A 140,173-nucleotide genomic window follows, 5' to 3' on the forward strand; every position below is an offset into this window, starting at 1 on the left:
GGGCCGCCAGCGAGCGCGGAGCCCCTCAGCCGCCTCAGGGGCTCCTCACTCGCCTCAGGGTCCCTCAGCCGCCTCAGCGTTTTCCCGCCCACGGCCGCGGCGCGCGGGCTGCCCTCAGGCGCGAGCCGCCTGCCCTCAGGCGCGAGCCGCCCCCCCCCAGGCGCGAGCCGCCCCCCCCCAGGCGCGAGCGCGGGCTCCGCCGGATCCCGATCTCCGCCGGGTCCCGATCTCCCCCCGTCCCGTCCCTTCCTGTCCCTCACGCACCTGCCAGCACGGCCAGCGCGGCCATCAGCACCACGGCCCGCATCGTCCGTCCCGGGGCGGGTGGCGACAGAGAGAGAGACACGGAGAGAACGGGGCAAGGAGTCGCCGTAGCACGACAGGTGCCGGCGGCGCGCGGCGCTCCATGAGGAGCCGCCTGCCGCCGCCGCCCACTTTATGGGCGGCTGGAGCTGGGGGCGCGGACGCGGAGCGGCGTCAGAGGGGCGGGGCGGAGCGGGGCGGGATCGCGGGATCCCAGAGTTACAGAATGACGGAGTCTCAGGGTGACAGAAACGCACCATCTCCCGGTGTTGTTTTTTTTTTTTTTTTGTCGCGAGGGACATTGAGTACCACCTCGTTCCACCCCCTGCCACGGGCAAGGACACCTCCCGCTAGACCAGGTTGCTCCAACCAGCCTGGCCTTGAACGGGATCGGGCACCCGCAGCTTCCCCGGGCAGCCTGGATCCCGCGCGGGTCAGGGCGTCGGGAGCGCGCCGCGTTATTGCGGGCACACCTGTCTGCCGGCTGGATCCGCGCTCCTTGCTCTGCCCGCGTCTCCCGGAGGAGTGTTTTCCAGCGATAAACCCAGACATCAATCCCCCCCCCCGCCCCTCGCCTCGCCTCGCTGGCAGCGCCTCCCTGAGCGGGGATGAGTAAGGGCTGAGTAAGCGGTGGCACCACCGGGCAGGGACAAATGTGCTCCTCGGGGGCACTGCCACTCACAGCTGCCCCGGAGAGCTCCCCGGAGGGCACCTGCCCACGGCCACCGCTCCGGGCTGTTGTGGGAAGAAGCGGGAAGCAGATCTGCTGAAGAATCCCAGAACTACCAAGGCTGGAAGAGACCTGTAAGACCACCAAGTCCGACCATCAACGCAGCACTGCCACTGTAACCCCTAAACCACTGAACCACATCGCCCAGCGCCAGGTCCAGATGCTTCTTGAACAACTCCAGGGATGGCAAGTCCATCGCCTCCCTGGGGAACCTATTCCAGTGCCTGAGCACCCAAACAGTGAAAATCATTTTTCTAGTATCTGATCCGAGTCTCCCTTGTCTCCTCTTAAGGCCATTTCCTCTAGTACTCTCACAGCAGAAGAGATCGGGTGCTCCACATCCCTACAGTCTCCTTTCAGGTAGTTGTAGAGAGAACTGCTGCTTTGAGGGGAGAAGAACTGGGACAGCATGGGAACCCAAAGAAGCCCAGAGGGTCGAGGATGAAGGGACTGGTACCCTCCTGCTGCGGTCCCACGGGACAGCAGTGCTGCACTGGGAAAGGAGGATCTTGACCTTTTAACTGAGAGAGGGCAGAATGTTACTCACGGCTCGGGAAGATGACGGAGCCTTTGCTCGAGGTGGCAGGGATCCAAGTGGTTCAGTCATTGAACCTTCTCCCTTCTTCCACGGGCACACACGATATGTGGCTCCCGGTGCCTCTGCCAGGTCATGCCGATCGCGACAGGCAATGCCCAAGAGGTCTGGAAAAGAAGATGCTGAATCCAGACCAGATTGTTGAGCTGACACAGACAGCTCCAGCAAACCTTCGACAGCCCTTTCGTGCATGGTGCAATTGAAACTGTCTGAAACAGCTGGCATGAGCTGACAGCTTTTCTTCTGGGGGTTTTGTCCTGTCTCCCCTTTGCTGCCTGCCCTCAGAAGGACAGCAGAGAAAAGGCAAATACTGCTCATCACTGCAACCCCATGTCAGAGAGCTCTGCAGGCAGTCAGCAAGCAACTCCTGGGCTATTTGGGGGACAGCCAGGGGCTTCACAGCGCTCCTCCTTTCCCCCTTGGACTGCAGCTCCCTTCTCGCACGACCTCCATAAATCTCAGTGCCTGGAGTTCACAGAGATCATTTGCATGTGAGGGGAGTTTCTCCAGAGGCAGAGACTTTGGGGTTTGGGTCTCTTCTGCTGAAACATGGGGTTGGTGATTTGAGAATGGCCAAAACAAGGTTTGTCAGCCAGGAATCCTCCCTCTCTTACTCCCTGCTGCTGTGCTCAAGGCTGGCTTCCTCAGCCAGGCACCACAGCTTCCCCCACAAATTTTCTCTTCTTCAGCTGTTAAAACAAAATATTTCTACCACTTTTTTCAAATCATACATTCACTGGAAACTTTTAATTTTTTTTCAAGTCCAGCCTGAGAAATATACTGAGCCCTGAGCACTCCCATCCCGTTTGCTGCACTTGGCAAACTGCTGAGCAATTGGAAGAGGCTCAGCGGGGGAAAGGTTGCATGTCCCAAGTGCAATCACCCAAGTTACCTGCACTGTTTAGAGACCAAACACGACATATCCAGCAGCTGACTCACCGTGTTCCCTCTCTTCTCCCGTCTCCAGCTGATAGCTCCATCCCACTGACTGCCAGCAGCGAGGAATTTGGCTTGCCATGCTTTGAATTTGTCACTTCATCAACTTCCTCCTGCTAGTCCTCCCTGGGACCTTGAAGAAGAAGGGGCGGCCTGGCGTCGACCAGCACAACTCCTCAGAGTCCAGAAAGTGCTGCACGATGGTGATGGGTACCCAGTTATGCACCAAGAGGGACATCAGGGGGGCTCTTCCCAAATGGCAGCCTCAGGGCCGAGCCCTGCTTGGCTGTTTCTTGGAGAAAACACCCTCCAGAGGCCACACGTTTCAGGACATTCTGGGTGGGATCTGCCACAAGCCCCAGCTCTTCTGTGTGCTGTGAGGGAAAAGGCGCTAAGCTTGGTCGCTGCCCTCTTCCAGGGCTGGAAGGACATTTGGATTCTGTCCCCGGGGCGAACTTCCAGAGGGTATCCCCAGGCGGGGTGCAAGGAGGAGAAGCCTTGAGGGGGCTGCAAGGCTCAGCCCCCTGGGCTGCCCCACTGCAGCAGGGCCTGTGGGCGAGTTGCTGGGGCTGCAAGGGCAGGGCTCTCCTTTGGGAAGGTGCTGGTTCCCTGTGGATGCAGAGTGCCACCTACTGAGCCACCGCTCGCTCCCGGCAGCACCCGGGGTTTTCTGCAGGACACCCAGGCTGCAGCTGCAGCTCAGAGAGTCCCTGCTCTGGCTGTTCCATGAGGCTGGTCCCAGGGGACAGGGGCTGCCCCAAAGGCTGGTGAGCATTCCCAAAAGGGTGCAGCTTACAGATGAGCAGGGAGCCTGTGCAGGGGGCTGCATGCTCGGGCACAGCTCTTAGCACCTGCCCTGAGACAGACCTGCTTTTCCACAGGCTGGCAGTGAGGTGAGATGAGATGGGCTCAGGAGCCTGGCTAGTCCTCCCTGGGCCTCGACCATCATTCTGAAAACCTTCAGCACAGGCTGGGCTCAGACAGCACCTGGCAGCACGCAGTGCAGGTGACATCGGTGATGTCTCTTTGTCCCTCTGATCCCTGTCCTTGTTTGTGGAACAGGGGGTGCCAGCACACAGCCATCACTTCCCAGCTGTGCCGTGATGATCCGGGGCATAGGCGCAGACTTGCGGAGGAGCAGTGCCACCCATGCTGACGGATGCAGGGCCTTGGCAGAGCACACTAGGACATCAATGCTTCCAGGAGAGTCTGAGTGCCTGCTGGGATCTTATTCACTCTCTTTACTTTTGATAAAACCCCCGAGAAAGGCGTGAAGGGAAGGGACGTACCTGAAATACCATCCCGATAATGTTCTTCACTGACATCAAATGTTTATTTAGCAGGGGCGGGCAGAGCTGACCTGGTGTTTGAACATGAGTTATCCTTTCTCATCCATCCAGCTGAGAACAGGTGGAAAAGGGCAATGACTCAAACCAGAGTGCTGTCTGTCTGGGCAGCTCACCAGACTTTCACTTCACTTGTGAGCTGCAGACACCACTATCTGCTGCTATCAGCAGCTCCCTCACAGGCAGGGAGGGAGCTTTGAAGTGAGGCATGTGTGACTCCGGTTCCTGCTGATGTAAATCAAGATTGCTGTAATAAAGAGCATGCAAGTGCATAGCCAGGCTGCTGGGGAGGAAGGAAGGGAAAGGCCTGGATATTGCCTTTCTGGATATTGGTGGAGTTTGTTGGCCTCTGAGACATGCAGGTGTTGAGGTGGCTGTGCCTCCCTGCAGAGAAAGCCCTCAGCAAAGAATCATTTTCCTAAGATGCTGACATTCTCCCTGTGCTCTGCTCCTTTCCTGGAGACTTGACTGAAGCAGGGGTCCCCTGAGCAAAACATGTCCAGAAAGGGAAGAATTTGTGCACTGTTCTCCCAGGAAGGTCTGCCCAGTGCTCTGTGTTTTCTGTCACTCCGCATTTGAGCATGTCTCTTAGAGCATGTCTAAGGAGAAAAAACAGAACAGAATCTGCTGGCCCTGTGATGACAAGATGTCGTGGAATTTTCTGTCACTTATATCAATACAAATGGAAAAAACCATCCCTCCTGAAAATATCAGGGGTACCTTCTCAGACAATATCAACTCCGGGGACTCAGAGCACCCCTGCTTAATGTGGTGAAACATGCAGCAGTGCTAAGGAGTGTGATGCTACCAAAGGACAGCTGTGGGGCTTTACACTTGCTTTCCACAGGCTTTCCTGAAGGGCGGGCAGTGGGGAACGCAGCCTGATCATTTGCACAATGCCCTGTGCCAGACTGTGGCTCCAGTCGCTGCCTCTCACTGGCACCAGGCAGAGTTCAGCAGGACATGCCCGGCGTGGTTTTGCTTCAGGGATGGAGTACCATGCTGCAAGCCTGCCCAGGACAGCCATCCTGCTGCCTGCTAGGAGCACTTTTGGGAAGTTGCCTGCTGTTAGCACGCTGTCCTGGGCTTCGGCTGCTCTGTTTTTCCCACAGCGTGCACTGAACAGCTCTCCTTTTACCAAAGGCATCCTCCAGCACTCACCCACTCGTTTTTGTGCAATGGCTCAGCCTGCAAATGCTCGGGGGCACATCCTGACCCCAGCAGTAATTTTAAGGGACTGAAGGCAGGACGTGGGTGAGGCAATACTGGATTTGCACTAGAATGGGGAGCTGCCCCTCAGCTAGCGATCTTCTTCTCTAAAATACACACGTCCTGCCACGCTGCACTGAAAATTGCTGCCCTTTCTTCTATTTCCCCGAGGCAGGGAGTTCTCCCAGGACTCTCTGAAGAGGGCAGGCTCGTGGCTATCCCCACGTGCAGCCCAAGCCAGGCTCCCCAGTGGTACCCCAGTGCAAAGCCACCCTGCTGTGGCACCACTGGACAGAAGGGGGAAGATGCTTTAGACAGGAATCTCCAAGGACACAAAGGCTCAGCTGCTGTAGCCAGAGCCTGACACTCATTTACCTGGCAACATTACTGGAGCCGTTTGCCTTCAGAATGATAGTGCTTCACCTGCAGTGCCCATTATTTCACATATTCGGCTTACCACGCCATTGTTAGATGAGCAAAATCATCCAGTCATCTCTCTAACATCTCCATACTGCAGCCCAGAACAGCGCCTGGCAGAGGAGAGCACCCAGCTCATCGCTTCCCAGAGGTGTATGGAGCTGCTGGATCATTCTGCAGGGGCTCAAGAGGTCCTCATTCTAAAGAGAAGAGAAAAAAATGTTTAAATGTGAAGCATGCTCAAGGTAGCAGAAGCTGTGTGACTACTGTTCATTGAGTTAGGAGATCTCCCAGCCCAATCACAGGATGCACTGACTTGGAGACCAAGTGTAGTTATGTGAGCAGGGTGGCTGCTGGAAAAATGATGCCTATACTTGGGAAAACAGAGGTGGTTTTGCCCTAGTGTCTTAGAGACTGAGCTGGAAAAGAGCCGGAGCAGAACTCTTCAAATTAGGAGAAGCCTCCCCAAAGCAAAATGCCACCGTATGGTGGTATAGATGGAGTGGCAACATTCTGGGCCTACCTTTAAGGGCCTTGGCCACAGAAGTCTGGCTGACTTAAAGAGTGTTGGTGCTGATGGGAACTGCAGCTGACTGAGTTTGTTATGGCCCTTTCCTCACCTTGGGGGATGAAGTCAGCTGGGAGATGTCTATCTGGAGCACAGATCCTGTGAGCAAATTATAGAGTACTGCCTGTTTTGGGGAATGCAACCTCACGTAAGGATTGGGAGCACGTGACAGAGATTGTGACGTTTCCCTCCTGTCTTGGGCATTATTTCCAGTTGTGTCCAGAGCAGCAGAGAAATAAAGGACATTTGAGGATTGTTTGGGAATTTTCTCCTGGAAGCGCAGCATCAGTCTTAGCTTTTTAGGTTTGAGATCTTCCTAGTGCCTTCCCATCGAGCACATCAGGTGGTGAATTTTCTTCGCCTGTTTGAAGTCATTTGGTATGTGGAGAAAGAATGAATCACAGGAGAAGCCTACAGCAATTAGCAACTCCTTTCCTCTCACCTTTGCCATAGCTAAGTTTTTTCCCTAGCGCAAAGCCCAGGCAAGGCTTCCTACGCACAACAAGGATTACGTAGATCACTCTGGATGTTGATTCTTTCACAGGCCATGAGCAAGCAAAGAAGCTCAGGAGAACACTCCATTTCACAGGCATGTTAGTTATGCTCCCTTGGAAATCCCATTGTTTGCTGGCGGTGCCTGCCTTTGCCTGCCAGTGCTGTGCCCTGGTGACTCCGGCTGCCTTGAACTGCACCGGGGTGCCAGCAGAGGGGCATGAAACCTGGCAAACTGGAAAGGTGCTGCTGGAATCAGTCAGTCCTGGCAGCTGCCGGGAGCGCCCGTGTCAGCGTGCTGAACACGAGCTCAGTGAGGGCTTTGGAAGCTGTTTCCATCTGCCAGTGGAACCTGAGCAGGTAGAGCGCCTGGTGTCCCCCCTTCCCCGCGTGTCACCCGGTGCCCCCCTGGCCTGTGTGTCACGTGTGTCCCGGCAGCGTGGGGCCAGCGTGTTCCCAGGACAGGCTGCTGAGACACGGCGTGAGTAAGGGCTCATTTGCATAGAGATTGCACACTCATGCTGCCAAGGAGGTTCCCTAGGCACAGGCTCATTTCCTCCTATAGGTGGGTTTGCCTTCACGTAGGAAAAACCCTATTCTTGAAGGCCTTGGACAGGACCCAGGTTACACTGGCACGCCACGATGCCATCCTGGCATGTTTGGGTCCGCCCAAGCCCGACTGCGGGGAGGCACATTCAGCCCCTCTGGAGCCAAGCCCGGTCTCTGCTTTGAGGTGCACTCACATATCCCACCCTCAGAGCTGTGCTTTGCTGACACGAGGTCTCACCACCCCTGAAATGCCTCTCAACATCGCCACTGTGCCAGTGTCGGCACGGCTCTTCTCCTTGTGGGCTTCACCCAGGACGTTTCAGCAGCAGCCGAGGTCTGCTTCAAGAGGGAGGGAGAAACCTGGATGTGGCAAGTGCAGAGCTGGGAGCTCGGGGACTAACGTGTTTCTGTGTAAAAAGAGGAAGACAATCCAATGGTGTTTGACTACGGTTAAAATATTTTAGGATTTAAAGACATTTTATCTTAACATGCATGAAATAAGCATTGCAGCCAGACAGCCTTTTCCCCCTCCCATTAGCAGAGTGGTGGCAAATAAAATAAAAAACACTTAAAAGGAGCTGAACTAAAAAAAATGCATAAGACTGTATGAAAATTCAAAAGTGGTCCTACAGTGACAATATAAGAATCACATTTCAATTATCCTGACCCCTGAGAATGCCAAATTCTTCATTTCACAGGTGCTAGGCACCACACGTGAAGCCACAGAGGAAGTAAACACTTTGGTTTGGAAGTAACTGAGAGGAGGAGAGCTGAGGCTGCTGAGGGTTCTCTTGGCCTTCAAAAAGCAGCCTGGTGCTCCACCTTAAAATGCCTCCACAAAAGGGATTTCACGCTGGCTCTGTCCCAGCCCCACTGCTGAGCACAGGCTCCTTATCCTCCCAGCAATGCCTGTGCCCACAGCCCTGGGGGCAGTTCCTCTCATCCCTGCAGCCCTTCCCCAGAGCCCAGTGCCGGCTCCCGGAGGTTTTCCAGCCCGGTGGACCGTGCCTGTGGGCTGTACCCACCTCACTGGTGCTGCGCTCTGCGGCACTGCCGGACCAGCCGGTCCCCAGCTGGCCATCCCAGGCCTCTGGAGCGGCAAGCGGGACACAAAGCAGCCTCTCCCCAGCCCCTGACCTCTGCTGCTGGGAGTGGGGACTCCGTGCTGTACCAGGGGCAGAAACCCGCAAAGGAGACCGACGGGCAAAGCATCAGAGAGGGGAGGCCACGGGCCAGCCTTCTCTGACCCGGGTCTGAAGCCCGCGCCAGGACAGACGCAAACCACGTTTGCTTGCCACCCACGGCTGCCAGATCAGCGCCGTGGCAACCAGAGACGCCGGCCATCCATCGGTGGGCTCCGTGCGTCAGGGCTGAGCTCACTGCCAAAACCCTGGGAGGGCACGGTGACTCCTGCATTCTCAGACCGTGAGCCTGAGCAGCTCGTTCGGAAGGTGATGAATTTGCAGGAAGGGCAGCTGTGGGGCGAATAAAACCCGTCACAGAGCTTGGCACGGCTTCCAGCCTCTGCCAAAGGCAGGCTGAGCTCAGGGCTCCTGCAGAAGTGACGGATGAGGCTGACAAATGCTCCCGGTGGCTGCACAGCTCTGAGACGGCTGATGCTCACCTTTGGTTTGCAAAGATAGGAAAACTTTGCCATAAATGTCAGGAAACTGAGTCTTGCATTAGTGATTAATCACTCAAAGGAGTGGTGAGAACCTTCCAAAGAAACTCAGCATTTAAAACCAGGACTGACCAAGGCCATGCATCTGCCCCTTTGGGAATATGGTTTTCCAGCTTCCATTTCTAATCCAAAACAGGGCATTATGCTAAAAACATGATTATTTTAGCCATGGGGGTGGTGGTGCTCCAAATTTTGCATTAAGAAAATGCTGAGAGCCATAATTTCCACCTTTTTTTGGATGCACACAGAAATATCAGTATTCCTAAGCTCGGAACCTTCTCTGTCCTTTTTAGGATAAGCATAAACCACCGCTTTCCCCCAGGAAATTTCCCAGCTAACTCCCCACGGTCTGCCACAAACCAGGCAGGGAGGCTGCGCTCCCACTCTCCTCCGTCCCGATGGCCGAGCCCCACGGCTGCCAGCACGGGTGACGCTCCCAAGACCTGGGGATCCGGGAGTGTAATCTTCCAGGTGGCCGCTAGATGGGAACGGAAGCAGCGCTAGGAATGTCACGGGACGCCGAACCTGTCAGGAATACCAGCTGATGGACAGATTTCTTTTCTTGTCTGTTTGATATAAATTCACTGGAACAAAACAACCTGGGTGAGCTGGCAAAAGCTTTGACCAGTGATGAAGCAGCTGGAGTGAAATACCCAAGCTCGGTTATCACAGCAGAAAGGAAATCTAAATAAATAGGTGAATGTGCTGTGAGAAGAAAACCTTGAGTCTGATCCCCAGTCTGATTTCTGATATTTGCCCTTCTCTCTTTAAATGCTCCTCTCCTTCTGGTGAGCGTTCCCAGGGGCTGGATGAGCTGACCCTGAGTGAGCTCCATGTGTCTGGGAGGTCGCACCTGCTCTGATTTTGTGAGGTACTGAGTCCTGGTTCCTCCAGACTTGGCTTCTGTATTCTTTTTGCTGTCAAAACCCTCACCGTCCTTTCTTGCTCTCACTGAAACTCTGTTCTCTGATTTTCTGTCCTCTTATTGCAACTCCTCAGGCAGCTTTTCAGTGTCTACCTCTCAGCAGTGACCTGCAGGCTTATTCCCCTGTTGTTGTGTGTATCCAGATGGATATCCACTCCCATCAGCCAGTTTTCTCCCCTAAGATTACCCTCCATTTCCCTGTACCGCACAAATGACAGCAGTTCTGGGAGAGGCAGCTGAACTGACTTCTCTTCCTCTTCATGCGGCTTTTCCAACGTCCCCAGCTTCCCATTATAATGAAGGGCATCAATAACCAGCCCAACAAACCAGACCAGAAAGAGCCACTGTCACAGGACCATTGGGAACAAAGGTCCATGGACAAACGGTGGTTCTAAATCGCGCCTGGTGCCTGTTCACTACTGTGTCTCATCTCCTAAATTCCAGCTGGATTTTCCTATCAAGAGGCTGAAGCCCTCTGGTGATTGGGTCAGAAGGATCAGACTGGCATCCATCAGGGTAGGGCGCAGAGATTTCTCAATATTTTTTGATCGGTTTTCCTAATCTCCAAGTTTGCTGGGAAATCTTTTAATCATAAGGATGGGATTATATCATGGGAGTGTTGGGGTAATTTAGGTTTGGTACTGGCTTTATTAAAATAATGACGTCTATTTGTGCAAGACTAAAGTTCTACATTTACTGAGGAAACACCTTCCATCTATCCTTCCTTACGTCTATCCTTTCTTCCCTTCCCCCATCCGTTCATCGGTCTATCCACCCATCCTTTCTTCAGCGTAGACACAAAGGATGACTGCTACTGACCCAGGTCACAAATGCGATGAGTACATGACCTGGGAGTCTTCCCAGCCCACTTAAGCTCCTCTCTCCTCCCTGAGCTCCATCCCTGCCCTTCTCACGAGCAGCCCGGGATGAGGTGCCAGATGCGCTGTGCAATGCGAGGCTTGCCTCAGCGGGGACAAGGACCAGTTGTCCAAACGTCCTCCGCCTCTGTGATGTAAGCGGGACAGTCACCGAGGCTTCCTGAGCTCCGGGCTGACGCACTCCGAGGAAAGCGGCTGCGGGGATTGCCCAAGCCGGGAGGCACGCGAGGGCAGCAGCCTCTGGAGACAGCAGCTGGGCTCTGGAGCTGACTGCACTGCCTCACAGACAGCAGCTGGGCTCTGGAGCTGACTGCACTGCCTCACAGACAGCAGCCGGGCTCTGGAGCTGACTGCACTGCCTCACAGACAGCAGCCGGGCTCTGGAGCTGACTGCACTGCCTCACAGACAGCAGCTGGGCTCTGGAGCTGACTGCACTGCCTCACAGACAGCAGCTGGGCTCTGGAGCTGACTGCACTGCCTCACAGACAGCAGCTGGGCTCTGGAGCTGACTGCACTGCCTCTGGAGACAGCAGCTGGGCTCTGGAGCTGACTGCACTGCCTCACAGACAGCAGCTGGGCTCTGGAGCTGACTGCACTGCCTCACAGACAGCAGCTGGGCTCTGGAGCTGACTGCACTGTCTCTGGAGACAGCAGGCTGGGCTCTGGAGCTGACTGCACTGCCACGGCTGCTGCCCCATGGGCTGCAGCTGCAGAGGGCACTGCAGGGAGGTGCTTTGGAACTCTTGTGCAGCCAGAGACACCGTGCAAATGGCAGCTCCACCTCTGGTGCCCGGGCACGGCACAGGCACTGCAAGTGTTTGTCCCTGGAGAAGCGATGAGGTGGTGGGTGGCTTATGTTGCTGTGAGGACTCACCCTCTGATCTCTTCGCAGTTCTGTGGTTGGTGGCTGCTTTTCAAAAGGTCCTTCTTCTAATGCCCTCTTAAAACACATTAGCCATGGGGTGACCAGGGGAAGCAACACCAGTGATGTCTGCACAAAGCCAGAGCATTTTGGAGGGTTTACAGAGAGCCTTCACACAAGCACAATCCTTCCACAGGACACCAGGGAGGAGTTGGTGCTGTTGCTTTCTAGGTCAGACAGCCCCAGGCCTGAAAACAAGCATCAGCTGGCCTTTGCCGGAATCCCAAGAGGCTGGAATGAATTTCAGATAAAACACACAGACCTGTGGGCAAGAATCCCAGGGCAGGGTTACCAAGAGGGCAAATCTGGCATGAGACAGGTTTGAAAAGGATGGGAGATGTCAAACGGAGCACCCCTGGGAGCTGTGGCTGCTCGGTGCTCCAGAGAGCTGCCAGCACCAGTGTCCCGGGCAGAAACCCTGCACAGTGACTTGCTGGTGGCCCTGTCACCTACCTGTATAATGACAGGTCATCAGGTGGGTTTCTCCAGCACCAGCCTCTAGTCCCTTTCCCCGCTCCCACACTCCCTCTGCTGTGAAGCAGTTTGTCACAGGCAGGGAAAAACTGCCCTGGCCTGTAATGCTCATGCAGCAGGCAAAGCCATTGTGTCAGGGAGGCTTTGGCAGGGCCACCTGGGAGACACACCACGGCTGCTCTCACCGCAGGAAAGAGGCAGCCAAAGGTGACTCTGACAGTGGGTGGTGCAGGTGAGGAAGAGCTGCACCAGAGGGACAGAGGTGGTGCCAGCAGAAACCATGGAAAGAATGAGGGAGGTTCATTCTCAGAGGCAAATTATTTGGGGTGTGTCCCCAGGACCCGGCTGTGCGGTTGCTGGACCGGCAATCTCCATCCAGCCAGCACAAGCTGTTGAGGTGGCAGGCTGGTATGCGGCCCTGAGTTCTGCAGTTTCTCAATCATGTGCAGGAGTGAGAAAAACACAGCTGCTGGAAGGGCTGCTGTGGGCTGGGAGTCAGATGAGCAACAGGATAGGTGGAGAAAGCCCAAGCCAGATCAGGACAGTCAGCTAAAAGTCAAGACAGATTAAAAACTCCAAACAAATCCTGCACAGGCCTGAAAGCGGACTGCTCCTGTTAGATGTGTCTGACCCAAAGCGTAGGGCACGATAAAGCCCAGGCTGCTGCTCTTACTGCAGTGGTGACCTTCTGCGAGAGCAGCACGGGGCGTGTGGGTCTGAGAAAGATTCATCTGCAGCTCCAGGGGCTGCTCAGGAGCCCTTCTGGGATTCTCCTGCCAAGTGGAGCAGAGGAGCAAAAAGGTCAGTGTTTGGGGGCCAGGCCTCTGGGCTGAGACTGTCCAGGAGTCCAGGAAAAGTTTCTGGAGGATAAACAGGGACAGGCCAGAGTAGTTTACGGACAGGCAGGGAAGCCTGAGGGGGAAAAAGGATTTGTCATCACATATCCTAACTGGGTCACTGCAAGAATGGAAGGAGGCTCCAAGAATCGATTTTTGCCGCATCTTCCCACTGGGAAAGGCTGTGTAACAATGAAGCTGTGGCTGGGATTGCCATTAGCTGTCACCAGTTACCCAGCAGAACAGGTTCCTGTGTCACAACCGGATTACAGGGGAAGGAGAGAGGAAGTGAAAAGCTGAAGAGCAGCTAATGAGGGCCCTGTGAGTTAACCCAGTTAACTGGGAATGACCAACAATCCTCTTCTCGTTCAATGCTGAGGGTCCAGAAGGAGCATGGAACACTTTACACCAACCAAAGTCATCTCAACCACTGACTGACCTGGACTGAGGGCTGGGCCAAGACAGGCCTCTAGCACAGCCAACAATGAGCACTTAGGTCACCTCAGAAGGTGGCAGAAGGTAGCCACAGGCTACCTGCACAGAGCCAGCACGGCGAGCATAATCCCTACAGGCTAACCCACTGTTGCACAAGCCCAGGGATCACCCGTCTCACACCCACCAAGGCAGCCTGCCCGGATGTCTGGCAGTGACCGGGAATGACGCAAAGGTTGGGCTTTTTCTCACATCTTCTGAAAGTGTGAGAAGGGATGGGATTAGCAGGGATGATTCAGGTGCTGCAAGAACCCTTCCTGTTCACAGGGAGCCAACGCCTGGGGTTCAGCTAAACCTCAGCAGGCTACTTTATCGTTATTTTAGGCCAACAAGGTATTTATGGCCAAACTCAAAAATTTTCCTTGCCCTGCTCCAAGCCGTACAACGGATGCTGTGGCAGAAACTCCGTGGGGAGGACTCGTGCTGGTTCCAAAGCAGGTGTCTTGCTGTAGCTGCACTCGCACCCTGAGCTGCCACGTGTTCGTGTGCTCAGCTGCAGAGGCTCATCAGCTTGTGCTGCTGCCTCCCTGCTGAAATCCAACACACAGCCAGCACAACCTTCCTGAGGGCATGACTGAGACAAGATCTGTGCTGCTCTCACGCGGTCCACATTGGATACCCTGCGCTGGGAGCTGTCCTCTGAGGCTTCCTCCTGCTGTGCCAGTTAAAACCATCTGTTGGAACTAAGGTGCATGGATACACCTAATTAATGGTACTGTGATTTCTCTCTCCAAGTATAACTGCTGAGGCTTCGAAGACACTGCTCAGTCAAGGCACCCTGGGTTTCACTCTGACATCACAGGGTCCAAGCATCAATCCAGCACTGCCAAACCCACCAATAACCCGTCTCCCCAAGCGCCATATCAACGTGTCTGTTGAACCTCTCCAGGGATGGGGCCTCCACCACTGCCCTGCACAGCCTCTGCCAGGGCTGGAGAGCTCTCAGAATGAACAAATTTTCCCCAATATCCAATCAAACCTCCCCAGGCACAGCTTGAGGCCGTTTTCTTTCGTCCTGTCCTTGTTCCCTGGAAGCAGATTCCCTGACCCACCCCGGCTGTCAGGGAGTTGTGGAGAGACAGAAGGCTCCCTCCGGAGCCTCCTTTTCTCCAGCTGAGCTCCCCCAGCTCCTTCAGCTGCTCTTCACCAGATGTGTGCTCCAGACCCTTCCCCACCTCCCTTCTCTGGGTATGCTCCAGGCTCTCAATGTCTTTGCTTTCAGGAGGATGTGTTGATGAAGATGCAGAACAGGAGTGGTCCCAGGACTGAGCCCTGGGGAACATCCCCGGTGACAGGCAGCCTGCTGGACATAACTCCATCCACCACCATTTGCTGGAATTAGCAGACATTTTGACTTTGTCTAGAAGTTTTATTTCAAGGAATACAATTGCTTCGAGTATATTCACAAGAATAAATATAAAATTCTTCTCTCCGGAGCAAGAAGACGAGTTTTTATAAAAATATATCTCTATCCCAAAGAACCACCTAGGTGGGATTCCCTTTAGGAAATATTATTTAATAAAAAAATAAAACACTGAAAATAAAATGCTTGACCTATGCTTATTGAATCACCGAACAGTTGAAATCTTTTAAAGGTTATAAATATTGCAAATATTATTAATAAAAATAATATTTAAATAGACATGTAGCCACTGAGTCCATCCAGATGAACTGAACACTGCAGGAAGCCACAGCTTCTCCTATAGGGCACCAACTTCCTTGTATTCACTGGCGTTCGTTTGTCTCCTCTTGTTGCGGTACCTGGAATAGAAGAGAGAAATGTGAGTTCTGGAAAGCCAGCTGCTTTTGGGGAGTGATGGGGAGTGGGGGGCAAAGGAAAGAAGGAAAAAAAAGCTGTACAAGCTCCTCACATTTGTCTTAAATCTCTGGCAGCCAGGCTCTCTCTGTCTGTGCTCATTTGCAGGTCTGACACCACTTGAATGCAGTCTCCTTTCTCAGCTCTTCACTGACAATTCCAGATCTGCATTAAAGTCTTCCTGCTGCTACTAGGCTTGTCTTTGAGAAATCCTGCTGGGTACCATCTAGCTGCCTACCAGATCTGGGAAGCTGAGCTCTTCCTCTGGAGTTGTTCCACCTCCTCAGCTCTCTGACAAATGCTTACCCCTAGTTTTTATGCTGGAGAATGATTCCTGCTGCTTTGGATCTGTTCATGGAGAAGAGTACTGTCCCCCATGGTAAAGCTGGTAAGGCAGTGCTCATGCTATCACACTCACCACAGTAACCTACCAGATCAGCAAAGCAGCTGACAGTAATCCAGCTGCTCCCCAGCCCCTGACGCCTGAGGGAATGGCATTAGCAATGAAAGAACCAGGATTTCCCTATTCCCTGTCTGCTCTCTCCTTGAGCTCCACACACCCTCTAAGCCAGACAGGAACCAGCCTACAGAGCCCCAGTGTGAGGGTGAACAGGCACTGGGAATGCTGCTGCCCGTTCTGAGCGCTTCAGGCACAGCTGAGCGATCTGTGTGCGGAAGTGCCCGGAGAGCGAGCTGTTCCAGGCTACCCGGGCTGCTCAGAGGATGCCTGCCACCTCCAGCTGGCTCCTGAGCCAGCAGGAGCACGAGTCTCACCTTCTGCAGATGTAGTAGCCGGCGAGAGAGAGGGCGGTGAGGAAGAGCAGGACCACGATGACGGTCAGCGCCACGTACTCCTTGCTGAGGGGCTGCCGCACCAGCTCCGAGTGCACGCACCGCACCCCGGAGAAGCCCACGTCACACCTGAGCGAGAGAGAGCACGGTCACAGACGAGGCAGCAGGGTCACACCTCAGCAGCTCACAGAGCATCCCATGCTGCTGGCCTGCTGTTCCCTCAGGGACCAGACACACTGACGGAACTCAAGCCCACGTGGCCCTAGAGACGGCTGCAAATTGTTCAGGTAAATGAGCAATACCCTTAAAAATGCTAAAGAATTTTGATTTTGTAGGGTGGATCAAAGGAGGGACCTTGGTGCTGTGCCTGAGCTCTGGATCTCATACTAGCATAAATACAGATGGACAGGGAAGCACATCAGAAAGAATGTCCCAAGTCTGAGCTGGGTTGGTCACTAATTTCAGGTGTCTGAGACTCTCACAGAGATCACTGGAGGCAGCACATGTGCTTAACACTTCCTTAAATGCAGCTGAGCATTACAGACACGGTGCTCCTCCTCACTTTATTGTGAGCATTTAACACTCGGCTGGATTGCTGTTTCAGTTAAGTGTTGTTGGCAGCCAGAGCACAGTTCACCTCAAAGCCCACCTCAGGGAGACCTGCAGGACGAGTGGGGCCTGTCCATACCTGCAGTAGTGCTCATCCAAGTCCACGATGTACACACACTGCCCATGGAAGCAGTAGTCCTTCATTTCGGGCTTGCATCTCGTTATCCCAACTTGGGCCACGCGTGGGCTGTTCTCTGTCTGGACTGCAAAGAAATTTCATTAGCACCTCAGGACGGGGGCAACGCTGCTCAGAGAAAAACGTTTCCAAGGGCCCTCCAGAGAGGCTGCCAGCCCAAGGAAGATGGGAACCAAAGAGCTGTTATTTACAAAGAGCTGTGCAGTACTCACTGAGCGCTGTCGTGCAGTTCTCCATTTCACCAGGCCCACATAACGGGATCACTGTTGTGCCCAGGACTGCTTGCAATAGGTAACCTACAAGAGAATAAAAGCAGCAGTCAAAACTAGATGCATTTTGAGTTAAGTGTTTAAGCTGCTGCAGTAATTCATGCAAGAAGAACAGAAGCTTCTCGTCGTGGTAGGAAAGACCCAAAGTTGAAAGCTGAAAAAATACAGGTCTGAGTGATGTGCTGCCTACATTATATACGGCAGCCCAAAGAAACGTCTCTGAAATACAAACTTATAGTGCAGAACAAAGATTCAACAGAAACCTGGTGTCTGTGACCACCTCTTGCCCACACTCTGAGTGAAACTGGGCAGGAAGAGGCTTGGAGAGATTCTGGGGAGAGGCAGGAATTAGGCCATTTGATGATCATGTTAGGTTTCTGACTGGTCTGGCATGGCACCTGTGCAAGGGAAATAGCCAGGCTTCCACAATTAGGCATGACAGTCCAGCACTCATCGCAGGAGGAGTCCTTTTGCTGATCAAAATCGAGATATCCTTGACTCACAACAGCCCACAGGAAGAGAATTTCCTAGGAATCTGCAAGTCAGTGCAGCTGGTAACTCAGCACGCCAGGTCAGTGCTGAGCCAGGCTCAGCACCCCATCACTGGCTTCAGAGACCACAAACTGCTCCAGGTGGGCTTCACACAAAAGCTGCTCTTTACCAGCAAAGAACTTCCTCAGCCCTCTCCTTGCTGAAGACAGCTGAAGGGCTGGACAGTTCCTGCACTGACACCCACTCCTTTGGCAGCTCCTTGCTTAAAAGCCCGCTTGCAAAGCCGCTAACACGAGGTACCAAACACTCCTCATCTGCCCACGGGCTCGGAGAGGTTACTGACCACGTTATGGACCCTGGGCACTGTTACCTAGCAGAACACCAGAGGAAACAGGCACAGCTTTCAGGTGTTCCACCAGTTAAATGAACATTTGCAAGCAGGATTGGAAAGCCAGCACAGGTGCCTGGAGTTTCTCGGCTAGCCCATGAGGAATAGTGAATGTCTGCCCCGGCTGGCCATGAAATCCACCTGGCTAAAACTCCTGCTGTGGTCACAAATTAACCTGCTCGTGAACTGCTTAGTCATCACCCCATTCCACGGAAGTCTGTAATTTGTGTCTTTGGGCTGTTTGCCTCTATTAACTTGTCAGGTCATGCATGTCTAATGGAGGGAGTGTGCCTCATAATTTCCCGATCGTTCTAATTCAACTCCAGTTATTAGAAAGTGTCATTACATCTCAGGGTTAAATCTAGTCGTGGTAATTTATGGATTTCCGGCAGCTCATCTACTTCTGGGTGATCAGTAGGCTTCCTTTACCCTTCATTCCAGCTACACACAAAGCCAGCAGGATATCTAAGAGGGACAGGGCTTCTTCCCGTGTTTGCATTTTTAAAAACATCATTCCTCCATCTCACCTCCTTCTGCAAAGCTAATAAACCAGATATGACTTCTGCAAAGCTAATAAACCAGATTTCCACCAAGCTCTAGAAGAAAGAACAAAGCCCAGGTACCCCAGAGCCAGAGCGACAGCAACAGGTCCACGATGCCAGCACCTGTACCAGCTGGAGACTCCTGTGCCGGCCAGCATGACTCAGCAGGACCTGCCTTTCCCTCCAATGGGGCAGGACATGCAAGTTTACTTTCAGGGTGGGATTTTTTTTAAGCAGCAGTGTGCTCACAGTAGATTGCCTCAGCAGCAGCAGTTTAACACTTCTGTGAGGCCAGTCTGAGTTGCTAAAACGTAAGTTCAAGCGTGTGAAAGCAGAGGTCACCAGCTGCCAGGCACTGGCAGCCCAGGGACCTGGGCTCCCAAAAGATGCTGGAAAAAGATTTACCGAGCCAGTTCTTCTTCCCAGGAGCTAGGGGACATTTCAGGAGTGCTCCGTGGACTAAGGTGCTCCCTTGGAAGGGAGGAGCTGTGGCATAGGACAGCACTGTCCCACTCAGGATACATCATGTCACAGAAAGAATTAGGGACAGAAATTAACAAAAGTGAAGGCTGAATCAGCCAGAGGTATCCCAGATACCCACTTGTTCAGCAGATGTTCAGATCCTCAGCAGATTAAGCCAGCTGAGGATCTCACGCAGCCTACACATTTCTGTCACAGTTTGCAGGCTTCCTTGACCTGCCATAACCCCAGCAGCTGCTTTTTAAGCTGGAGTTCCCACTTGGAGACTCAGCAGAACCCGGCTTTCGCATCTGAGAAACCTCCAACCAAAAGGTCCGCGGAAGAGACAGGTCAGCTCTCCTCTTGGCTCCAGAAGGAATCATGGCTTCCCAGTTAAACACCACAACCCAGACATCCATGGGGGACAAATTAAAAGTAACCTCCTCCTCCAACACTGCCCAAGGGCTTTCCCAGTCCCAGCCATGTGCAGGTGCCTCCTCCACCTGACTGCAGGCTCTCAGGGCCGGAAAGGCTGGACTGCAGGCGTGGATATTTGCTGACACCCAGCAGTATTTGCTGCTTTTGGGCAAAGTTCTTCCTGTTCTGCACCGCTCTGTTTTGCCCTTTCCCCCATGCACATATTTCCCCTCTGACATCACTGGGAGGATAAGGGATCCGCACACAGCGCTGGCAAAGGAGAGCCTTTCCCAGGATATTTATCAGATGATGCATACTAAACACAGCACCTGGGAGAGGTTATATTTTTATTCCTTCACTGTTCATTAAGCAAACACAGGGTACAAGATAAGAGTAATGAGGTGGTGGATTTTCATCTGTGTCTCGCAGGAATGTGAGTGTTACATGTCGTATTCCTACATCATAATCCCATCCGGCTTCACAGGTATTCCTGCAAGGTTCACACTGACGGCACTTACTGGAACAGGAATAACGCTGCTGCTGCCTGTTTGTCCTTCCATGAGGCAAGAAAGGAAAATGAGGGCCAGTGACCAACTGCCTTCACTTCCTGCAACCTCCATCAGAGACGACCCGCAAGGCTTAATCATCAGTTTGCCCACTGTGAGCCAGCTGCAGTTTCCAGTGGCAGGATGACTGCTAAGGATGAAGGGTGCACATGAGAGACACACTTAACTGAGGACTGCTCTGTAGAGGATTTACACTAGGGGAACTGTCAAGTTTCTGAGAGCTCAATCATTATTTGAGTTGGCTTTGTCTGTCACCCAGATTGCCAGTCCTGTACTAATTCACCTGAATGGTGCTACCTCCCATTTGGCACCTCTGTGGTCTCTGCCACAGCAGCAGCACCTCCACCCTCCCTCTACTTCCAAAGCAGAGGTGTCCAGGTGACACACACCTGAAGGATCTCAGCCCATTTTAAGTGCAAAGACAGATCAAGGTGCATCCCTGTCACCTGATTTTGGACATCCAGGGAATGTCTTAACTGTCTTCTGTCTTCTTTGGGCAAACCAAGAAGGGAACACGGACGTTAGCCAGTCTGTCCCAATGGCTTGGTGAGCATCCCTACTACTGCTGCTTAATTCCAGAACCACAGACTCACTGTGGATGTCCAGGGTCAGGTCACAGCAGCTCTCAGGCAGCCCTGGAAACACCAGGCTGTCATGGGAAGACTGGTGCTCCCACCCCTCTGGAGACCTACGCACCACTGATCTTACTCACGTGCTGCCCCTGTGCCTCGGCCACTCCGCTTCCCACCACCTGTGTGGGGGCTGAGGTCCCTATGCCACAAAAGCAAAATCCCACATTACTTCCAGCCAGACACATCAGCCACTAACACTTGCCCCATCGTCAGATGCAGCAGTCTTTATGCTGAGCCATTTGCTGAGAGCCAGGAGAACCTGACACGGGAAAACATAAGGACAGCGGGTCCTGGAACTGTCCGGTGAGTCCGGAGGTCCAACGCCTGCCTTCCCCACTGAGTGGGCATTACAGGGAGCACAAGGAGACAAGGCTCTGCAGCAACTCCCAGAAAAGGCAGGGCCCCGGCTCGTCCCCATCACCACCACATCCACATGTGGCTGGCATAGCACTGCATCCCCTCAGGAGTGAGTGACATCTCTCTCCCGCCACTGCCTTTCTGTTGCGCAGTCTCCAAGCCCACAGCAGCCAGGATATGAACCTGGCAAGGAGACTGCCACTTCAGTAAGGCTTCAGCATTCAGCAGGGAACCTCCTCCAGTCTGGCATAACACCAGTGCCAGTCTTCCCAGAAGCACCAAGTCCTGCTTACACTCCTGCCCTGGGAGGGGAAGGCAGTAAAGTGCTCATAGCACTCGTTATGATGCCACCTAGCTATGACTAACCCATCCCTTACTATTAAATGTTGTGCCTGCCCCGGAAACAAAGAAATTCATATACAGATCCATGAAGACATACCAGTTCCTACCAGTGTCATTTTTGTGCAAAGCACGGCTGACTCACAGGCTACAAGATGTTTAGCCTGCTGTCCTGGCAAGTGAGATGCTGTGCAGCAGCTGCTCCATCAACTGTTACAGAAATACCTGGCTAAGATGAAAGGCACAAACTCATACTGCAGTGGGCTCAGAAGGTGAGGAAAACATCTGTCCCAAAAGAGGAGTCTTGGGAACTGAGTTTGTCCATCAACTACGACCTCGAGCCCAACATCGTGAGTGTGAGAACATGCTTTGTCATTAAAGCAAGGCGTGAGTGTGCCAGGTCTCAGGACTTGGCTGCCCACAGAGCTCAAGTTGCCCAACAGGGTCAACTCTCAGCAGTTGCCGCCTGCCACTGCCAGCGCCCCGTGGAGGTGTGTGACAAGGATCAGCTCTTGCATCACAGCACACCCAGGCCCCAGGACTCCTGATGCTCTAAGGATACACGTGTTCACTTGAGACTTTCAGGTAGCTTATGTCATACAATGGAGTAACACACTCCCAGCGAGGAGGTGGAGAAGTGTCAAGCAGAAGGAGGCCACAACCTGTTTTGTTACCATCAGGAAGTCTCTGCTGCTGTGAGGATTGACCCACTGAGCTCGCCCAGAGCATGGCCCGGGCGAAGGCAGCAGGACCGGGCTACAAACAGGACAGGTCAAGGTCAAAGAGAAAGACTGCACTGGGAGCAGAGCTGGGGAGAAGGGAAAGAATGTTCACCTTCACTCAGTCACAGGACACACCTGGGCATCGCACAGGCAACAAAACATCTTGCAAGAACACACCACAGAGTGTGTGCTCCGCTCCTCAGCTCATACAATCCACCCGAGTACACCTGTCAGCGCCTGGAACTTCATCTCGGAGAGAAACCCATCAGCTTCACCTGAAGGCAACCTGAACGTTCTGCTCTGACGCGGATTTCCCAGCAGCGAAGGAATGCCCCTGCCCCAGGACGCAGCACCCGATGCCCTCCCAGCCCTTGCCCGCGGGAACGGGGACCTCGCCGCTTACCGAGGAAGAGCAGCAGGCTGCGGGCCCACAGGCAGCCGGCGTCCATCGCCCTCGGTCCCCGGGGAGCAGAGGAGGCGGCAGGAAGGGAGGCGGCGGCAGCGGGAGCGGCGCGGCGCTGTGCGATCGGTCGGCCGGCCGGCCGCGCTTTTATGTGCCCGCGGAGAGGCGGGGCCGCCGCGGTGACACTCGGCCCGCCCGGCCGGGGGCAGCGGCTCGGCTCGGCTCGGCCTCCGCGCTTCCTGCCTCACCGCCCCCGCCGTGCGGGCCGCCCCCTGCTCTGCCCGCGGGCCGTGCCCCCACGGCGGGCAGGGACGGCTTGGCGTGTCCCGGCCCTTCGCCGGGAGCGGGGGGCAGCTCTGCCCCCTCCCGCCGTCGGCCGGTGCCCGGGTACGTGAGGTGTCCCCGGTTCCAGCAAGTAGCTCTGCAAATAGTACCTGGGGCCGTAAAATTACCCGAGCCCTCTGAGCAGTCCAGCACAGGCGCTGATGCCCGGGACTTCCCGGGGCTGTGGATGCCGACGGCACAACCTCGGGACGTTGCGTCTGCTTGCCCTCAAAGCATCCACGCGATGTGCAATGGCACCACCAGTGGACCCGGAGCCAGCTGCCCAGCTAGCCCCTGCCAGCACACAAGGGACCACTGGGCCATTGCATTGCCATGAACGCCACCCACGTCTAAACCAAGGCTTGGGAAACACCCCAGGGTGGGCAGCTGGAAACTTGCTGGCCTAATCTCCCATCTCCTGGCATTTCTCAAATGACCCTCAGCACACACATGCAGCTGCCAGGGAGCCCCGGAGCTAGGGCAAAAATACCTTATTAAGTTACAGCACAGGCATCGGGAATGCCAGCATGTCACCTGGCACCTGGGCTGGCCGCAATGCTCTTGAGCTCAGGGGGTGTGTGTGCCATGTTCCCCCCCAGCCCCTGGCCTCATCACGGCCCAGTAGCACAGGCAGCTCCTGGAAGCAACACCTCTATCAGTTATAAGATCCTCGAAAGAGCAGCCAACAGCTCCTTTTAAAAAAATTCCCTTCAAGCATCCTGTTGAAGCCCACGCACTCTGTCGCTATTTTAAGCAAGACCTCGTTCAGCAGCTACATCCCACCATCGGATGAGAGAGGGATCCCACCCCCCGAACCCCTAGTGCACACATTTACCTAAAACACCAAGCGTGTTTCATCTCAACAAGCTGCTCGGAGCAATGATGCTTTACTCCTTTTCCTTTTAAAGGAAAAATCATCTTCCCCTGCCTTGCCGCTCTCCATGAAGGCACATCGATACCCGGTTTATTGTGGCACTGATAAGCCTATCTCACAGTGAAGGCAACCCGAGAACTGACACTGAGCTGCACTGCACCAGCTGATGACTCAAGTGCCCCTTGTTTCTGTTTTATAAGCAGTTATTGATACTGATATTGAAGAGAGGTAACTGTAGAAGATTTACTGCAGATACTACAGAATCCAGATAGACTGCAGAATTCCATATTCCACAACTCCGTGATCAGAATGCAGTTCTAAGGAGCAAAGACATTCATTCAGGGGGCTGCAATAGACCTGGTACTTACAAATCATACTCCTTATTTTCGTAACGTTTTCTTAGGTCTACAGTGGCATGGAGATGCTGAAGTGAAAAAAGGCAGCGTGTTGCTACGGAATTGTGTGTCAGCACCACTTATTAATTACCTAAGTGGCATGAGAGTTGGCAAGATAAAGTAATAAAGCTCGGTGTGAAAGTAGCCTTTAGAAGGATGCCCTCCACAGCAAGTGGGACACGATACAGTTGGGACATGATACAGCAAGTGGGACATGATCTTTTCCTGAGTCCCCTTTTTTTCCCCTCTAATTAGTCATGCCATGCAGATGGTGTCTTTTTTGATGCCGCATGACTGTTTTTGTTGCTTCCATAATTTGTGCTGATCCCCCTTATTAAGGATTTTATTGTCTGCTCTTCCAGGGATCATAATGAGTAAAGGAAGGAATTGCAATCATTAGCAACGTGTTTCTGTGTGTGGGCTTACAGATGCCTTAAAAAGCAGCATCACCGAAGAACTTCCACTTTATAATTAATTTTACCCTTAAATTCCAGCATGATTTATCCTCTGAAGGGCAACATTTAATTATAGTCCTGTACCGGTAGCCAGATACCAAGTAACGCTGACACAATTGGAGCAATTCATTGGAATTTCCTCTTTCAGATCCGAATATGTTGGAAAACAAGTATCACGGACACATCTTTGTTCCACCTTTCTGTAACGCGCTTTGTTTCACAGTGCCTGATTTCGCATCCGGCATCCCCGAGTGCGGCTTTCACCATCCCCTCCTCCACGTGGAGGATGCCTCTTGGGGTAAGGCAGGCACACACCTCAAGAGCCAGTTTTCCAAGAGGCCTTGCAGCATCAATGGGGTCATTGTAAGGCAGGCTCATTGCATCCCACAGGTCCCGGTAGGAGCGACAAGTCTGCGCAACGCTGAGAGGCAGCGCCGGTTGGGTAACAGAGCATCACGGGTGCATCTCCGCTGCTGGCCTCGATTCCAGCCGCGGTGAGCCGGCACGCCCAGGGCAAGGCGCCCAGGGATTTGTGCCCCTTGGCACCCCACCACTGAGGCCCGCCCCCAATGCTTTCACATTTCGGGATTTTTTTCTTTACAAAGTGTAACAAGAATGTGAGGGAGTACCTCGAGAACTTGTGCGAAAGAGTTGCTTGCTTTTATTACCTTGCGCTGCCTTAATAACCACCTTTAAAGAAAATCTCTCTTGACAAAGTACAGAGGCTCAGCTCAAGTCCTTGCTTCAGCTTGCCTCAGTCCTTGCAAGGTCTCAAGCATTCACCTCCCCCTCTGGGACAGAGCAGCAGATTCACAGCAGTGATTACTGCCCGGGTACAGACTGAGCCTTGTCTGTCGGTGTATCCATCAGTGATGGGGCACAGACAGCACTTTCTTTGGTTTAAAGAGGAAAAAAACACAGCTTAAGTGTATATTTTTCTGTGGTGTCTGTTTTCCTCACGGAGACTCTGTGTAGAAGAATACATGTGTTCACAGCAATGAACTGCCACTTTACCTGTGTGTTTTTACATGCCTAAAACCATACATGGTGAGTGTCTGTACCACTTACTTTAGCTGCCTTCTGGAGGGCATGCCCCCGGTTTTATGCATTGCTGCTGCGGTTTCATCTCCTGAAAACAAGATGAATTTGCAAAATCAACATCTTTTCTTGCTAGAAAGTATTTTTGCGACAGAAAGAAAATAATTCCTAGCCTTGCACCGATGCACTCACCACTGTTAGGCACACGTGCAAAGTGACAAAGAGCAGCAATGTTGTAAATTCTTGGGAAAATCATCCAGAATTTTTCAAACAGCACAAGTGCACATGTCAGTACATCCGTAAGCAGGCTTACCTACAGCAAGCTTTCATTGCACAAAATGAGAGATGCTCAATAAATACTCTCAGAAGGTCAGACATCAATTCGAATGCACCTCACTCTTGACAGCACTTTCATTTGAACTACACAAGATAATATTAAGTTCCCAAAGGGATGCAAAAGGCATGTTGATGTGCCATTGGAGTCACGCCTCAGCGGTGGGCTTTGCAGTGCTGGGGGAAATGGTTGGGCTCAGTGATCTTAGAGGGCCTTTCCAAAGTAAATGATTCCATGATTTCGTGAAAATCATAAATGGTAAGAATCTTGAGACTCCTGGGAACATGCCCTTAGGACAAATGCCCTAAGAAGGGAAAGTATTTTTAACTGGAACACGTAGACGCAACTGGCTGGAGGAAATGGAGTAAAGAAAAACCTTGAGCCAAATTACTCCGTTTAAAGGTCAGTTTCAAATTTGCCATGAATGCGAGGGATGAATTAAACAACCACTGTCTCCTGTAAACTACGAGAGTTCAAATTCTGCACCCAGGGCTGAAAGTGGCCGATGCCTCTTCCTGTAAACACAGCACAAGGTCAAAGTTACTGCACAACATGGATGCTGTGCTATTAAAAATAAAGAACAATTCCCCAAATTCACTGATTTCTTTGCCAGCTTCTTGAGTCAGCAGTACCCAGGAATTTAAAAAAGAAAGGAAAAAAAACCCCAAGAAGCAGCTAATTCTCATCCATCTCAGAAGATGGCACTGAAAAGGGAGACAGGTCTCCCAGTTCATGCTGCATTCCTCCCTAAAGGGCAGTTTTTAAAACTTCATTCTCCTGGCTTGTATGACTTTGCCATTACTCTCCCCTGGGCAAATCCTGAATGGCTCAACACATCTCAAGGGCAGCAAGAACTTCTTAATGCTCAGCTGGTGATTTCCCTTTCCTAATTACAGCCCAGTGCTCCATGCTGAGTGATTTCTTAGCCTCCAAGGGGTTGAAGCCTTTCTCATTTGTGGAATCTTTCCATGGTTTCTGCCTTTACTTGGTGCTAAACAAACCCACGCCCTCGCTGAGAGTGGTATCAAGCCGAGTCCCCCCCATATCGTGTCTCTATATCTATGAATTGTTTCTCCTTGTTTTGGGTGAACTGTTTAGAACAAGTACATAGAACAGAAAAATAGAAGGGCAGAGCTTGAAGCAAAGGGGATTTCCCCAAAGCATGTAGTAGGTTGCAAGCAAGCTGGGAGAACACCAGCCCCTCACCCATCAGTCCCGTGTGCTGTTCTGTCCATCAGCACCTCTTTTGAGTTTATTAAGCCATCTCTTCCACAGAATTTCTCGTTCTCCAGGGACAGGGATTAACGCTGAGAGGCAGAACACACGCAAAGATGAAGACTGCCTTCTCTGGCAAGTCACCGTGCGCACAAAGGGATGCATCATTCATGCCCCTGATCAGCGGCCAGTAGAACTGAAATTCCTACATGGCAGCGTGCCGCTGGTGGATGACCGCATGGCCCACCCACCCGATGGCTCTGCCCAGAAAGGGACATCCCCCTCAGGACAGCGAAATGATGGCAAGCCCACTGCGATGGGGAACTCACCAGCTGCTCTCAGGTTTTCTGCACAGCAGTCTCTCCTGGCTGTGGGCTCTCCATGTCAAACTTCCATGCCTCTCCTGTACCTCCCATGGGGACAGCTGGTGCCAGCACAGGGAAGACAAGAGGAACCGTCAGTGAGAAGCACAGACCTGCCGAAGCACGGCCCCAGCCTCTGAGGCCTGCACTAAAGCCTGAGCAATGTGTGCTGCACATACACCATCAGTAGAGCCCCTGACTCTTCACTGCTCCATCATCTGGGAATCCTGGCCGTCACAGGCCTCAGCTACATTGGCTTCAATCCCTTGGGCAAGTTTATTTCAGCCCTTGATAAATATTTTGCTCTCACATCTCAAGCACATATGAGCAGAGGAAGGGCTGACTAGCGGGCCGTTTCCCTGCCTGCTGAATCCAAAGCAGCACTGAGCTGTGACTCACCCCAGGCCCTGCTCCACCACTGGCACTTCAGCCGTCCCAGACTCCATGTTTTGGCTGCAGCACAGCGGTGACTGTCACCCGCACGCCAGCCGCGCACACGGGAGCTGGGGCACCCTGGACAGGAGCAATGTGTCATTAGGGATGATGGAGTAAACAGCAATCCACCTGAAACCAGCTCAGCCAGCACATGTTCCAGAAACCAAATCTAGGAAAGAGCCACAGGTCTCTGCTGTATTTGTTTGGCCTGGTAACCAGCACTAAGCTGTGCTGTAGCAGATGCACTTAGTGGAATTCCCCCATCCACTAGCATTATGGGACACTCCCACTACTGTTCTGATAATTACTGTTAATCATTACTATTACTGAAGTGACCAAAAGAAAAAAAAAAAAAGAAAGAAAAAAAAAAGGCTGTGAGGACCAGGCCTTTATTGTGCTAGCTGTTGTCATGCAGAGGTGATGAGACAGTGTGCCCCAGGGAGCCCATAAACACAGCTGCCCAAATCATTGCTGCAGTCATGTTTCAAACTAGGACACTGTGCTCCCCAATGAAGCTCTCCTACAACTCCAGCAAAAATAATCCCTCCAGCTCACATCAGCTGGGAGCCAGGCTGGATATGATGCTCTCTGCCTGCAGGCAGATGCAGAAGGGGAAGAAGCTGATCAGGAATACTTTGACGTTGCAACACCCAACAAGACGTTTCCATTCGGTGTTTTCCCTGACTTCGCCCAACCTGCTATAAAATCCACATTCTTTGATCTCCGGTGAATTCAGAACCACCAACTCCTGAGAGCCTGTGAGTCACATGGTATGTGGAAACCTCTGGGGTTTGGTTTGGGAATGACCAAGACTATGTGAAATCATTTTCCAGTCACCCTCTCCTCCCAGCAACGATCTGAACATCATCTCAGGTATCCAAGTCTCCTTGGACACCGTTCCTAGGTTACACACGGAAGAAATGGATTAGCCAACTAGGTACTGACTAGAAGCCTCAGGGAAGGACTGTAGGCCTCTGTGGGGCTGAGAAGGGCAGGGAGAGCTCCTGTACAGGCAGAAACCTTCTGCCTACAATGCTGATTTTTCCTCCCATTTATGCAGGTCAGGCTGCTGTCAGCTACCAGGAAAGGAGACAGGCCCCAGTTCTCCGGTCAGAGCTGGCTGTTCCCTAACCTATCTCAAGAGTGCAGCCTGGATTCCTCCCACACTAAAAAGCAAAATAAAAGGCGTTCAGTGCCTGCATGTTTCTCTGTTCCCTCAGCAAGGAGCTCTGAGTTTGCCCAAGAGCCAAGAGGAGGCAAAAGCCCCAGCCCCAGGGAACTCGGCCACCTCTCCATCCATGGGTACAGAGGGTGCTGGTCGTTTGAGGCGCAAGTAGGAGATGGGACAAGGCAGGAATCTGCAACTGGATGTCCTGGGGGGGAGGTGGCAGTGGCCAGTTGGCTGACTGTGCCACTTCCCGTGTAACTCCTCCGTGTGGTATCTACACATCCACCCCCTCGTCCTCGTTCCTGCAGCTTAGTGTTATTTAAGAGAGCCAGGAGATTTCCTTTATGACACCGGGAGCGCATGTGTGTAAATCAAGTGGGACAGGACAAAGGCCAGGGCTGGGCTCAATTAGATCAGCGATGCTATTAAATTAACAGCAGCACTGAGCTATGCCTGGCAGTTCTTGATCGATCCTCCTGCAGCCAGGGTCTGTGTCTTTCACAGAGGAAATTAAGGGCTAGGGAACAAGGATGAATTGGCCAAGGCTGCCAAACACAAATTTGGTCTCTAAACCTCTAAACTTCCGAACAGCAATAGTTCCTCTACAGGATTTTCTACATATGCCTGAGAACCCCTTTTTTGCGAGGCTGCGCGTCAGATGCTCAGGATGAGACGCTTTTGGCCCCTGACTTGCAGCGTGCCTACAGCTGAGGTCCCCCCCTCAAGCATCACACACCCACTTTCCATCTCCACACCGACATCACGCTCCCCTGTCCAAACCTCCAAACCCAGCACACAAGCAGCCTGACATCAGCCTGAAGCCCATCAAGCCAGCACAGGAGAAGATCTGTCTCAGGTGAAGCTTGCCAGACCTGAGAGCCTGTGCAGAACACAGCTCCGCTCTTCTGTCCCCATCCCGCCTCCTCAACCCTTCCCCCTGTTTTGTTCCCGTAACATTGCCCTTTGTGAACCAGGAGAGAGATTTCCAGGAAGAGCTACAGGACACGAAGCTCATTACCCATCTTTCCAAACCAGCCACTCTAAAGGGCACGCAGGTTAACCAAACTAAACCAGAGGTCTCCCTGCAAGCCCTTTCCCAGCGTCTCACGCCGCACCTTATGCAACGCGCCGCGCATCGCTGCGCGCGCTTAATTACAGCGCAGCAGCTTTGATTGCCGTGTCACAGCATCGGAGCGCCGGCTGCACTGCCCGTGTCAGAACTGTCTTTTACGTACGTCTGAGTAACAGCGGAGCCTCTGGGCAACGGCCTTCGATTGTTTACACGGCTCCCATAAACAGGATATCGCCCATTTGTAAATATCCTGTCAGAAGCCCCTCAGCTGCACTTGACCCGTTCGATGCATGCCCGTCTGCAGCGAGTTCGCCTCTCCCCCCTGTGGCTTCACTGGTAATGTTGCACAACCCCTACTGACCACGCATTGCCTCTCGTGGTACACACCAGGACTTCTACTTCGTGGCTTCTGCAAATTGTTTGGAGAGTTGGTACACTTGGAGAGCGTTCTCTGGGGAATTTTAAGTCAAAGGAACGAGCCCTTAACTGTTGGCATTATTTCCCAGAGGCTCATGCTGTGTAGCTCTCACTCAGGTAGAGAAGGCAAGGGAGTTACACTGGTGGAATGCTTGTTGCTCCATCTTTCCTAGAGGTAGGGTTTTTTCTATTTCATATAAACAATCCCTTTCAGCTAAATGAAGACAGTGACACACGGAGAAAAACCTAAATTTTCTTGTGAGTTTCTTCAGAGTTGCAAAAGGAGGTTTTTTTGACGGTCAGTAATAAAACAGCTGTCTGCAGTCTGCAAATTTTCCGCAGTAAATCCAAAGATAGCTCTCAAAAAGACGTCATAACACCTAACTCTTATGTTTTGGCGGTGCATCTTAGGACAGAACCTCCTAGCAGAGCTAGAGAGAAGCTCAAAGTTCCCTGTCACTAAATACTTCATTAAAAGCAAGGCACACCTCTCCTGGTTGGCTCATATTTGACTAACTGGGATGGAGGAATTGCTTTCATGCGGAGGGAAGCTCCAGCTTGGAAGAGAAGAGCAGCACTAAGAGCTCTTGGTGTAAAAGTAGAAGAACCAAGTTGAGTCACTGCTCATTCGCATATGAACAACCCAGTACTGGTAGTCTGCTGATGCCAAGTAGTCTGACAGGACATCCCTAGCTCCAAAAACAAGTGCCTTGAAGAACTGTAACTCCAGGCTACAATCATGGTACCATCAGGTCAGGTGCCAGCAAAGCTTTCAGCTACTTCCCCCAGACTTTGGCTAAAAGGATAAGACCCTTCTGCTATGTCACAAGCAAGAGAAAACTGGAACCAATCTCATTTCAGTCTGATTCCCAGCATAACCTCAGCGGTGTTCCCAAAACCTTCCCAGACAGGACATCGTTTTCTTCTCCTCTGCTCCCGTGAGCGGCACAGACTGCTCTGGTGTCATCCCTACTGTCACCTGGAAATGCCAGGCCTGTGTTACACCCCTCTTAACCCACTGGAACAGCGACAGCCGCACCTGCAAGAGACGTTCCCTGTAAAGGAAATCACCAGGAACTAGCTCTATTTAAAACAAGGGGCAAAGGAAGCAATGTGAAGTCCTGACCCCGCTCGTTCTAAGGCAGATCGCTGCACACTGCTCTATGAACTCAGCTGGGATCCAGATTGCTTTGCAGATAGAGCAGGAGGAAGCTGTAACTTACACCCACTACAACTGTACCTACAGCCAAGGAGCGAGATAACTAAATGCCCTTGGGGAGATATGAGTGGCATTTGAAGCATAAAGATTGCTTACCTTTCCCTTACCAGGTAGGCAGATAAACACAAATTTCTCTGTTCAATTGTGCCTGACAGGCTGATGCAAGCGCTCAAAAGCAAGGAAAATTAAGGCTTAGAGTAAAACATGGTGCAAGGATGTGCATCCCCAGTGACAGAACATGCCCTGTGATGTCCAAAATAAGCACTTCCAGAGAACTGCACGAGTTGGCCGAGACCGTGGGCGAGCAGAGGCTGGTGCTTCTGTGCAGGACACGGAGCCTGCGTGTTTCACACGGGCATTCCCAGCTGCCCAGGTGCTGCGCCGCGTTCCCACTTTCAGTCACGTGGCTGCTGGGACACACACAGCTTACCGCATGCTAAGGGAGGGTGGGAGCAATTTGCTTTACTGCTCCTGCCAAAAGCCTCTATTACTGTATGTTATGAAAGCTCTGGAGAGGCAAAACATTCCTAAAACCACTTTATTAAAATTAGTAACACCCGAAACTCTCCCCCCCCAGTTGTTTATGGATGGCAGGGCTGAAGGAGACAAGGAGCAAAAGCACAGAAGGCTCCGCTTTCTCTGCTGCGTGACAGGCCAAGGGAGTCTTGGGATAATTTCAGCTGGCTACTGAAACATTGTCTGCTTCCCCCAGAGGTCACGCTGGGAGCAAGACTGGTTTTTCATCTACAGATGCAAAGTGTTACATATGGACTAAGTGCAGGTTTACCATAGCCCAGCATCTCTGAACTACCTCCAAAGGCTGTGCTTTCACCCCCGCGGCATCCTTGTAGCTATCTGGATATTTATGTGAAAGCAGCAGGGAGGCAGGCACAGGGTCTGCAGCTAATCAAACCTGTGCAGAGGCAGGGACTCCGCTACCTCTGTCCCTGCGCTCCACTCCTGTCCTTCTCACAGATGGCTTCCTCTGTGGATGCTGAGCCAGAGCAGCACTGCAGGCTCCCAGGCCCCCGTTCCTGATGCTGCAGCCCTGATCTGTACTGCAAGAGAAGGGAAATTTAAACATGACCACAGAGAGAGATTTAAGTGTGGAAATCCAGCAGGTCATTATATTCCCATGCCATGACTGCTGTCCCTTGGGCCTCCTTCCCCAGGGACACATCAGAGCCTGAGCACAGGCTAAATCAGGGTTTGCTGCTGCCTGGCACGCAGCTGGCTTGTGGCTTTACAAGGGACAGGAGCCACATTGAAGCTCCAGCCTCTGAACTAACTGGCCACCTGAAGCAGATCAAGCTGTTTTGCACCATCTTACTCTTGATGATATGTGAAAACCTCTGCTTGGGCTTCTCTGGCAACGACTTGCATTAAATCACACGGAAGTGTAATTTTGTCTTATTTATATTAACTGTAGTTTCTATCAATTATCATTTTCGCATTCTGCGCAGGACCATAGACCCCGGGGGAATTTCTGTGTGGAAAGGAATGGACAGAAGCTCTGGTGCAGAAAAAGATTGAGCAGGCCCTGATCTGCCCCTTTTGCATACAGACCTGCCCCTGTGCCGGGCAAAGCCCCCCACGGGCCACAGGAGGGACAGGGCAGGGGGCACAGGGGGTCCAACTCTCCCCCACAGTGGTGGGGTTCGGGTTTCCCCGAGTTCTTTGAAGGATAATGGAATGCTTTCTGCAGGCTTTCTGCACGTGTACTGATCTCCATGAACCCAAGCTCTGGGTCAACAAAGATTATTTTTATAAGAAATAAAGACAAACTTGCTGTTCAACATTACAAAAGCACCTGATGTCTAGGGCAGAGCCTCAGCTCTTCATCAGCACGAGGTATGGTATGCACATTAAAGTCTGAGATTTTTTATCAGACACACACAGGGCACTTTTGTCAATATTTGACCGTGCTTTTCCATGTCACCTGGACACTGATCACAGAAAATATCCTTTGGCATAACAGAAATCCAGCACACAGCTTAAGTGCTGAAGGAAGGGTGTGCAAATAATGAAGCAATGAAGTCTTAAACAACTGTATTCCAACGTTTGGAAGACAAAAGGAATTCATCTCCCATCTGTGTCATGCTTTCTTTCAATACACATACACAGAACTATTTGTATTGAGGGAGAGAAGCAGTCTCACCTCAATTCACTGAAATTATGCACAGTCCACAGTCCCCAGAAACCCTGTGGCAGCCCAGGACTTCAAGACCTAAAAAGTGCCTATACATACACACACACTGGGGCCAAATGCCCCTGAGTTTCCTCCTCCAGCCAGGGTTTTTAACCTTCAAGTAGCATTCAGAGTACATGCTGTTACTGTTGGCAGGTTGGCTTGCATCTCTCACCTCGTTCTTCTTCTGTAGCACGGCGCTCCTCACTCAAGAAACCACCACAAACAAATAGGAATTTTTAAGAATTCCACAGCACTCAAAAGCCATAAAGGCCTAAATAACCATGGACTGAAGGCAGTGCAAGTAGCCTGAGTCTGCACCCACTGAAGACAACAAATGCTTTATTACAGCCTGCAGCAGGCCTTGGAGTTAGGCCAGAGCTAACTGGGAAAATCACAGAGCCCTACTTTATGATTGTCTTGAAAAGCCTTCCGTGGAGGACTTGCACCAGTACATTTCACAAATCCTTAACGGTTTAAAAAGGAAGCAAACTAACCCTTACTTGGAACATCTTAAAAGCCCTTTTGAAGTCCTTTCAGGCTGCAGTTTGAATGTGGCACCTGAATTACACAAGGGCACGTGCTCCTGGCCGGGAGGCACCTTTTTTGGGTAGGCCAGGAAAGATGACCCTGAAAGGAAGTCAGCTGGGCCAGAAGGAAAGGGTCAGGGAGGAATGCAAAGGGACACCCAACTGGGTCAGACCCCCCCCCCCCCCCCCCAAATTCCTCACTGCAATGCCAAGGTCATGGATACTTCTGGGCAGGTCTCACAGAGTGTGTGTGTTGGTGTAAAGTCATGCCCTCCCCCTGCGTCACTGTCCATTCTTCCTGGGAACAATCAGGAACAAACTCCTAGTGTTTCTTGGCTCCTGCACACACTTTTCACGCACAGGGGAGCACCTAGCCCATAGAGAACATTTTTTTCCTGCTGTAATCTTGATGGAAAACGTCGTTAGCGATGGAGAAAGGAATTCAGGAGACGGCTGAGAAGTGCCTGAGGGACAACTTTCATATCTATTTGCACAAGAGAAGTCGTGAACATGCCACCGAAGTCAAGAGAAGCATTAACAAGGCAAGGTGAAAGGGCAAGATAATTTCCACTCTTTCAGCTCCTTGAGAGCCCTGCCTGTGTTTCAGGGCATCAGTTTGCTCTAGCAAACCCAGACAGCCTGAAAGGGCACTGCAGCAGTCATGCATCCTGAGACACAAGGCAGATGTGTACCGTATCAGAACTACAAAGACTTAGACCCAAAAACTTGGCACCTGAGATGCTGAGTTTCCAAAAATCACACAGACAAGGCCACTTGGAGGCCCTCCTTGAGTCTGCCAGCCTGAAGAGCATCCCTCCAAGAAACACCCATGAACGTGCAATGCCATTGGCCTTGAAAATGAAGAGGAAAAGCACGAAGTTCTCAGCCAAATCTTGCGTGTTCTGGCACGGCCTGTAACTGAAGGCCCCCCTCCCAGCCCGTGCCACTGAGTCATCCCGCCCTGCTTCCCCCGCCCAGAGGCGGCAGAGCAGGGATGTGCACAGGGGAAGCGCTCGGGTCCTCGCTGTGGCGAGGCTGCCGCAGCTCCCTGCGAGGCCCAGCTGCTGCCGCACCGCCTGAGAATTCGGCGTTGGCATCTATTCCGGCAGCTCCTGGAACACTGCTCACTGCCCAACCAGCTGCCAGGCTCCGCCAAACGGCCCAACAAAATCCCATCCATTGTGGGATTTGCCACGACAATGGGGCACAAACAGACTTAGCCTTACATACTGAAATGATGTCAAACAAATCAGCTTCCCCCGAGTTACTTACGCGTTCTTCCAAGATCAGTCCTGTCCTCTGGTGTCTCAAGCCTGGCTGTGCTGTTTGCCAGAGGAAGCTGTGGAGAGGCCTCTCTGCACAACAGCCTTGCGGAAGGAGGAGAAAGGAAGGGTTCTTGCGTTCCCTGTGCCTCCCCACCAAAACCAAAAACACCTAAAAACCAATTGAAAACAAGGCAAAGAGCATAACAGATTTCGAGTGCCAGGGCCCATGCTCTTGCACTCCTCTAAGTGGATCATGACTTGGGAAGCTTGGGAAGCTGCAAGTGATGAGAGATGGACTGGCACACAGCAATAGTGCTCCAAAAACTGGGCTTCCAGGAGCAAGTCAGGCCTGAGGCAGCAGCCGTGGGCACCCAGCTCTGGGCTCACGGACACACCCCGCCTAGGAAGCTGTCCCATGCTGGGCACCTCAGGCTGGCTCCCGGCAGAAAGCTGCCATGCCACATCTTGGACAGTGCTGGCCAGGAAACACAGCTGGCATTGGAATATCAGGTATTCAAAACGCAGTAAACTGTAGTTCTGCTTATTAAAGGACAAAATACCTTCATAAAGAAATGCCACTAGGGAATCCACACAAGGAAACCTCCTTGCCAATATTCACCAGATAAATGCTAATTTTAATCAAAACTTCTTGTTGAATTTAAGTGACTCACTCTTACACACGGAATCAAAACCTCACCTTTGGATACCTTTAACATTTTTATGAATTAGAAAACTCAGCTCTGAGCTAAGGCAGGTGACCATTCACAGAAGATGACCCTAATTCCACAACCCCAAAGCATCAAATGGAAAACTCCCCCAGAATGGCTATGCAAGACATGCTTCGACTACCAAGTTCAGCTCATCCCAAACTGCTCCAGCAAAAAAGCATTTAAAGCAGTTTTAACCCTAATTTGTCTGTTGAAACTGTGTCTCATGGGCTATTTTTATGTTCACACTTATGAAAAATTGAATTAGAATTTTAATTTGTCTCGAGCAACCTCTCATTTAGAGGTTTGCTTGCCCACAGGCCATGGGCTTCCTACCAAACCCTGCTCTCAACCAAAACCAGCCTGTGCCCCAGCTCCCAACCCTGGCAGCCACGGAGAGGGAGCTTTTCCCACCTGCACAGCCAAGAGCCAAAGGGCCCGGAGTAGCAGAGCTCTCAAAGCAGCCCAGTGAACAGCTCCCTCTCGCGCACACCTTCTCCAGCTCACCAAGGTCTGCTGCTCACAGAACCTGCTCTCGCTTCCACTCAGTTCAGCGAGAGTAGGAGCAGCCCCAAGTCTAGTCATAGCACAAGATTTTATTGCTGTCATGATAATTAATGACTACTTGCACTGAGATTTTAATGAGTACCCGCGCTTTTTTTTTGTTGGTTCCTTAGTTGGGTCATAAAGGAGGAGTCCCAAGCAGTTTCCTGGATTTGCAGTACAATAGGGACCTCTACAGGCGTTTCCCTGTTCCAAGCAAGGCTCAGGACAGGTAAGAGCAGCCACACCAGAGCTCCGTGACACACAGACCACGGAGCAGCCAGCACTGGGTTCCATGCCAGCACTGACTGCAGCCAGCAGGACTACGGAGACCCTGCCTGTGACAAGGCTGGAGCCGACTGAATCCGGCCTTCAGAACATTTATCGTGCAAATTGCCTGCTTTAAAACACACTTGGCCATGGTACTTTTCATGATAGCTCTGCAAGTTAAAACACAAGCAGAAAATCTGCACTCATATCACACGAGAGAGAACCGATTTGAGTATTCAAAAACAAACTCTCGCTGTTTGCCATCAAACTTGCATCCTCCCAAATCTGACCCATCTTTCCCCTCCCTCAACACTTACTGTGTTATTGATCTACCCAAGCACCATTTCTTAAAAAAACTCACACAAAATGATCTACTTTTTGAAGAGATTTCAGGTCTGACGTCTCACTATCATGTGGGTTTAACCCCTCCTTGCTTCAGTTCTCCACAGAACGTCATTCTTAAAGCCTTGCTTCCTAGGGAGGGTCTAAAGGCAATCCGTTAACAACTGCAACCTTCAGGGGCAGAAGGAGATATTCTGAACTTAATTATGAAATCCATTGCATTACCACATCAGCCTTCTCCCTGTGGATGCTACAGTGTATTTCATGGACTAGAAATGAAACAAAACGTCTAACAGGTATAAAGAAGTACAAAGCTCTAAAATTTGGCCCAGAGGAATATGATTTTTTGGGTTTGATTTTGGTTTTGGGGTTTGATTGGAGGTGGAAGGGAGAGTTGGGGTTGGTTTTTTTGGATGGTGTTGTTTTGGTTTCTTTCTTTGCATGAAGTTGAGAGTCACCAGGCAGTCAGCAGTTCCACAGCTAGTTCTTAGTACACAAACACAAGGCAGGACTGCACCAATGAGACTTGTACTTCTACTCTAAGTGGGATGGAGAAGAAACCCTGGCGTATCATTATCCAAAAATACTGTGGCTTACTGGGAATAACAGAAAACCTCCAAGGAAAAACTGTCTCTTAGCTGCATGCCAGTCACCAGGTTGCCCCAGCCAGCAGGTGGGACAGGGACGCTGTGCACTCAAGAGCATCAACCCAGCTCCTTACACTTCCCTCCCAAAGCAAACCAAGTGTCTTTAAAGCCATCTATTCCCCAGGCCTGCATCTCACTGTCTGCAACAGACCTTGCTGGGATCAGGGAAACTGCAGGCCACCCACACAGCTGAGCAGAAAAAGGGAATTGAATTCAGGGAAGATGTTCCAGGGGCAGCCCAGCACACCTGCACAGTGGCTGCAGATGACAGTGGAGCAGGTTCAGGGCTGGGCGGCTTAAGGGCAAGCCAGCTTGAGAGATGTGCTGCAGGAAAAGCCAGTATGGTTCCACCAGCCTGGATCATTCAGAGGGCAAGCGCTCCGTCCTTCAAAAAGGAAGATCTTGGTCTTGGACGTCTCTGGCTTGCCCCTGCTGAGCTGCTGCCTCTCACAGCTGAGGCAGCCCTGCCTAGAAGTCACACAAACACAGAGGCTCCTCTTGAAATGACAGTTTTTGGCACGTGCAGCTGGAAAGGGAAGGAGAAGCTTACAACTCTCTTAATTATGCCACTACAGAAAGAGTCTGAGCCTGATAAATGAGCTAAGAAAGATGATGCTGATCCTCCGACAGGCCAGTTCTGCAGGAAATTCAGCACCGTAAGCAGCAACACGCCATTCCAGGCTGGCAGCATCTGTCACTTATCAAGGAAGGGCTCAGCAGGGCTGACTCCCTGAAGCTATCTGAGGCCAGGCAGATTCCCTCAGCCCAACTGCACCGTGAGTCAGTCACGCAGCCATGCCTCACACACAGCTGGGGCCTGCTCTGAGGCTGTGCTTCTGCAGGGCAGGCACACAGGCGGTGAGGAACCCTGTGCTGGAAGCTGTGACTCCACTTGGAAAAAGAGAACAGAAATAAATCAAGCTCTTCTTTTCCTTCCTGCCTTGCCTTCTTCCCATCTTCAACTTTCTATTTCATTCTCATTATGTCCTGACACCAAGTCTCATTTCGCATAGCACAGGCTTACCTGGTGCTTCACTATCCACTTGTTCTTCCACTAGCAGAAAAACACCAGCAAACTCTCACTTCCAAAGCCAGCTTGGGCCTGAAAGCCAACTAGAAAAACATATTTCACTATGTAGTCTCCTGCAAAATTGTGGCCCTTAAGTAGACCTTCCTTTTCACTTACGTGTAACCAAACTTGAAAGAATAAAGTCAGAGTATGCTGCCGTAGGTACAAAATGGCTCACTGCAGTAAATAAATAGCACTGAAAAGGCACTTGCATATCCTGCAGGGACCCTGCTTGGCCTCTGATACACAAAGGGTGTCACAAACATCAGTAAGAGGACATGCAAAAAAAAGGCATCTCCCTCCAACAGCTCTCTTTGGACAAGGTGAAGTCCAGTTGTTCCAACTCATGCCCTTAGAACTTGTGGGACAAGTGCACGGACCCCCTGAGCCACTTGTGTAGGGCCTGTGTCTGCTCCAAGACAGCCTCTGCAACAGAGAAGGGCTGGTCCTTGGGAAGTAAATCCAACACTGGCAGTGTGAGCACAGGAAGAGACAACTCACTGGGGAGACCAAGATTCACTCATGTGACAGAAACCCTAAGGCTTATCATCCTTTGGATATTGAGCTCCACCATTTTCTCCTGAGACCAATGAGCAGGATCCCTCACCTGTGTTTTCCTAATGACATGCACATCTTCCATTTCCATGTGAGATGGGTGAAGGGTGTTTTTCATTTGTGAGGATGTGCAGACTCTAATTCATATCTAATTGCCCTCTCACCACATACGTGTGACAGAAAATGATAGGGCCACTACCAAAAGCTGACTTGAAGACTGTCCAGAGCACAAGTGACCCAGCAGTAGAACCTAAGAAAAGGTCAGAAGAATGGAAAAAAGCAAGCAGAGCAAAGATTTGAAGATTTGACTGGAGATCAAGAAGACAAAAAGGCTGAGGGATGAAAATACTGGTGTCCATGTGCAGAGGAGTGGTGTCCATCCACCCCTCACCAGCAATCCTTTTTGTGTGTGCATATGCTGCTTGCTCCCTTCCGTTACAGTGATTCCAAGCAGTGTGTGATGTGCTCTTTTATTTTCTGGTTATCACAGAGCCAAGACGGCTCAGCTACCGATCAGGATGCCCACACGAGAAGCCCCCTGAGCTTCAGACCATTGACGTGCCACACACACCTTTACCCTTTCAAACCCCACCTTTCAAACACATTTGGAAGCATTGTCACTGTAGTGTCACAAATACAGTTTCTTTCAAAAAAACAACATGCATCCTTCTTGTCAAAATGAACTCACACAACCAAGAAACTGAGCTTTCAGCAGGGCACCTGAATTTAGGAGCCAATATTACTCCACAAAAATCTCAAAGCACCAATTGCCTTTCCCTGGTAGATGGCTGAGCACAGCAGATGAGCTACCACGTGCAACAGCTGAAATGAAAATCTCTGAGAGCCATCTCTAGTCACATCAGCGCTGGCAAACACTCCAGCTGGCAGTGAGACGTCCCAGTTGCTGCCATCATCTTCAGAACCAATTTTCTTCCCTTCTCCTTGAACCAAATCTTAGTACCTTGCCAACTCTTTGTAGATCAGATGAATGGAAGCAAGCATCCGATACGCAATCTGTTAGTCCAGGGTGGAACCGAATCCCTAAAATCATGTCTTTGTTGTTTGAGTGGTCACATTGTCCCCATAATGTGCAAATGGACTAGAGAAAGTCAGTTTCCTGGGAAAAACTGTAGCCAAGTTTCATAACAAAATTCCATCTTGTCCAGCAATTCAAGTCTTGCGCAGGAATCAGGGTGCAGCAGGGCAATGTTCTGCCTGAAATTCCAAGGAACTGTGTAGCTGCTGTAAGATGCTTGGGAAGAGCAGAGTTCCTCGTCACCAGCACACTCCATAATCCATTTTGAGCAAGGCATCTGGTTGCTTAGCTTATGAAAGCTGTAAGAACATGCCATGCCCAGAGGTGTCACGGTCTGATTTTCCAGGAATGGCCTACTCTCTATATTCTAATTTAAGGATGTTTTCAAGAAGCAGACATTTTGCTCAGTCCAAAGCATTTCCTGTCCTTTATGGCACCAGAAGCCCACACTTGGCCCAGCACACCAAGGGTAACCATTGGGTTGGGAGAGGGCTGTTTATCCACATACACAGCCAGCAGACAACACAACCAGAACCCAAATGGTTAGTGGTCAGTGCGTGATGTCCAGAACACAGCTCCACTGTGAGAGAGGTGGTGCTTACCCTCCAGAGAAGAAAAAAAAGGAGAAAACAAAACCAGACACAACACACAAAAGACCAAAGCAGAACACTGTACGAGTGCTTGAAATGACTGAAAACAACCAAAACCAACCAGTCCTCCCCACGGCCAACACCGGGCACAGGGCAGTGCCCAGAGGCCTGCCAGGGTCCTCAGCTGCTTGGACCTGAGGATGATCCACCCTCACCCAAAGAGAGGAAGTCTTTCTCCAACCACACACAGAGCCTGTCAGTCCTGCGGGAGCTCCCTTGGCGCGCTCCTCCGCCGTTGCCTCGAGCTCATCTCCTCAGCGAGGCCGGGTACCTGTCCCGGGGCGCAGGGGGCCTTCCTCCTCAGCAGGCAAACCGGTGAGCGCTCCAGCGCCGGGGCTTCACAGCGCCGTCTCACCCACGCACACCTTGTAGGGGGATTGCAGCTTCCTGCATCTAGAGCAGACACCATCACGGGATTTTCATCAGCCAAACCTGAAACTGCAGCAGCCTGCACAGAACCAAAACCCAACCCCCTAACTCATCTAGGCGGCACAGAGGAGCCCCGTGGTTCAGACAACTGCACCACTGGCCACACCAGAAATGAGAGGAATAGAGTGTTAGTTCCTTGCAGATCACACCACAGGGGAAAAACATAGCAGGGAAAAACACAATCCCAAGGCCCTGACAACTCTGCGCACAGAAATTCAGATCAATGTCATCAGAAGGCTCCAGATTTCCCATACCTCTTTCTTACATAGCAGTAGATGATGGCGAGTATTCCACTGGTCAGTATTCCTATCCCAATCCCCACAGCAATGTAGCGCTCATAAGAATTATGCGCGTACGAATTTAGTGTTAAATGTTCACACCTCTCTCCATTATAACCTGCAAGGCACCTACAAAATAAACACACATCATGCAAAAATCATTCAGAGCTTGTTTTGCTTTCTGTTTCAAACACACATTAGTTTTCATCAGTTTCAAACAGATCACAAGAAGCCTAAACAAGGAGAGGCTGAACCCCGTGCTCACTGAGAACCTCTTCGCTCCACCAAGACTACCAGTTATCCCAGTTTATCTAGGTTAAAGCTAGCCTGAGCACTGCAGCCACAGCAGCAACGCAGTCTAAACATCCCCTGGTTGTGCAGGGTGCAGATCAAGAGCACTGTGCTCTGCTGATGCCCAGCTGCTGTAACATCTCCAAAGGCCAAGGCTGCCCACTATGCATCCTAGAGAAGTATAAGGACACCATGGTCCTGACTGTGGAATAAGGGAGCTGGACCTGATATGTTGGAAAGTGCTGTTCCCTTCTTAGTACTCACTGTGAACATCTACTGACTCCTCTACCACTAACTCCAGCAGTGATTTGAGATGGCACCATAACAGTGACCTACAACGCTGTCAATTCCCCCCTCCCTTCCTCAGTTTTAGCACAGCACTGCAGCCTTGTTCGCAGTCCTGAGGCACCACAGCACTCAGGTGTGTGCCAAAGTTTAATCCTGCAAACACCTGACCAGCACTGTGAAGCTGCAGATGCAGCACATGAAGAATCAATGGCAGAGTCATTTTTGAAGAAGGATATAATAGGCAGCATTCCTTACTTGCATATGGGCTTCCTCAGCTCGCTGTGGAAGGCACAGAGCCCATTGATACAGTAGCTGTGGTGTTCCTCAAGGCAGGTCTGCATCAGCTTCAAGAGCTTTGGCTGCTCTGTGTAATCTACTGTGAAACAGAACAAAGTCACGTTACTTTTAGGACAAAACCTTGTTTGAACGTATTTCCACAGCTGGAGCAGAACAGACACTGTGCAGCAAACACTCCCTATGTCAATTCACTATGTGGTGTCTCATGAGCTGATTCAGTCAGCACTGAACAGAGCAAGCTTCCCAGACAGTCCAGCACAGCGTCGACCAAGTACAAACTGTCCATAAGCCACCTGCTCTTGAGGAGCATGTACAGAAATGACTGTGGGAGACTCACATGGGGAAACATCAGCACTACCCAATCTGCAACCCAATCAGAAAAACCATCCCAGCAATAGCAGGGGTTTAGGACGCAAGGAGAGCACTGCATTATTCTCAGTATCCTTCCCAGCCTGGATTCAATTAATAGTTCAGTTTTTCTTTTCCTCATCCCAAGACAAACTATTGCACTTCCAGTGATCCTGCCTGGCAGCTCTGCTGCCATGGGTGAGGGTGCATGGTGGGGCTCACCCCTCCCCTCCCTTCTCCATGGTTCAATGTTAGCTGAGTGTGCCAGGACAGTTTTAAGCTGCCCAGACTGCCTGGATGGTTTTCGCTGTGCAAAAGCACAGTCCACGGCTAACAAGGTTCTGAACTTGGGCCGAGTTCTACACAACTGGGTCAGCAAGCACACTTCTTGCACATTACCTTCTTCCCCCACTCACGGTGGTTCAAATGGGAATAAAGAAGTCACAAGAAGAGGGGTGCAGCAGGTGAGGAGAAAGCTCCAAAGCTTTGCCACCACTGCAGGCATCTGTTCCGACTGGTCTCTCTACCCAGTTCCAGGAATCACTGGTGGGGTGGGGTGTCCAAGCAATGACTTGCTGTTTCAGGGGACTGCCTCAGCCACAGCTGAAGGTGATTTCCTAACAGAGCGCATGTCAACAGCAGCTTTCAGTTATGACCACAAGAAAAATAACATCTTGCAGCAAGGTGACAAGGTCTGCTCAACAAAGGTGACTCAACAAAGGTACAGCAAGCAGAACCCTTCCTCTCTGACTAAGTGCTGAATAAAGGTCTGGAGATGGTACAATCACAGAACCATTGCCACCGACACAAGCCTCGAGCCTCCTTGAGGGCAACTTGTGATCCTACCACACGCTTTTCAGGATTAACAGCACCAACCCCCTAAATTCCCAATCAAATTCCAGTCTGAGCCATTTAGAGGCAGGAACCTTCTTTGTGTGCTCTTCTAAGTAGTTCTGGAGGTTTTTTTCTTCCTCCTCTCTGCAGCTTTATCAGAGGTGACAAGCAATGGCAAACAGCTGCTCTGGCTAGAGCAGCTCTCAGCTTGAGCTGTGAATGATGTGGTTTGGACACCCAAGAGGCACGATGCTATCAACTGACACTCAGATCAAACAACTCCTTTGAGAACAGTGTCTCTCAAACCTGACAGAGGAACCAGACTTCCTTCCAGCTCAGCATGAGACTGAGGGAGAACAAGTGACAACTCAGGTCTGCTTGAAAAAATGACATGTTGGCTTACTGCACTTGCTCAGAAAAGCTACAGAGGTGGGAGAAGCATGTCCTGTTTCAAAATGAACTTGGAATGGGTGAGAAAAGGGCATCTTAGCCATCCTTCCACTGAAGAAAAGTTACCCACAAGTTTCTCTTCACACTGTAGGGCCCAGAAACACAATGCAAGGGAAGAAGTTGGTGCTGGCTAAACAGGAGCTCTAGTATCCAGCTCTGTCTCTCTTCTGGCTGGCTCTGGGAATGCTGCTAACAGGCCTGTCAGCTAAGAGCAGTCAGCCAAGGACCAGGCCTTAGTGGGACAGACTTCAGGAAGAAGTTAATAAAGGGCAGTTTTCAGGATGAAAAGACAGATTTTGGGACAAGAAATGGATGACCCTACTGGCTGCACTGGAGAACTGTACGCTGTTCTCTGATGAGGAAAGCATGATGGACAGCATGTGGTCAGCAGAGCCGCAGGACTCAGCAGGCCAAGGAGATGCAGGGTGCCAGGGACTCTCAAAAGCCCACTCTGGTTCGCTCTCAAGTACATGCAGAACAGCTCCCTAAGCTCTGCAGGGAAGAGCTTCAGAAAACAGACAGTGGCACATGCACACTTGTCCCAGGAGCCTCCTCAAACACTCGGGCACCAACTGTTCTGTATCACCATTTCAGCACAAAGTCCACTAGAAAAATCACTGAAAATACCCTTTCCTGGGACACCTCAGCCAGTATTTCCCACTGCCCAAAGTACCACTCTCCTGCTAGGCCCTGAGAAGATGTCTATTGCACAAGTTCAGCTTTTCATTTCCATCTCTTCCACGAGGGGAAGAAAGAAAATAAACTTGAGGAAGGTGCAAATCCACACCCCAGAGGCACAAAATCCCCAGCCACGTCTACCCCAACTTTGACCAGGTGGATTTCCACATCCCAAAATCCCTCCTCGCTCATGCCAGCGCTGCCGAGAGGTGGCAGACTTCCACCTACCCACATCTGCAGGAAACCTGGCTTAGCGCAGGCACAGGAACCCCTTGCCGGAGTGCCGGCGTCATTAGAAACACAGGTCAGCCCGGAGCAGCAGCCTGCCTAGAAAGCATTTGAGAGAAACCAGCACATTCCTTTGGCGCTGTCAGGAGGAACAGCTTGGCCCATTGCCGCCAAGATCAGCTATTAAGTCTACACACAAAAATTCCGTGTGCTAATTATTTTGACATTGCTGAAGTACAAGTTACCTCTGAAAGAATGAGTCTTGAAAACAAAAAGGATGATTTCCTAGCCTGCCCCAGAGCATTATGTTAATTCCTATCATACTGCCCGCCTAGATACTGAACAAGCTGTTGAATAAACAGGCCCATGTGCCCTTTCATGTCACGTGAGGAGAGAGAAACATGCCGTGTAAGCACTTGACAGCTGCCTGCAACTGAGTCATTCAAACAGATACACCTGGCAAGATCTGACATGAAATCAGGGTTGCAGGTACTTGGAAGCCTGGGCTTGCCAAAACTAACAGACGGGCAACAAAAGGAGTCAGCCAGTAAGACCAGGACAGCTCAGTCCCCAGCTATCATCAGTGAGGAAAGGCAGTGGGAAAGAGGAGGCAGGGAAGGGCTCAGTCCCAGCTCCAGGGCCTCCTTTACAGGCTGCATGGAACCAGGTGACGGCAATCAAGAGATCCCGTGTTTTTCCTAGTGCAACCAAGACCTGCCCTACTCCTGGCTGCCCATTTTGCTACGAAGGCTATCCCGTCAGCCCCAACACCACCCCAAGTTCTTTGTCCATGCTGTGCCAGCTCCCAGTTCCTTTCCATGACCTTTCCCCCTCTCAGCTAATCACTGAGCCTAAAATTCCCCAGCCCCAGCACTGGGGACAAGTAAAGCCTATGCAACCTAAAAGAAAGAAATAGGATCAGATCTTGTAAAGAGCAGGCAGAGAGATGGAGCAGAAATTAATGGTTTTCCACTAACAGCACCTCAGTCCCCAAAGGGCTTGAATCCCACAAGAAACTGCCAGTTTCTCCAGTGATACTGAAGCAGGAATTCGTGTCCTTAGAACCCAGTATTGCTGAAACCTGGCAAGTAAATCTTACCTTGAACTTACAGGGCACAGAAATAGCAGCTACCAGGACACCAGACAGATTCATTGAGTTTCTCTGGCAAGTTTTTAAGCACTTCTTTTCCATCTTCTTTCTGGAAAGGCTGTTTATTAACTTTTCACTGGCTTCCTAAGAGGTCCACCAAAATATAACTTGAACTCCCTGTGTAAATGCGTGCTTGAATGTTTGTCAATTTACATCTACCTTTGAGTGGAATTCTCCCAAAGGAAAACGCTGGTGTCCAGTTGACTACCACAGCTCCAGTTGCCACAAAGGTTCACAGACTACTGCAGACACGGCTGTGACCTTGTAAATAAGCCTCCTCTTGGCTGAAACATGACCCATTGCTCCTGCTTTCTAGAAACAACACAAACAGGGCACTTAACGAGCCACAAGGTATTTCCACTTCATTATCCTCCTGTTTGCTGTATGCACCTCTGCAAGAACCGTGTCACAGACACACTAAACCAGACCACAGTGCTGCACTGATAAAGCAAAGTAGTGCGGTCAAAAATCAACACCTTACCCATCTCACATGCACAGAAGTGTGTAAACATATTTTATGTGTATATATAAGGAACCCACATATACAGTAAGTGTACGGATGAATGTATATATAACACTGCCACTATGAGAGAGCCGAAATGAAAACTAAACAGCTGAACTTGTTATGAGAAAATAATAAAAAGCTGATGGATCTGCTAAAAAAGGCTTGGAAGACATCCTGTGATGACTTCGAACTAACAGAAGATTTTTTGTATGCAGGTTTATATGCCTTTCAAAGTACAGAGACACTAAAAGGTATCGCAGTTAGATTCCTCTCCTCCTTTACTGAACTGCCAAAACCTCAGTCCCAGATGGCAGAGCTCTCCGAAAGCAATGACATCACCAGCATCTCAGGTAGCACCAAGAACGCAGCTGGCAGGATAAACACAGCCCTGCTCCCAGGGGTTGGCAGGTAAGAGAGCCTGAGTTCACATTTCAGTCAGGAAAAGAAAGGAAGAAGGCAGAGAGCCAGCACTCTGAGGAGGGCTGTGAAAGCCCAGACTGCCAAAAGCAAAACTGCAAAGACAGAAACTACTGAGTAACAACTCGTGACAGGCATCGCTCGAAGTTGTGCCTGTTCGATCTAACTTCCGCACGTGCTGAGGGAAGACAGAAACCAAGCACCAGGTGAAGGCAACAGAAACTGCCATCAGAAACTCCCATCATCAGCCTTAAAATGTCTCCTTCAAATCATGACTGAACTTGAGTTGAATGATCCTTCAGCTGCTCACGGCTGAGCCTATCCCAGCTGCGTGGCAGCCCTTACTCCAGAGAGGCTTCAAAGGTTCCATGAAGAAATAGGCTCATCTCACAAATCCCACAGTGTCCAAGGGATGGAGTATCACAGCAGCTAGCACCACAGATTTTGGCGGAGGTTTTGGTCTGTTAGTTGGGTTTTCCCCCCAGTTGACAGATGAACAGAGACAAACAGAACAAAAAAGCAATACCTTCAGCGTTGTTTTTCGTCCAATTATTCCGTAAGTCAGTGCTGAGGGATGACGCAGTAATAGCTGACTCTTCACTCAGGGCCCCCATTGCTGTGTAATGCAAACAGATGCTTACTGGAACAGAAAAGCTCAGTGTATCCATTCAAGGCTCATTTCACCCGGAAAGCACTTGATAAAAGATGCACTTCAAACAAACCCCAGAAAAGGCAGCAATACAGTAACAATTCATTGAAAACACTCTTGCCTCAAACTTCTTTTTGACACAGCCTAATTATGATTGTGGGACAACAAACGATGGCTCCCAAATTTCCCAAAATACAAATCCATCCTGTTTTCCATCCCGTCATCTTGCACAATTTACAGCATAGATACATGTAACACAGTACAACCTTACACCTATTTACCAGGTTAAGTAGCTTATTTTCAAAGAGTCTAAATTATATCGTATCAGTTAAAACTTTATCCAGGTTCCAAGTGGCTGAAGTAGCTCTGCTTCCTATGTGTCTGCATGCCTCCCACCCCACCGCCTATTTCAGAAGGAGAAAGGCTTTGTTTCTGTTTAACAAAGCCTGGCACCAAACAACACAGAAAAGCCTCTTCCAAACCTACCTTTCAGCAGAATATAGATCAGCATTCCAAATGCCATGGCAGCTGCTGCTGTAACACCTTCTCAGGTCTTCTTTCCAGGTGGCTTGCTTGCTCTGCTTATCTGTGCTCCCGTGTTTTCTCTTGCACTTATACGCCAGGAAGCGTCATCTCCTGTTCTCACCAATCAAGAAAAGGTGCATCTGGTAACAACCTAACCCCCGGGGCAACCACACATTTATTTAGGAAACTGCTATTATCTAGCAATGGCATCAGGTTTTCTTTGGAAACCCTGGTTTCCTATTACCTGTGGGCATAAAGGTGCACTTTCAGAGCGAGACCCAGAATCTGACAGTGCAGAAGAACAAAAAAAAAAAAACCAGCCAAACAAAGGCGAGCCAAACGAAACGCGATGTGAAAGCGTGGTGTTTCCTTCTCTTCACAATGTAGGTCTCATATTACTTGCAGGAGGATATCCACCCTCAGGATGCTACGCTGGAGTTCAAGCGCAGAGACCAGTCCCCACTCTGCTCCCCTGGTCCTCCCTGTCTCTCAGTCCCTGCCATCCAGAAGAGGAGCTCCGGGAACAGCTAGTGCCGAGATTAGGAAGCGATCAGGCACAAAGATAATGGATGGTGCTCTTCATCAGTGACTGCCAGCGGGAGGCCTTTGATCCCAGGCCCCGCAAGCCTGAGGGCTGTGCTAATCACTTTCTATTCAGCCCGGCTGTGCACAGCCCGGGAAGCAAGGCAGCCCACTGGCCGGTGCCAGGCCTGGGATTGCTGGCTAGAGCTGCAGGGCACAAGCCCAGACCTGGCCAGGCACAAGCACTGAGGAAACAGACAGAGCAGGAAAACTGTTGCCTCCTATAGCAGCAGATCCCTAAATTTCTGCCAGAAAAGCTCATCTCTGCCTCTCCAAAAAGTGACTGCGCTTCATGAGAACACTCATGCTTTTTACATAAAGCGTGTGCAGGGTCTCTTGAACAGACCTGTCAAACATGCTTCTCACACCAAACCACTCTCCACAGCTCCCAGCACTGTCCAGCTTCCTTGGTCACAGGCAGTTTGGAACAAGTAGGACTGGTCTCTGAAGGGTACTGATGTGCCCAGACTGGAGCAGTTAATTGGAAAACCCCGCTTCAGTAACACACTGAGACATCAACAACCTGACTGACCAAAGGAGAGCTACATAGCTCACCTCAGCAACAACTCTCACTTCCTCCACTGTGAGCTCCAAGCAGCAAAAATGTTGCACAATTTTTAGATTTTAAAGCCCAGGGTCTTGTAATAAGCGCCCTGGTAACTCCAATCAGCTCACATCCTCACTCTGCACTGCATTCTCCCCAGTGATCTGTAGGATTACATCTAACCACTTCACGTGTCAAGGGAAAAACACAAGCTACTTATGCATATTTTAATTACGCCTTTTCCTGCTCATGGACTGCATTCCAGGAGGCTTTTCCCTTCCTTTGCTATCCTGAATTACTGCATGCCTGCACACTGATTGAGCGCAACTCGCACACTCCCTGGACGGACAGGAGTGTTTATGCCTACCCGGATAACCTCTGCTATCAGTCCCAAGCAGGGACGAGGTTGGTGAGCCTTGCTTTCAACACTCAGCCGCACAACGGCAGTTTAATCTGGCCTGGATCTGAGAGCAGGCTTTGTCACGAGGCAACGCCACGGGCGCGGTAGGCCTGGGACAAGGCTGCAGTGGGCAAGGCCGTGCTCCGTCTGCCGCAGGGCCTTTGTCCTTGGACAAACCTTGACCAGGTCGGGCACACCAGCGTGCTTTCTGGGTTGTCTAATGGGCCCTTCCCTCTGGATGCTCCTTCTGGATGTTCTCCCAGCGGAGAGCACTCTCACGGACGCCTGCAGCAACTCTGCAGACAGCAGGCAGTGGAGCCAAGCCCAGGCCTCACAGGCTGTGCTGTAACGCTAGCCCAGCTACCACAGGATCAAGGGAAAAGGCTTGCGATGCACAATGACCTGCTTGTAGGGCGTGACGCAGGCACAGCGCCTTAAATGGCTACTCTGCCAAAAAACACAGAGATGACCACAGTTAAACCAAAGAAAACAAACAGCAGCGCAAACAGATGGACCCAGCAATGGCTGAACACACAATAAACAAAGGAAGAACACGACCGTGCCCCAAACCACATCAACACCCTCCAGCAAGACCAAGGTAACAGCGAATAAGTTTTATTCCATCTTTCAGTCATGGGTTGATGAGTCCAAGTACAGTCTCCATAGGCGCCTTCATCTTCCTACCATTTATTAAAACATAAGTTTATATCACCACCCGCATTTAAGAAGAGAAGCAAGTGTCTGCACCATTGGCACTGTATATTTAGCAATCATGCTGTCCAACTTCTGCAAACACCGTGCTAAAGCAAACTCAAAATCCATCACAAGAACGGTCGGCACAGAAATGATGCTCCACCTTGACTTATTTATCACAGTAAGGGCATTTTTCCCTTGAACAGCAAGAGAATTTAACCACAGTCTTTTCCCTTCCCCTTTCTAGTTAACTACAGCCCACTAGCAAACACCTAAGGCTCCTGATGAAAATAAATTAGTAATCCTGGCCCAGATAGAGACATGTACAAGTCCGAACTGTCTACCACTGCCTTCAGTGGGAATGTCACCAACGCACACACCCAGCTGGACTGACATTTCAGCAACTTCCACACCGCACAGGACTGTTCTAGATCCATCCAGGAACCAACTTTGGGAATAAAAGCATACTGATCTTAACCGATGTGCTCTCCTCTAACCAGCAAAATACTGTGGCCATGGAAGCCAAGGCTTCCGACATGGAGTAAAAAACAAAAAGCCCTCTTCGTGCAGTCTCAAAAAACAAGAAAAATTAAATGGCTGAAAGTTCCAACACAAATATTTCACGAGGGATAAGGTTTTGGTTTTCTCCTCGTCACCTCCTGCTGCACTATGTACATTGTACATGTGTAGTAATTTTAACTACTTCCAATCAGTTTCATTCTGTTCCGTTCAATTTCAGTCAAATTCAGCCCAATCAGCCTGTCAGGTTTGAGGGGTTGCTGTGAGATGGGACTATTATGCAACAAAACAATTTGCCCAGACATGGAGAAAAAACAACTAACTCCAGCCTCAATTCTAGCTACTTACTCACACCTCTTGCAAATGTTTCAAGTGAGAATTTCACCAGTGTTCAAGCTTATTTGACTCTCTTAAAACATTTACCGAATATTTGCATTTATGCCAACATTACTGCCTGGCCACTGCTGGCTCTGCTTGTTAAAAAAAAAAGTATTTAAAGACCCTGAACCGCATCCAGAGTGCTTAGTGACCTCAGAAGCCAAACCATGTCTTTCAAAGATATCTAGCATGTCTTAGTTTTTATAGTGTTTGAACAGGCCCCGGGTGTTTACAAGACCTTGATAACTACTCCAATACATAGGTAGAGTTGTAATTTATGCTTAATTCTTCATTCCCAAACACATAATTGGCCACCACCACCAGCATACCTGTGTAGGCTGCATTCTCCAAGTCAATTTTGCTCACAATAAATCAGCAGGAGCTAAGACAAAGTATTTGAACATTTTATAAACCATCAGATTTAACATACCTGACATGAAAAATAAATACAACGTAGAAATAAATATATTCATAGTAAAAAATAAGTCTTTTGCATATCAATAAATAGAGCAACTCAGATTCTTCTTCCAGGGAAACACATTTGCTCTAGTAAATGAGCTTTTTAGCAACCAGGAGTGTGTTCTTCAGAAGCATTGCAACAGTCATAGGTCCTACCCCTCCCGGCACCGGAGTGATAAAGGCAGCCTTCTTCTTCACTTCTAGGAGAAATGAGAAAAAAGGCATTGACTAATAAGGCTTCCAAACCTTTTCTCCCACATACGCACGAAGGGCTGCGACTGGCAGGTACTGCAGGGAAGGGACCGGCCAAGGCAGGAGCTTTACTGCAGCCATAGCAGGGATGGAACACGGCCAGGACCGGGGCTCTGAGGTACTTCTCCTAATCTGAATTTATCACCCAGGGCTAGCTCTGGGCCAGGGCTGCACAACCTGTTCCAGCTGAGGTACCTGCAGCACCTTGCCCTTTGCCCACGGCAGCACAGGCGCTCGCACAGCCCGCGCTCCGACAGATGCAAAGTAAATCCCAAGGAATTCTTTGGGTGAGGGGCAATTTCTGCCCATGTGACCCGGCTGAACAGCTGTCCCAGGAACATCTGTGTGACATGAGGCCAGGACCAGCCCAGGAGAGCAGCAGTGATGCGCATCACCCCCGTCTGTCAGCTGGGACACAGCACCTGCAACATCCAGGAGAGCTATGGAAGCTGGGGATGCCATTCTGCAGCTAAGGAGGCGACCCCCCCCAACTCTGTAGTCCTGAGGAACAGCACGCAGAGCAACTACTGCCACCCACAGCAGAGCATCGGCAGCAGCTAAATCACCTAGTCAGAGGACACACAACTGACACCATGAAGGGTTTCAAGCACCAGCACTTGTTCATTCCCCAATACAGCCTCTTCTACCCTGCTTCTCACGTGCATGACACCTGTGTGGCCTTGTACTCGTTTGTGACTGGTCAAAGCACCTCAGCATTCCCTGCTCCTTTTCCTTGAACCATGTTCACCTGTTTTACACAGCTGCCCCCCATTAGGGATCAGGCTCAGCTGCAGCCCCATTTCCTATGTCCCATCATCTGTTCTCCTACAACACAAGCTAACAAGACACCCTGACATCATAGAAACAAACTTAAAACATGAGAGGAACAAAGAACCATTTTCTGTTCCATTGGTTTTTCTACTTCACACTAAAAAAAAAAAAAAAAAAGTTTTCTTCAAGAAAAAACACAATTCTAGTGGCAAAATTCCCATTGCAATTTCAGCCATAAACACTCAGTTCCTCCAGAGAAGATATTTTTTTAATCACCCTAGTTTTACTAGGATGCCTAGGTTAAACCAGGATGCACAGGGCAGGTCTTCCCAAAGTACCACGAAGGAAAATCTTCCTCATAAATTAGCTCCAACCATTAGCCATGTTAGACTACTCAAATTCAGTGTGCACCTTGAGTGCATTTAAGTTAACCTGTTTGTATGAGGAATTCGTGTAACAGCAATAGCTCCTGGCTTGATCTTGTTACCTACTGTGCAAAATGCCACTGATTGGAATTACAGGCTGTTGGCAAAGGACTTCTGCTCAACTTGGTAGGAACTCACCTAGTTAATCCTGAGAGTCGGGGTTTTTTTAGGGCACCATCATGAGACGTTTTTGTGTTTGTTAGTTTGGGGCTGTTTTTGGATTGCTTAGGTAATAACTTCTCGGTAAATCATTCCCCACTTACAGAAGCTTTGCTTTTTCAAAGGCGCACACACAGGAGACAACTGAGAAAGCATAACTGACACAAACACATTCAATTCCACTGAAGTCCCTTAGAGCAGACCCAGCCTGGCTACAAGAAGATATTAAAAAATGGAAAACTAGGCACTGGCTGTGGAACAAACAAGATCACTTGCTACTGCTTTAAGTGTATTGAATCTCTGGAATCTATGTGGCGCTTAACTGTCAGGAATAAGGCCTCCAAAAAAGAAATATTACAAAAGCATTAGAAAAATTGGACATTGGGGGTTCTGGGAAATGATATTCACTAGATTTGAGGAGCTGGCGTAAATCAAATTAATAAAATGCTGACTGAACCTCCCCCATAGCAGGGAATTCATGAGAACATTTGCAAAGTTACCAGCAAATATCTCACTGAACTGAAGAACACAAGATGAAGCCTCATTGAGGAGAGCTGGTAAAAACAACCAGGAGGGCTTTAATTACTCTGCTGACTGGCACCACCAGATATGCTCTTAAAATATTTGGCAAGGAAATCAGGCTACAATGCGGTTTTTCTTCAGATGTAAAATTCAACAAATTCACTCAGATGTCATATGACCATCACTCCCAATATTCGCAAACACAAACAATTACCCTTGCTAAACAAAAACAATTAACCATCACTCCCAATATTCGCAAACACAAACAATTAACCTTGCCAATAGCCATACTATTTTGAAGCGCCTACCATTTCAGAATGGTGCTTACAGTTAGAGTTACTATGAATTTGCAGATTAATATTGTAATTATTGAGATGTATCCATGTCTGAAGAAAACACAGCCATTCGCACAGGAAACACTGTATGCACTTTCAACTGAAATATGTTTGTTTCCACGGCAATGTTACCTACCTCTTTCTGTGGTGTTATTCAAACTACTCCTACCTTACCTACAAAGAGGACAACCCGCAACCAGACCTCGCCTTTGCTCAAGAAAGCCTTCCAATGCCTGTCAGGTCACTGTCAGGTACAACACGCATTGCCTGTGGTGTTCGTAACCCTACCCAGCAGGAAACACACAGCACACTGTTTCCCCAAGTTGTTGGGGAATTCCTCTGCCCATATTCTAGCATTATGGAAATCCCTGTGGGTAGGCGTGGCAGAAGCCAAATTTCTTGTCAGTTAGCATAAAACCACCCAGATAGCTTACGCACAAAAGCTGATCCAAAAGATTTTTGAACACACAACAGGTGTCTGTGCTGGGGAAATTACCGTCTGGTAAGTTTCCATTGGAAAAAGTAAACACAGATATGGTGAGTGCAATTTTCCAAGATGAATGCCAGCAACCAAAGGGGGAAGATAGCTTGGCCTCAAAAACGTCAACAGACTTTCCTGGTCAAGTGAAATAGGCCAAAGCTCAGTTCTCAGACACCACATCAATGTGTGACTGATCACATGCAGGCAGGTGAGGTGTTGTGCTGTCAGTCCCAGCAGGTTCTGCTTCTCAGGAATGAAGTCACTTGGTCCACAGCTTTACTCCTGCTTTCTCCAGATGGGTGCTGGTCTCCCAGGCCTTCTCCTAACAATCTGGAAAATGCAAATCAGACACCTATGGGGGAGGAGCTGCTATTTTACAGCTTCTGTAGAACCTTGAAATCTTCCTTTGATTCTTCAGAAGAAATGAAACGTAGATTGTTTCCTTGAAAAACAGGATCCACTGCTTTGGAGACAGCCCTTCATTCCTAGGTTCCTTTAAAGCTGAGGACATCAGACACCTAATAGGGTTAATCACACAAACCAACAGCAAGTCTCAACCTGAAGGCAGTTCTGGGTCTTGTGCATCTGCATTAAGCGATGCAGAGTAATTCCTGCCTAAGCACTGTTTCCACACGGCTTTTCCCTGTAAAGCTACACCAGACCCCTGCAGCACTGCCCTAGTGTGAAATCACGTGCTCAGCAGCCACACTAGATATCCCATGTCCTGCTCCACGCGTTCTGGGATTCTTCTCACCTTGCACTGTGGGATACCAAGCAGCAAGCATCTACCCCATTTCTCAGAGCTGCTTCTTTTTCTCATCCTTATTTCTCTCACTGCAGCTATTTTAACTGGAATAGAAAGGAAAACCAAGGAATTCTGGCACAGCACTGTGATTCAAACAGTGTGTAGCAGTAACACCCCTGAACAACACCCTCTTGTGTGCAGGAGAGCCTTGACTGGCCATGCAGCAGCTCAGTGACCCCAGCTAGCCAGCAGCCTTCTGGCTTCTGTCACACCCTAACACCAGCCTTCGGACTCATTCCTCGCCGTCACGGAGCACAACAGGCAATGGTTCCCCCAAGGTCTGCAGGACAGCAATATGGTGACATGATCACACCGACTGGGCTCTTCTTCGCGGCAAAATAAATGCCAGCTCTTCAAAACCAACTGAGAAAGGAACTAACGAGAGTTCCAGCAAAAGCGCCTGCAACATCCACATTCTGTTTTCGTGACCGCTGTTTGGGAAAGCCGCACAGAGAGCTAACTTGGAAAGGATTCAAGGAGTGAGGAGCAGCCTATGGCCGGGCAGGTACCGCAGAGAACGCGGAGAGGCAGCAAACACCGTCAGATGCAGCGGCGGTCACAAAGCCCAGGCTTCCTGCACACTGCTGCAAAGGTACAGCTCAAGGACCACCACATCCACTAATTAATTGGATTTGAAGATTGTGGTGTGCAACCTCATTCAGAGAAAATGCATAATACAGGCTCATCACCTTGGACCACATCAATCACTTGTTGGGGCTCTCTCTTCTGTTCTTCAGCTCTGGGAATCCCTCCCTGCTCATGGCAGCACAAATTTTCCAGCATCTTTCACACTGCCCAGTCAGAAAGAACAGTTCTCATGTGTAAATCCCTCCACTGATATCACAAGGACATCACCTAACAAAGATGTCACATGAAGGACTTATTTTCTACATAGGCAGCTCACGAAGACTGAACAATCAGCACTGCTGTTTGTCAAAAATCTGGAAGGAATTGTGAAGAAATACAAGCAACCTTGGTTTCATTGGTATTTCCAGTTCCACTTGCAAAGGTGAGCTCCTCCTGTGGCGTGTTACCACCCTGCTCTACCAGTTACTCCTGGAAATGATGCTCCACCCAAAAGAGCTGTTTCAGCTAAATGTTCTGGGTAAGTTGCTTTATTTCATGTTCCTGGTCCTTGCAGCCCTCCTCCTCCCTTGGCATTATCGTTGTGGCAACAAAAGCCTATAAAACAGGGCCAAGTGCACCCACACATGCACTACACTGCTCAGAGCAACACATCTCCCTTTCTGTCACTGAAACTCACTGCCCAAAAGCAGCTAAAACAGCACTGGGGATCACACACGGATGCCACCACTTCTTCCTGGCACTTAACTCTTCCTCCCGAAGCTCCCAGAAGCCCGGACAGCCACTCCCCAGAGCACAGAATTCTCAACATAAACCAGGACTCTCCATGTGCTGTGGCGGTGTCACATGGAAAACTGCACAAGCAGTTGAATATATCCCTGCGGTGTCAGGCTGACTATTCTCCATGCCTTGTAGCTGACCTCCACACGCAGTGTTCCCTTGTCTTGCTCTTTTAGATACCTTGGAACTGTGCAGTAATCTGTTCTGGACCAAACCATTACTGGTTTTTGATGTGGAAGCAGTCTGGAGTGCCAAAATAAAGAGGACGTGGGGAAATGGGAAATAACAAATACTGTTTACTAAAGGCATTCCGTTATTCTCACAAATGTGTAAGCTGAATTTAACAATGAAAGACACAAAAAAGAAGAGTTTAAATGCATCCTTTTGTTGTTGAAGAGATAAAAATAACCTTTACTCTCTCACCTACCTTGCAGAGATCAGAAGATGGGATCCAAGTACTGGCAAGATAAGCAACTGAATCAAAACACCTCCCACCCACCTAATGAAATTAATTTCCACTACAGGAACATTTCAGCCAGATGACCTGGTGAAGGAAGCCATTTCCATCTATTTTTGTAAATTAAATTTGAACTCTGATCACCCACTTAAAACTCTGCTCTCCCCACAGCCGGATTTTTCTCCTGAAGAAGTGGATGAAGAAGCAACCGACCCTGGTGGGCTACGTGATGTTACACAGGCGCAACAAGTCAAGCCAGCCATTTATGTGCCTGGCTTCAATCTGCAAAAACCATTTTCACTCGGGCTTAAATATAGATTCAGCCAAGTGATCAAACGGGGGGCAAAGGATAATGTTATTTGCTACACAAGCATGCTGGCCTGCTCCATTTCCTAACTGCCAGATCAAGTACTTGCCAAGGGTGGTTTACTTGCTAGCCTTCAGAACTGTATACACCGGGATGTTTTTTGTTGGCGTTAAAGATTTAGTGAAACTTTCACCGATACCAATGAACCAACAACAACTTCCCTTTGGCAATGCACAGAGAAATGCTACTTGTAACTGCAGTGGCATAATCCAAGCCGAAGTTCCTCCCTCCTTTTTGGATCTTCCCTCCCCCCAGGTGAAATCTCGAGAACAACCCACAGCAGACATGACGAGACAGATACAGTGTATTGCTGAAACTCTGAATCACAGCCTTGCCACTGAATCTACACCTTTATTGCAGGTACAAGGGGCCGTGTTTGAAGAGAAAAACAAGGACGATGCAGCTTCATGTTTCTCAAAGATACAGCTTTTGTACTCCCCTACCTGCTAAAGCTAAACAAACACCTGGAAATTCTCTGTACTTGAGTTCAGCTCTAGAAACAGAAAATAGAACCTTTTATTTGTGATAGCACAAATCCAGGCAGGATAGGAAAATAAAAAAATATTTCAAGCTGTCCTCCAAAAGTTTTCTTTTCCTAGAGCTCTGTTGCACACATCGGTCACACATTCCGAGACAGTCGCTCAGCTACACTCATGCGGGTAATTTCACAGACTTTAACAGACAGGTAACATGCACGATGAATAAAAGCAGCAGCACACTGAGTGATGTAATTAGAAATACACACAGCTGGCTAAAACCATTCTGAATATAATTAAGCTTTGAAACATCATGCCAGCCAAGATGTTAATAACTGTGGAAAAAAAAAACCTGTGGGTGATGTTCATACTTATCAAAACAAGGAACTGTTGAGAACCATTAATAATGTGGGTAAATGCTGTCTAAGCTTCCCACACTCAACCCTGCCAATAAGTGCAACAATCCTGCTATTCCAGTCTGGAGCTCCTCTAGAGCAGAGATATTTAATCAAGTTACATTGTGAACTTGCTCTGCAACAAGTTAAACATAAAAAGATCAATATGTAACAACAATTATTATCTGTTAGGCTTGCCTGGACCAAGACGCTAAGCATTTTTAAGTGAACCCACATTAAACCTTAGCATAAAGGGTATTTCTAAAGCCAAGTTATCATTTTCACAGACAAGTGTAGAGGAAGAGCGCAAAAGGAGGCTTTGAGCAGCTGGGGTTCAATAATAGTTGCTATGAACAGCAGGAAACCCTACGCTTGAGAAAAAGCAGAAATGGTTTCCATTGATTACTCTTCGAACATGTCACAAAGATTAAAGGAACTGGACACAAGCACCTTCTGCACCATTGCCAGAAGAGCTCATCTCTATCTCTTAGGGGTTGCTGGCACCTGTAATTAAAAGTAACACTTTGCCCCCCAACCAACAAACCATTTCTCAGAAGCAGATAGATTTGTGTTCTTATTTAAGTAGATAAATTATAAAAAATTCCTGAAAACATGGTCTCATTTGAGACACGGCCCAGTCCAAAAATTCACCGTGAGTGAATCCTACAAACTTCAATATATTTATCCAACGGATTTGTATCAAGAGTGTTTCACTGACCTTCAAAGTCCACATCGCCAACTAACTTGGTTTTTCCTGTAAGAGGATCGTGGATATGGTTGATGCCTACATCAATCACAGCTGCACCTTCTTTGACCATATCAGCTGTAATCAGCTTGGGGATACCTGGAATATAAACACATATTTCATTACCCCGGCCAGGTGGTCTGAGGTTATCACTTTTGAATGATATCAAGGGGTGTGCATGCACAGCTAGGCACGCACAAAACTGAACTCTTTCAGTTGAATACTTCTTGATACACCCCACACTGAACACAACTATTCCTCAATTGCACACAGTTTGTAACTACTACTAGGAAAAAAATAGGAAAAAAAACCACAAAAAGCATCCCACCGAAAGCTGAGCCATGGGATTGGTTTTGGGTCAATAAACACTCAACCAACAGGCAATTTCAACTGTTACAGTAATCCCAGCAGACAATATTGATCCTCACAGGGACAACACACCGTTTCTTGCTCTTTACAGCAATTTAGGAGACCTCTACACATGACCTGGGAGGCCCAGCCTGGGCACTACACACCTTGTGGGCTTCACTCATATCTGTGGTGTCCTGGAGCAGGAGTTCTTGGCTTTTAAGAAACCCCAGCTCCAACAGCCACAAAAAGCCACCACAGCTTTTTCATACGCACCGTATTTCTCCAGCACAGCTTTAAATGTGAAGCTTCTTGATACTCATCACGAATATGTGCTTCAGTCAGGACCCAGAAAACCTAAAATGTCACCTCAAAGTCTAGCTAATGAAATGCATCCATGGCCCTATGACTCCTGTCCGAAAATTCTTCCCTACCATGCAACATCCAACTTCCAGTAGTGGGAATTTCCAAACTACACATTACAACTCACCTTGCTTCTTGAGCAATTCCATCAGCTTTTAGTTCTGAGAGGAATGTTAGAGTACCTCCAAAAAGGGAGTCTGACCTCCCCTCTCCCCATCAAAGCAGCTTTCTCTTGGGTGGAGAGAAGGCAAAAAGGAAAAGAAACCAAACCCCCTCAGGGTTCAAACTGCAGTTTTTCTGGAGGGAAGTGCAGGTGTACAAGGCTCTGGCTCCATGTGCTGTCCCAGAGCACTGACATTTAGTCATTTGGGTACAGGCAGTATTAGAACACTCCTTGCTCTCCATTTCTCACTCCCCCATAAGACACTCACTTGAAACTCTGCTTCACATGTTGAGCGAGCCAAGATCTCCAACTCTTTCCTAGCCCATTTGATAAGATCTGACTGCATCTCCTTCATCCCCCTCTGACGTAATCCATGGCAACCTGGCTGGTAATTGGATAATGCCTCAGCCTCATGGGGGTAAATGATCCGTGTGTGATAGGGCTGGAAGCACATTAATGGAAGCTGCACAGTTACACGCTTTGTAAAATGGTTTGATAATAAGCCAAATACTTAACAGCAACAAACGAACTAACCCCCAAACCAAATGAGTGTACCCATTTACTTAAGCCAACTTCACATACCAAGTAGGAAGGGACACACATCAGGGTAGGTTTTCCTAAAATGCACTGGCTGAAGAATATGGGAAAACCTTTGATTGGAAAGTTTTGTAGAAAATGATGAATCACATCTCAAACAAAGCAACAAGAAGGCCCTACCCAATCTGGGTTGAGGTGCACGAACTGCCAATCTCCAAGGAAGCTAACCAGAATAAAGGGTCTGATCAACCAGCACTTCCTACACATGAAGGCCACAGACCACGTCCTGAGGGACAGCGCAAGCAGTCCAAGCAGGAGTTCATCTGGCATTTGGCACAGTCACTACTCTTTGTCTTTGCCCACTCTCCAAAGGCAGCAGGCCGATGAGCCCTGTTCGTCTCAGCAGACCAAAATCCCAGAGAGCAGGAGCAGCAAGCTGACTGGTTCAAGAGTCCTGCTGCTCCCATCACAGCCTTGCCTGTCCGGAGGGGGCTCTAAAGCTGCACTTAAACTGCTGCCAGGGGGCTGCGGGCTGATGGCAGAAAGAACAGACTCCATGGGAAGCCTATGCAGGCCGGGATTGCAGGCCAAGATGGATAACCCCTGTGGTGAGATACAAAGTGTCAGGGGTGCTTAACAGGAAACACGATGCCTTAGATAGAAATCCAAAAGCTGGGTGGTATTCAAAGATACCTTAGGGAGGGGTAGGCTGGACAAGGGCGGCAGTGTTGGAACTTAAGATACAAGGAGTCAGGTAGGAAAAAGAAGGAAGGAATAAATTGCATGGATAGTTACAATCCAAATAATCAGGCAAATTGGCACCCCAAGCCTGGAGGCAAATGAGAGACAGCTCAGAGCCAAATCTTCTCACATTCAGGAGTAACAGAGAAAAGCAGCACCTGATCTGAAGTATTACCAAACCCATGAATGCAAGTGAACAGGAAAGCACTCAGAGGGGGAGCACCAGATCAGAGGGGACTCACAGCAACAAGTCACCAACCAGGAGCCAGGATGCAGACGGCTCTTGTAAAAGTACCACACAGGAAAAGGAGTCTCGGTCTTCCGTGCAGGCACACACAAAAAAAGCTCTCTTCCTTTGGCACATCCTCTGCACTGGCCTGTAAAAGCACCTGTTCCAACCTGGCAAGGTACAAGTTGCAAGAAAGGTAACACTCACTGAACAGATCACCCATTTCCGGGGAGTGTGCGATCCCAGAGGTAAAATGTGAACAGTTCTCATGTAACTGAAGGAAGCTTGGAGGGATTCCACCTTTCTGAAGTGCAACTTTCCCCAGAGCACGCACTGGGGCAGGGCTGAGTGCTGTTTGCACAACCTAGCCCTGGGTTTTTTCATCATTCCAGGTCTATCTCAAGTTGTGTAATGAGTGCTGTATCACACTTCTGTTACAAATGATACAAGGAAAATAACGGGAAAGGTAAACACTGCTGAATGGCTACTGGACCATTTAACTCCCAGCACAAACAATGACAAACCACACTCAGCACAGAAATCAGAAGCAGTGATTGCATTGGAAGTAGTGAATCTGGATGAAAGTTATTGGTTTATTTCCAGTTAGCATACCACTGCTGTCTTTTATTCACAGTGGTGAATTCTGGTCAAGCCTAGTTGATTAATTAGATGTGGGACAAATAAGTTGTTTCTTGATCCTGGCCTGCCTTCATAAAGAGGCAGTGAAGTTAAACCCTGAAAGAAAGGGCATCTCACTTCAGGAAGCGACAAGCTTTGGACAGGTACCTGTCTGTCTTCATCTAGAAAATACATAAGGAACTCCTGGGTCTTGAGGACGAGAAAGAGGGGGAAAGGGAGCAGAAAAGAGGAAAGACACAATCCTCCTTGTTCCTACACAGCGGCACAAGAGAAGGATGGTATCCCTGAGCTGCAAAGCCACCCAGAATTTTACCAAGGTTATACTAAGCTGGGCTGTATCTCTCTATTGATTACCAGTAAACAAATAACAAAGGTTCCTTAGAAGCAGAGTTCCTCTTGTTTCTTTGGGACAGATGAGTTAAACTCAAAGCAGTGTAAACTGAAACACTTAAAGTGTACAGACTCTGATCTTTCAGTCCTCTTCCTCTAGGCAATTACCATTGTCTTCCTCTTGACACCATAGTTGTAAAAGAGAAAAAAACCCAACCATTACTAACATAGGTTACCCAAACCTTGTTAATTTGGCAAGGCCGGCCTTAATTCCAACAGTGGGGGAAAGACACCGCGGTTTTATGAATGCAGGCTCCCAGCTGATTTAAAGAAACCCTCCTGTCAAAATTTAAATGACTCATGATTTTTCCATGGCACAGAGAATGTTCTAATTTACATAATTGCACCTGTATAAACTATGCACTGACTGGTTCCCAATCTTGAGTTCACTCCAAAGTCTCCCTAAGGGAAAGGTGTCACATGGGACAAGAAACAGTTTATGAGTCTGCAAATGTGAAGGGCAAGAACAAAGAGCCAAATCACTTGCCCTTCCTACAGTGAGAAATCCTACGTACTGCAACACCATCAGCGAGCACTGGTTATTCAGTGAAATGTGAAACAGCCAGTGCCACAGACACAGACTGCAAAGCCCTCTTCTCAGGTTTGAAATGCTGCAACTGGAACACTAACAACAACCAGTATTACCTGCAGCAACTATTACTATGTCAGCAAGCTGTGTATGGATCTTGAGCTGCTCTTTTGGGGTGTATCTGTGAGTAATGGTCACTGTAGCATCACCTGAAAGAGAAGAGGAAAAACAATTACCTGTCAGATATAAAATGCTATAAAAAGTACAGCATTTACCTTTGGGCATGAATTACTTTGGTACATGAACAACAGAACAGATGACCAGATTTGTCTTGGGATGTGACTTGTAAATCAGCATATGCGGAACACTCACAAGACTTGCTGCTCACATATGAAAAAACATTTGTTCTTAAAAACTCTCCCAGGTCGAATTCATTTATCTACTGTGGACTCAGCTCCCTTCCACGAGAAGGGAAGACCTTCCATGGCTTTGTTACGTTCAGTGGAACTCCACAAAGCAAACCCAGCACAGAATCCAGTGTCTGCTTTATCAAGCCCAGTTTGTAGAGGGTGCCACAAGACTCAGCTGTTCACCACACACAAAAGCTTCCCTACAAGACCACCAACAGAAGCACGCATCCTTCTGCTCCTGCAGAATAAACTCTGCTGGTAAGACATGAAAAACACTTGTGCTGTTTGATGGAGATACTGAGGAGAGAACACAACATGAACAGTTACAGGGAGAGGGCCCGAAGCCTCCTACTGCATCCAACAGCAGGAGTGGTACTCCCTCAAAGACTGCCCGAGCAAGCAGCAAAGGTAACAGCTCTCAAAGAAGACTCCTTCCAGCCATCTCTGCAATTATTTGTACTGCACAGTCTTCAGTGTGTTACACACCCCCATCTCTGCCTTCCACTCATCACAGACACCCAGGCCACGTTACTTGCAATTGAACTAAAACCTTTCGCCTTCTCAGACATTACCATCACATCTGCTTCCTTTGGAATGGGTCTGACTGGTCTAATCTGTGCCTCTCATCTTATCAACTCTCTCAGGCATCTCATCTTAAACCTTCCTGTGCTCTGGCTCCACTGCTCTCTCCCCTCACATTTTTTCCCTCTTCTTCAGGCTCTACAGTGCACATTGTCTCCCCAAGACAAGCAGATCAAAACACGAGCAGATAACAAAAAAGTACAGCTTAAAAAAAAAAAAAAGTCTTCTGATACCTGCTTTAAGCAAAAGAAGTATGTCTTGCCCAAAACCACAATCATTACTCAGCAGAAAGGTTGAGAAAAACCAATGGATAAAATCCAAAGCTACAAGGTTATCTCTCAGGAATAAAATTGGTGCTAATTGGCCTCTAAGATTTTAGCGAGAAATGTGTCTGCAGTCAGCTCCTGAAACCAAGTAATTGGTTTCACTACCAAAAAGGAAAGGAGGAAAAAAAAAGATCGGGGGAAAAAAAGCCCCTACCTTGAGAATAGCAGTGCGGAAGCTTACAGACACCTCAGAAAGGGAAGGTTTTCCATTTATTTGTGATCGTGCCCAAACAGAAAATAAACAACTATTTTTATACTGCTACTTCTGCTGAAAGAAGAGGAATATTTTGAACTATTAAGATTCCACATCATACTCCCAAGTCAATTCCCTAGCTTACGAAACAGAGATAATCTCTTGACCTGCCTACACAGAACGTGATTTATTTTGGAAGGGGTTCACGTAGCTTTCCCATCTGATCAGATATTGCCACCTGCAGGACATGAGTGTATCTACATATGAAACATCACAAGACAGTCCCCAACTCTGCATTTTTGTTCATAATCTAGAAAGAAAACCAACCAAAATGCCCAACAAAAAAAAAAAGTAGTACCATACATACCCACCCCTTGCATCATTTCTCAATTAAAAAAAATTAATCAAATCAGCCCAGTTGATGAAAAAACTCTTTTCTTGACTGATGACCTGAGCAAGTTTTTTCAGCATCTCACTGTAGGTCTTCTCTGGTCCCACTCCTCATGAGTTGAAAAAAAGAAAACAAAGCTGAAACCATGGCCTGGCCTCCCTTCCTTCCCACATGCCATCCAGGCCAATCTTTCGCTGCTCACAGCAGGAGCAGAAATTACACCCACGTGCAGAAGACGGAGCAGACCTTCAAGGAGAGTCCCATCTGTGAGTCAGGGAGGAAAACTCCACCAGGTGACCCCAAAGACAGAAGTGCTTCCATCATGTACACAGCACATAGACACAATGCCAGCTCATTATCAGAGAAGTACAGGTCCCTTGGTTTTCTCATTGCCAGCTGCTTTATACTGCATGCAAACACTCAGCAGACTGGAAAACCATAAAACTACCTGAAAAATACATCCTTTTCTTCAGATTAGGCAAAGCTAACTTGAGTGAGTTAACCCCTTGAGTGAGTTAACCCCTTCTGTATCTAGGCTCCAGCATCAGCAAGGGACTATCTGAACACTCTTCCGTCGCTACACCAAATAGGTGCCATACCTAGAGCCACTGGCAATGCCAGCAGGCAGGGTTCCAAGGGAAGCCATCTGACATGTCAGGAACCAGAACATTGGCAGAAGACCACGAACTGCCACAAAAATCTCATGGGCTGGCCCCCCAAAACAAGCTGCACTACCAGACAAACAGGAACTAGAAACCCAGGATACAAGACAAAACTGAGCCGTGGATCCAATCCACTCAAAAGCTGGAAGCTGCAAACAGTGTTTAGTTCCAGCTAAAAACTGCCCACGCAGCTGCTGAAGGTTTTGCAACAAGCTGCTGAAAGCATCACAGGTCACTAGGTCTCCTCGCTTCCAGGTGGGAAAGGTCTAAGTAGTTCGTAACATGACCTTGTGTTCTACCAAGCCTACTTCAAACATCAGCTGCACTGCCAATAACAAATGCCACCCGATGTTTGCCGCAAATGGCAAAAACGCTACTAATTTCCGTGGGAATGAGGATGAGACCAGAACTATGCACTAATGGTAATTACAATCCAGGCACTCAGAGAAGCTCCAAATATCAACTTTCCCACAGAGGCTGAATGGAAAAACCAACTCTAGGATTAGTATAAAGCTTTTAGTGTTTTATTATATTAATAACAGATCTCACTCCGCTCCAATTAAACAGGCCTGGGATTAAATGTCCACGTTTACCTCATTTGTGCACACCACCACGGCAGCTCCTAACATCAAAATGAAGTCGCAAAAGGGCAGCATTCTATCTAAATTGTATTTGTTGTAATTTCTACAGCACAATTATAGCAGCACATGTAGGCTCCTGTAATTAGAATCACTTAAAAATATTTCCACCACTGCACTGAATTTCCAGGGAGATATAAACTGCACTGCGGGAATATCCCCCAGGCCAACAAATAATCACGGTACTTATGCTGAGGAGTTCCTTGGATGGTCACTCAGGTATTTCCATAAGCAACACCTCACTGACATAGCACAACTCAAGGGTCATGCCCCACCTTTCTGCTCATTCATACATAAACGTATGTGTGTGCACATGTATGCACATGTGTGTGCTCACCTATGTATGAGCAATGAAAATAATATTGAACAAGCATGAGGGTAAGGCATACAAACAGCTACATTGTCAAAAACATCACCAGAGCCTCTGCAGCTCTTCAAGGCCTCACTGCCAATACTTCCCCCAAGGACCAGCTGAAATAGTAGCTGTTTCGAATGGAGGAGGAAGTGATGACTTAACACCAGAAAAAGTCAAGTCCAGAAACTGCTCTCCTGAGAATAAGGCAGGAAATGTATTAGCAAGTTTATTTTCTTGGTCTGGTTGCAAGTATTCACAAGCGTGGAAAGCTGGCTCTTAAATCTGAGTCCTCTAACCAGCTTTATTTTCAGGACTTAACAAATGGAAACATTGGGACGACATTCCCGGACTTACCTCCAGGCCTTTCGTGCTCTCCATCAGTATGTAAAAGCATTGAAATAGGCATTCCAACATTTTTGGATCTTCCAGCCACAAGAACATTTTTTCCAAATGTTTGTATTCCTTGCAGGAAAGAAAAAGAAATAAAAAATTATATTCCACTACTTGGATACATCTAAACCCTTCCTCTCAACCATAAATAATTCTGTCATGCGGATTGTGGACTGCTGACATGAACACGACTTGAAAATCCACAAGGCTGAATATGGGGGATGAATCCCTCAAAACAGCTTTCACCTTGGAGAAAGAAAACTGACAGCTCATTCAGGGTACCTGACTCACCCTTACCAAGAAGACTTCATTTCCTTGCTCCAGCCACCAAGGGAAGCACTTATGTCTACCAGTAAGAACACGTCCTTTTTTATTTAGAACATACAACTACTGAAAACATACGCATTTTTCCCCCTTCCAGTACTGAATTAAGTGCTCCTATTTTTTGTTCTTGTTTTTCCCCCTTCTCTACAAGAAATTACACATCCAAACTTCTATTGGACAACCAGAAAAACAGCACAGAAAAATTCCTGCAGAACTACGAAATTCAGGAAGTTACTGAAGCGTTCCACCAAATACTACTGTCTACACTTAAATAATAGTTGTGCTAATGGCACAAGAGGCCATCTACGTGGCAGCTCCTCATTCAGATTCATACTCTAAATGTTTGTTCTTCAATCAGCCCAATTCATTTCGAGAACCTTTTAGCTCACACCCGAGTTGATCCTTCATTCATCTCCCAGGATAAGAAGAGCTCCAGGACAGGCGAGTCTCTTACCCGTCCGTTTTATGATCTCCCAGACGGCAGCGGCGGTGGCGGGGATGACGGAAGGCTGATCGAGACACAGCCGCCCAATGTTCATGATATGGAACCCATCCACATCCTTCTCAGGGGCGATGGCGTTGCAGACTGCCCGTTCGTCTATGTGATCTAGGGGACACACAGCCCTCAGCTACAGCTCCTTGGCTTGTCAGGTGCCATCAATGCATCATCACACCGCCCAGACCTGGCCATGGTCATCAGTTACTGCTCTTGATTGAGCCAACTACACTCCCCCTAAAGGCAATTTCACCTTTCCAAACAGTTCACTGAAGATTAGGTTAAGGCATTTGTCACCGTGTTGATACAACAGACTGTGTCAAAATATGAGAGCCCAGTACGCAGCTGAGAATGAGGACACTAACTGTTAGAAATGTTTAAGGAAGTCACGTCTGCAATGCAGAAGTCTTAAACATGAAATGGCTCGGAAACCCCAACAAACCACAGGAGAACAGTCATATGCATTTCTCTGGTTTCTAAGCCCACAGAGAAAAGAGAAATTTTCAGCGAATTGATGGAAATCTCAAGCTGAAGTAACTTTGAAGGTCTAGCTTTGCTTTTCCAACAATACTATTTTTTTTAGTCAACAGTTAATCAATAGGACCAAAACAGATTCAATTTCATCAGAGAACCAAGAACACACCAAACTGTTTGATATTCGTGATCTCAAAATACTGAATATGGCTTAAATGGCATTGCCTGCACATCATTTAATATTCATATCTATTCATAGTGACTATTTTCCAGATGCACTCATGATACAGGACAGCTCTGCAACCGCTTAAAGCTTACACTGCATAAACATTAGCACTGATTACGAAAAAATGCGTTCACCAGACCGCTCCCTGCAGAGCTCCAAACCCAAGCATAAACCCGGAACACGTAACACCCCAGAGGAACAGGTCCACAAAACATCCCATACTTACCCAAAAAGGAAACTGTGTTTAATGGCCCACGGCCTGCTGAGAGCCCCAGAACAGCACTGACTGACCCACAGCCTGCAGTAACCCAGACCTGTTGAAAGGTTTTCTCCAGGAGAAAGTCAGGCTGACCCCAGAGTGGGGAGATGGGGAGAGAGCCGCTGGCCCTCTGTGGTTAATGACCTGCTGGTTATCGAGCCTCCTGGGAATTTGGTTGCTCCTCCTGAGCACCAGTGAGAGTGAATCAAACTATCTTCCCCTAAACCTGACAAGTAGACCGGGGGTTTATCCTTTCCATCTCAATGAATTTTTTTTGCATCCCTGACGTGACCCATTCTAGCCACAGCCTGAACAGAGCCCTGCAACTGTGTGGCAAGACGTCCCAGTGTCCAAGTCAGAGAGCACTACAGGAGGTTGAAAGAAAAAACAAATAAAGGAAAATAAGCATCAACAAGGAAATTCAGATGTTGCCAGTAAAATATTTTAGAGACATAAACAGGATGTTTTAGCTTAGTAGGTTTTTGTGGTTTTCCATTAAAAGGAGCTAGATAATTAAAAGATAAGCATGTTGTAGAAGTTAAACCATGGTAATCTCCTGTTAAAAGACTTCCAATTAAAAAACCCCTAGAGTTAAACCAGGCTGCTATGATTTACAATTTAATTCTCCATTTTATGATGAGAGCAAGTTGACTTCTGAATCCCAATGAGAAAAGACTGCGGGAATTAAGATATTAAGTACATTGATGAAAGAGTCTCTCAGAACTGAAACTTGCCTCACAGAGACTGAAAGCAACCATAACCCTGTTTTTATGTCAACTTGGGAATTAAAAATTAAAACAAAAACAAGAAATAAATTTGGAGTAACCTATTAAGTGGCCTTGGCAAAAGACAGCTTGTTACCCCTTAGACAAGTGAGTTGTTCTTCCAACACAAACCTGGCAGCCACGTTTTTCCTTGGGCCTGGGATGAGCAGAGAACACTGCTCTGAAAAACACCTCCCCCACACTGTCTGTCTTGAGCTTCCCAAAACCAGACAGATCATGGACACAATTACGTTAAAGGAAAGAAAATCATGCTTTACACGGATATTTTCAACACTCAAAACTGATTTGCAGAATTCCAGAACGGAGTTTACAGTACTGGGAGGAAACACAGCTGCGGACAAGGGAGCTGTGAGCCAGAGAAGAAGCTCCAACATGCCTCCTTAATTTCCAGAGGAACAAAATAATTTCTTAATTACCTTATTGTCAGTCCCATAAAACAAGAGCTGATATCCATTACAAGCCACCCCCCAGGCCGAGTTCCTCTCTGCACTCCTCCTCTCCCTTTTTGGCTGAACTTGCAGAGCTACACTGGGCATCACTGGCCTTTGCACACAGAGAAACTCCTATTGACACAACAACAGCCTCTGCTGCTGGCACACAGAAATAAAAACTGGTTTTCAAAAGGGAAGGCTATTGAAAATAGTAACACTGCACAAAAAGGATTTGAAAAAAATACTGCATGGATTTTCATCTTCTGCCTCAAACAGATGAACATTTCATGTCCATCTCCCAGGCAATTCAAACCAACACAAAGAAAAATCTCCAGAAAACTATCACAAGAAATGCACTCAAAAGGTGCACAAAAAAGAATTTCTCCTGAGGGAAAGATGACAATCCTCAAAGTTAAGCTGCCCCAGCTCACAACAGTGCAATAGAACAAAGCTGTTTCTGATTCCATTTTTAACCCCATGTTGATCAAAAGCCACACTTTGTGTGGTTTATTGCAAAAAAAAGGCCAAACCCCACCCCACAACCTCAATTCTGGAATAAGCAGCTTTCACTGATGGAGTTTTCACAATTTCTGGGCTTTGCGTCCCTCCATTACAAGGCAAATAAAATTTGGAAAATGAGCTAACTTAGCTTTTGGCCCATTAGTTCAATAAGTTCCTTTGAAGAAAAAAAAAGAAATCAGTTCTCCGAGTTAGAGTGTTACAGAATAACAATATAACTCGTGGAAAGAGCTTACTGAATAGTTCCTGTTCATGACAAACTGCGCATTTTACTTGACTATACAGACACTGCAGTATTGACAAAGTCCTGCTATGGATGAAACTGCTCCAAAGCTTTCCCTAACACAGGCAACAGCCATGCCTGTCCAATAGGTGGGATGGAGGCTGATTAGCCTTCATGTAGTTACTGTGACAGGTGTGTCACACTTCTTGGGAGTGATCTCCAACCTATTTTAGCACTAACCCTTATTTAAGGACTGGAGCATTTCAGTGCAGAAGCATCAAACAAACACTTCAACTGACGCAGCTAGAATTATCATCAGGCTTTTTTTTCTTTTCTCGTGCTGACCGGGTTTAAGTTCACTACATTTCCAGACAAAAAGAAGTTGTGAACTGTGCGCTGATGAAAGCGGACCGTAATGACCTGTCATCCTCCTCATAAAGGTATTTCTACAATGGTACATAACCATTCCCCTGAGTACCCCCTCCTCCAAGACACACGACACCTCCCATTTCTGGGGAACACTGGGAGTCCAGTGTACAAGCCTGCTTCCTTTGCTACAGGCTTCAGACAGGACGATTCCCATCCCCAAGGTGCTGGTGCTCCATCTTCTGCAGTTCTCATGGCCACAATTAAACTTGGTTAATCACACCACATCACCTGCTGCTGCCAATCTCTGTCAGCGGGAGAGAAGTTCCTCCAAAGGAAACTGACCACATTCCATCAGCTCCTACCTCGAAGGCCGGGACGTGGCTCCCGACTGTGTTATACTTCCACCTCGTGGCAAACTTATTTCAGTACACGGCCCGTTTTGGGCAGCTTTCACCTAACACCAAGTGCAAACCCTCCTCATCATGAGCACTGCTGTTTATTACCAACACAACCAAAGCATTTTTTCCTCCGTAACCCTCAGTTCAGCTGTTTTATAAATAAAAAACATTTTCAGTTTAGTTTTTTATTTCTCTGCAAGTTTTACCACTGTAAAAATGCCACTCGGCCAGTTACTCCCCGGTGATATTTCAGGAAGATTTTTATTACAAACCAGGAGAAGGTAAATAAAACTCCCAAAAAATCTAGTCAAGGCTTTTAGGACCTTGGCACAATGTTCACCTGGAACATTAGGGCCAACAATGAAAACATGAATGGTTAATGTTTAAGGCAAAACCTGGAATCATTATGAGAAAGGCTATAGCATCACCTGCTAGGCATCATAATTTTGCATGATATGGAGGATGAAAGCAGGGATTCAAGGCAAACCAGTGCAACAATCTCAAAAAATGAGGTAGATTAAACTGGATAAGTTATGTGAAATGCCTTGAAACACCACAGTGACTGATCATTAAAGAAAGGCAAGTTTTACATAGGAAATTATTCTCAGGACTAGTTTTTTTCTTTAAAATGAACTGCATAGTCAACCAAAAAATACCTCAGCTAACCCTTCATTATGCAGGTCCTCTTTAACAAGTTTACAATGGCCCTAAGGTACACTTGCAACCCAGAACTATTAAATTCTTTCCTCTTACATGGACTGTGTATGAGGAGTGGGACAAAGATGTCACACACCTGGGAGAGGTAGCTGAACTAATAAACCACTAACTCTGGAATCCTCGTTGAGTTTCACTGTCATATCCAAGAGCTCTTCCTGTGAAATGTCTTTAGGCCTCAGTATGATCTCACTAGAAATGCCTGATAAAAACAAAAGACAGAAGACATGTCAGAATAAGGATACAGAGCAAGCAGCTTAGTCTTTCAGTCCGAAAATCAGACTGATTCTTAAGAACTGTTTCCAAACACTATTTTAAGATGCAAAATGAAACTTACAGCTCCCATTCAAATCGCATTAAAATTACTTTCTTCATACATCCATGCAATTCCTTAGGTTCACCAAAGAAAACACGGAAGAAACTGGTGCAAAATTTAATTAAGACACTAGGGGTATTCCTCCTGCTTTATTTTTTTCTTTCTAACGCTTGCCAAAGGAACACTTATATGACATACCCACAGCTGCAGCTGCTTTTATCTTGTTCCTGACATAGATGTGACTAGCTGGATTGTCCCCTACCAATATGACAGTGAGGTGAGGCCTCTGGTTCCCAGCAGATATCCACGACTCCACATCCCTTCGAACTTCTTTCAAAACCTGGCGTGCGAGCTTCGTCCCTGAGATAACAGTTGCTTCGTCACTAGGAAGATAAACAGGTATACAACATTTAGGGCTGAAATTGCACCAGGAAGAAGACACCCTCAAGTGTGTGATCCACCATTTTGAACACTGCCAAATGTTTTGACTTACATGGTGGCATTTCAAATATTATTTCAAAAACATTAACACAGTACAAATCTAAACGGGAAGAGAAGTGCTTTCCCAATTGTCGCAGTTAGACAGCCACAACACACAAAGCACCACCACACAACTCCAGAAGGCTTTAAGCATTCACACAGACAGGAGCACCATACCTCGCCAGAGGACCCCAAGCACCTACCCACACACAACACCATCACACCACTCCAGAAGGCTGCCAACACCTGCCCTTTCTTGCTTGACCTTTTCTACCCTCATGGTTCATGCACTGCACCTGTGTGCCCTCTGCTCCCTGTGGTCACTGGTCAGTGCCCCTGGGCACTCCATGGCTCGTCACCTTCAACAATGCTCACCTGCTGCTCACAGCTGGAGCCCGCTGGGGATGAGGCTCAGCAGCCCCACTCCCAATCCCACAAACCGTGTGCCCACATCCACTCTTTTATCTGAAGAGCGTGGATGTGCCATCAGTGCACTTGGAAGAGGAGCTCACCAGCAGAGCCACAACTCCCTTCTCAACACACAGCCAGCCACGTAAATATAATGAACCCCTGCAGTCTGGAATAAAACATGAGAATGTTCTTACGCCCTGAGGTTTTACTGGTTTAAGGAAAGTTGCCTCCAGCTTCCCTCCTCAAATTTCCCTAAAAATTGATTTGACACAGCATTATTTACACTATTTTTTGTCGAAGCCTCAATGATTTATTTCTCATATTTCATAGCTGATGGGAAGAGAGTCAGTAAGTAGCACTCCTCACATTTGTAAAATATAAAAATAGCAAATACTGAAATATGTTGCTGCTTCTTAGGTTTAGAACCTAAAAAAGTCCTTTGATGGATCTATCACACAAGAACTGCATGAACACATAAATCACCACCTGTACAGAAAGCTTACACTGCAGCAGGCTGTCCAAAACATTTAAATTAAGTCATGAATAATTGTTATTGTAAATTTTACACACATTAAAACATTGACCAGGTGTTGGTCAATGGCAGGTTTAATGATAGATTTGTGACAGATTTCACGACCGAGTTAAACGACAGACTTAATATGTGTTACTAACACAATTACATGTAAAGAGGTTCAGAAGCAGGAGCTCAGCGAGAGCCTCCCATGCACACCCAGGCAAGAGCTCAGCGCTGCAGTGCTGCAAAACCAACAACACAACCCCTTTGCAGGTAGCCCAACAAATTAAATGCAGGGGTTGATTACTGTCAGGACACTGATCCCCAGTGCACCAAAGCATGCCCTGTTTGCCAACAAACAATGAATATATACAGTAATTCTGTATAAATCCACTGACAGGCTCTTTAAGGTATCAGGAGCAAGCAAACTCGCAGATTCCCCTCTGGGAGAGGGAAGGAAGGTTGCAAGGGCTTCTTCAGTTTCAAGGGCGCCGCTTAAATCCCCGATGGATCACCAAGGCCACGGGCCGCACGCAGCCCGCTCTCCCGCTGGTTCTTCCCCGTTTCTCCGGGAAGAACGGCGGAACTCAGCGGGGATCGGAGGGCAGCCATCCCGAAGCGCGATCGCGGGGGGCCCGAGCCCGTTGATCCCTCAGGCGTTTCCCGCCCTTGGACCCGCCGCGCCATGAGGGCTAGGAGGATGAGAAGGAGGAGGATGAGAAGGAAGGAGGAGGAGAATGACGAGGAAAAAGATCCGATCGGCGCAAGGTACCTGGCGGCGCTGCGCGGGAAGCTGCTGGTGCTGCGAGCGAGGGTTCGCCACCGCCTCAGGGGCGCCCAGCCCGGGCGCAGCAGCGCGGCAGAGGAGGAGGAGACGGACGAGACGGAGGACAGGGACAAGGCTGTGGTGGCCGCCGCCATTTCGGTCGGTCCCCACGGACGGAAGCGCCGCCGCAACCAAGCGACGGGCGGGCGGGGCCACCGCCGGCACCGGTATCGCGGCCAGAGCGGGCGGAGCTGAGGGAGGGCGGATGCTGAGGCATGGTCGCCGTGACAGGGACTTGGAGCTCCAGGGTACAGGAGGAGCCGCGCCAAAGATGCCTTGAACATCTTTGCTGCAGCCTTTGGCTCCCGTGAGCTGCTGTTGCCGCCGCAGTTTGGAGTGGGCAGACACAGAGCTCCACGGGCAAGCGTCGCTGCCCCGCATGGTTATTCCCTGCACCCCCGTGTTCTCTGAGCGGGAAGTCTCAGGGAAGCGCTTGGAACTTGGTGACTTTGTGTCACGTTCAAAGGCAGATTTTATAGTGAAAAATCGTCTGTGCAGAGTGGAAGGAGAAAGCAAACCAAGATCTGAAATAGCATATAAAAAGCATGCCAAAATATTAACAGCACCCTCGCCAGCCTACTGACAGCGGGAAAATTCCTTCATAAAGTTGGAAAAAGCTTTAGAAAGATGTGTCAGCTTAGTGGGGCTTCGTGTTCTGCTATGGTCCTGGCAAAGTTTTTGGCGAGTTAAGTGTCCAAAAGCAATGTGGCTCAGGTGCTTCCACAGACAGTGTGCATGCTGTGTTTTAACGGGTTGCCCTTTCGAAAATATTATTCCTGTCAAATTATACCCTAGGTAAAAACACGCCATTGTCTGCCTGCCCCTCAGCACCGCCCGTCCGCCGCACACCCAGTCCTGCTGCTTGTCCCGTCCCTTCCCCTCACCGCTTGGATGCGACGCCGCTTCCACCTGTGGGCTCCGACCGACACGGCTGCGCCCACCACAGGCCTCTTCTCCTTCTGCTCCGCCACGCTGCTCCCGGCCGGGCCGCCGCCGAGGGGCTGGCGAACCTTCCTTCACCTTCCTCCCGGCGCCCCGGGCCGGCCGCAGCGCCAGCAGCGCCCCTCGCAGCGCCGCCAGGTACGCGGCGCCCATCCGGGGGGTTTCCTCCTCGCTCCTTCCCCCTCAGCCTCCTCAGCCTCCTCGTCCCCCTCACGCAGCGGCGGGAAGCGCGCGGCGGGCAAAAAGGGCGGGAAGCGCCTGAGGGGACGGCGAGGAGCATTTTATCCCTCACCAGCGAGGGACCCAACGTCACACAAAGGTTCCGGTACTGCTTTTAGAGAGTAATAACAATGAAAATAGCAGAAGAAAAGCAATAATTTTAGAAAGTGATGACAGTAAAAAACATTTATAATGCCATTCACAAATATTACTGGATCATTTAGATCCAGGTTTCATGGAGAAATAAGGAAATAATTTAGATCTGATTTATCTGAAATAGCAGTTTCCATATTACAAAGTAAGTGATGGACAATAATAACTATTCTACTAGAAGTAGTTACAACTCTTTCTACAGAGTGACAGGCTCCAAATTCTGTCAGATATTAGCAGAAGTGCGTGCTATGTTGACTTTTTCACTGGTGTTCATCATTAGTCAAGAGAACTGGGATTTTCAGCCTTAGAAAGCTTCTCTTAAGCTTGATTGCCATATCTTAATTTGGTTTAACTTGTCTTTTGGATTATCCTAAAAGAATCATTGAGAATTACAGATGTTATAAAGAATTCTAGTGTGTAATCTAACCACACATTACAAATTCTGTGTGATAAGGGGATCTTCCTGTGGATCTTACCTTAAAGCTTATTCTATTAAAGGGAAAAAAAAAAAGAAAATCACTTTTTTTTTTTCTGATAGCAAATTATCAAAACAAACCCAGCATTTTATGTTGCTTTTACTTGGGTATGCAGATAAAATTTGCACTGCTACTGAAGTCAACAAAAGATGTCTTTATGAATTTAAAACAGATCAAACCCACACAGAAGTTCACAGCAATCCCCATACCTGTTACATCTGTCCTCTAGTCACTTGCCAAACTGTTCTTTAGCTGACTTTGGTTTTAATAGATCTACTCACCAGATGATTTAAACATTTGGGATAACACTCATTTATAGACAATCCCAGAAACTAACTTCACTCCGTGTCAGTCACATAACTAAAAAAAGCCCCAGAAATTTTATGTCAGGTCACAATTTTCAATGTTCATATTAAAAAGTTCATATTTCATATTAAAAGTTCATATTTTCATATTAAAAGTTCAGCAAACGTGTTGCTTTGCTGATGTTATCTATATAAATCTGTAAGATCGTGGCATTTACTTTATTGAAAGTGTATTTTTCCAAAGTCTCTTGAAAATTGTATAAACTCCAAAGAGTTATGCAAGTATTAGTTGGTATTCCCTTTTAGGTCTTCACAATGTTACCATATTCTTCGTGGGGAATTACACGCTCTAGCATTAATGTCCCACAGCTGCAGAGTTCCCGACTCTTCGAATCTGATGGGGTTTTTTTGGTTTTTGTTTTTGGGGTTTTTTTTTAACAGCAGAAAGTTTGTGTCTGAAAGTCGAAAGTCCCTACCTTTCCCTTGCTAAACTTGTGCGTTTTCTAAAAGCAGTACCGGAACCTTTGTGTGACGTTGGGTCCCTCGCTGGTGAGGGATAAAATGCTCCTCGCCGTCCCCTCAGGCGCTTCCCGCCCTTTTTGCCCGCCGCGCGCTTCCCGCCGCTGCGTGAGGGGGACGAGGAGGCTGAGGAGGCTGAGGGGGAAGGAGCGAGGAGGAAACCCCCCGGATGGGCGCCGCGTACCTGGCGGCGCTGCGAGGGGCGCTGCTGGCGCTGCGGCCGGCCCGGGGCGCCGGGAGGAAGGTGAAGGAAGGTTCGCCAGCCCCTCGGCGGCGGCCCGGCCGGGAGCAGCGTGGCGGAGCAGAAGGAGAAGAGGCCTGTGGTGGCGCAGCCATGTCGGTCGGAGCCCACAGGTGGAAGCGGGGTCGCTTGGGGACAGATAGATGCAGGTGGCGGCGGGGCGGGCGGAGCTGAGGGACGGGCGGTGCTGAGGGACGGGACGGGCGGAGCTGAGGGGCGGGCGGAGCTGAGGGCGGGAGAAGCTCATCCTTAAGGTAAATCTCCGCAGTCCGTAGGGGAGCGTTGAGAAAGCCTGCATGCTATTTCTTTTTCGTGCCCAGCCGTCTCTGCAGAGGGCATAAGGCCCTGCTTTTTATTTCTGTGGAAACTCCTTTAAGCGTAGCGCCTTCATTTGAAATGTGTTCAGCCACTTTAATCAAATAGTAGCGGTGAAAACCCTCAAACTCTACAGTAGTTGTTGCTGTCTTGGAGGGTGATGGCTTCTGAGTGTACTCTTTCTGTGGGGAAGAGGGTAGTGAGCTCAGGTCCACGGAGCAAGGTGTTTTTGCTTTTTTTTTTTGCTTTTGCCGAAGCAGACGTTCCTCTATTTTTGATGTTAAATTGAATATATTTTTCAAGGATTTTTCCTGCCTTCCCAGAGAGGTCTTCACAAAGACTGACGTGTTATTCAGATGGTGACAGTCATAATTTTTGAGCACCCTTGCAGAGTAAGCATGTTTATTTTCCCCAAGAAGGCATTTGGTTCCATGATCTGCAGCTATGGAGAACTAAGCGATTTCCCAGTCATTCCTCCAAATATTTTATAAACATTTTCAGTTCATCAAGTTCATGATAATATAGCACAAAATATGCTATTTACTCAAAGCTGGAACTTGACATGAAAACCAAACTCCCTTTTCAATTCCGAGGGCAAAACGAACAAACAAACTACAAAAAAAATAACCCAAACCAAACAAAACAAAGAAACAAACCAAAAAACCCAAACAATTTCAAGTGTTACATGTAGTTTTAAGTTGCAATGATAGGCTCACTGTGACTTTGTGCATTTGACTTATCTACAGGCGCTTATGTGAATCTCTTAGGGTGCAGTAAAGATTAACTTTATTAATGCTTAATACCTTGAGAATTTCAAAGAACTGCTTATAACAATTCCTGAGCCCCATGAGGACTTTAAAAACCTGGGAGGCTTTTGATGTGTCCTGTTTTACTAGCATTTTTTCCTTGGGCAATGTACTTTCCTGGTGAAAACTGGGTGGGAGGCAAAAATCCGGAGTTGCACAAGATATTTCCATTGCTGTTTTAGTTGATTAACTTGCATCTGAAGAAAAACATATGACATAGAGCAGAAGGGAAGAACTGCACAAGTTTTTACTGAGACATGGTTTTCAAAAATGGCATATTGAATAGGCATCTGTCACTGCTGGTAAATTACACCTTTCAGCTTTTGAAAAAATCTGGTTGTTGTTAGTGTTTTAGTCACAGCTTTTGGTGTGTACTGGGCAGGGAGAGTGAAAAACCCGCCTTGGGGTTTTGCACATATCTGCTGCTGCGGTAGAGTGAAGCTGTGTGTAGCTCTCTCCGGGCGGTTCCTGAGACAGACGTGGTGTCACAGGGCAGTGTGGTCATTTCAGACAGACGCCATTCCCAGGGGAAAGCCATTGTGTGTGCAGACACACTGGAGTTTGCTGAGAAGTGGCCAGTGCAGGCAGGGCATTCTCAAGGTTCCGAAGAGGGAGCAACAGTCTCAGGTCACCTTCAAATGGCAGGGGGAAAAAAATGTACAAGGAAATTCACAAGGAAACGGAAGAACATTTCATGCTCTCTACCCATGGGTGTGTAAAGGAGACAGATTTCCATATTACCTTCATTTGTCTGTCCCATGTTCCGGGGATGAGCCAGCTTTCCTCAAGTGTCACAGGAGAACACTCATGACTCCCCCATGTCAGCAAGGACGTGGGTGCGCTTTCAGACAAGGTTTTGTTGGATTTCATCTGGATTTTATTTCATTTCAGAAGATTTGTCTGTCACTAAACAAGTACCGTGTACCTAGTGGCAGAAGAGATTATTTGTCCCGGAAATGTGCGCTGAGGAATCCAGACAAGGGGATTCTTGGCTTTCAGAAGTGCCAGAGATCCTCCTTACGGCTGGGACCCGAACCATCTTTTTTTTCTGGAAACAAATTTACTGTTGCAAACTTTTACTGTTCCTTCCCATAGCAAACGCTGTTCCTCCTTCCCACCCAGCCAAATGCTTCAAGGTGGGCTGAAGAACAGAAAGAATAGAAATTCCTGCAGATTGCAGGGGTGTGCCTGGGTTCCATACATCCATCCTGGGGTCATTCTCTCTTCATACCAGCAGCTCAGACCAGCTTCACATCAGAGGGCTTAAGTAATGTGCCTCCGAGTATGGAAACATGTTTGCTTGGCACAAAGTGCCCCGGATACTTCAGAGAGAACTGATCTGCAGGTGTGTCCAGGAATCCCTGGGTACGCAGCTTCCCTGCATCCCGCTAGCCCAAGTGACACAGGCACAGAGCTGCATTTGGCATGCAATTCACAAAAACCCGGGACGGTTTTCAACAGGAGAACATTTTTATTGCATCGTATATTTCATTACATTGTCATGAGAAATCCACCTCTTTACATACGATTTTCCAAAGCAGAATAATGAAAATTAGTTATTTTTTATGAGTTATGACACTATGTCATACAAGTAGACACAAAATGTCTAGGTCTCGCCAGAACATTTACTGTTCCTTTAGAACTTGTGCATAAATACCAAATATTGTAATGTAAACTCCTTTAAAAACAAACCAACTAACCAACCTCAACGCTACCTGGTTAAAAACCAAACCAGTCATGGCACAAACCCCCACAATTTCATAGAAATTATTAAACCCTTCTAAGTATGGAATAGGGGCAAAAAGACTTCAGGGGCAAAGATTTCATTGGACAGTGCATTGCGCTAAAAGGCCCAAGGCATTCTGCATTAAAGGCTGGAAAGTTGGAGTAGGAAAAAGATTCAGCAAAATATCCTTGCCTGAACCGGGTTTTATTCCCACGTAATCCTGGACAGGCACTGAAATGTCAAGTGCCAGCCAGCACTTTCATTATTCCTGATGGGAGGATCATCTCATTATTCCTGATGGGAGGATGACCCCCAGCCATCGGCACAATCCATTCAAACCTCTCCTGCCACGCTCTCTGCAGACATTTGCAAAATCATCTTCACCACGGGCCCATCTTCTTTTCAGATAGTAGTGCTGTTTTATAGGGACTTATTGGCAAACAGTGTTTGGCAAGAAGGAGCTTGCACAAAGCTGGAGCAAGTTCTGAGAAGGCTGCTGAGAGGTGTCCAGCAAAGCGTCCACTGTCTTGTCAAATGGATTCAATCGCTTTGTCTCAGTCAATACAACCATGCATGGGATTAGGCAATAACAAACGTGAGGAGAGGGAGTGAAACACAGAGCATCTGATCAACAAACCCATCAAAACTAGAGAGCTGGGCTATTGTGTTCTCATAGCATCTGTTTCCTGGGCTCTTGTGGCAAACAGGTAACTTCATTCCGAGGTGCTCCTTCCCTTCACTCACAGCTTGTTGGTTGAACTGCAATAGGCAGAATTCAAATTGTAAAGCCAGCCAGGAAAATTTTCCGTAAGTTTTCTGGCATACACCAGATAATAAATCCCATAGGAGGTGTGGAAAAGATGCCTGATGGTGATGATGGAACCCACTGTGGCTAGATATGCAACTAATCAGGCATTTGCTGTGGATACTCTCCCTGACAACCTGCTGGGTTGTCTCTTTCCCAACAAAGAAGCCACTTTCTGGGCACACGTTTGGGGTAACTACCCAGATTTCCCTACAGGAATCAATAACACAACGTGGCTCGCTACTCTCGGGTTTAAGCCCCTCCAAAAGGTAAGTGTGTCCCCAAGCTCTGGCGACAGCTGGCCCGGCAGGTACCTGCGGAGGATCCTGGTGATCAGGAGCTTGACCCAGGGCGCGACGGGGTCCAGGCAGATCATCTGTCCCTGCTTCGTCGTGGCTCTGCGGGCGAGACAGGGAGGGGGTGAGGCTGGGGCAGGTTCGGCGGGCCGGTTCCGCGGGCAGGGGCCGGGGCCGGGCACTTACATGACCTCGGGCACGGCGCAGTGCGGCCCCTCGGCGAGGAACTCCAGGCGGGCCAGGCGCCGCGGCGGGATCACCTCGGACACGGTCCGCACGCAGCGGCAGCGCAGCTCGCCGGCCAGCGGCGCACCTGGCAGGCGGGAGGAGCCCTCTGAGCCTCTGCTCCGGGGTCCCCCGAAACCCCCCGGACCCCCACGGGCCCGGCCCCCCGCGCACCCCTGCCGGGGCCCGGCTGCCGACGGATGGGCAGCCTCTGCTCCGTCTCTTACCCTGGCATAGAGCGGCGGCGGCCAGGAGGAGGAGGAGGCGGAGGTGCGGGCTCATGGCTGGCGCTGGAGGCAGAGAGGGTGCAGGAGCCGGCGACACGGCCCCCTTTTCCCTCCCGAGCTTTTATTCCCTGCCGGGAGCTGCCGGGGAATTTCCCGGAGTGGAGCCGGGGGGCAGCGCCCCGTTGGCCCCTTTCCATCGGTGGGTGTGTGCCGCTAAAGGAGCAAGGCGGAGAGAGAGGAGCGGCCGCTCCCGGCACAGCGGCTCCTTCAGGTCCGGGAGCGAGGGAAGCGCGGCACTGCACCGTCCCGAGAACCTTCCAGGGTCTGCTGGGACCCCATTCTCCGAAAGGAGCGGCCGCTTTTTGTGGGGGCTCTCCGTTAGCTTGCAGGGTGCAGGGTGCTGAGCCGAAGGGGAATTTGGGTTCCGGAGCTTGCCGTGCTGCCGAACCGTGCGCAACCGCGCACTCTTATTCAGAGGGCATTGTTCCCCTGGCGCCCCTTTATTCACCTAGCTTTTGAAAACCTTATTTTGCTCCGGTTTCCATACCTACACTCCACTACGGAAAGCCTTCCGATCCCCTCCTTTGCACTCAGCTGTCACTCTCTTTCTTCATTCCTGTCTAGGCATTTTGCTAATTTCAGTTATAAAGAAACAAAATAGCAGGTTTTTAATGAGCTTTTAATCAAAATGAGATGCAGGTTTTCTACATTCTGTTTACACATAGGTTTAGATTGGTTATAGTCAGCACACTTTCTTTTGTAGTAAGTTTTAGTACGAAATATAATATTGCACTTTTTTTGTCTTGGTTTTTGTTTGGTTTGTTTTTGGTTTTTTGGGTTTGTTTTTATTTTGTTGTTTGTTTTTTTTTTTTGTAGACAATCTGTTTTCTTCCACAGACTTTTGTGAACATGAGTGGGGTTCAGCAAATCAGTTTGTTCCAGGATCAGGCTGCCATGTGTCTTGCCCCATCTGCGTGAATGCCTTAGATTAGATGAACTGTCTGAGAGCAAAACTGAGTCAGGACCCAAAACAGATAAGATACAGCGTGTAAAGCAGTCCTAAAAAGGGATTAAGGAGATAGCGGCAAAGACTCTCATTCCTGGGCTCCATTATCTGCAGCTCAGCTGCTTCCTACGTCTGCTGGCTTAGTCCCTCAGGAGATCAGCCCTGCAGGACGATTGTGTGTCACAAGCAAATGGTGATTGCCCCATGTTATCAGGAAATATCTAATGACTAATTTGGACCCCTTTCCAGATGCAGCTTTGCAGTGACATCCTTGGGAGCATCTGGCTTTTAGCTTGGTCTTAAAAGGAAGCTGCATGGTCCGCTTAGGGGCAGCCACTAATTAGAAACCTTCACTGGGATCCCTTGAGATCATGCAGGTGGAAGCACCATTCCCTCCAGGTAATAGCCACACAAGCCTGGGACTGCGAGTTCCCCATGGTTGTCCCGAGGAAGTGCCATGTTCTTTGCAGGAGGAAGGGTTTGCCCAGCTGCAGCAATCTGAGGCAACAAGCAGGTAGGATGGTGCATAATCTGCTTCGGGACATTGCAATTATTGTTGGCAGATCCAGCTGGGAGTGGATGTGGGGAGCATTGTCGCTCGTGCGCAGTCAGATTACACACTGCTCTTGGACAGTACACATGAGTAAGGACAGCTTACGTGACGGCACTTGGCTTCATGCTCGCATGACTGCTCACAAGAGCTGACCCACCAGACTCATTCCACAGTAGTTACTGCTGAGGAAATTCCAGATGTCTCCTGGGGTCGGGAGTGTGAGGCTGTTTTTAGACATGGAGCAGCAATGTGTGAAACTCTGCGGCCAGCTCTCCCTCAGAGCCCTGTGCCAAGAGGAGCAGCAGTCAGGTCGTGGACGTGCTGCGGTGCAGCAGATGGTACAGAGCCTGGTCCTCTGAGTCAGGGCTTGCACAAACAGGCCTGGAACAAGGGAAATGGGTGTCTCTGGGACTATTTCAACATGCAAGACCATCTGCCTGAGCAAGGCTTTGTACCTGCAGACTTCAGATTGCTTCTAGCTCCCTTCTGTGGGAATGTGAGTAAAGTCTCTTCAGTCCAGATGACGGCAGCAACAAGGCTGAGCTGTGGAGGAACTCTCTTCAATGGTACCCTTTGCCCCGTCTCCCTTCACCACCTTTGGCAAAATTCCTTTAGCAAGTACAGAAAAGATAGGAGCAGACAGCATCACTTTAGAAATCTGAGTTTTTCCCTGCCTGCTGCCCTTCTTCATTCTAGATAAGTTTGCCATGCATTGAGTACAGGTGGTACAGATAGAATCATGGAATGGCTTGGATTGGAAGGGGACCTTGAAGGTCATCTTGAATTAAGTTTAAATTAGTTATTGCGAGTGGTGGTGTCAGTGTAGCTGGGACAGAACTCACCACAAGGTTTGTATTTGCCTCACTGAAATTCTCGTTCAAGTCACCCGGCTCTTTAGCAGAAGCTGCTGTTTCAAGATATGCCAGGATTCTGTGATTCCGTGAAATCTTTCAGTGTCCTTAGCCTGGGGTTACCAGGACACAGAAAGCAGTCCCAGCTCAGGCAGGCCCTGAGTAAGTACATCAAGAGAACAAACCTCATGGCTCAATCGCCTTCACATTATCCAGTCCTTAATTCATTACATGCAGGAAGTTATTTGGTTGCTTTGTTTCAGACTTTGGCTGTGTGCCTTTCCACAGCAGGTATTTATTTGGCTTGGCACCTCTAGTGGGAGCCATTCACTGGCAGCAGGCCCAGGAGAGCTACAAGACAATTAAACAAGAGATGTCTCACTTCAACAAGTGAGGACTTCTCCTAAATGCACGAGAATTACTTTGGAGGACGTGTCCCAGACACAAGTGTAAGGTGAACTTTCATCACGGCCTAGAAACCATTTAACATGGCCAATCTCTGAAGGAGCAGTCTTATTTCCTCCAGGGTTTTGATTAGGAATGATTTATGTTCTGATCTGTAAAATGTCGAGTCACTGCTACCTAGTACAGTCTAAAGTCAGAGGGTATGGACTGCTGATATCCTCTCATCTTCATCCTGTTACCTTTCTTGCCCATACCAGCATGCTTCATAGTATTCCTTGGCTATGATGAAGTGTTGCTCCCTAGCACCTGTGATTCCTCCTGTGGATCCAGCTCTGTCATGAAGTACAAACATATTTGCTGTAGGCAGAAAACAAATTTCAAGCTGCAGTTTCGTGCGAGGTAAGTTTTATATCTATCAGATGTTTTATTTCCTTCAATTTCCCTGTGTGTTTCTCAGTTTTGAAATGCTTCCAGTCCATATGCCCTTGAAAATAATACCAGAAGATGTAAGAGATTGAGGGGTCCTGGTGTTCACCTTGTGTCATGGAGAATCCCAACTCTGTTTTGCCAGCTGCATCGTGGCACACAGGTTGTTGTGTGCTCATTTCTGTAATACCTTTTGAGATATGAAAATTCACATTTAAAATAATGATCTGTAGCAAATGATGCTCACTATCTTCCTGCCTGCTTTCCTGCATCTTCACCTAAGTTTAGCATTCAGGAGCCCTCAGGTTTTTTTGTTTCCCTTCCCCAGAGTTAGAGGTTTGTCACCCGTGCCCACTGCTGGGAATCAGAGCGTGAATATGCACACACACTGTTGATAGCTGAAAGGAATGTGTTTGTCTTACTCAGGCATTACCTAGGCAAATAGAACCTGTTGGCTCTGAAATACGTGTGTTTGGCCATCATTCCTCTGTTTTTCAGTTTCAGGTGCCAGCTGACCTTTTCTGAGATCATTGATGGGACTGCAGGGACTGTGGTTTCACTGTCACCTTACTAAGTGGGACTCCTGCACTTACAACAATTCCCACAAAGTGAGTAGCTGGTGGTGGACTCGCTGGTTCTGGTGTTTTACACCTAACATATAAGGAAACGGGAAGGGCTTTATTTTGAGTTTGGGACCCAACTCTTTGAGCAGTTTGTTCTTACCTCTGCTGTGGGGAAGAATCTCCTGGCTTTTTAGTGGCAGGCACGATCCTGGACAAAGATTACAACTGTGTGACTCCTTCCACCCCACGGAGTTGTTCAGCTGATAAGCCTTTGAGGTCATCACAGCTTCTGAAAGGCAGAAAGAGCTCCTCTTGGCCTTTCCAGGAGCAGAAAATGCTCTTCATCCTATGAATTGCCTGCAGGCTTTTGTCCTTGGATCTGTGTGAACTTCATAACAAAGATTTCAGTCAACTTGGAAATGAGCTGTTTGGAAAGAAATACATAAAAATTTGTTCCATCTGCGGGTAGTTGGAAGTAAAGAAAATATGAGTCTCTTAAAGAATGAACTATTTACCCCAAAAAAACCCCTGATCCAAGGCCCCAAAATCAACATTACCCCCAACACAGCTTAAGGCAATTTCAGTTTTCAGACTCAGTGGAGCTGAGTAATTTTTGGGACTGTGCTTTGAATAGTTGTGGTCTTTTGGTTAAAGTGATGGCATCACTTGGGAAAACAGTGACACGAGACATCTACCCACAAGAAAATGGGAACACTCGTTGGAATCATCACAAAATCTTTGAAGTCTTCTCTCATGACACCCAGCCTTCAGCCCTGTCTGTTACTTTCATTGCTTGTGTTGCAATGAAGGAAAAATGAAGAAGTCATACTTGACTTACACCCTAGGAGACACCAAAACTGCCATCTCGGGGAAGGCTTTCCTAAAGCCATCTGAGTGCCATGTGCAGGTTCAGTCTCCAGTGCACTTGGAATCTGTAGTAAAATGAATGGGATTGTTCCTGGCAACGAAAAATAGCTGTTATTTGTGTGAAGGAAGGAAAAATAATATCGATGAATTTGCTTACTTGTTACTGAGGTATCCAAAATAGCCTACAAAGCAGCAAGAGGGACAGGCATCCTTTCAGCTTGTTATAGGGAGGTGTTTGGAGAAGGAGGTGTTTGGAGGAAACACACTGATAGCATTTTTGGTAAATGTGATCACCACTGAGTTTACTGTCAATGGTTTTCTTCCCCATTATCTTGTATTTCCTTCTTTTTTCCCTTCCTTCTTTTAAATTTCCAGATAGTGTGACTCCAAATTGCTCCACTACATGCAGGCTACAGGACCATGCCAAGACATTGTGCTAAAAGCTGTGGCAACAAACATGAGCAAAGCACTTTTTCTTTCTTAAGAACTAAGAAATTGAAATTGCTAGTGAGTGCTGCTGTCAGGAGTGAACTGAGGTGGCAGGAGAGCAAGCAAGCTAGGAACATTCCATGGAAAGCAGACTACTGAAAAAAGGAAACAGTTGATTTAATTGAAATTCAACATTTTTACCTTTAGTTTTATTCCAAACAGTGAAAGACCTCATAAAATGAAATTGATCAGGACATTGACTGAAAAGAATAATTTCACCTATCTCCAAATACTATTTTGCTGTGAGCTAAGATTAATTTAATTTAGATGAACTTTGCCCTTAACGCTTGAATACAAACTTGAATTTGACAAAATCATTGCTTTCTAATGAGGTTTTTTTTGGTTTTTTCAAATCCTCATTTTTCTAGGGGAGCACTGTTCCACCAGCAGCCTTTCCGCCTGGATAGCCCTGGCTGTATTCCTGGTACACACAATTTGAAACAGACTGTAATGGTACTTTTCATGCATTTTCTTCTTTAAATAGTAATTTTACTACCAGAAGACCTTGCATGCTCTCCCTCGTCCTTTCCTCTAAGCAGGCATAGTATTGTGAGAACTGTTCAACATGGAAATGACTCCAGCATTTGGCCTTCCAACAGGTCAGGTGTGTGCGGGTGGATTGACAGCTCTTTCCCACGTTCCTTCCTCAGCTGAATCTCCTGCTGACTTTGGTGAAAGATTTGTGTATGCAAAACCCACTTTTCCTTGGTGATAACGAGGAGTGGGTAAAGCTGCAGTGTTCAACACGAGCCAGCTACAACAGAGCCTGTTTTCTTTGGCTCTTCTCGCTGACTCTGTGCTCACAGTGAGCAGTGCTTACATCAATTGCTCTCTTTCGCAGGATGACGGGCTTTGCTGTCAGAGGTGAAGTACCAAACAGAGAAGAAAGCAGAAAATGAGGAGCTGGTGAAATTTTTTACTTCAGGGATGCAGTAAGTCAGCAAACCTCGATTTATTTGCTTTATGATTGGTGTGCCAGCTGGGTGGCTGTGCATTCCTTTATTGGTCATTGATAAGTCAAACAAAAAGCTTCAAAGAGTCAGAATTTTTGACAATTCACTTGCTCTTCGCTGTTTGCATTGAGTGACTATGTGCCCTTCACACAAAGGTCTGACACCTGCATGGACAAACTCTTACTTTTCAGTAAGAGCAATAGAATGAAGAATGCAGGGGGTGTTCCAAGTTCTGCTCTTGGGTCCTTTTCTGGGCTTCGTATATCTCGCTTCCCTTGTACTTTTTTCTTTTGCAAAAGCCTGACCAAAGGGAGAACGGGAGTCACTCATCTGTTGCTTATGATTACCTGCTGCTATGGCAGGTGGCTGTGCTTTTCTGAGTACCTGTGAATAGCTACTGGCTTTCAGCTAGAAACCTTGCCTTTTACCTGCGCTGTAATTGCTTCATCTGTGCCTGTGCTTTTCCCCCCACACACATTCTCACACATTCTCATTCCTTCAAGAAGTTCTGCATCAAGTAAAAAAGAAGCCCATGTGGTCCATGCTCTCATTTGCATGTCCTGTCTCACTCTTCATGAAATCTGTCGCCGATGCTTTAGACACACTTCACACAGAAATGATGTTTCAGGCTTTTGCAGTTTTATTGACATTCTGGCTTTAGCACAACAGCTGAATTCTGATTCTCCTGTCTGCCTGCGAATTTGTAAAAAGTGTGACCTTGAAAGCAGAAGAGGAAAAGAAGAATTGTCAGTATTTTGGAAGTCTCGTTATTTCGGTGCAAACATGCTATGTATGTCTTTAATAAAAGAATCAGGCTAAGAGAGTGGACTTATTCATTTAATTCTCTTATGAGCTATGAAGTTTTCATCATTCTGGAAAATTATTTCAAGGGAAAAGCTAGAAATTGTGAATCTGAGGAGTGCAGTGAGAAGGTTACTTCAGTGCTTAAAAATTATTTTTGTATTGCTGAGTCAGAAAAGCTGTTTAACTCTCCTTCTCAAAAACTGAAGGCTCCTTTGAGGGTAAGTTGCTTAACTGGGTCCAAATATGCTCTCAAGCCACTTGCCTAACCACTTCTTATTTCCACAGATTTTTATAATGCGTCTATGTGTGAAAAAGTTTTCTGCAAAAGATAAAAATATTAGAATTTCCCCAGTTCAGCTGTCCTCTAGTAAGAAATAGGAGAAATCGACAGACTGATACTGGAGTTGCCAATGTGCACCTGGGGTGGTGCAGTCTTACTTCTCCTTTCTGCTGGTGTGCTTGGCTGAATCGGTGGAGATGGGTTCTGGGCAACCTAGTGCAACCCTTTCCTTTCAAAAAAATATTGATCACATTCCTCTCAAATTTAAACTTCCGTGGAATAAGGTAATTGGGTGTATCAGAGGTCGATGCTTGCTAAAATAAATAATATTTGTTAGTGATGAAAAGTTACTCAGCATAGTTATGTTGAAATCTGCCCGCAGAAGCTTGTAGAGACGTCACACTGCTGCCTGTTTCATGAAAGGGCAGAGAAACCAGTATCAGTGAGCCTGGTTATACCTATAGCCTTCCAGATTCTTCCACAGAATCTCCCTCTCCAGAATTCCACAGGAATTGTGACGTAGTCTTTGCACTGACTGACACCAATGGCTGTTACTAGAAGTAATTTAACTGCAGGTAATATGAAAGCAAATTTTCATGACAGTTTTCAACAGCAGAGATCTCAGGCTTATTTTTACAGGTGGCAAAATTCTTGTTTCACCTGTGCACCCAGAAACAAAATGCCTATTTTCTGACCCCAAAGTTTCCATGGCAGTTTGTGTAATTTCCAAAGGATCCTTTCCCTGTAGAGTTGCTCATGATATCTTGTTGTAAACAAGAATAAATGCTTGAAACAAAACTGCAATATGAAGTCTGTCCTACGCATAATGTTCCTGGGAAAAATGGGATTTTCCCTTGTTATGTGATAAGAGCATAAGAAAAGCAATCATTTTGGAATGGGCAGCAGTCCATAATCAAAAGCAAGTTAAGCACGGATCATGCGTTTGTCACCTAACACAAAACCAGGATGTTTATGTTAGCCAACATTATGTTTATGTTAGCCAATATTCAGCACAGACAGAGAAACTGAGGCTGAGAAACTCAAGTTTGCATTCCCTGTACTTCTAAGGAAGAATTAGAAGTATTTTTCAGGGACTTTCCAGTATTTCTGCCCATGACTTCCTCTATAGTTTGCAGTGTTTATACATTAGAGAGAAATATCCTTTCGTTCTTGCAAGGACAGCAACCACAGACACTCGAGGAGACAAATTGCAGTTCTCCATAGAAGAGCTGAACTCCAGCAACCAGGCATGGGAAGAGGAGTTTGGGGATAGGGAAATGACAGGAGGTCGGTCACAGCTTGGTCACTTAGTAGTTGCCACTTCTCTTGTCCCCCAAATGAACCTGTTGGTGCAAGAAGGAAATAAAAGTCGTTTGAAGGAAAGGTGAGGTAAAGGCACCAAGAGAATGGGAGAGGACAGAAAGGATATATAAACACCTCTGCTGCATTTCATGATGTGGAGGTGATGAATGCACACGGCAGCTGTAAAGTGGAATGGTCTTCTGACAGTCTTGTAGAAAGACAGTTTAGATGCTAAATGAAGTGACCAAGGGGAGCAGGAACTTTGATGAGATTGGGAAAAGGAGAAGATGGACAAAAGCACATAGTTAGCTGCCGTGAAATCTCAGGGTCCATCCTTTTCCTGTGGTGCAAACGTCCTGACCCTTAATCACCCGCTGGCCAGCTGCCTTCTGTGTTACACAGACACGCACACAGACACTGCCTGCACGGTCTGGCATGTTTCTAAAGTGTGCACTTCTGCCCCGGGGCTTCTGCGTGGCCTGATAACTGGAGGGCCACAGGGCGCTTTGTTTAAAGCGGCAGAACTCTTCTAGCTGATGCCAAAATAAAATGGTGAAGGAGACGACTAGCATGACTCATACTAAGAAGGTTCTTCAAAAAAAAACAAGCCAGAGACAGCTGTCTTATTTTATGACCACAAAGTTACCCAGCAAAAATCCCTCTGCTGTTTTATTACTATCTAGATTGTAGATAAAAATGAAATAAGAGTGTGCATCCCTCAAATAAACAGTTATACTCTAGTTAAAAACAATAGTCTTTAAACTTATGCTCTTTCTCTCTTATTCCCTGTTTCCTTCTGGCAAGTTTTTTAAGAGAGGCAGCCATCATGTGTTCAGCGCACTGCATTTCAGGGATCAGAATAGCAAGCAGCTGTTACACCAGGAGAAATGCTTGCTCTTTCGGTACCCAAAGTAAAGGTGGCAAATTCCCATTTCGATGGTGAGATAGTGGCCTTTTGTTGTAGTAAAGATTTACAAGTGTGAGGCTGAAGTGGAAACTTAGTGGTGTTTAGGCAACTGGGGGCAAAACTCCTTTATCTGCAAGGGAATTAAAGAAGGGGCCTTGCCCTAGAGCCCACCAGTCCCCATGGATTGGGAACAGCCTGAAGAGAGGAGAGTGAGCCACTTAGCCCACCTTAAGGGTTTGTTAGTGCAATCAGGAGTGCCAGGCTACCATAACAGGGGGAGTTATGACACCATGGACTTAAAAATTTTCCTTTCAGTTCCAGAAATCAGGCTGGCAAAAATAAAGCGGAATTTTCAAATAAAGCAAATGAAGATTTAAGAGATCAAACAGATAACAAATGGGTTTTTATATATAAAACCTTTAATCGCACATTTTAAGGAATAATTACACTCTCATAATCAAACTCTATGGATGTAAAATGCAGTTTTTTCCACTAGATGATGGAGTAGCTAATTAGACATACAATCAAGTACAGAGTAATGAGATTGTGAATATTCCTCCAGAAACGGATAGCAGGAATGAAAAAATCCAGTAGAAATTAAATAAATTATAGCTGTTTTCTTTCTTACATAGAAACTGCTCAATAAATACATTTATAAATACCATGGAAATCACAATACATAAATACCAAATAGAGCGTTACACATTCTGTAGGTTAGGTTCTTCAAGTTAGACATTACAGTTCACAGTCTGGCCACAGGCTGACCGTGGTTGAGGAAGCTGTTGTTGACACAACATACTGGCACGCTCCAGGGGAGCAGGAGGATTCATCAGTTTGCTTGTGAAGTAGCAAAATTATCAGGCTTAGTGTGAATAAGCTGTGCTGCAGGTGCATTGCACCTCACTGCGTATGTTTGGCTCCAGTGGCTGCCAAGGGGTCTCCATCTCCTTCAGCAAACCACTTTTCCTTCAGTGTCACGGGCAGCATGTCCCATGGACAGCACTGACCATAGCAAAAGACTTCCTTAAATACACACAGTTAAATAAATAGATAAATAAATAAAACCATCCAGCATTAACATCGTAACACTGATGCAGGATGTGGAAGATGGTGTACTGCTTGAATGATGCTTTTCCCAAACATTTCTCTTGACAGATGAGCAGAAGCAGTTCCCAGATTTTTTCTGTCCCGGTGTTTCTTAGAGAGGAGAGTCAGAATTTTGTTGAGCCCTGTTAAGAGGGAAGGGAAGAGGATAATTTAAAAGAAGGTTCAAGTTACCACTGCTTAGCATTGCACAAACAGTTTAGGATGAGGGGTCTCTTTCCCATTCTTTGTGCTATCTTGAAGCACAGGGAGAATAAAGTTGATGTTTCAAAAGCAACTGCTGAAATCCCAGTGTGTGCATGCCTGGTGTCCAGCTGGAAAACCTCTGCAGCACAAGCTTCTGCAGTTCCTCACGGCAAGAACCTCACTAGCTCAAAACCAGCAACTAAGTAAGGGGAAGATTACTTTTTTAAAGCCTTACTTTTCAAAGGGAGAAAAACACTTGTGTGCTTCCCTGCAGACGGAGTTGCTGGTGCTCAGAGGTTTAGTACTGACATACCAGCTTGAGCAAGGACTCTGAAGCACAGCCAGAAAAACTAAGACTGAATCTATCATTAAGCAGGAAGCTTCCCTGTTCTTTAAATCTGGTTAAGAAAGAATAGGAAGTATTGCTATGGAATCCTACAAACTGGCTTTTTCTGGGAGGTTTGCTGCTCAGCTGCCCAGACAGAGAGGGAATGGGACTTACCTGGCCAAGATTGCCTTTACAATCAGCTGTACCCAGGGAGCAGTGGGCTCCAAGCACACCTCTTTGCCCCCCTTCAGAGTAGCTCTGCAAAACAGGGAATAAAGAAAAGTCAGCAAACTACCAAATGGACTTGTTTCACTCACAGGATGTAATCTTGCATTTTTAGATCAGACAGTATAAATTCATCCCAGCTACTCTAGGTTAGACTTCACTGTTTTACTTTATACAACTGAAGAGACCAGAACCACCCAGAATTGTGTGAGTCTCTGTGTCTGCTCTCAAAGCAGACATGCATTCCCAAAAATCTTTCCCTCTATATATGAATACTCGTTTTGGATGCATTCGTGTTACTAAAGCTTTCTTATTCAATTATTGAAACATCCAGGGGTGAAAAGGTTTCTTTGAGCAGAATAAGAATTTTAACATTTTAGTGCCTTTTTTGCTGTTCAAACCAGGTTAGGTCGGTTCATTGCTTCCCTACATCTGCTTGCTGGAACTTAGTTTTAGGATTCAAACTGTATCATTTCCTTGTGTACTAGGAACTGACAAGTCCATGGAATTCGTATTCTACCGCTAGAAACATTTAATATGTCCCCTGACAGCTGAACCATGGTCAGTTCAGGAATATCTAAGGTCATAGAGACGGTGAAAAGCAGGGTGTTTCACTTAAAACCACCCCTCTCAAAATAAAAGCCAAGTCTGGCTGCACGAGGTCAGCATGCTGACTGTGGTGCCTGTGAAGCCTAAAAGCCCAGCAGCAGTGGCAGCAGTGCAGGGGAAGGGGAGGGAACCGCTTGCAGAGCTACTTACATGACTTCAACGTTCTTGCAGTGGGGGCCGCTCTGTGTCAGCTTCACGTCTTGGATGGATTTCGGGGGAATGAACCTGGAATGAGTGGCTATGCACTGACACCGGAGCTCAGTTCCCATCCTTGCCAGGGTCCTGCCTGTGAGCAGAAAAGGCAGACTGGGGTTTGACAGGTGCTCTAATGGTCCATAAAGCACAGCTGCTCTATTGTAAACAACATTCTCAGTTAAAACACTGCATTTGTCCAAGCTGCCCAAATCCTCATGTTTTAGGGAGGGTTACTTAGGTTTCAGAGGAGCTGATGCCCAAGTACATTGGAAACTAAATTAACAAATCTTTTAAAAATGAACCCACATATTTTGCGGTTACTAGCCATACTGTCTACACGGTATGGCTAATTGCATTGTTCTAATATCTGGATAAATAAACTTGGCCTCTCTGCAGAAGATAGAGCCCTAGATTTGTTCATTAATTGGAGATTTGCCCATGTTTCTGTGTTCAAATTGTTTGCTCTCCCTTTCCAACTGTGCATTACTTGCTTGGGGTGGCATAGTCACTAAGCAACAAACTATTACCTGTGTCGGAAGGGAGAGAAACATTAAAGCACTCCAGAACAAAAAATCTGTCTCTAGCCACAGAAGAACCTGTCTCTAGCCACATACACTTCAATAGAAACAGAAATAAAGCAAATGCAAGTTGCATCCTTAAAATATTTTCCACAAGATGTCAGTAACTCTTCAGTCTGAGGTCTACATGGTAGATTTCTGACTGAAGAGAGGTGCTGAAAATCTCTCAAAAGAGACTAATTTAGTGAGACAAACAGAAAGCTACCCTGCAAGGACAAGCATCTCAGTTGATGCCTCTTGGCAAAACTGCAGCCAAGGGGGCTTTGGGAAGCTTAACTTACCTTGAGACACAGCTGCTGAGATCAGGAAAAGAGCCAGGACAGCTACGAGTTTGCCGTTCATGGTTGGACAGGAGTTTTTTGCTGGCCTGTTTAGTTCTAGTTCTGTGAGCTGGAGTCCCAAAGGATTGTTGATTCCTGCTGTGTGTGGGGATTGCTGATTCCTCCTTATATACTGTTTTGTGCCCAGCCTCTGTACTCTGCTGGCATGGAGATTGCGTTAGAGGAATTTCCCAGATGCAGCAAAAATGAGTCACATGACTCTTGTGAAACTTCTTCCTAGATGACGAGGAATTATTCTGCAGATACAATTAATACAATGCATTAATTTATTAAAATATGTCTATGACAGTCACACATTCCAATTATTTTGGTAGACTTCTAAATTCTGTGCTTTTTCTAAAGCATACCCTGATTTATTAACACAACTTTAGAATGGTTTCAGTTACATTTATGTAGTCACTTATTATTTTCTTCAGGGTTATAACTGTTCTTTGTAGATGTATTAGGTCTATACTTGACATACTGAATTTCTTATTCCCACTTATGGTGACAGCTTCTCCTTACCTGATACAAGCCACCAGAGTGGGATTCAGGCAGTGCTGAAATTACTGAGAAGCTCTTCACTGGGGCATGATTTCACCTCAGCATTATTTTCACATGAAAAGTTTTCATTTCAGTTATTTTTTTCCTTTGTTCAAGGGGCATGGTACAAAATAAATTCATCACTAATTCTCTGTGGCTAATAAAGGCTGCAGCATTCAAAGCTTTCTGCAGGAAGCAGGTATTGAATTCGGAATGGATTTCAAATTCATGCCTGTACTTTTCATGTTACACATGTTGATGGATGATAAACAGAGGAAGCTTTATATGCAAACTGAACAGCATGACCTGCTGAACACAACCGATTTTGTTTCAACCCTAAGTCCAGACATTTTTAATAAGTATTTTCTGAAATATTTTCAGTGACAGCAACCCTAGGTCCTAGCAAAGAGATACAAGAGTGAGAGCTATGGCACTGTACAGACTTTTTTTGTTAGAGAGCCTTTTTATGTGAATGCTGAGCTTTTATTTGCTGCAGCTGGGGATAATACCTTGCAAGGGGGACAATTCCAAGGGAGGATGGGGTCAAATGCTGAACTTTTTCTTGAATTAAGATCTGTATTTTCAAACCCAGCTGGAATGCGTGTGATTAGGAGAAAGCCTTCTGTTTCAGTGTAGTAAAAACACCGTCCTTTTGACATGATGACTTTTGCTGCTTGCTGTCTTCAAACTCAAAACTTTGTGGTTTTGGGATCTGTGGATTGAATGAGGTACTTCTCCCCAAATCTGGGGGTTTCATAAAAACTCAATCATCTTTAGCAGGTAAAGCATTGCAGTTTATTTACAGTAAGAATGGAATCATTTGCCCATAATTTATTGTAGTTTCCTTGTACCGCTTGTCATGAACTTGATAAAAGGAACTTTGTGATAAAAATTCATTTGTTTCCCATTGCTGTGTGGGCTGTCTGAGCAAAAGATCCAGCAGCTTTATCTCTCCTACCTCTTACTGAGTATTAAGTTGACAAAAGATACTGATTCTGACTTCTGATGGTGCTGCTCCCCAGTTGTGTCTCTTAGACAACTTCAATGAAAAATAAATTTACTTCTCTGAAGGTGTGAACCAGGAGAGGGTTTTGCTGGGAACTTAAAGGGTATGTTTTATTGCTTCTGTTCTGTTATGATGTATATATTTTTGTTATATTAATGTGTGGTTTCACTGGTGCCAGATTGTAGATGGTGGAGTTTTAACCGGTTTTTGCTGTTTTTTTTTCTTTTGAGTTCTCTCCATGTCTCCACACATGTATGCACACACACAGAGGTTAAATTAACATTTGATTAGAGATCATGCTTTTCTTAGTTTCTACTTGCAGCCTTATTATATAATTTTGGTGTGTGCTGAAATGTTATTAATATCTGAGGAAATAAAAGAGAATTCCCCTCCAAATCCCCAAGTGAAATCAGTGAGTGCTTGCGCTCCTGACCACCAGGCTCAGCTATTTCCTGCGTGTGGCAGTAACGGATCTGCAGAAATCCCCAGGGCAGAAGTGAAGCCAAGAGCATGCTCCACCTATGATGAGCCCTGCCCTGAACTAAGAGTGAGTATCTGTCTAAAAGAGCAGGATGTTTGTAATGGAATATAAATCCCTGCACTTTTTCACCTAAGTTACAGTTTCATTGGGACTGTGCGAAGGGGGAGTAAGAGAGACAATTTGAGGCGTGAAAACTTCGAGGCATGAGATCAAGCCCAAAGGCCAGGCACTCCCAAGCTGCGTTTCTGGGAGTGCCATGTTTTGCCCAAGCTCTCCCTACATCCCTTCAGGACTGTGCCCAGGATCTCATCCAGGCTTGTGTCATGGCAACTGCAAATCCATTACGGGATTCTGGCAGCTCGTTTCCCTGCCAGCCATCAGAAATGACTTGTGCAAATGGAATTGCTGCTCCTTTGGAAGGATCACGTCACTGAGTGAGCTGATACTGCCTCGAGCAGAGACCTTCCATGCTAAACCCTGTAAAAACCACGCTGGCAGTGAACAAAACAAGGCTTACACAACAGTCTGACTACTGAAAGACTGCTGAAAAGGAAGCAAATACCTCCCGTGCCTATGTTCTAAGGCAGGATATAGCTTGTGTTCCCCATGTTGCAGGATGGAAACTAGTGGTTTGAGATGACTCATCAGCTTGTCTAATAAGCACAAAAGTCAAAAGGGCATCTTTTAGGATCTGGACTGGGACCCGTTAGTCTTTGCATGTAGCAAAGGATGCCTCTGCACGAGGGGCACACTAAGGAGGATTCAGGTGTACTGAGGCTGAGCTTCAGTCCCTTACTGGTTTGAGTCGCTCCAGGCCCAGAGGAATGCTCCAGCTCCTGGGATGATAAATTTACCCTGAGAAAATTAAGAATCTTTCTTGTTTTAGGCAAATTCCATCCTCTCCCTTGAGAAGTTGTGCACACAAGACCCAGAGGCCCAGGAGGCCAAGCTTTTGCTGGAATGAGGGTTCAGCCGGTCTGTCAGCTCCTGCCTCCTGTGTGTCCTCTGTTCCAGCCACTCTTGTATCCAGGGAAAATCTCACTCTGGCTTCTGAAACCACCTCCTTTTCCCCACAAGGGCCTTGGCATTCAGCTGCCATTCTACTTGAGCTGCAGAAGCCCGAAGGGACAAATACAGGAGCTGGGAAATAATCGCTTCCGCTGCTCAGAAGCTGTGCCCAGTGTTGTGCAAACACTTGTGGAAGTCTGCAATGAGGCAAAGGTTAGGGAGCAGACACGTAAAAAGCAAAATATCTGCTAGACATCAGAATTGCTATAGGAGGAAGTGATAGCAAGGAAAGGAGAAAGGCTTAGGTCAGCTTGTGGGGTTTTTCAAACTTCAGTGTTTAAATATAGATGGTTATGTAGCCTTAGTCAGATCACAGCAAATGCTGGACTTTCCTGAATCCCTCTGGAATAACAAAGTAGCAGTACAACTTTTACGTTGATTTGCCTTTTAATATATGTATTTATAAAAACAGTAGTACATTGCTGCATATTTATTTTTGATATGTGTTTCAGCTCTGCTTGAAAAGACTCAATTCTGTACCGTAACTTCCACTTAAAAAATTGTTGCGGATTTGTTTAATTAAAATAAATTAGTTAACTAATTATTGTTAACTAACTAATTAATGTTAATCACTTAATGTTCATTAACTAATCAATTAAATAACTAACTAATGTTAATTAATTAGTTAACATTAAAATTAAATGTTTCATTTACTCCAACTCAACATGAAAATGCATTGAAAATATTAATATAAGGTATAAAGTAATATAACAAAAGGATGCATTTGTATAATCTGTAGTATTAACATAAAATAACAGAAAATATTAACAAATATACATACTACAAATAAAATTTATCCACGTGGTATGAACAGAAGAGATACTAAGTCCACCTAGAGAATTGTTAGGCACCAGCACCTGGGCTTTACCTGCCCTGTAAGGCTGCATTTATTGCTTTTCTTGCATTTGCCTCTCATCAGCTCGGCCATAGGCATTTTGACTGTGAAAGTAAGACGTGGAAATGGCAGGAAGAAACACATGTTGAGTTTGAAGAAGTCTGTGCCAGGAACTTTTGATTAAATTAGAAGCCGTCGGTGGCCATAACACACATCACACCCTCATCTCTGACTCCTATAAGTCAGATCTGTTTGGTGTAACAGCTGTCATATGTCAATTTGATGATCCAATGGATCTCAAGCTGATGGACAGGCAAAACCTTGCTGCTCACCAAAACCTGGTGGTGGGGCAGCAGGAAGGAGCAGTGGATGTGTTCAGTCAGCTCATGGATTCACATCTGAGTCCAGAGCTGCTTCGGTGAGGCGGCTGCTGGGGTTCAAACTTCAAACCCCACCTCACACCCTGGGGCTCACAAAACTGACCCCCACAGGGCACTCATGGCATTTTTGAGTCCTCCATCACTCTCACCACATGTGTCTAGTCTGATGAGTGCTGCTAGAATGTGCACTCCAGTGCTTTCTACCTCAGAAATCAGATTTATATGGCTAGCCATAAACAGTGTGAAGCAAATCATTAAGACAAAATGGTTTTGACTGTAGAAAGAAATTAACAATATATCACTGGGAATTGACACAGTAACATTAATGTTTAGCCATATAAGCATGACCCTGGAAAAACAACACAGAAGAAATATGTAAGCTGCAAAATCTTTTTATATATAAAAAATGTGGTCTATTAGGTTGTAGATAGAACATGGTGCTCATAAGGCCGAGGTCACAGGCTCAATCTCCATATTGAACTTTGACTTAAGAGTTGGACTTGATGATCTTTCTGGGTCCCTTCCAACTCAGGCTAATCTGTCAACTAACATAAGAGAAAAAAATTGACCTAGTATTTTCTGTTACATTGAAGTGAATAATGTGTTCTTTTCTTTGGAAATATGGCTTCTAAACTTCTCTCGGTGTATATGTGTATGTGTGTCTCTCTGCCTGCATCTTCCTGTCTGTGAGTGGAAACTGCAGCACAACAAGCAGAAGTAACACAGGTGATGTAGTGTCTCTATTTTTAGCTGCTCCCTTCTGAAAGCCGTGAGCTCCCAGTCTTTACCCCGAGGCTTACAGTGACAAGGAACTGTTGATGAGACAGGAGGTATTTCAGGTATCAGCCTGTGCTTGCTTGCACCTTCCTTATACCCAGTCAAATCCCATTTAGTCACTTATAAACACTCTTCATTCCTGATCTGATATTCCTATCATGCACCCAGCATCATCCCGACATCTCTCTCCTGTGTGCTGAAGGTCAGCCTGGAATGTTTTACTTCTGTAGGAGCATTGTAATTTTTTTCCTGTGTCAATCACTTTGGCTTCTTCCTGCAGGGAATTTCACCTGGTAGTTTGTTGCCTAATCAGTGACTCTCCCAAGGTGCTTCTGCAGCTCTTTACAGATGAGCCTTGTTTTCACATCCTCATTTAGCATCCCCAGAGTACTTCAGCTCATGGCAAATGACCTTGCCAGATCCCGTGTGGGACGGCCAAACCTAACAGGATCCCACACAAGGGGGTGTAAGAACCCATGCGTGATGTCCCTTTATCAATGAAAATTCATCTTTTCATTCTTCCCTTCATCTCCATGTATTCACCTGTTACTTATCCATTTCCAAGATATGTTTCTTAGTCTCATTATTTCCAATGTTTAGTGAGGGCTGTGAAAGGATTTCAAAAAGGCACTTTGACTCTACCTGTGAGACCTGCCACATCAATCCATCCTGTCTTGTTTTCACCTTCAAACAACTGCAACAAGTGTGTGAGAGATGACTTCCTTCATAGCTACACAGATGTTTCTTTATTATGTGTTTATTTATGTGTTTGCTAATTGTATGCATTCTGTTTCTGTTTAAGTCAGGCCATTTAGGGGTAACTAACTTCATCTTGTTTGTTCTCATCCTTACAACACTTAAACACTTTCATTAGCCTTGAAATCCTTGATCTATCACAGACAGAAGTTTAGAGAGAGCGACAGCAAAGAAAATAACGTGAATCAGCAAATATCTCAGGGAAATAAAAATAATCAACTCTAGCAATGTAGCAGAGGGTGCATTCTCATCAGAAATGATGGCATTCTCAGCAGCAATGTTTACTCCCATTTCATATCCTTGCAGAAATCCAAGGTTTATTCTTCCTTGACTTTTCTTTGACTGGTGACTCAACATTGTTCCTGGCCCTGTAATTAGATTGAGTATAAAGTGAATTCAGAAATTAAAGAAAAAATTACTACTAATACAAGCTAAGGGAGAGCAGTAAGCGCTCACCAATCATTAACTACTTATTTTTACTGTACCAACCAATTGACATTTGTGCAAGGAAAAAAAAAAAAAACCAAACCCAAACAGTTCCTGCATGCACTGCTCCAACAGAAAGGACTTCCGTCTGCCTGTGAGCAAAGTAGGGATTTGACTGTCCCTGTCTACAGCAGTGAAAGCTCTTGGAAATGCCAGCTGCATGTCTGAATTTGACCAGAAAGAGGAAGTGAGTTTTTGGGACCTCGATTTTTGGAGTGTCAAACATACAAAATGTGCTGTCTCTAAGACGAGGTTTAGGGGCATCATAGCCATGGCCTTTTGGGTGGTTTAACACACCAGCAAGATATCAAAGGAAACTGCTTCACTCCTCAGGCATGGAGAAATATTGCTTTAGAGAGAACTGATGGAAAGAATTGCCTATGCCTGAAGAGGGTGAACATTTGCATGCCAAGAATTTAGGTAGCCTTCTAAAGTGAGCTTTTAGGTGCAGGTGTTGTAGGAAAGGGAACAGCTCACCTGGCCAGCAGAGCCTTTACAGTGAGCCGGATCCAGGGCGCAGCGGGCTCCACGCACACTTCCCTGCCATCTCTCAGCATAGCTCTGCCGAGGAAGGAGCAGAGGAGTTAAGGCCAGGTGTGTCCCTCACACTTCTGCTAATGGCTGGAAACTTCTCTTAGCCAGAGGATGAAGGACCTGTTTGGTTTTGTCGTATGTGTTTGGGGGTTTTTATGAATGATGTCAGTACAGGTGCTTATGCTATTATTTCATAACAAGCCGAATGAATTTTCTATTTGGTTTCATTTCTCTATCTGGCCATATTTTAGCAGATCTTTCAGGAACTTAATTATCTTGAAAAGCATTTTTTTAACCAAGCCTGGCTTAAATTACCAATTCCTAGTGAGGTGGAACGGGATGCCATGCAGTACTGCACAGAGGGTATAATTGTACAACCATTATTTGCTTAAGAAACCATAGTGAAAGCATAAAAGCCTGACAGTGCCCTTCTGTTTACTGACTGCACTGCCCTGGTTCCTGTGACTAGTTCCAGGAGTGGTTTTAAATGAAGCTTACTGTATCTTTTGTTTTTACCCACATGGCGTATAATCCAAATTCCCCACTCCTCAAACAGGGAAATGCTCCATGTGAAATTCTGACACAAGAAATAACTTGGGGCCTTTCAAACTTTGCCACATGCAGGCCAAGTCAGAAGAAGCACTTTTAGTTCATGTCAAGAGGATCAAATTTGTATCTTTGATTGATTCTTCAATGTCTAAGTTATTCATTGTGCTCTGTGTTGTGGGAATCTGATTTCTCCCCTCTGATGTTGTTCATAAGTAAGATAACAGCAGAAAGAGATTTAAAATACTGTCTGGAAGCTGCTTGTAACACTAGCTGTGAATGAGCTTATTCCTTTGGACATAAGGCCTCGTTCCTGGTTCTTGATGCCTCTGAGGCTTTGCTAGGGAAACATCCTGCCACTCAAAGTACATCAGTAAATAGGATGAGGAATGCTGGCTTGGTTCCTCCTGTAGGAAGCAAGGTGCTGCTTAGGAAAAGTGCTCACATGATTTCCACATGTTTGCAGTGAGGTCCTCTTTGGCTTAATCTCACATCCTGAATAATCTTGGGAGGGATGAACTTGGAGTGAGTGCTTATGCACTGGCATTGGGAGCCTCTTTCATGTGTCTTCTCCAGGGCCTTACCTGTGGAACAAAATTCTGTTATCTCTGGGTACGTGAGCAGCGTCTTTATTTGCACCCCTGAAGCAAGCTGCATTCTCTCCTGTAGCTTCATTATTTTTCCTCAGACCCTCTGATTTGCTGCATGCTGAGATAAAAGTAACTGCATCTGCACAACACAGCAGCTCCATTTTCAGAGCTGTTGATGTGCAGGTGCATTTGAATTTAAACTTGGGTTGCTAAGTTTCTGCCACGTTCATCTGCTCATATTCCTTATTCTTTCTTGCAAATGGGATAATTCTTGCTCTGTCATCAACCTGCCTACTAAGAATAAAATTGCAAAAAGGATAAAATTGTCATTTGTAAAAGAAGATCTATATTAACATATTTAGGGGAAAAGGTCCTGTTTTAATTCAAGCACATATTAAAATCTAGAGACAAGCATATATTATGGCATAGGAATAAATTTATTTGCACACAGAAGCATATTTTACTCCTGGAAACATCCACAGCATCCTAGCAGGTACAAATGATCATTTTTACTTCTGAACGACAGTTTACTGAGGATGCACTTCTTTTGCAAAAAGCCATCATGGACATAGCGTAAGCCCACTTGCATTTGCATATGTATGCTTATTAATTGCTTACATGAGTTTCAAGAAATAATTTTCTTACCTTCTGACCCTGCCATTGAGACCAAGCAGAGAACCAAAGTGACAGCAACAGATTTGCCTTCCATTGCTGTGCACGCTTTCTTCTTGACAGAGGTCCTGCTCTGGTGCTGCTTCCCATCAGGTTTTATACCTGAAAGGTGCACTCCCAGCAGCCTGGGTGCTGAGAGGTGCATTCTGCACATGCAGGTTTCCTAACACATGAGAGTGTTGCATAAGAAATCCAAACCTCTGTGCAGTCCACTCAGTGGCACTTCAAGCTTCCCTGCCTTTTGCTGCTGTATATTTTCAATTATTCTTTAAATTGTTGCTGTTATCCATCACTTTCTGTTTGCACTTCTTCACGGGATATTGGCTTTAGCCAACAACGTCAAGCTTGCACTTGGAAATCAATACCACATTACCAGACATCTCTCCGAGCCAAAATAAGGAGCCTTTTTTCCTCCTTTGTGAATATAGAACTTCAGTTCAGGTCTTTGCATTGTGCTTAAGTGCCTTGTGCAAAAACATTTACCCAGCATAATTACAAGAACTTTTCATCCCAGTCTTGCACACTATATGAATCGGATTAATTAATTTAGTCAGTGTTTTATGAAGACAAGACTCAACTAGTTTCTCTCACTCTCTGAAAGGATTTTGTCTTTTTCAGTTTGGCTAGAGGGATTTAGATGCTTTATTCTGTACTGAGAAGTCTCTCTCATCATTAAGCAGGAAGTGATGAGCTTAAAATGACTGAGGCATCATCACCAAAGTCACTTAAGCTCTTCTGAAACTTTAATCTGTTCATAATATGAAAGGAGAAAGTATCTGGCAGTAAGGGCTGTAATGATACTTGGTTAAAATAAACACTTAGGAAGTTGCTTGTTTTTCTTTCTAACCTCATGCATTTAGAATAATCACAGGTGTTTAAGACAGCACACAAACACATGTCATAAGTGACTTCTACTGACAAGGAAGAGCAGCCCAGTCTGGTGAAGGTAGACACCAAGTCAGAGGAGCCACAGTGCTTCACTTAGCAGTCTCCAAGAGCACCAAAACACATCTTTCGAAGCATGAGGGTGGTTGCTGTGCTTCTAAGGAAGGGATTCTGTGACTGCACACTGAACAGAGATGTGCTATGTTGGCATTTTTACCATTGGAGTAGTGTCTCACCAATGAGCCTATGGAGGAAGGTGCTCTACCCAGGGTGCCACAAGTGCAGCCATTGCTGACATTTTGGACAGAAGAACTTTCAAGAAAAGCCCTTTCTCAGCGGTGGTTCAGCTCGCAGTAACTTGACTGGGATATTGCTGGCAGCAAAGGTTATGTGTATCAGTATTACACGAAAACTGATGCCAGTCCTTTAGGAGACACCCAGATTTTTATGGCTGTGCAGATCAAGTGGTCTTTCCCAACCTCTCCCCATTCTTGGCTGATACTTGCGACATCCTTATCTCCGAATTACATCTCTGAAAGAAGATATCTTATAAAAATCCCTCAGGATTATTAACAGGAAGGCTTAGACTCGTAAGACAAGTCTGAACAAAACCTGTCTCCTTGAGAAACCTTGGCTCCTTCACATTCTGAGGTTTAGCAGGCTCTACAATGCTGTGCAGTGTGACAGGGGCCTATATGGGGACAGGGAAGAAAGTGTGATCACAAAAATTGTCCTCTTGCACAAGAGCTTGCTCAAACACTGCCAAAAACTCCCTTTATGTCTTGCACCATGAGTAAACATGAGCTGATTGTGCAGATTATGGAGTGGCTCCTTGCTGGAAAAGACCAAACCTAAACAAATATCAAAATATTTGCTCAACTTTCCCACTTCCCAAGTGTTTGCTGCTTGAATTTCAACATTCCTCTGTAAATTGCTCTGCTACAGGTAGATATAAGGCCATATAATTGGAGCTCTGTTTCTTAGGATTTCCCCGATGCAGTCCTCCCTCCTAACTGGAATTAGGGAGGATGCTCCTTACTGTTTATCAGATTTCCTCGTTTCTTTAAACTGATGGAAACCCTTGTTAATTGCCATGTTCTGAGGTGTGTGTGCTGTCAGAGCACCACACTGCTATTGCCTTGTGATTTCTGTGACTAACCAGTGTTTGTTCATTACTATCTGGGAATTTTATCGTCCAGACTTCTGAAAACATGAGTCTGACAGGAAAGAGGAAGAAAGTGGATAACTTTCATAATTCCTCTAATTATCTACACTCAACAGAGGCAGCAATATGCTCTTTCAATTTGCTGGCTCCCACAATTCAGATCCCTCCCTTGCCCTTCTTGGAGCCCCTTATATGATACAAACTGAAAGAAAATGCTTCCTCTTTTTTTCAGTTCTCTGTTCCGACAAGGAAATTAATAACAAACAATATCAAAGTGAAATCATTTCAACAAGCATTTATTAGGTAGGTAAACATAAAAATCTTCAATAAATAAATAAATAAATAAATATTATTCTATAAATAAATAAAGTGCTTTTTTTTTTCTAGCCAAAAGATGGCATTAAGATATGTGTTTATACCTTCGTAACTCTCATTCACAATAAATAATATCTTGAAAATGTTGACACAAAACCTGATGTACAAGAATTTTGACGTGTTAATTCTGGAAGCTCCCCTCTTCAGCCAGTAGCCCACCGGGAGTGGCAGTGACCCAGGTGCAGTTGAAGTTACTTGTCCATGCTTTGCTGGGAAGAAATTGTTGCTGGTCTTTTCCTAAACTGTTAGCAAAAAGGGATGGAGTAAAAGCTCTGCTGTGCATGCACTGCACTGTTCCTGCTGTGTTTAGCAAAAATTATTCCAGAATCATCTCCATATTCCTTCATAAGCCATTTTTCCCGCCTTTTTCTTAAGGCGGCAGTGGTTTCTTCCCTACATAATGAGACCAGTTTAAAAGACTATAAGTGTTGTTGTCAACTAACTACAAAACAGGGAATGCATATTCTAAATGCTGTGACATGGTGAATGCAGGAGGCAGGAGGAGGTGAGCTGTCAGAAGCTGGGCGAGTGTCTTCCCTATTTTTGCCTCGCTGGAGGAGTCAGGACATTTTTCTTCTTTGTTTTAGGACGCTGTCTCAGGTTTGGTTTTGGCCCTAGAAAGAAAGAAGATGGAAAAGGAAGCTATTAAAAATCAACCATACAACAGGTAAGACTTGCTGGTGTCAGCTGAAATCCACCACTCTGTGCTTCTGTGCCCAAGACCCGGAAAAGCTGTGACAGAACCCAAGGGACACTGGTACGTCATAACATTCCCAAAATGATTCAACAGCAGTGAATTTTCCATCGTTTGATGCTTCACTTCGCAACTGATTTTCCCCCCACTTATCCATGTGCCAGTAGTTTGAAAAACTGATTGCTGCTTTCTGCCGCTGCAAGCATGAGAAAACCAGTCAGTTAATGCTTGGATTCTCCGAGCAGTTGTGCTGCAGGTTTTCAAAATGCTCGTGCCTTAAGGGGAGAGGAAGGTAACCTTCCCAGAGATGTGTGGCACAGGAAGGCTTCAATAGCTAATGCTGTAATTAAGGCTCAAAGCAATCACAGTGTTTGTCACAATTAGTGAACAAAAGGTTGTAACTGCCCGAGGAGACAGAATTTTGGAGCACTTCACACCCGTCTGTGTTTGGTAGTTCAATTAAAATACCGGTTTTCAATCAGCCTTGCTTATTGAGGAGCTATGACTCACTTGTCCAGAATTGCCTTGATGATCAGCTTCACCCAGGGAGCACTGGGCTCCAGGCACACTTCTCTGCCATCTCTCAGGGTAGCTCTGCAAGAGGGAAGAAAGGAAGGGAAAAGGGCTGTTCAGTGAAATGCGAGGCAATGTCACCTTTCTCTCATAATAACATCATTCTAGCCATACACTGACACGTTCCACTTGAAGCTGTATAAACCGAGGCTGTAGCCTAACACAAAGGGATCTTTTTCACTGGTTTAGTATCTTCCCATATCTGTTTGTTTGATGCATTAAACCATCTGCAGGACTCTCCCTCTCTTCAAAATTGGTTTTTTCCCCCAACTGGCTTTGTACTGGTGTCAGTCTTTCACTGAAGAGTTAAATCTTTCCATCTTGATTCAGAAATTCTACTGCCCAGTCCAGGGGAACTACCAGTCCATATGAACTTGGTTACTTACAGAAAAGTTCTGGAATGCAACTGGAATTATTTGAATGCTAATGGTAGTTTTTTTAATTGACTTGAGCAGAAGTGTGATGATTTTTTTGACCTAGCCCTTAAAAATTATGGTTTTATCTCTTGCTCAGCATTTTCACAAGCCAGTGGAATTCAGAGTTTTAGAAAGTTATTTGCTGCCTATTGACTGTGAATTTAGGTCATAATATTGCGTACGTTTAAAAAGCAGAGGTTGGCAAAGCAGCACTCAGTTCCCAACACGTAGCACATCGCCTGTAGGAGCAGGGAATGTTGCTGTTCTGCTTTCTGAGCAGCTGCTTCTGCCGGCTGCTCACACCGCTCACAGAACACTTACACCCTATCGAGAGCAAAATATGCTTCCTTCTTGTTAAGTAATCAGGAAGGTTTTGCAAAACACTTACATGACTTCAACGTTCTTGCAGTGAGGTCCGCTGGGGGTGAGGTTCACGTTTTGGATGAACTTGGGATGGATGAACCTGGAATGGGTGCTTATGCACTGGCACCGGAGTTCGATGGCCGAGCGTGGCACCGCCTCACCTGGAAAACAAAAATGGTGGAGTGGTTCACTATTTTCCCAGGAAGCACAACATGGGGGTTTTTGCTGACAGCATTAGGAGAGTCCTTTGCTGCACTAGTAAGACAGCACAGCATCTCTCCATCAGCATTTGCTCTGGCCATTAGTCAGCCGAGCTCGAGGAAGGGTTTCTATACCTTGTGTTCCAAGCGCTGAGATCAGGAGAAGGATCAGCACAGCAGCCACAGTCTTGCCAGTCATGATGCAAGAGAGTGTCTTCCTCGTGTGGCCTTGGCCTGGTTCTGTGGTGGAGTGAGCTCAGGCAGATCCCAGGGTGATAAGTGCCTGTGCTCTGGGGCAGGCTGTGTTTATATCCTGCCTGGGCCAGCCGGGACACTCCGGCATCACGAGGGGGTCGAACCCGGGAAACTCCGAACCTGCGAGATGCTGCTGAGCACTGAGTCACAGGTGAGTGGGTAAGCCCTTTCCCTTCGTGACCACAGAACTGCTTCTCACTAGTAGAAAGCACTCTATGAAGTAAAGACCCGTAGAGTTTCCCTGCACTGAGCTGCGTGGAGTCTGTAGATAGGTTGTAGTATCTTGGAATAATTTTAATCTGTACGTGTGTCCTCCTTGTGACTTTCTACCACAGCTCAAAGGCATTTACTCTGTGATTTTCTATCTCTGTGTCCTTGGACTTCAATTTTATTTTTTTCTGTTTTAAGACACGACAGAAGTAGGAGCCAATAATTCTAGAAATTATAGATACTAGCTCTCCATGTCCTTATATTCATGTACATTAAAAAAAAATATGCTGAGATAACTTTAGAAGAAATATTGACAGTGTTCTTTTGATGAATTCAAATCTAGTTTCACTGAAATAAGCAATAGTACCACTGAGACTCTGTAGTATCATTGAGAACACACAGAATATGTAAATATGATACAATCAGTTGCTTTGCCTAACCTAAGGTGGATTTCGGTTTTTTGAGGATGACTGCTTCTTCTGTTATTTGCTGCTTTGAATTTGGGCAAAGAAAAATTCTAAAAGCTGCTGTAGGATTCTGCTTCTGAAATAAAATGAGGCACTTTTGCAAATTCAAATTTGACCCTAAAAAGAGAAGATTTCTTCTGATTATGATGAAAATAAAGAAAACTGAAGATGGAATCATGAAGAAGGGTTATTCAGACAAAGTCAGAGGTGTTCAACCATTTCTTTTAACACTAGAGACAAACACTATAATACAAGTTGGCCTTATTTGGGTTAAACATTAAGGACTGCCATTACTGTTCCTCTGCCAGGTAATGGGGAAGTCACAGGAACAAAGCACAGGGCCAAATATGAATGAATGTAGGCTATTTTTCTCTGACTGCTCATGAAGGTCTCAGACATTTACATACGCCAGACTGAATTCCAGTTACTATTACCATATCTATCACTGTCTGTAGTTTATAAATTGCCTTAGAGCACATGATCTGAACAGTAGCTATTCCAGAAGCTTTGGAATTAAGCACCTGGTTTCCCTGTCACTTTACAGCGTGCAGCAAATACAGCTGGATTAGCTAACAGATAAACAGATAAACCCCTATCACAGCCCTTGCTTGTCTGACCTGAGGTCTGCCTAGGGATTGTCCTCTTCAACCATGGCAATCACCAGGTGTCTAGGAACGTGTAAGAAAAGACTAAGTGTCTCTGAGACTTATCCCCAGAAGTCTGATTCTGGTTTCATTTGCTGCCTCCTGATTCTTTTACAGGATAACAAGAGGTAGATATTGATCCTTACCCATGATTTCCACTGGCTTTATACTTCTGTGGGCCTTTATCATGTCTCCAGGTCAACCTCTTTTTACCAAGTGTTGTCCTGTCCAACAGACTGGGTTGTTTGTTCCTATCTCTGGAGTTTTTATTTTCCCCTCACACTCTATTTCCATGCTGCAAGCTGTTTGCAGAAATGCAAGCTGGAGCACCACTGGAAAAATCTTCTGGCCTGCATACAAGGAGAAAATGGAAGGATGAATTGCAGGGCCTAAGGAGTGTGGATTTTTTTCCCAAATATTTCCAGTAAACTGTTATTCCTCTTTAATTTCACACATGATTTTCTGTATCCCAAGTAAAAAGTTATTCTTTCTGGGCTCTATATTCAATGAAGCTTTTATCCTTCATCCTCTTTGTGCAAAACCTCCTGCCTGTTCGCGTTTAAGGAAACGTCATTTCTGCTTTCTTGGTCCAGACACACCAGACGTTTGTGGCTCTGTGTGTTTTACTCAATTACAAAGAAAGGGCTTAGGTGTTTTACGTCTGTCAGAGACAACATAATGATTACAGCAGAACAAATCTTGATATGGAGCAGTGGGACAACAGAGCATTCTTCTGGAGGCTGTGCTGGGACTTGTGACCTATCATGCAGGGAGCAGAGTGCTCAGAAGTGGCCTGCAAAAACACCCAGAGTCCACAAAGATAAATTCTCTCCTGTGATTACAGGGAGAAGTCAGAAGAGATGAACTCTGAATGAAAAGGTCACACGTTTTATTGTAAACTTTGTGATTTGGGCCAAAGAAAGCAGCTGCTGTTCCAAGTGATTTAAAAGGGCCTTGTTTTGGAGACGTGAGGTGGGTGAATTAAGAGCTGCTGGAATTCCAGTTCACACACACTCGGACTGAAGAGAGCCATTGCTAACCCTTAAACATGAGTGTCAACAGCGATATCTGGTATCCTCCAGCTGTATAAACACCTTTTTGTCATAAGGGTCATGAATAGAGTTATTGAGAAGCTTCAATTTTCTTGGCAGGAGAGTGCCTTAACAGCTACCAAGCGATAAGATTTCTGAGTACTGATGCTTATGGCACACACGAATGCAGGCTGTCCTGTGTCAACTTCTGACACTGGTGTGTGGTCCAGCAATCCCTGTCCCAATCACATGGCAAACTGGTACACGCAGGATTAGTTCAGATCAACCTGAAGGTGCTACAGTGGGCATAGGATTCAGTAATTCCACTATCAAGGCTTCCACATCAGTTATACTATAGAAAACAAAGGGCAGGAGAGAGGCTGAGGTACCCAAGGGAAAACACTGCAGTTCTCAGACAATTTTCTGTGTGCTCCTGCCCTTCTCTGACTCAAGTGCCCAGGAAATTTACATTTCCTTATGCCCACATGAACACTGAGGAATTTCTTTCCCCTGGGGGGATCCTTGCAGTGCCCTGTCCTCATTTCCTTCAATGACTGTTCCCTACTATCTTTAGTAATTCTGCCTCATGCTTGGAATTTTACATCCAAACGTGTCAAAGATGGTTTAAACATTGCTGAGCAGCTGAGTCAGTCCCTGTGACCTGACGGGGTTTTTTGAAAGAGTGCTAGGTTCCACAGGAAAGGGTAGTCCTGTTTCGCTTTACATTTCCTTTAGGCAAACCTTTCCTCTTGATTTCTTACACTTCTGTGACCCTGTATGCAAAATCTCTTCATATTTTTGTCCTTTTCAATAGGAAAACACTTCAACACCTTTGTGGTTTTTTTCTCTGGCAGTTGGGGTCTTTATTTTCATCTGTGTTTTAGCAGTAAAATGGTCTCCACTGTGAACCTTTCCTTGGCTGTCTTGAGAGGACCAAACAAAGAATTAATTATAGTTACAACTGCCATAACTCTATGTCTTTCCCCACTACTATTCCTTAATTAATATCAACAAACTCCACAAGATTTTAAGTTTGCCAACTTTCACACTGAATGACTTTTGCATGAAAAATATAGACTAAAGGGCTGTAATTAGAAATGTAACCATGAGATTGACTTTTAGTATCTGTCTTCTGATGAGCTTCTGCAATGTCTGATCAGTCCTGTGCAAAAATATTAATTCTCTCTTGTTTAGTTAATGTGCAATTCTGCAAGCCCAACTTGTTTTGCTGAGCCCTCCATCTCAGGAGAGGCTCACTGAAATTTGTGCCACTGCCTCCTCCCCCCTTCCTGAAACTGCTTGTGTTTGATATTTACCCTCATTTTAAAAAATGGAAATGGTGTTTGCTCATTTCTAGAAGTGCTGGGTATGGAGTGGAGGGTCTTTGCCAAATCAGTCCTGCACTGGGCAGGTGTTACAAGGGTCACTGTGCGAGAGGTTTAAGAAAGGAGTATTAATTAGTCATGAAATTGCACGGTCTTCTGAGAACAAGGATGAGGGGCAGAGCTCTGCTGGACCACAGCACTGAGGAAGAATTACTTCCTCAGAGCGCAGGAGATGATGATCCCTATTCCTGTATTTTCCGTGCAGCCCGTGATTCTTGCTGCAGAGAAGCACAGTTGCAACATCTCTGCTGGTGAATGGTTTTTTCCACCTGCCCTGCTGATGAGATCTCTGGTTCAGAGGCAGGTGAGGCACCTTGGAGCCCTGTCTCAAGAGCACATGGCACGTGGATGTACCTGCTGCACAAGAAGCTGCTCCTGAATTATATCATACACCTGAAGTCATTGCTAGCACTTCTTTCTCTCTCTCCTGAGTTTTCTGTTAGCCAGGTTGATTTCCCAGTGTTCATCCTGCTGGCTCTTCTAGGTGCTGGTGCTGTGCATTTAATACTCCACACTTGCAGCTGCACATCTAAAATTCACTGAATGGAGATGCTGAGCCTTGCTTCAGCACACCCTGAGCTTCCAGCAGAGTATTTGTGGTTGACTCAGTACTTGATTCACATTTTTCAGCACTTTGAAGGACTCCAGAATTGCAGTTCTTCCTTTCTGTGCCCTTTGGCAGATCCACAATACAACAAAAGCCATTTACTGATCGAGTTTGATGGAAAATATCTGTCTTTGTGTATCCCTGGGTTTTCCCCGTGTATGTAGTAACTGCATAGGAAATGAAATCATCTCCAGAAGGGGAAGTAGTATTGGGGAAAAAAAAAAAAAAGAAAAAGAAGAAATGGACAGGATGCTGCCTGAAACATTGTCAGGGTATTCAGGCTACTCAGCGACTTTTTCAAAGAACAAAAGAGATCAGTTTAATTGCATTAATTGCATTTTTAAGGAAAAAACTAATTGCAGTAGGATTACTCAGGGACTTTCCAGAATTGCAGCTGGTATCACCATGTATTGTCTTTCCTATTAGATAGATACTTTTTTTCATTAATCATCATATGTAACTGAAAACCTATTACAATGCATGAACAAAAGAGTTACTCAGAAAAATATTTTATTCAGTGTGACAAAGCCAAGACTTCCAGCACTGAGCAGAAGAGTAGTTGAGAATAAGGAAAGGACTGGAGAAGATCCTTGGGAGTAGCACTTGCTTATGCTCCCTTCCTTATCCCCCTGCCTCCTCTTTGCCAGCCTGTATCTCCTGAGCTGTCCCAAATCTAGAAGCCTGTGTTGTAGGGTTTACCCGCTTGGGAGGGAAGGATAAAATAATGACAGCTTTTCCAAAGATATCGTATTTTCAAGAATTTATGCAAAGAAGAATTAGTAACCCTATGGTACATTCCATGGGCATTGCAATTCTAATCACCCCCTTACTGGTGTGAATGGGGAATAAATTAAAATTGATGGAGGCATACCTCAGCACTGGATGTAGGTCCAAAGAGAACAAGGTCCTGAACTCAGAGGCACTGAGATGGTGCAAAGCACAGCAGCTATGAGGAGACAAAGAGAGTGCATTGGCCTCAAATTCCAGCATCTACTTTCCCTGCTTGGGAACACTGTGCTGGAAGGTAATGATTTACAGGGAAATCAAACTGATTTTTCTTGTCACTGGATTTTCCTCTTCTTTCCTTCATTTTGTGTTGTTTCCTTCCCATGTGGAAATAGAAAGCCCCAGGAAATAATTTACATTACATTGATTTGTGGAAATTCTTGCCATAGAGAACTTCCTTTGGCTCCAGTGTATTTTGTAACATTCATCATGAGTTAGCAGCAGGTCAAACAAATGCTTCAGGTATGACCTGTTTGCCTTCTCCCATTCCTCACAGGTATGTAACAGTGAACCAGAATACCTGTGTGACAGGGAGAGTTTGGGAACTTGCACCTTGGATTTTTTCCAAGCGCTCACAAGTAGCTCTCTAGATTTTTGAAGGCCCAGTGGTACAAAGACAGAATTCATATTGTTTTAAGCCTCTGTAGATTGCCTGGAGAATTACAGCACTTTTGGAAAGCAACACTATATGCGTATAAAGCATCTTGGATTTTGTGAACGTAGCATTTAAAATACCATTGTTCAGGAGTGTAAATCTCTGCCTAACTACCTTGGTATTTATACACTGAATCATATCTCCTCTGCGCACTATATTCCTAGTACACTTGCAATTCACCCTGGTGCTTTGGGAGAAAAGGATGAAGCTAATCTTTAACTCTTCAGAAGAAAGTGACTGGACATTTTGAAGCAGTGATTTGTAATCACTTCCCACCCAGATCAATCTTCTTCATCAGAGGTAGATCCTGTCTCTGTATGACTGACTCATGTCTCTGGGCCTGATGTTTACCAAACCACCATCAAGATCTCAGCAGGCTTGGATAGTCACAGCTAGAACTCCAAGTGTGTTTATACCTTCAGCAATTCCTAAGGTGTGTTCTGACCTTCGGAAAGTTCTAGTCTCCTTCTGCCATTCCCACCCTACCCTCTCTTCAGTATTGGGGCTCAGCGTTTGTTATTTCTGGGCTTGGATTCCCTTTGCATTAAAGGCATATCCTCCTCTTCATTTGAGGAAAAGCATTTGTCATTTGGATTCAACGAAATGTGGAAATTACTCTTGTATGTCACTGTTTCTCCTACTTTCAGCACAGAGCTAATTTCCTCTTAGAAGAAGGAATGTGATTAGAACTCAGGAATTGACCCACTTTTATTTAGCATGAAGAGCTGCTTTGCTGTGTGACATGGAACATCAGTGGTCGATACCAAACTCAAACATCTGACTATCTAATGTAGATCACGGATGTAAACCTACAGCAGGCAGTTTGATTTTCCCCAGCACCTCTTTCCCCGAAGGTCTGACAATACCTGTTTGTTAGGTCCAACCAGCTGAGGTATCCAATCCCAGCACAATTAATCAGGAAACTATCCATTATGAGCACAGGGCATGGAGCAGAATGTTTAATCACCCACAGAAAACCATATCCCTTCCCCATTCCTCTGGAGTGCAATAACCACCAGAGAGTTTGGAAACTGCTAAGAGTCATTATGAGCTTTGGTGCCAGCCGCTGTTTTATCATTTTCATTTCTGCAGTGGCATTTGTGACTGCATGCCAGCTGGCAGCCTTTCATAAGGTTCATCCCACCAATCACACCTATTCTTCAGAGGACATGTCTATTTCTCCTGCAAAACCCCCATAATTTCGACAACTTTAGAGCACAGAAACTCCTTGGCTGGTAAGACATGCTCTAGAAGAGTTTCTCACGGACTGTCAGAGAGTAAATATAAAATGCAAGAAATGCTAGGAGCATTTCTTCTTGTTTAGACTTCATGCTTCATCTACTTTTTGGCTTATATGAGGCTTTAAAGATTCTCTCCTGAAAAAGTTTTCCCCATGTATTCTAGTTTTACTGTTCTACTTGAGCCATTTGGCCAAGTTCTGTCCCACCAAATTCAGGAAGACTCTCACAGCACATTTACACGTTGCCTCCAACTCTTCTCCTACTGCACAGGAGCTTTATTGTGACTCTTGTGTTGAGGGCACCTTTGGTGCTGATTGCAGGTGGAGTGTGACGGGTGACAAAAGTCTGCACGAGCACAGCAGGCCTAGGAAGCTCCTACAGCTGGGACACAAACACTTTTCAGGCAATAGTGTCTTGAACAGCAATTACCAGGCCCGTAGCAGTGGTGGTGCGCAATTATCAGTACATCAGGATTCGGTTTGCACTTTAGCGAGAGCAATGTGACAGTGGTTTTGATCAAAGAAGAGTTACTTAACTAAAGTTTGAAAACAATTTCCTTCCAGCTTGTGTTGCAAGACGATCAGGATGTTCACTTGTTGGCTTGAACGTCACTGTTCACCTTTCACACAAGTTCCTGAAGTACATTATAGAGGTGTGGGAAATAGCTACAGATCACACTGCAGCTTGCAGCCCTTCTTATCATAAACTTCAAGTAATAAAGCTTCAGTTCTAAGGTACAGAACTGGACAGGAAGCAGAAAATGAGTACTGGAGTGTGTTTGTGCAGCCTCGTTACAATTTTTTGTCTTTTATGTCCACTTTCAAGATAGGTTCCATTTATTGACCTTCAAAGCCCTGAAATATACCCTCAGAATGAAAAAGCTGCTGTATTCTGTGTTGCTCTGGTGTAAACAATCTTGCCATGATGGACAGTCAGATCCTGTCCAAAGCTTTCTGTCGCAGTCAAATTTTTCATCATGTACTCTCTGGATTGGGTGTTTTGTGATCCCTGTTTACAAAGTTGTGTGTCATGGTCTGAACTCATCCCAGAGCACTCTGAAAGTAATCCTTGCAATTCTGTTAAAGCCACTGCATGTCCTATCCTTTTCAAAACCTATTCCAAAAGGAAATGCCAAACGTGATGGTAATCATTTACCAAAAGAAATTCCAGATGAAAAGCATGTGTCTGGAGCAGAAGGCATAAGAGCAAAGCAAATTGACTTTGAAACACATTTTTTGAGCACTTATGTGATTTTTTGACAGTAAGAAACATAACCCAAGTGGCAGAAGTTCAGACAACTAATTGCTTCCCTTCTGAAGGTACCAAAATTCACATTTTGTTCTTTAAGCAGATCATTAGGGGAGGTTATGTTCCAGCATTGTGAGTTCCTCGGAGTTCTCCTTTATTTGCTTGTCTTTATTTCTTCTCTGAATCGAAGATAGTTCCCAATCTACTGGTATCGTGCTGTTTTACTATGTTTAACAGATTAACCCAGAAAGGAATAGTGGTTCTCCTTAATATGCAGTCCCAGTGGATTTTCAGTGGAGGACTTTTGGGACTGACTTTGAGATCTGGGAATAGGATGGGCTGAGGTTTCTGGGATGCTTGTCATTACAGAGAGATTTCTTTCCTTTCAGGGCTGGTCATTCTGCTTTTTGTGTGATTCTTCTTCTTTTGAGGGGCTCCATTTTATAATCTGACTCTAGGACACCTGTGGTGAAATAACTGAGGAGCTGGTGCAAAAGCTGCACTGCAAAGGTGGAAAGAAGAGGCCTGGACTGGAAAAGAAATAAAATCATCCGAATGGCTTCCCCAAAACTGTGTGTCTCAGTTAGTGTAACAGCACAGCCTGGAAAATTACTTACTGTGATCCATCCCAGACACACTGTATTAGCTGGCAGAAAATATCTGAAGGATTAGTGGCAATGGCTCTACAGCCTTTAGGAACCAAGGCACCATTAATTTAAATTATACAACACAATGGAATTTAAAGCCATAATGTCTTCTTTATCACAGAACTAGCCTTACTAACATATGGGTCACTTCACTTCATGGCAAGTTTGGTCACGTTTGCTCTTCCTGCTAGGAGCAGTGGGTGTGAATTAAAGAAGTGCTGGATATCTCTGACAGCATGCTGGATCCATGAACCTCAGCAGCAGCCAGCAAGGGTGTGAAGCACTCAGTGCTGCTCAGGAAGCAGTCAGAGCATGCTGGGATGGCTTCCAGTGCACATCTGCTATCCCAGCAGCTGGAGCATGGTGCTGCATGTGACTGTGATGGGACAGAGGGAGAACAAGCAGGATGGAGGCACAAGAGCACTTGTTGCCCAGGGGAATTGCAAAAGGCCAGTGCATTGTACCTTTGCTGCTTTCCAGGGCCTCATCCTCAAACCTGTGAGCCAGCCATCACCCATTTCAAAGTGATTCATTGCTGGGACATCCAAAGGGCATTTTCATGTCATTCCTGTTCTTGGAGGCAGGAACTCAGTAATGAGTTCCAGCAAGACAATCAAATCCTCCCCACATCATGTTGCAATGTCCTGGTGTTGCGGTGTCATCCCGGGAGCCCTGTGTGCAGCGCGGCGTCACCTCTGCCCTGGTGGCACACACGCAAGAACAGTGTCATTTTGGAAGAGATGTGGTGGTCCCTCTCTCAGGAGAGCAGGGCATCATCCTGCCCGGGAGCAGGAATTTTCTCTAGGGCTCAACCCGAGGATATGAAATCACTTTGTGATATGCCTATTTTCTGGGTGTGTGGAATGTGAGGCTAAATTTCCTCACGCAAGTTAACAGGCTGGGCTTCACATTTAAAGCTGTATCATTGGATAAATGGCCTGATTTTCACATTTTTAATTACACTTGAAGTCCATTAGGTATCTGAGAAAGTAATAATCAAGAGAATTTCACTATTTTGCTTTCCAAATGCGCCTGTGCAAGGACACTGCAGTGGATGCAGTCCTTGCAGTGCAATGTACTGCATGGACCCATTAGGAATTTTCAGCTTTAGGCAATTGTGAAAGAAAATTGTAAGGACTGCCCAAGACAAATTCAGCAAGTAAGTTATATTTATTGCATGCACATGATAGATTCAGAGAAAAGACAACCACGTGCCTAAAGTGTTAACCTGGAACTGTGGAGATTTCAGTGTAGCTCTTGCCTTTGGAGCAGAGGTTTGTGACTCTGGGGTAGTTGATTAAGCCAGGATTTGCCAAGTCCTCCTCAAAGATGAGGCTGTCATCTTCAAAGATCCTGCCAGAGCAAATTTATTACTGCTGAAGATTAAAGTTTTATTTCTTTGTGCCTGACTTCTCCTCAACAGAATTACATGGCTGCACAGATTGAAGGTGCCTGTCTACCAGGAGATGGGTTTAAATTACTGAGGCTTTCAGAGTCACTTCTAGAGGTTCAGAAAAAGAAACACTAAAATATACAGTATGGAGAAAAGTCAGCAGCTTTGAAAACTTCATTATTAATATTTTAATATTTATATACATATATATGCATTAAAAAAAAAAAAAAAAAACGGGAGTAGAGGATTGCCGTGGATTACATGGGTAAGGAATTGGCACAATTCTCAAACACAAGTAGTACAGACCTTGGACAATGTAGGTGATTCCGGGTTTTCTTTCTTTCAAAAGTAGGGTTTTTGAGTTACCAAGCACACTTGGAAGTATGGATTTAGAACAACTTTGAAAGAAACATCAAGTTTATTTTGTATGTTTTGTGTGAAACAATACAAAGCATGGGTACATAATCTTATCTTTAATGTTTCAGGCACTTTAACCCTTTAAAAAGAAATCGTGTAAATCAGTGACTCAGAAAAACAGTGTCTTGCTTTCTTTGTTTCTGGGACAGATCTGCCTTATAATCCTTTGGAAAGGACTCAAGCAATATATTTCACCCTCAACACATTTCATAAACAAATAAACTATCACAGGATAAAGGATTTGAGGTGGATTATAATTTCGTTCCACGCCTCAGAGCCAGGAAATTCAGCCACCAGTGACACACTGGTTTCAACGCAGCCCATTTTGTTTTCCTAGCAGTGCCTGTTACAGACACCACCTGAAAGCTGAACTTCCTGCTTGAAGCTGACACAGGTATCAATCCTTTAATGAAGGATTTGCATGATTTATTTCTCTTCTCTTCTGCATTATTTGTCCTAACGCATTGCTGGGGATTGCAAGGGTCTTATTCACCCCACTGAAGTCACTGAGGTGATTTCCCTGACCCACTTTCCTCTTCTGTAATCTGATAATTTTCCTCCCATCTCACATGCATTAACAAGATCCCCAAAGTACAAAACACTGTCAAGACTTCCTGTTGGCACGTGAGGCATTCCTTTCTTGTGGGCATCGTTCAGCCCTCTTTGGGCTTCAAAGGTTGAATGTCTCTGTTTCAGAAGGTGTGAAAGAGATGAATATAATAAGGATCTGATCATTTAATATTTCACTTCAAAAGGTGCAGGATGAAGCATTAGGTGACCAGACACCAGTAAGAAGGGGATGCTATCACTGTGTACCAACTGACAATGTTGCTACCTGCAGCAGGACTGAATTCACAGCATCCACTTGAAAGCATATTTGTGTGCCTCCCCTGCTCTCACATGAATCACAATATTTAAATTTCTCCGCATTTATTTTCAATTGATTTTACCCCTTCAGTGAGAGAGCACCCAGGAAATACTAGCAGGAGTCAGTGCTCAGGTTTGCAGCAAGTGGGCAAGTTCTGGCAGGTGGATATTGGGGCCCAGGAAGGACCAGCTGCTCCCTAAGGCACGGGGAGCCAAGCATCCAAACCCAGCAGGCTGGGCAGGCACCTCACTGGCCCTGCTCCTTCCCACAGAGGCTGAGCAAGGAGATCCCGGCAGGCCCGGGTCCAACCAAGAGCCTACACCGGCAGCGAAGTTCAGGGCAATGAGGCAAGTGCCAGGTCAAGCCAGGAAACCAAGTGACAGGGCAGGCACCCGGATCAGTGCCATCCATGGCCAGGCAAACTCAAAGCTGAGGCTGAGCCCAACACAAGCACTCCTCCAACAAAGTTCAAAAGCAGGAAAATTGCCAAAGCCCCGCCTTAAATGAGCTTCTGGGCCCATGGGCAAGAGGGGATGCATGGAGAGGTCCAAGGACTATGAAGGTAGATTGCTAGAGGAGTTTAAGGGGTCATGAAAGGATTTAGCTGGAAATACTGGAGGAAGAAAAGACTCAATATATTTTTGTCCTTCAACTTCCTTCAGCTACAGACTGCAAACTAGCTTCAGCTTGTGATACCTTCTGTGACCTTTCTGCATGTCTGTTTTTTTTCCTAAGTCCTCTGAACAGCAATAAAACTCAAATCTTAATCATTTCTGAAGCAGCAAAGGTAAAATACAGAGGCTTTCTTTCAAATTACAGCACATCAGAAAACCCTTTTCTGGATCTCTTGGCCTTCCATCTTTAAAGGACAGCTGAGTTTTAGACACATATCTCTGATTTTTTTATTTTACTTGTCTCAAATACACGCCTACTTTCCTTCGTGAGGTTCCTTGCTCAGTGAGAAACGGAACAATTTTAATTCACATGTGCTTGCTCTAGGCTGGATCTTCTGTCCCTTGGCAGTGGTGGCAGAAATTACCTAGTGTGCTTCCTGGTCCAGTTGTTGGCTGCAAATGCTTTTGGTTTTTTTGAAAGCCTGGACATGGTGTGATTTTCAGAGTGAACCTTCTCTTGTTTTTGTAAACCAGGTATATTTGACTCTGGGGTACTCAAAGTCATGTCAGCGTTTGGAAAAACCCTTGTCCATGGACATCGCTGTTTTTCAGGTTTTTAATAATAATACCTCAGTCACTAATGGGGAAGTTTTAGACTAAATTTATTCATGGTCCCAAGTGAGAGGTGTCACATAGAGGTAGCTCTTTACTATTAATAGCTACTGCACATTTTTCCCCTGGGAAATTGCTTTTACCTCTCTAGCAAAAAAAGAATGAAGTGGTTCCTCCTGATGTCACACACAATGAGATTAAGTGTTTTCCCATACATTTTGGTCTGGTATTTATTTTTGAACAAGATACAAGACACCAGCAGGGCACATTGATAACCATCAGAAGCGTTGTCAGTGAAATGCATGAGACATTTATAAAAACACTTAAAATAAAATGGTTGCTTCTTGTAAAGGCTTTGGACTGCACATTCAAAAGCTTTCCTATTGGTTTTCGGGTTCTGCCCCAACAGTGTCCAAACACGGACTTGAATTATGATCTTGAGGATTGCGTCTTACAGAAATAGAACAAAATTATGCCCACGTGATTTTTAGAAATTATGACAAAGAGATAGTCATGTTTTATTTTATGAGAAACAGATGAATTTCTGAAGCTACCCTGGAAGTAACCTGCAGCAGCAAGTCCCTGCTTGCACACACAAACCACCCAGGAAATAGCAAGCTGCTGACTGCCCAGCTGGGCCTTTTCTCTTGAAGACAAGTGCTGCGTTGTGTTGTCAGTCTGTTTTGAGGTTTGTGCTCGTAACATTTTGCTGTGTCAGTTTCAGACACACCAGCCTGAACCCAGAAACTGTCAGGTTATCCTGATGGGTCATGACTAGTCAGAAGCTTACCATTTTTAATGAGGTGCCATTCAGCAGCCAATGCAAACAGTGTCCAACAGACAGGGAGAGCAGCACCTGGGATAAAAAACAGTTCCCACACTTCCTGCAGGTGACCCAATGCTGGTACGCCTCCCAATATCAGAATCTCAAACATTTCAGATCCAGTCAACAGGATCCCTGTTTATGTGATTGCAGTATTTGATGGGAAGAGACACTGTTTCCTCTCTAGGAACTCACAAATCTGCAGGCTAAAAGAAAGGATATTTCCCTGTTCACAACAAGGGCAGAAGCAGCATCTTGCCCTTAGGACATAACAGGCTACACTGGCCATGTCCATTTCTTGTTTTGTCCAGGACTCAGCACTTTTGGTGCAGATTTTTTCCTTTAATAGTATTTGGCTTTTCTAGGAATATTGGGATTTCTCTTTCAAGTGCTTCTTTAACACCTTCAGCCAAGCAGGAGCCCGTAGTACCGTATTTTCCGGGACCAGTTATCTTTCCTGTCGTTGACCCACTGTTGAGTTTGTAACCAAAACTGAATCTTTCCTGCCCTTTTCCTCCTCTTATTTCTTGTGCAGGAAGATGTACCAGCATCCCTGAGGATGGTCTCCTTTTTTTAAGTTCCACATCCGCTCCTGCAGCCTCAGACCCTACAGGGGCAGCCCTTCGGCAGGGAAACACTGGTGTGGGTGTTCAGCGTGTGCCACCAGCGTGTGCAGGGCAGCTGCACGTCCGTCCTTCCTTCTCTGTTCTGCCGCTGTGGGTCACTGTATAAAACGCAGCACAATAAAATGTAACAGCAGCGCTTCTTAGGGCGAGCTAGTCGGGAAGGCAAGCTGTCCCCCGTGTGTGTTTGAGCGAGGAGGTGTACGACAGAGCTGCAAGGCGGCGCTATCCACGCTCGGAACACCCTTCTCCCGGGAATACCGAGCCTCATCCCGCGGGCACAGCGGGAGCGCTCCGCAGCGCGATCCGCGGGCGAGCAGCACCCCCTCGTGTCCATCCACGCTCGGAACACGCTGCTCCCGGGAACACCGAGGCTCATCCCGCGGGCACAGCGGGAGCGGTCCGGAGCCCCAGAGGGTCAGGCGGGTGAGCAGCATCCATTCGTGCCAGCACCACCCACATCCGGAACATCCTTCTCCCAGGAACACCGAGACTCATCCCGCAGGACCTGCGGGAGCGCTCCGCAGCGCGATCCGCGGGCGAGCAGCACCCTCTCGTGTCTATCCATGCTCGGAACACGGTTTTCCCGGGAATAACGAGGATCATCCCGCGGGCACAGCGGGAGCGCTCCGCAACGCGATCCGCGGGCGAGCAGCACCCCCTCGTGTCCATCCACGCCCGGAACATGCCGCTCCCGGGAACACCGAGGCTCATCCCGCAGGACCTGCGGGCGGGAGCGCTCCTTAGCGCGATCCGCGGTCGAGCAGCACCCCCCGTGTCCGCGGTCCGGCACCGCTCCCCGCCGTGGTACAGACAGTCCGACAGAAGAGCCAAAATCTGCCTGGCTGGCTGGCCCGGTCATGCACACCGAGTTCACGCCACCCGAGCTGCGTATGTACGAGAAGGTTTTGCTCTCACCTGGGAGCTACCTCTGACATTAACTGCTCAATACAGTTCATGTTTCTGCAGCAACTCAGGCATAACAGTTCATGCCTGAAACTGTGTCCACTCCTGCACCTGTTAGAACCTGTGCTCTGTGCACAGCTTCCAGGTAACAGTCCTACTCTGTGCAGCTTTTTAGCTGACTGACCGTCCTCTTGTGGGAGATGGGCTCTGTCAGCCAGCATCCTGTGGTTTCCTGTGTGCTTTTTAAAAGCTAGGGCAACATCATCTCAGAGGCTGACTCTGCGTTCCCAGTGCGTTCAGATTCTTCACTTGTAAGGACATGTGTACTGGCTAGAATCAAGGTTTTGCCCATGGGGCTGAGAATGACAACTTCAGACAGATCAAATTCCAAATTAGAAGACACACCCTCCAAAAACCTGCACAGGGAAGAATCTTTCCAGAATTTCAGCGTCTCCTGAACATCTATTGACTTGTTTATATTGCCTTGCACAGGCACAGGCAGAGCTCGTAGTCCAAATCAGACGGTGGTTTGATACTCCACCACGTTCCATGGCCCTCTCATCTGGATTCGTTTTTCCAGAGCCCCTCTACGCCAGAAAGACATTCAGATGTCCTCAACAATCAAATCCAAGTTTAGCCCCCTTAATTCCCATAAAGCCCAGCATAGTTTGGTAAATGTGTGAGCCAAGCATGAAAGAGGGTTTGGCCCTTCAAACTACAGACTCTATTGTTTCCTCCAATGCTGCTGAAATGCCACCGCCTCTGCCCTGGAGGGGACATATAAATGCCACCATAAGCTCTAGGACCCTAAGAATTTGGGCCTTGAATATCTGAATGAGAAGAAAAATGTGATCCATAGAATCAGACACTTGGGAGAAGGACATGAATGTGATGCAGTAAGTATATAAATGAATTTATTATTGGTAAAGTGTGCTCGACAGCTCAATGCTCCAAGGGGTTGTTTGGTGCTGTAAGGGAAAAGCAGCATTATGGAAGGCCAGGAGTGAGACAGATCAGGCAACTGCACTGTCTGCAGGGTGATTTCCAGTGAGAAAGAGCTGAGTTGAGGGGTGTCTGTGTCAGAGCATGAACTTGCTTAGAGAAGAGTCACAATGGTGCCCTCAACACACCCAGCTCAGGGCAGAAGCTCAGTGAGTCAGCCTGATCTGTTCTGCTCTGCACTTTCTCCTCCCCAGTGCCCCCTGGGCTCCTGTTTTCAAGACCAAATTAATAAATAAGTGCCATGGATGCATCTGCTCTACTGTCTGTATAGATCTCTAATGCTCAGATATTGCATAGTTCTCTCCGTGAAAAATTTTTCTAATGCTTCAGGGCTGTTGCTTGCCAATATTCACTACAGGGGCATTTTTTAGGTCTCAGATGTGGCTGGTTTCACAGCTTCCCAGCAGTCTGAGGTGCCAGTGGAGGGATTTGTGCTCAGCAGCACACAATGCAGAGCTGTGTGAAGAATGCCTGCAGCGCACAGGGTGCAGGAGCGCAGGAGCGTGGGCTGCTCAGGCACACTGCCATTGCTGCCACTGCCCAGTGCCCACCAGCCTCTGATCCCCAGCTGCTCAGTCAGAGCTAAAACAAGAGACAGCTGTTTATCACCCTTTAATTGCACTAATTGTTACAAATGTAAGGATCACTGATGCTTATTTCAGCGTGTTTTGCTGCAGGGACAAAGTGTCTTCTTGTCTGTACAGGAGAAGCTTTGATGTGTAACACCTTTCACACTGAAAACGCATATTTATACCTCATCTGAATGGAAGTATCAGAAAAAATGACAGGCTATTTTGCAAGGATGTCCCAGCTGTAGCAGCTGAGTCTGCCCTTCCAGGAATGACGGTAACAGTTTCAGTTCAGGAATCTGAGTTTTCCCCAGAACTCTAGGAAGTGACTGTTCAATTGAGGGGAATTCTGGACAGACATTTTTTTAAGAAATAGAAAATAGGAGACAGTCCGTATCATGACTCACCTGCCTTAAGGAAAAATTGAAGAAAAGTCATTGTAAATGGGAAAAGGGAGTCAGGGGATACAGTCACATGGCCTCAACTGGTCATTTCAGAGGAGTGACTGAGCATAAAAGCATCCTGTAATGCATCGGGGGGTGGTTGTTGTGTGGGGATTGGGAGGGTCTTGATAGCAGCTGTCAAAAGTAAGGGAGACCAAGGGGTTTGTATCTTGATGACAGAATAATCCAGATATGCAGCATGACCTACAGAAAAAAAAAAAATGGACAACTTATATTTTATGGACCTAAGAAAAATGCACATCTGAAAACTTTGAGTGTGGCCAAGTCACAGTTTTTAAGGGCTGTCCTGGCTGGATGTGATGAGGCAGTGATTTTACCCCTGGCTGAGCTCTAGCGGGAGTGACAAACTGTATTACTGCAGCTCTCTGGGACAGGGCAGTCCCCTCTGGTTCTGGCCTCCAGGATATTTTGTAGCTCCAGGCAGTAAAAATCCTGGTACACCTCTATGAAGTCCTGTAATATTAAATGGATGACTTCATGGGTGTGGGTAGGCAGTGACAGCCACGAGGCATGACTAAAGGTGTTGCAGATGCTTAGGTCAGACCTGCCCATCCACAAATGGCTCATGAGGATAATAACAGTGAGACCTGCAAGCTGCTTTCCATGCAGGCAAAGGTCAGTGTCTGGTAAGCTCCAGCTCTTGATGTGATATTTAAAACCATAGACTTTACTAGGTGTGCTGCTGCCAACTTCAGCTCTGCTTCTTTTCTATTCCTTAAGAACTCGTGGCCCTCAAATCCACCAAATGGTGTGCGTGTGAGGGATTATGGCCTATGGCAGTGCTTAAGCCTTTGTGTACTTTTCATTTTTGTGATCTATTTCAGTACCTGAGCTAGTATCTGTTACCCAGTTTCTGCTTTCTGTGCTTATCAGTCGTGGCTCCAGAACATGTCCTGGCACACAAGTACTGCTGTTGGCACTTGGTTGTGATGACAGGAAATAATCTTGCTAAGGAGGAGTGGGAGGCCCTCTGCAGCCTCAAATCAGGTTTTATTTTCTTGATTTGTTCCTATGATCACACCACCCCTCTGGTAGCATTTGTAATGAGAATGAAAGGATTAATCACTTGTTTTTTAAGTTAAATTCAGGTCTTTTCAGATGAGGCTCTCCTTTTGCATTAGAGTAGCTAGCTCAGAAAATCCTGGAAGAATTTTCTGTGCTTGAAGTTAATGAGTTGTCTAGAAATAGGTGTTTGCAAACAGGATTAGGGATTTTCCTTCTCACTGTGAAACAAAGGAATACTTTGTGTTTATCAAAGTCCTTCCACTGAAGTGCAGCACGTGTGTGTGATGCTGCCATGGCAGCCTGCTTATTGTGGTTGTCTACTACAGAAATAGAACAGGAATCTCTGTTTTTCCCGTTAGAGGTTCTCTCCTATCTTCAGCAGTGTGTTTATTAATGGTTTGAGGCCATGTTATGAAGTAGCTCGACTCCAACTTCCAATTACTTATTAACCGAAAATTACTTAGTTATTAATCATGCAAGGAGCAGAAGTGTAGCACAGCCTGTAAAGACTCCGGGATCATCACATTCCAAATTATTGTTACCCTTTCACTCAAGAGGTGAAGCAGTATTACCAAGCTGTGACTTGTTCATAGATTTCCAGGGCATGAAAACTATGCTGATTTTGAAAGACGAAAAAATAATTGTCTCTGTGCATTGATGATTGAATTTCTATGAAAGGGATGAAAGCCTTCTGTTATGTGGAGTTGGCAGTAAAGTAGTTCCTGCTCTGTGGCCCTGAGGACCTGTTTCCCCTCCCCATACCTGCTCCCAGCCTGCACTGACCAGTCCTTCCCAAGTAGTCACCAGGTAATTTTGTATGACTCAGATGAGGTCAGAGCTTGTCCAGCGGTAGGAAGAGTTCAAGGGTGAGAGAGAGAGCTAGAGACAAACCAGAGACACGTTGCCCAGGCCAAGGTAAGGACCAACACACCTGGTTTTACTGGAAATGGGAACTGTAGGTTTTTATTACAATTAGAGGTTTCTTTGCTTTATGATATTATTTTCTTACTGAGACATCTTTGCATGAATCTAAGTACTTTAAGCACTGGGTTTTCAAAACTTGGTTATAAACTTAAAAAAAAAAAAAGGAAAAAGAAAAAAGCTATCCCTAGAAATCTGAGGTTTTGTTTGCTTTTTAAGTTGAAAAGTTTGGGGTCAGGATGAAGATTTATCCTTGTGGGGGAGGATTAACATCACATTTTGCTGTTGTAAGCCTATAGTGTGTTCTTCAGTCTTAAAAATACTCAGGTACCTCCAGGTGCCAAACAGCTTCATGGTGTGAGTATCCAGCGGGGTGGCAGACTTGTCAAAACCGGGTTTTTGACATTATCTTGGGTTAGAGACTTGAAGGAGTCAGGCTGCTATTGCTCTCTGCTCCAGCTCTCTGATCCCAGAGCATCAGGCAGCGTGCTCAAGCACCTGAAGCTGGGAGAGGAAAAACCAAACCTCTGGTTTTACAGCAGCTGGGAAGCTCTGTGGGTTTGTGCTGAACTCCCGCTTGAGATGGAGCAGCTCCAAGCCCCAGCACAGAGCTTCTATGCTCTTGTGAACTGAGTTAAAAGACCTTGCGTGCTGCTTCCCTCCTGTTTTGAGTGAGTCTCAATGTTGTAAATACCAGTTAAATCCTTGTGTCAATATTTTCAAGGTGCAAAGCCAGAAACTGCAACACAAACTTTAATCCCAAACACCAGGCTTGCAGTAGTGTGTGTTTGGCAGTGTGTCCACCTCTGGACAGAAGTATGCCACAGGATAGGATGCGATCAGGAATCAAACATTTCAGTATTTGAGTCTGTTCTGCCTCTCCCTAACCTCAAATTCTATAAAGCAAAAGGAACTTGATATGAGTCAGTGCAATAAGATGGGTGTGAAGGCAGATTCAGGTTTGGCGTTTTCCATGCTCTTCTCTGTGGCCCAGTAACTTCTATTTCTGGGGTTGATCTGGTGAATGAATTATTTGCTGGAAACAGATGGGCAAGCAGTAGGAGCTGCGAAGGTGTGTCTTGGTTCAATTCTTTTTTCTAGCTTAAGCATCTGCTTATGCAATTTACTGCTGAGCAATTAAAGTAAGAGGCCACATTTCCCTCTTACAGATGCAGCTCTTGCCCAGTAATGTTCAGAAGGGTATTATACAGATCACCAGAAATAACTGTGTGGGGTTAAGAGATCAAGCTGTGCTGCCACAATTTGTCAAAACCCTCCGAATCTGTGTCCACAGTGGGGCACGATCGGATGGGTTGTACCAGTTCCTCCCCCAAACACTGAGGATGGGCGTGTAAGTGAGGGAAAGCACGCTTTATCCGATGGATTAGGAAACAGAAGAGGTGAAAGCCTAACGAGGGCTTTGGGCACAAGCTGTTTCACGGCGCGTCACCAGATCATTCCAGGGAGCCGGCAGGTTGCCTCCCTCGGTCAAGGTAGCGATTAAAGCGTTAACCGGAGCCTCCTGGAGGTGGAACCGTGACTAAGGGCGGGCTCCTGTCAGCGCTTGGAGAAAGGAAAGTGGTAGGTAAATACTCCCGACGTGCACCGAGGTGCGGGGAGTGTCCTGGGCTTCCAGCATTCCCGGTTTGTTAGGCAAAACAGTAATTAACAGCCCGGTGGGTCCCGAGCAGCAGCGGAGGCGGCTGTCCGCCCTGGCCATGCTGCCATGCCTCTCCCGGGGCTCAGGGACAGGCATGTGAAGCTCCTGCTGCGCTCCTGCTGCTCGGATCGCCCGGCCAGGTGAGTGCCAGGGGCGGCTGGGGCTGCTCTGCTGCGCTCCCGGGGGAAGCGAGGTGCTTGCAGTGCCGGAGCTCCGGGCGCAACCTCTGGGGCTATTGGGGTGCCGGGGGGAAGGAGGAGCGCTCGACAGAAGTTCCCAAAGGTTGTGTAAGAGCCCGCCGAGGCTGGGCGGCTCGCAGGTAGTGCCGCTCCTCGGCGTGCCCTTCATCCGATTGGGGAGCGACATCCGTGACCTTGCGCGCTCTGCTCGGCGGCTCAAACCGCCCGTGGCGCTCGGCTGCGGGCAGAAAGTAACTTCTCCTGCAATGGGGTAACACAGTGCTTGAAGGGGATGTGTGCGAGCCCCGCTCTGGCGATGCCCGAGGGGAGGGAGCGTGTGTGCGCGTCCTGCGTTGTGCCTGGCAAAGTTAAGGGGCCACATTCACATAATCCGATTCACTGCTGGTTTTGTCAAACCCCATTCCGAGCCTGCCTGAGCAGAGGGCTTATGCTGTGATTTGTACTCAAGGAGTGCTCTTAGTGCTCTGTACTGAACAGCTAATTATTAAAATAAGGTGTGAAGAAATCTGAAAGCCTGAAAAAAAAAAAAAAAGCCCTTTTTTAGTGGGGAGAACATAGTAGTGCAGAATACATGCTTTGTTTTAATTACCACCTTTTTCTTTGGTGGTAGGGACATCTAACATAAACAAAAATAACAAAAAAAAAAGGGGAACATGAAGTCCCATAACTAGAGTGTGTGACTAGTAAAACTATTCTGTGGATACTGAGTTCATCTATCAGAACAAATCTTAAATTCATCATTATAGAAACCAATTGGGATCGAAAAATTTGCTCAATAGCAGACACCTGTGAGTTTAGAAGATGACTTAGCTGGACATGGTGTTGTGCCTGTGTACAAAATATCCTGTGTGCGTGTAGTGGATAGCTGAGTTTACAGGCAGCTGAGCCTTGTAGTTCCTCTGAAAGAAATGGAAGAGGTTCACCCTGTCCTGACTTCCTGTGGGTTTGGAAGAGCTTTGGGGAGCAGTGGGTAAAAATACCTAGGGATCTTTGCTGAGCTTTGGGGTTTTAGTTTCTCTAGCACTGGCAGAGGCTCTGCGCAGCGCACTGCACTCTGCGGGCCCTGTCTTCATAGATGGATGGACCAGAAAGCACCTCCAGGCTCTTACACAAACTGAGCTGCTGCCTTGCTGCTCCTGCTTGGCTCAGTTCTGGATCCCGGGTGTCCCCCTCCTTCCAGTCCTCCTCTGCAGCTGCCTTTTTTTATCCTTGTCTAAAAATCTGTGTAGCCATTTGCTCTTAACTTCTGCTTTGTCATTCCTGCACTCCACTGTCCCTGGTCTGTCCCCTTAAGTAAGTGACTTAAATGTCACTGAACTGAATAAAAGGGAGCAAGTCCTCTTATATGCCTCTGCACTGACACTTGGACTTTTTCTTTGGGGGGAAAAAAAAAATCCATTTCAGGTAAGATATGAATCTTACAGACAAGTACAGCTCATTACCTTTGTGAGATTACTCTGGTGCCCTGATGTGTTGATGTTCTTGCAGCTTTGAAATGTGCACTGGTCTGTTTTCCCTTTGCTTTTCCTAGACTCCTCCAATAGTTGCAGTCCTCCCCTGGAGGTGCTCAGTTTGCAGGTCCCCCAGTTTTCATGTCCTCCTGACTTTCCCTTTGCTTTTTTTCCCTTTCTTTCCTTCTGGCTAGCAGTTTAGTCAAGCCAAGATCCCACTTGCCAGGTGTAACCCATCTGAGGAAATTCTTCCCTAGTAGTCCAGTTTAACATAATGGTAAATTCACCTCTGTGATACCAAGTAAGTCAGGAGATGGCTTTGAATAAATGGCACAGGCAGATGTAGTTGGAGTGGCTGGAAAATCAGCGTGGTCTGGTTAGTTCAAATCTGGAAAAGGCATTTCACTTCTGTTCACTTCCTCAAAAGGACTACAGGGAAGTGGCACGGAAAGCAGGAAGACAGCAGGAGGTGATGGGAAATGTGACAGCCTTGTGGATTTAGGGAGTGCCAGTGCAAACATCCTGTCATCTGTTGTGTCAGGTACTGGTGCTGCGCGGTGGCAACCCACAGGTTTAGATCTTGGCTAAAAATAAGCCAGATTGTGCCCATGGGAAGGGTCCAGGGAGAAGAGGTTCATCTCTGGAGTGAGCTGGTGGTGTGGAAGTGTTTGGTGCTCCAGGGAGAAGAGGTTCACCTCTGGAGTGAGCTGGTGGTGTGGAAGTGTTTGGTGCAAGGCTGATAAGCACAGCAGGTCACATAACTGAGGAGAACAGTGAGAGTTGTACTTCTCTCCCAGCCACAGGAGAGAAGGCTTTGTCCTGGATATTGCAGCCGTGAGGGAGAGAAAGAGAAAGGCGTTGGTGAAGAATTATCCCCACCACCACCCACTCTTCCAGTTAGCTTTATTTTCAGCACTTTAATGGCACCTGGCTGATTTAAAATCTGTTTGGGGTGTTTAAGGCCAATAATTTACCAGGAGCCATCCACTGCATAGCAAAACATAGTGTTCATCTCTTCTGTGTGTGTGTGTAAAGGTCACTTCTCTCCATGTGCAGAGATCAGCTTTTTCTTTCAGATGAATCATTTTAAGGCCAAACAGTGTAGAAAAGAGTGCAGCCACAAGCAGTGAAGCGGTGCTGGAGCTTGCCAGTGTCGCTGCTCTACAGTTAATAGAGGTGACTTGGCTATCCACTGCTCTTCACGTGTTGTTTCCTGACAGGTGCAAGGAAGCTGAAGTGTGTGTTCAGTGTTTCAGGTGCCAAAGTACATAAACTCCTCTGCTTCTTGTAAAAAGGGCTTGAAATTACACTGACACAGGCAGCTGCTTCACTTAGAGGTCTTAGGTAAATCGCATAAAATCAGATTTCAAGGTTTGGCCAGTGGTTACTGAAGTCACTTCAGAGGGAAAACCCAAGCAGTGGTATACAGCAGTGTATTCCTCACACACAAACACATGTCTGTACAGAAGTCCCTGGGCTTGTTTGGCTTGCAGATAAGTTTCTGTCTTGATGGATGTCACCCAAAGGACAAAGGGAGTGCTGCTTCTTTCAGGAGCAGGAGTGACCTCCTGACAGAGTGCTGCTAGAAACAGCAGCTGCTCAGGTAAAGCTCATTTTGGTAGTGCACCCTGGTTTTAGGGGTTATGAAATAACTTCCTGTATATTTTGTAGGGTGAAGATCATGGGTTTTATACGCAAAACTTCTCACTTGTCCACATATGTTGTTTTTTAGAAGCTATTTATCTATGATCATGGAAAATAGGTGACATCTAAAAAAGCAGCTCAGTAGTGCAGTACACAGAGGTGAGGTGTTTACTCTTTGCCCAGCCATGATCTGTTCAAGGTTGAATATTCCCTAAATCAGTTTTTGGAAGGCTGCTTGTCATGGGGACTATAGACAATCAACTACTTTGCAGACATCTTTGACCAGGCCCTGTCCAATGCAGTCTGAAATCAGATTCCAGTCAATCCCCTGGCATAAGGGACAATGGACATCGAGTGCTGTGAGCCAAATTCCTCTGTCATCAGGCCCAAATAAGAGAAATGGAAGTGGAATGACCAGCTTCCAGTGCAGTCTTTGGAGATGTTACTGCTTTTCACAGGATTCTCTGAGGGCTTTTTCCCCAGCCATGTGTGATGCCGCTTGTTCAGTTAACTCCTCAGTCTTCCTTTTATTCTAGTACCTGGGGGTGAAGGAAAGAGCCTAGACTCCATAATTAACTTTATTGAGGAATGCATTGTTGAAGTCTCGTGGCTCTGGCTCGTTGCCTGCATAATAGGCAATGAATCCCAGCGTGGAAATCTGTAAATTGTATTGCTACCTCCCTGAAATTACTGCCTTGTTCTCTCTTTGCTATTCCACTTGCTTCCTTGGTGTGCTGCAGGACGCTGCTAACCATCACCACTCCTTCCCTTGCCTAGTTTCAGGGATCTGGATGAGGGTGGCTGGCAGAATCACAGTGTGTTTTGCTGACCCTGGGTCATGCTCTGTCCACAGTGGATCCTGGCCAGTACCTGGGCTGCTGTCTCAGACTGCTAACAACTCGAGCATAATCCTGGAGTTGAAGAAGTCCTAGAACTGCTTGAGGAAGTCCTGGTAGATGTAGTGCTTGGGATTTAAGGTACTGTTATACACTTGATGGGAATGGCTTATGGCTTTTTTTTTATTAGGAGTGGGAAGTAGTTGGGTATGAAGGCTAAGTATGAAGTAGAGAAAATATGGTGTAGTGAGCCCTCAGCTTGAGTGTTCCAGCCTGTGTGACTCAGCCAACTAAAGCTTTGTGCTTGATTACTATTCCATCTTTTGTAGTAGCAGTAGTGGATGCATTTACTTTTTTTTTCCACCTTTTGCTTAGATTCATCTCTTCTGAGTAAATGAAGAAAGTGACTATGAAGGCACAGCATCTGCCTTCTGTTTTCATCAATGAGGAGAAGTTTGTAACCAGGTAAATTATTAAAACCCTGGATATTTCATGAGTTTGCTGTTTTCCTTCAAGTTATTCCACCTGTATTCCTTGACAGGGGATCCTGTGGAGAGCTGAGCCTGTAGCCACAGCAATCCCTGCCACTTAGTTTAAGCTGTCTACAGAACAGAGTTGGCCTTCACATGGAATTAAATGAACAGGGCATTAAGCCTTTGGGTCCATGGTTTGTTCCTTAAGGAGAGCAGCCCTTCTAGAGGATTCTGAAATAAAATTACAAGTTAGGGAAGAAGACCTTCCTGTCTTGGAAATCTGTTGGAATTGACCCTGAGTTCCAGAGTTGAGCTCAACTTGTCTGCAGCTTGGGGTTTGGCAGTCCTGGATTGCAGGGTATCTGTGCAGAAAGATTTCTGGGCTGCCAGCTCTCTGCTGTGGTCAGAGGAAGAGTCTCCTTCACCTACTTGTAGAAAAAGCTTGGAATTGCAGTCTCACTGTCATTTGTGGGATGTTTTTCCACAGTTCAGTCTCCCTGGGAGGAATTTTTCCTACTGCTGCCCCAAACTCTGAGCCACCTGGCCTTTAGCTCCATCCCCTTTCTTAGGGGATTGTTTTTCCCCTGTTGACAAGAGTGCAGGAGCTGGACGGAGAGCCTCTCTTCTCTCTTCATTTCCATCGCTCTTGGTCTGCCCATGGGAAAGAAACTACCTGTGGACTCAGCCAGGGATGGGTCTGCAATGGAATTTATCGTGCTGCAGGAGAGATTTGTCCCTGACTCCTGATACTTTCCTGTGTGGCCTGGGCAATGCTGTTTTCTCCCTTTTCAAGGAAGGCTGTCGGGGCTTTGCCCAGAGCGCACAGGCAGCAGATGCATCACTCCCTTTCTCTTCGAGAGTTGTTCCCTTTATGCTGCTGCTAATTTGGGACGCAGTGCTTTTGTGTCAGAGGTAATTCATGTGTGTGAACTTGGCGTGCCAAAGCGTTTGGAAATGTACCAGGTGAACCAGTGTCTCTGGGGCTTTATTCCTCTGTGTACTTGCCTGTTCCCGTGGTGAAATGTGCATCCCAGTTGAGACCTTTCTGCATGACAGCCGTGGTTTAAACTTTCCTCACCTTGCATCAAGGGAAATAAGTGTTTCAAGAACCAGTGACATTCCTTATGCACTCAGGCTTGCTTCCAATGCAATTTCCAGACTGCCATCCCTCATCTCTAACTTGAATCTGCTGTTACACTACTTCTCTTCCAGCTCTATCCTGCAATCTTGCTGATGGGGCAAGCCTGCTGTTTGGGAATTGCACAATGGCTGGATCAAAAGGCTGACCAAAGGTTGTGGGAGGATTTGCCTGGCTGAACTGCTGCGTCTCCAGCACAACTGCCATAAATATTCAGGGATTGTGTGTAGGGCTTGGGCAGGAGAGAGGACAGGTGAGCTGTCCTGGGTTAGTGTTTCCAGAGAGCAGCCTGGGCTCTGTTGTGGTTCACCACAGGGGCACCTGACCTTGCAGCTCCTTTGGATCCCGCTTTTGCTACTGAAGAAAGTGGTGAATCTGCAGGGCATGTCATGTTTTTTGGTTGAGCTGTTTTGCAGGTTACTTGGCTTTGGTTTCTGCTAATGGCTGTGTTTGGCTGTTGTCACAACAGCTGCTGATTTTCCAGACACCAAACTCAGCAGAGATGGCATCTGTCTCTAGGTTAGGGCAGCAGAAAGATGTGTTACAGTAAGACCATTCCTGGAATTAGGCTGGTGCACATATTCCCTGCTGGGGCAAAAAGAAGGAAAATGTTTTTCCTCTCTTCTGTTTCAACTACACAAGGACAAACAAGTCAGAGTGAGCTGCTGTTAATCTCTCCCTCAGGGCTTTTCTAATTGCTTGTGTGGTTTGTCACTGTTGGTTGCACTAATGCAAGGCTGAAACCTGAAGGATTTACTTATGCAAACTTCTGAGGAAGGTAATGGCAAGTTTTTCTAGACAAGGCAAGAACGTCTGCAGAAATCTTGAGGGCTTGCTCTGAGGAACAGAATCTGCTTCATAGATGACCCTTACCAGACCACAAACTGCTGTCGGTCTATGATTTTATTTGCCTTTGCAGTCAACATGGACTAAGAGTAATAGGTGGGCCTCAGAGTGTGCCCCAAGTCCTTAAGTATTTCTAATCCATCTTCAGGGAGCTCACCTTCCCAACTTCCTACTTGGAAAAAACCTGTGAGATAACAGCTGTCAATAAAATGATTGCCAAATGCTTTGAAGTACAGAGACTTCAATTTGAAGCACCTCTTGAGCAGGATCAGCAGGTCTGTCACAACATCTGTCAGACAGAACTGCCTATCTCCTACTTGCCCGGTAATCTGGAATTGCATCTGGAGCTTGCTTGTGTACGAGGCCGAGGCGTGCTTCATCTTGCTCACCTGTAGCCAGTTCTGTGATCAGAGCTGGGCTTGCATCTGACTCATATCCAACCCTCTTTGCATCCCCTTTTGGTGGGATGATGTGAATGTGGTCCCTCACAGAGACACAAAGAACCTGGAGCGAGCTATTTCAACCCAGTGCAAAGAAAGGCTTTTGTCACCAGAACTCTGAGGATTTAAGACCAAAGGAAGTGAAAGTAGATGTTGAAAGTCCTTGTTTAGGATCCAGTTGATAAAGCTGGTTTAAAAATATTTTTGTGTGTGGGATTGCAGTAATGTAAAGTAAATAATTTACATCCACAGAGTTAGCAGTGGATGCAATGAACCTTGAGTTTAGTGCTGCAGCCCCTGTCCTCATGTTACATGCCAGGTGAAAGCCCAGTTGATCTTCTCCCTTCTCACCATGGGAAAAAGCTCTCTCAAGCAACAGGACACTGTCCTGTTCATTAAGTGGAGAGGGAAGGATAAGACTGCCAGGGAAAGCTTTTCATGGTTTACTCTGCATGGCCCTCTGCCGCAAGCACAGCCTGGACATGTTACCTGCCCTGCTGGCTGTCCCTAGTTCCTCTCTGGTGCGTGGACGCCTGGGCCCAGGGGAAAGCTACGTTCCTGGGGCCTGTCCCCAGGCTGGGCTGTCAGTTCTCTGGCACACTTCTTTATTTAAAACTGCCGGAGGAGTTGCAATAGTGCTTCTGATGGTACATGAGTTCTGAACAGCTCCAGCAGCTCTCTGAGGAACGTGTGCTGCGGAGTTTGCAGGTGCTGTGTGTTCCATCTGTGGGCCTGCTGTTCCAGCAGCTCCCACAAACGTGGAATAACAGGCACTCTTTGGAAACAAACTTGGTGTCCTCACCCACCACTGCGAGGCAGGACATGAAATCATTGCTATCATTCATCCACGAGGAAGGATTTGTACACTTCCATGCAGTTGTTCCCCATGGTTAACCACCTCTGCTGGTGGGAATTGCTTGCTTGAATTACAGTCTGAGTTGTCTTTAGATGGTGTGGGGAAGAGTGCTTCATTCTCGATGGCCTCGAAATGCATTTCAATTAATTCTGTGATTGCTCAGCCCTCCACAGCCTGAGCTGCGGCTGGCTCTGTCTCCATGGCTCCTTGCTTGTGGGCAGAGGTTCTCTTCCTCTCCTTCCTTTCTCCTCTCAGCAAAGACGTGGTGCAAAGCTGTTTTGTTTCAGGCAGAGGGAAATAGAAATGTTAGACATCCTGTAGGTGTTTGGAGATCGGAAAAGTATCTGAAGCAGTATGAGAAACCAAGTGCAGCCTAGTTAAAGTAACCTGCAGCATTGGTGCGTGGGGATGTTCTGTTTGCTTCCTCATGACTGCTACAGAGGTGCAAAGTACAAGCTATGCTGGGGCAGCGTTATTAAGGTCATGTGAGACTGACTAATTAATTTCCTCTGGGTCTTTAAAGAAGCAACTTATGAGCAACCAAGTAACTTGGCAAAACTTTTCTCTCAGAAAATGATGTGTGGATCATTAATAAACCTATACGAGGATGCAGTGGGTAGCACAGTTATGGGGTGTTACCCTGCCATGTACCACCTGCATTTTACAGAGATGTTAAAATATTTTTTTTTTCCATTGTGATCTTTATTCTAGAGAGCAGCTCAGTTCTCTTCTGAAGAATTATAACTCTTACTATTCAGATCAAGAGAATCTGCAACTGACATACAATCAGGTAAGGATTTAGGGGTGAGAAACTCCAGTAATCTGGATATCACAAATTAGCGCTCTCTTCTCCTCACAGCACTGGACTCCAGCTCCACTTGCTGCGGTGCTGTTATTGCACAACGTGTTCCATCTAATGTAATAAACCAGAGCTGGTTTCCTGAGCTGATCAGGTCAGCCTGCAGCTTTGGCTGTTTTGGAAATTGCTCAAAACTGAGGTTACACATTCTCCAGGTAATCTGTTGCAGGGCAGTGTCAGCCTCAGCGATTTCATTGTACTCCTGTTACTTGGAGGGGATACACATTATTTTTAGGTGACTATTTTTGCTCCATTATCATGCAGCACTGACTATTTCCCTGTTTTCCTCCAGCAAGAAGGAAGCACCCCGTTCATTGAAGGAATCCTCTCGATATTCTGGGGCGTGCGGCATCCCATCCGATTAAAGATTCAGGATGAGAAGCAGATACCCTCTTTTGTAACCCTGAAGTCAACAGAGAATGTGGAGGTTTTCCCTAGTAAAAGGTAAAGCATGGACTTCCCTAGGGAGGCTAGCATTGCAAGATAGCTCGTGTTGTGGCTTCAGTGGATGTGGCTGGCTGCCCTGGAGATCCCAGATTGCCCAAAGGCCGTGGTGGTCGCTGGACAGCCGAGCCTTTGAACAGCTCCTGCTGGGCAGGGAGGTGTGTGTTTGTAGCAGCTGTGTTTGGCCCTCAGGCTGAGGAGCTGGAGGAGGCTGCTCTTTTTTATGGGAACTGACCATTCCTATACAAGGACTGGGAAATGGATGTATATAAAAATATAGGAAAAGAGCCAAACAAATGCCCCATATTTCCATGTACACCTGATGCTGGTAGCCCCTGAGAGGCCTTGTGTTGGTGCACACACTACAGCGTGAAGCCAGAATCTGGCAGGTTAGTGCTGAGGGATTGTCTGTCCCAGCTTACATTCCCAGGTATGTAAGGTCTGGAACCATTGCTGCTCAGGTGAAGTTCAAGTCAGGGAACGGATACTGGCTTTGTCTGTGCAAAATTTGGTGTAAAAATCCCTTAAAATGCCCACAGACCAGCTGTTCCAGCTGCTGCCAATGGCATTTTATATCCCAGTGTGTTGTGCTCAGCTGATACAGGTACTCAGCGTGCTTTTCCTTTGTTTTGAACACTCTTTCCCCAGCCTTGGTTGGTGAATTTGATGAGCTGATTCTGAATCTTGAAAAACAGAGGCAGAGCCAATGTTCACCTTGAATAACTCCCTGATAAATTGAGTATTGCAGAGTTTATTTTTCTAATGACTTATTGTCTTAGGTTGCATGTGGGGCGTGTTGGAACTGAACTGGGGATTTAATTCTGCCACCTT

The 140,173-nt window shown here is 47.0% G+C and overlaps 8 protein-coding genes across 30 annotated transcripts in view; 1 reads left to right on the forward strand and 7 right to left on the reverse strand.

Moving 5' to 3' along the window:
* AREG (amphiregulin) overlaps positions 1-442 on the reverse strand; it is a 7,852-nt gene extending 7,410 nt beyond the window's left edge. Inside the window, exon 1 of the mRNA XM_038136466.1 lies at positions 265-442. Within this exon, the coding sequence (XP_037992394.1) occupies positions 265-307 (43 nt within the window). The 5' untranslated portion in view covers positions 308-442. The remainder of the gene's footprint in view (positions 1-264) is intronic.
* Positions 443-14,702: 14,260 nt separating this feature from the next.
* Positions 14,703-22,420, reverse strand: EREG (epiregulin). The gene is made up of 5 exons (XM_038135374.1): positions 22,294-22,420; positions 16,920-17,003; positions 16,651-16,774; positions 15,945-16,091; positions 14,703-15,115 (listed from the first exon to the last, which is right to left on the reverse strand). The coding sequence occupies exons 1-5, from the start codon at positions 22,337-22,339 to the stop codon at positions 15,055-15,057; spliced, it is 462 nt and encodes a 153-aa protein (XP_037991302.1). The 5' UTR covers positions 22,340-22,420; the 3' UTR covers positions 14,703-15,054.
* Positions 22,421-24,477: 2,057 nt separating this feature from the next.
* LOC119700349 (probable bifunctional methylenetetrahydrofolate dehydrogenase/cyclohydrolase 2) lies at positions 24,478-75,837 on the reverse strand. 20 transcript variants are annotated; one of them, XM_038135373.1, is made up of 12 exons: positions 75,498-75,833; positions 73,519-73,703; positions 73,084-73,206; positions 68,565-68,717; positions 67,751-67,858; positions 63,956-64,048; positions 59,874-59,999; positions 48,123-48,212; positions 42,945-43,065; positions 42,087-42,239; positions 31,698-41,796; positions 24,478-27,803 (listed from the first exon to the last, which is right to left on the reverse strand). In XM_038135373.1, exons 1-11 carry the CDS (start codon positions 75,644-75,646, stop codon positions 41,742-41,744), a joined length of 1,356 nt encoding a protein of 451 aa, XP_037991301.1. In that variant the 5' UTR covers positions 75,647-75,833; the 3' UTR covers positions 24,478-27,803; positions 31,698-41,741. The 20 variants fall into 20 exon arrangements, with proteins under 20 accessions (XP_037991301.1, XP_037991281.1, XP_037991295.1 ...); XM_038135356.1 differs by lacking the exons at positions 24,478-27,803; positions 31,698-41,796; positions 42,087-42,239; positions 42,945-43,065; positions 48,123-48,212 and adding exons at positions 48,272-48,881; positions 61,043-61,216; positions 61,822-61,914; positions 62,312-62,451 and having other exon boundaries at positions 75,498-75,837; XM_038135354.1 differs by lacking the exons at positions 24,478-27,803; positions 31,698-41,796; positions 42,087-42,239; positions 42,945-43,065; positions 48,123-48,212 and adding exons at positions 51,652-52,545; positions 61,043-61,216; positions 61,822-61,914; positions 62,312-62,451 and having other exon boundaries at positions 75,498-75,836.
* A 5,155-nt stretch (positions 75,838-80,992) lies between these two features.
* LOC119700622 (growth-regulated alpha protein-like) lies at positions 80,993-83,002 on the reverse strand. The gene is made up of 4 exons (XM_038136046.1): positions 82,807-83,002; positions 82,541-82,667; positions 82,373-82,456; positions 80,993-82,012 (listed from the first exon to the last, which is right to left on the reverse strand). Exons 1-4 carry the CDS (start codon positions 82,859-82,861, stop codon positions 81,994-81,996), a joined length of 285 nt encoding a protein of 94 aa, XP_037991974.1. The 5' UTR covers positions 82,862-83,002; the 3' UTR covers positions 80,993-81,993.
* Positions 83,003-92,613: 9,611 nt separating this feature from the next.
* Positions 92,614-95,875, reverse strand: LOC119700829 (interleukin-8-like). Its single transcript, XM_038136469.1, has 4 exons — positions 95,719-95,875; positions 94,815-94,950; positions 94,005-94,088; positions 92,614-93,441 (listed from the first exon to the last, which is right to left on the reverse strand). The coding sequence occupies exons 1-4, from the start codon at positions 95,777-95,779 to the stop codon at positions 93,411-93,413; spliced, it is 312 nt and encodes a 103-aa protein (XP_037992397.1). The 5' UTR covers positions 95,780-95,875; the 3' UTR covers positions 92,614-93,410.
* Positions 95,876-99,527: 3,652 nt separating this feature from the next.
* LOC119700828 (interleukin-8-like) lies at positions 99,528-104,613 on the reverse strand. The gene is made up of 4 exons (XM_038136468.1): positions 104,405-104,613; positions 103,615-103,753; positions 102,567-102,650; positions 99,528-101,971 (listed from the first exon to the last, which is right to left on the reverse strand). The coding sequence occupies exons 1-4, from the start codon at positions 104,583-104,585 to the stop codon at positions 101,896-101,898; spliced, it is 480 nt and encodes a 159-aa protein (XP_037992396.1). The 5' UTR covers positions 104,586-104,613; the 3' UTR covers positions 99,528-101,895.
* Positions 104,614-106,854: 2,241 nt separating this feature from the next.
* On the reverse strand, positions 106,855-109,490 carry LOC119700484 (interleukin-8-like). Its single transcript, XM_038135671.1, has 4 exons — positions 109,238-109,490; positions 108,928-109,063; positions 108,061-108,144; positions 106,855-107,470 (listed from the first exon to the last, which is right to left on the reverse strand). The coding sequence occupies exons 1-4, from the start codon at positions 109,299-109,301 to the stop codon at positions 107,440-107,442; spliced, it is 315 nt and encodes a 104-aa protein (XP_037991599.1). The 5' UTR covers positions 109,302-109,490; the 3' UTR covers positions 106,855-107,439.
* Positions 109,491-129,947: 20,457 nt separating this feature from the next.
* The window catches only part of RASSF6 (Ras association domain family member 6), a 15,709-nt gene continuing 5,483 nt past the window's right edge, over positions 129,948-140,173 (forward strand). For 2 of the 4 annotated variants that reach the window (XM_038136392.1, XM_038136395.1), the window contains exons 1-5: positions 130,083-130,295; positions 134,304-134,427; positions 134,662-134,751; positions 138,751-138,829; positions 139,191-139,342. In XM_038136392.1, the coding sequence (XP_037992320.1) occupies positions 134,681-134,751; positions 138,751-138,829; positions 139,191-139,342 (302 nt within the window). In that variant the 5' untranslated portion in view covers positions 130,083-130,295; positions 134,304-134,427; positions 134,662-134,680. The other 2 variants (XM_038136393.1, XM_038136394.1) reach the window with 2 other exon arrangements.

The sequence above is a fragment of the Motacilla alba genome, chromosome 4 (genome assembly GCF_015832195.1).
Source record: "Motacilla alba alba isolate MOTALB_02 chromosome 4, Motacilla_alba_V1.0_pri, whole genome shotgun sequence".
Lineage (NCBI taxonomy): Eukaryota > Metazoa > Chordata > Aves > Passeriformes > Motacillidae > Motacilla > Motacilla alba.

Coding starts and splice junctions, on each gene's coding strand:
- EREG (XM_038135374.1), bottom strand. CDS start 22,339: ATGGACGCCGGCTGCCTGTGGGCCCGCAGCCTGCTGCTCTTCCTCG. Junction 16,092..16,650: donor TTGGATGAGCACTACTGCAG/GTATGGACAGGC, acceptor TCTCTCGCTCAG/GTGTGACGTGGGCTTCTCCG. Junction 15,116..15,944: donor GGCTACTACATCTGCAGAAG/GTGAGACTCGTG, acceptor CTTCTATTCCAG/GTACCGCAACAAGAGGAGAC.
- LOC119700349 (XM_038135352.1), bottom strand. CDS start 75,835: ATGTTCAAGGCATCTTTGGCGCGGCTCCTCCTGTACCCTGGAGCTCCA. Junction 67,859..68,564: donor GGAGATCATAAAACGGACGG/GTAAGAGACTCG, acceptor CTTTCCTGCAAG/GAATACAAACATTTGGAAAA. Junction 61,217..61,821: donor CGCAGCCCCCTGGCAGCAGT/TTAAGTGCAGCT, acceptor ATGTGCTTCCAG/CCCTATCACACACGGATCAT.
- LOC119700622 (XM_038136046.1), bottom strand. CDS start 82,861: ATGAGCCCGCACCTCCGCCTCCTCCTCCTCCTGGCCGCCGCCGCTCTA. Junction 82,668..82,806: donor CGCCGCCGCTCTATGCCAGG/GTAAGAGACGGA, acceptor CCCGCCTGCCAG/GTGCGCCGCTGGCCGGCGAG. Junction 82,457..82,540: donor TGCGCCGTGCCCGAGGTCAT/GTAAGTGCCCGG, acceptor TCTCGCCCGCAG/AGCCACGACGAAGCAGGGAC.
- LOC119700829 (XM_038136469.1), bottom strand. CDS start 95,779: ATGAACGGCAAACTCGTAGCTGTCCTGGCTCTTTTCCTGATCTCAGCA. Junction 94,089..94,814: donor TGCAAGAACGTTGAAGTCAT/GTAAGTAGCTCT, acceptor CCTGTTTTGCAG/AGCTACTCTGAAGGGGGGCA. Junction 93,442..94,004: donor GTAAAGGCAATCTTGGCCAG/GTAAGTCCCATT, acceptor CCCTCTTAACAG/GGCTCAACAAAATTCTGACT.
- LOC119700828 (XM_038136468.1), bottom strand. CDS start 104,585: ATGTGCAGAATGCACCTCTCAGCACCCAGGCTGCTGGGAGTGCACCTT. Junction 103,754..104,404: donor CTCAATGGCAGGGTCAGAAG/GTAAGAAAATTA, acceptor TTTGTTCCACAG/GTAAGGCCCTGGAGAAGACA. Junction 102,651..103,614: donor TGCAAACATGTGGAAATCAT/GTGAGCACTTTT, acceptor CTTCCTCGGCAG/AGCTATGCTGAGAGATGGCA.
- LOC119700484 (XM_038135671.1), bottom strand. CDS start 109,301: ATGACTGGCAAGACTGTGGCTGCTGTGCTGATCCTTCTCCTGATCTCA. Junction 109,064..109,237: donor CTCAGCGCTTGGAACACAAG/GTATAGAAACCC, acceptor TTTGTTTTCCAG/GTGAGGCGGTGCCACGCTCG. Junction 108,145..108,927: donor TGCAAGAACGTTGAAGTCAT/GTAAGTGTTTTG, acceptor TCCCTCTTGCAG/AGCTACCCTGAGAGATGGCA.